Source organism: Juglans regia, chromosome 16, assembly GCF_001411555.2.
Source record: "Juglans regia cultivar Chandler chromosome 16, Walnut 2.0, whole genome shotgun sequence".
Taxonomy (NCBI): domain Eukaryota; kingdom Viridiplantae; phylum Streptophyta; class Magnoliopsida; order Fagales; family Juglandaceae; genus Juglans; species Juglans regia.
Window position 1 is genome coordinate 3,865,103 of NC_049916.1, and position 126,690 is coordinate 3,991,792.

At 35.7% G+C, this 126,690-nt stretch overlaps 9 protein-coding genes and 1 pseudogene across 14 annotated transcripts; 4 read left to right on the plus strand and 6 right to left on the minus strand.

Annotated features, from left to right (window-relative positions):
- Positions 1 to 533: 533 nt before the first annotated feature.
- Positions 534 to 16,417, minus strand: LOC108986395 (oxysterol-binding protein-related protein 1C-like). 2 transcript variants are annotated; one of them, XM_035686781.1, is made up of 10 exons: positions 15,550 to 16,417; positions 14,547 to 14,903; positions 12,800 to 12,899; positions 11,533 to 11,981; positions 9,931 to 10,086; positions 8,844 to 9,011; positions 8,630 to 8,770; positions 3,865 to 4,095; positions 3,430 to 3,543; positions 534 to 1,210 (listed from the first exon to the last, which is right to left on the minus strand). In XM_035686781.1, exons 1-10 carry the CDS (start codon positions 16,057 to 16,059, stop codon positions 1,043 to 1,045), a joined length of 2,394 nt encoding a protein of 797 aa, XP_035542674.1. In that variant the 5' UTR covers positions 16,060 to 16,417; the 3' UTR covers positions 534 to 1,042. The 2 variants fall into 2 exon arrangements, with proteins under 2 accessions (XP_035542674.1, XP_035542673.1); XM_035686780.1 differs by having other exon boundaries at positions 11,521 to 11,981.
- Positions 16,418 to 30,258: 13,841 nt separating this feature from the next.
- On the plus strand, positions 30,259 to 42,658 carry LOC108986398 (histone-lysine N-methyltransferase ASHR1). Of its 5 annotated transcripts, none has more exons than XM_018959010.2 (15): positions 30,259 to 30,434; positions 30,631 to 30,776; positions 31,210 to 31,344; positions 32,675 to 32,729; positions 32,836 to 32,954; positions 33,548 to 33,636; positions 33,714 to 33,795; positions 34,309 to 34,344; positions 35,425 to 35,529; positions 35,647 to 35,737; positions 35,841 to 35,960; positions 36,117 to 36,223; positions 39,755 to 39,878; positions 41,047 to 41,110; positions 42,030 to 42,658. In XM_018959010.2, exons 1-15 carry the CDS (start codon positions 30,335 to 30,337, stop codon positions 42,190 to 42,192), a joined length of 1,536 nt encoding a protein of 511 aa, XP_018814555.2. In that variant the 5' UTR covers positions 30,259 to 30,334; the 3' UTR covers positions 42,193 to 42,658. The 5 variants fall into 5 exon arrangements, with proteins under 5 accessions (XP_018814555.2, XP_035542678.1, XP_018814556.2 ...); XM_035686785.1 differs by having other exon boundaries at positions 35,653 to 35,737; XM_018959011.2 differs by lacking the exon at positions 34,309 to 34,344.
- Positions 42,659 to 47,756: 5,098 nt separating this feature from the next.
- Positions 47,757 to 49,574, plus strand: LOC109005724. The gene is made up of 2 exons (XM_018984770.2): positions 47,757 to 48,619; positions 48,797 to 49,574. The coding sequence occupies exons 1-2, from the start codon at positions 47,953 to 47,955 to the stop codon at positions 49,432 to 49,434; spliced, it is 1,305 nt and encodes a 434-aa protein (XP_018840315.2). The 5' UTR covers positions 47,757 to 47,952; the 3' UTR covers positions 49,435 to 49,574.
- Positions 49,575 to 54,200: 4,626 nt separating this feature from the next.
- LOC108986401 (O-fucosyltransferase 10-like) lies at positions 54,201 to 60,497 on the minus strand. Its single transcript, XM_018959016.2, has 10 exons — positions 60,006 to 60,497; positions 58,840 to 58,918; positions 58,485 to 58,552; positions 58,157 to 58,245; positions 57,198 to 57,395; positions 56,791 to 56,995; positions 56,519 to 56,686; positions 55,932 to 56,099; positions 55,122 to 55,312; positions 54,201 to 54,933 (listed from the first exon to the last, which is right to left on the minus strand). Exons 1-10 carry the CDS (start codon positions 60,384 to 60,386, stop codon positions 54,705 to 54,707), a joined length of 1,776 nt encoding a protein of 591 aa, XP_018814561.1. The 5' UTR covers positions 60,387 to 60,497; the 3' UTR covers positions 54,201 to 54,704.
- Positions 60,498 to 63,862: 3,365 nt separating this feature from the next.
- On the minus strand, positions 63,863 to 68,399 carry LOC108986403 (ubiquitin-fold modifier 1-like). The gene is made up of 4 exons (XM_018959017.2): positions 68,326 to 68,399; positions 68,125 to 68,222; positions 65,509 to 65,541; positions 63,863 to 64,089 (listed from the first exon to the last, which is right to left on the minus strand). The coding sequence occupies exons 1-4, from the start codon at positions 68,397 to 68,399 to the stop codon at positions 64,016 to 64,018; spliced, it is 279 nt and encodes a 92-aa protein (XP_018814562.1). The 3' UTR covers positions 63,863 to 64,015.
- A 6,629-nt stretch (positions 68,400 to 75,028) lies between these two features.
- LOC108986396 (pathogenesis-related thaumatin-like protein 3.5) lies at positions 75,029 to 78,227 on the minus strand. Its single transcript, XM_018959007.2, has 3 exons — positions 78,114 to 78,227; positions 76,825 to 77,488; positions 75,029 to 75,209 (listed from the first exon to the last, which is right to left on the minus strand). The coding sequence occupies exons 1-3, from the start codon at positions 78,178 to 78,180 to the stop codon at positions 75,068 to 75,070; spliced, it is 873 nt and encodes a 290-aa protein (XP_018814552.1). The 5' UTR covers positions 78,181 to 78,227; the 3' UTR covers positions 75,029 to 75,067.
- A 3,415-nt stretch (positions 78,228 to 81,642) lies between these two features.
- LOC108999650 lies at positions 81,643 to 84,527 on the plus strand (annotated as a pseudogene).
- A 6,073-nt stretch (positions 84,528 to 90,600) lies between these two features.
- Positions 90,601 to 93,496, minus strand: LOC109016109 (selenoprotein K-like). The gene is made up of 4 exons (XM_035686787.1): positions 93,373 to 93,496; positions 91,375 to 91,478; positions 91,103 to 91,265; positions 90,601 to 91,010 (listed from the first exon to the last, which is right to left on the minus strand). The coding sequence occupies exons 1-4, from the start codon at positions 93,389 to 93,391 to the stop codon at positions 90,976 to 90,978; spliced, it is 321 nt and encodes a 106-aa protein (XP_035542680.1). The 5' UTR covers positions 93,392 to 93,496; the 3' UTR covers positions 90,601 to 90,975.
- A 6,973-nt stretch (positions 93,497 to 100,469) lies between these two features.
- Positions 100,470 to 103,956, minus strand: LOC109015194 (protein STABILIZED1). Its single transcript, XM_018997679.2, has one exon. The coding sequence runs from the start codon at positions 103,880 to 103,882 to the stop codon at positions 100,784 to 100,786; it is 3,099 nt and encodes a 1,032-aa protein (XP_018853224.1). The 5' UTR covers positions 103,883 to 103,956; the 3' UTR covers positions 100,470 to 100,783.
- Positions 103,957 to 112,545: 8,589 nt separating this feature from the next.
- On the plus strand, positions 112,546 to 114,051 carry LOC108980261 (protein NODULATION SIGNALING PATHWAY 2-like). Its single transcript, XM_018951122.2, has one exon. The coding sequence runs from the start codon at positions 112,546 to 112,548 to the stop codon at positions 114,049 to 114,051; it is 1,506 nt and encodes a 501-aa protein (XP_018806667.2).
- Positions 114,052 to 126,690: the final 12,639 nt, after the last annotated feature.

The following is a 126,690-nucleotide window of genomic DNA, read 5'->3' on the forward strand; positions in this document are numbered from 1 at the left end:
TTTTATGAAAACCTTATGTTAAGTATGTTTAAGACTGTTCATCCGGGACGGATTTTTTTTCGGCCCGGTCCGGAACCCGGATAACCGGGTTCCGGTTCCGATTTTCGGCTCGGATCAAATCCGGACCGAAACCCGCATTCTAATAATCGGTTTCATCTGGTCCGGACCCGGGTATGAAACCCGCATTCTAATACTGTATGTTTACGTTATGATGAGTTTCTTATTGAATCATCGACTCGTTTTAATTTGTTTTTATGTTTTTAAACATCCTATATCAGAATATTTATGAAGCTAGAGCTGCAGGATGAGACTTAATCCATGGAGGTGTAACAGTAGCCTAGATCATGTACAGAGATTTTAAATTATGATTTTTATGATACAAATTTTGAGAAATTTTAATAAATGTTTCCACGCACTCTCATTTATGATCTCAGTATTTTAATACAAAATGATTATATTTATTATAAGAAATATTTATACTTGGCGCTTCTTTTAGAATAAAAATATATATATTTTTAAATCAGGTTCAGTAGTAACACTCCAGATTCTACGAGAATTTCTAAAAGTGACTTTATTCTTAATCGTGGGAATATGGGTGTTACAGGAATGAATAATGTTTCCTTTTTGTACAAACAGAAACTGACTGCCACAAGGAGTGAACATAATGCAGTACCAGTTCTGAATCTCTGATGCTCTGTTACACATTATGGGTGCTGCACCATTCTATAGGTAATTTCAACCATCTCCAGCTTCAGTCATTACATTTCTGGAAATAATGCCTATAAATTCTTCTTCAATGGTTCTTTGCTCTCTCATTCTGTGGTTGTGATTTCTAAATCGACCCATCGGTAATATCTTTCCTCTCGCACCAGGATCGTGCCGTATCTTTTAATAATCAATTGAAGGATACAGATGGTACAAAATTTTCTATTATTCCTTCTACCAGCTTTCACCTAACTTCCATGCATGCCGTGGGGCACCTTTACAGATCACACGTGCAGTCATTTGCTACCCATCTAATTAAAATGAGAAAAATTTGAACTTACTCGGACTGCTGATCAGATGGGATATGGCCAAAGATATCAGGACACGAATCCCACTTTCCCCGTTCTCTGGCTTCCCAATACCCACCAAGATAGCGGTATGTATCACTCCCTTTATCTTTCACAAACCACCGTGGTTTCCATCCCCGCTCTTGCATCCTTCGAGCCTGAATCCCAATTGAAACAATAACCCATAATGAACATGACATATTCATCTAAAAACATGAGGCAACCTGCCATTATAGATTTAGTAATTGCCTAGGTGCCTAGCTAGTGGCCAAGTTTGTTACTATATCGGCACCTTTGCATTATTTATAGATTTGAGGCAACTTCTTGTGCCTAAATTAATCATCATTTAAATATTAACCTCCAGTCAAAAGTTAAATTATTCAAAGAAACGTTGCACAACTTGTTAGACACCACACTTCAAGGTGTTAAAATCCAAAATGATAACTACCAAAATTTCATTGACACACTAACCATCTAACCAAAACAATCGATGCACACGGTGCACAAACAACAACGGGTCCATATACATATCAGATAGACATTTCTTTGAAGAGAAATGTTTTAGCCACAAAGAGATTACACAAAAACAAACCAACAAATCGACATTGTTTGATATGTTATGTTATATCTACTTTACAAAAAACAAATTGATGTGACTTAATGAGGTACGTTAGATTGTAAAGTTATTTTTTTTGTAAAGTAGATATAACATAACATATCAAACAACGTCGATTTGTTGGTTTATTTTTATGGAATCTCTTTATGGTAGGGGTGGGCAGCGGGGGCCCACACCCCGTTACCCAGCCCTGTAAGGAGAATGCCCAATGGGTGCAGGGGGCGGGTTGACTCCAACGGGGTCCCGCCACCGCTCCACTCCGCTATATATAAAAAGATAAATTTTAAATATTTATATAAATAAATATATTGTATATAGATATATACAATTTGTTGAAACCTTGAATTTGTATTCATGTTATTAGATTGTCTTGACCTCTTATATAAAGGTTGGCTTAGGAGGCCAAAACAATCTAAAATACAACTCTAATAAGTTTAAATTATTTTTGTATTTATAAAATTTTAATTTATAGTTTAAATTATATTATAATTTTGGTCCAAAAAAATATTTTTGGACCCAAAAATAGTTTTTAGATCTAATGAGTCATGGGTAAATATTGGCCTGGGCAGGGCGGATAAGATTTTCGACCCCACCCCGCCTTCTAGGGGCAGGGGGCAGGGTTGAAAACCCTTCCCTCGCATGGTGTGGGGGGGGGTGTACCGCACCATGCGGATATCACCCCTACTTTATGGTTGTAGCACTTCTCTTATTTGAAAGATGGTTTTCTAGCTTCTATCATCACAACAATGGTTTATCCAACCTGCCCTTGAAATACCCAACTAGCGAGTGGTTCGACAGAAATTGTTCCATATTCCATATGAAAATTTTGTCCTCTTGGTAAGCATTTATACCAGATCCTATCCTTTTAATTTGCATGTTCAACCACAAGGTATCTTATCATCTTCAAATGCTCTTCCACTTTCACTAGTGATGAGAGAGGATGGTCTTCAATATGTTAGTCTTCACTATTGGAGGGAGGGGACATCTCCCAGATCATTGTAGACAATTTCTGTAACTTGCCTGTTGTTAGAAGGTTAAGAAACATGGCTAATGCAAGCCAGACTCGGAAAGATATCAAGGAAGAAAATGTTATTCTTAAACAATATCTCTACAGATAGGATTTCAATTTCACCAAGATGAGAACAACCTTTTAGCTCAGGTTAGCCAAGTGAAGAGAAAGCGGGGGTTCATGGATATGACTTCGCTTTTGTGGGCTCTTTTAGGTTGGTGGAAATGAAAACCTTAAAGATTGGATATCTTATTCTATTTTGAGATCTTATGGTTTTCTTGAGTAATAATACAAATCCAACCTTGTTAATTATGTAATTACCCTAGTGAGTGGCTCATGGATATGAATTCGCCCTTGTAGACTGGTTTGTGAGTGGGGGTGGACACCATTCTGCTCTTGCCTGCCTCAAGAAGTTGGACTAGTTGCTCCTTTGTACACATCACTATGAGGAAAACATAGACATCCAAAGGCTTTGATATAGGAATAATCTGGAATCTTTTGCAAAAGCTTTTGATGAGGGGAGTCACCATCAATAGTCAACGATGGCAATCAGTAATTAGTATGCACTGTTTTATTAAATGTTTTGGCCCATCGTTTTTCGCAGTCTACGAGATGTTTAATGCTATTGTGAGATATTACAGTTTTCTTAAGTAATACTATAGGCCAATCGTTGTTAATTATGTAATTATTCAACTACTAAGACTGGGTGTTGAGTTGATGACAGTACAGTAAACATGCAACATAATGTTTACCTGACGTTGCCGCTGCTCCAAACGCAATTTCTCTGCATTTGCCATTTCATACTCTCCATTTTCCAAATACCTTTGATCAGGTCTTAGCCTTGAATCCGTAGGCGGCAATTTTTCCTGTATATATAAATGTATGAATGAAATAGAAATGAATATGCCAACAAATCACCAAAAAAAAGCATGTAGTGCATCTGGACAGACACCCAAGTGAAATTATGCTATTTCCAATATATCCATTGGTAGCAACATTAGGATTTCGATGAATCACCATTATCTTATAGCAACCATCCTAGGGAACTCATTATTATGTTATGAAAATGATCCAATGCGAACTAGATCAAATATACTTTCCCTTAGCGCAGCTTTTCCGTAACTCATAATGAAACAAAGAAGGTGGAGTTAAAAATTAGGAAGCTCAATGAACTCATAAAAAAGTACCTTCAGTCCAGGGGTGAGCTCATTCAATGTGATGGCAAAGCGTGTTAAGTTATATCTAGTGAGAAGTTCGGGAGGCTTGCTTCGCTTCCAGAGCAGGCGGGCATCTGATAAAGACTCACATCCTTTCCCCTTCCCAGAAGAATCTCCTATCACATAATACATACTTTCATCCCACTTTCCGAAGAGAGTTGCCACCGTTTTTCCATTCCTGTCTTGAACCACACCATGTACCTGAAAAACAACCATGTTTATATAATCCAATTATACTCCCAACTCCTGATAACATTTCAAGTAGGTAAAAACACCAAACCACAGGATGGAACTCAAATTTACATCACCCAATAACATTCTAAAATGCCGCATAAGAAGTCTGCTGAATGAGAGTTAGATGGAATCCAGTTTATCGGTCATTTAGTTATTTCCCACAAGTGAGAAAAATTATTATCTTTAGTAATAATTTCTCTTTTGTTCATACTAATAATACAGAACACCTACACAAAAATGAGATGCTCGGCTTGTATCCTCAAAATATGTAAGCCTGGATGATATTTCTCTTCTTTTCAGCAGTCAGAACACACATTTTACGACAGCAAGCAAAATAAACAGGCAAGATTACAAAATGACAATTCAAGTCCTTGAATAGGTAGCCTCATAAGATGCAGAAAGGGTGTAGGCTTGTAATGAACCTGGATATTCTCGACTGTGTTGTAATAAAGAAATGGTTTAGAAATGGAAGATAGTTGCTATGATGAAATAACTTATTGCACATAAGATGTTTGATAAAATGACAAAGAGGGTCACACTAAGAAAGAATGATAAAATGGCTATGCCTTGAGGTATTCGAGGTCCCCAATTCCTCCCAAAAGAAATAACAAACTGTTTCAAAGATAATTTCCAGATTTCAGATCCCCCTCCCACAAGTACTCCTCAGAACATATACTCGGAGCCAACACCTCTAATTGACTCTAACCAAAGTAAGGCCATGGACTGATTTCCTTCTCTACTAACTAAGCCCACGGGCCACTAACAAATTAACAACTCAAATACAATAAAATGGTAACAACTAATTTGGACGCCCATCAAGTTCAGCCCAACTTAATTGGGTTCATTACATTATCCACCCCTTCAAAGAACCTTGTCCTCAAGGTTGAAATATTGATGCAACTTTATAGTATTGGTTCCAGTTTAGCCTTTCATACTCAGCTTGCTCTTCTCCACCCCTTGCCAACAGCTACCCTTGTCCTCATTGCCATGGAGGGTCATAACATCCTCCCCCCTCAAAAGAACCTTGTCCTCAAGGTTAATAGCAACGACACAATTGTCACCCTCACTCCAAGATAAGAATATTGAAAGGTATTGAATAGTATAGAACAATATAGAGTATAGAGTATAATTTTGAACATACGGCAGGGCAATGCCACAATTTGCCAAATTCTTCGTACGAGCATCTGATGGAACAACAATTTTATTTATTTTTTTTTTTTAGGACAGGAGTCATGCTGCAAGAGCTGAATGGCTCTACAGAGCTGCACCCCCTCTTGGGGTTCCACGAATAAATCCTCCCCATGCATTACATCCGATGAAAGAAGATCTTGGACCACTTGATGGCTCGGTTTAATACCAGATTGCACTATAAACAATAACGGAGAGCCCCCACCCAATCCATCGATATTGTACTTAAGGGAAAGGCTACTCTGACATTTAGCTTTATCAAGGATAAGAGCAAGCATCAAAAATCTCTTCAATATAACATTCCCAAGAGTTTCATAGTAAGCAGGTCTATATGGGCCTTCTACCATCTTGTCATAGGCATAAGCCTGTGCAAGACCCGCATGTGAGAAAAAGTGCATTGGGCAACAAGGAATTGCCACCAAACACAATAAACAGTACTCACAAATCTCTCTACTGATCCTAGAAAAATTTCCATCATCCCATGGACTTCCTCTATCAAAAGGTGCACAAAAAAAACTTAAGGGGAAAAATATCAAACAATTGGGGGGTAAATACCAATGGATTGCCATGCTTCATGCTTTCCTCTATGTAAGTTGCAGCAGGCTTCGAATGTTTTTCATTGGTCCCAGTGATAATAATATCCCAAAAAGCAGACCACCATTCAAAAAGAAACCCATCAGGAGCATCCATTACTACAGGGTCCAATGCAACCTTCCAAACATTTACACCTCGCAATTTAGCAGCCAACTCTTTCAAATATTTCACTTCCTCCATAAGTTTGAAAGGAGTAGACTCTATTGGAAGAGGCTTTACAGGATTGACATTCGCAATATCTTTATCCACAAAATCCAAAACAAAAAGATTTTCCAGGGAATGAATAAACCTCTGACCATCCTCACTCCTCTGCAACCAAACGTGCTCCAATGGCTAGTTTGAATTGTTCACCATAATACTAAACTCCTCTTGCGGCCTCCGTATCGACGGTATATGAAAAGGCACCTTAGATTTCGGATTTATTTTCCCTCCTCTATCAATTGGCTTAAACACCACTTTAAGTGGCAATATATCAAACAGATAATGAACAAAACGTTTCTTACCGATTTGTAATATTGAAGGTACAGCCCATAGCCATGGCACTTGCCCAAACATGGGTATTTCAACGGGTCTAGTACACAATAAGACCAATGTGGCAGCAACCATAAGCTTGTCAGCTACTGGATCTAGAAATGCACCAAATGCCAATCCTAGCATCATCTTCCGAACAAGATAGCCCTCAAGCCAATCACTAATATGATTGAGTATAGGGTCCAGAAAAATGAGATAGCATTCTAGTATCCCTTCTTCAAAGGCTAAAGGATCTAAGATTCCCCACAATGATTTGATTCCATTCAATCCACCGAGATACACATTGTAGCAGGTCCTGACTACATGCACCAAGGAATCGCCCCGGATCAAGACTCCGGGGAATCGAATGGCGGAAAGCAAAACACGGAGCACACCCAGCTCAATGGCTTCCTCTCCGAGACCAACCAACCTGCAAAAGCCGTCAATCATCTTGTAAACAAAGGATGTGTTGTTGCTACTGGGACTTGGGCGGTCAATCTCGGTGCAAATGAGGTTGAGGGAGAATAAGTTGAAGGTGCAATCGAGGACGGGCTCGACGACCTTGGCGTAGGTGGAATCGAGGGCCAGAATGAGGGGTTGGAGGAGGGAATCAGCATGGGAGGAGGAGTAGAGATAATAAAAATAGACCCCACCAGGATCAAACTCCCATCTGGTGCCGCGATCCATCCTGATGGTTGGGCCTTCTTCTGTCATTGTATGGTTACTGCAAAGTATGACTGACGAAAATGAAGGAAAGAGGAAGTACTTTCTGAGAGGAAATGAAGGGAAAGACAATCAGAGATGGAAATCCGAGATTTTAGAATTTAATTTTGGGTTTGGATTTTTAAGAACGGATGGAGTGATTTCTTTGGGATCAGTCTCTGTTGGCATCGCTACATTTCTCTCCCTCGCTGGTGCCTTTTCTATTCTTTCTTCCACGATTTCATCTACATTCGTCGTTCCATTTTTTTCCTGCACTATCTATTTTTGTGAATCTTCGATTGAAGCCGTAGCTCCCTTTTCAACTCCCTCCTCTGCAGCTTGGTCTTCCCAAACCAAGAAGGATTCCTCGACTTATTGCTTGTAAACCTTGTAATTTGCGTGCATTCGATCAAGTAATTCTGTGATGTGCAACATTTTTTCAAGAGCTTTTTCCATCAATGGCAGCAAATTTACTGGCTGGTTGTTAAAGGTTATTCCGTCCATGGAAGAATCGGTGGCTCTAGATACCAATTGTAATGAACCCGGATATTCTCAACTGTGTTGTAATAAAGAAATGGTTTAGAAATGGAAGATAGTTGCTATGATGAAATAACTGATTGCACATAAGATGTTTGATAAAATGACAAAGAGGGTCACACTAAGAAAGAATGATAAAATGGTTATGCCTTGAGGTATTCGAGGTCCCCAATTCCTCCCAAAAGAAATAACAAACTGTTTCAAAGATAATTTCCAGATTTCAGATCCCCCTCCCACAAGTACTCCTCAGTACATATACTCAGAGCCAACACCTCTAATTGACTCTAACCGAAGTAAGGCCATGGACTGATTTCCTTCTCTACTAACTAAGCCCACGGGCCACTAACAAATTAACAACTCAAATACAATAAAATGGTAACAACTAATTTGGAGCCCCATCAAGTTCGGCACAACTTAATTGGGTTCATTGCAAGGCTCCACCTTAGACAACCTACTCCCTCAAAGCAAGAAGCAATAACCATATCTAATTTCAGAAAACTAGGCCTATGGCCGTTGCATAGACAAATACTTTGTTTTGAATAAGATGTATTAGACTGTGCTGCTAACTTTTTCCTTTATTTACCAATCAAAAAAACTTTTTCCCTTATTTACTTTATTTTTTAAATTTATTGCCTTCTTAAATTCGTACTTTTCTATTTAAAGTATAAAAATTCCAATATACTCTACAAGTGCCACACTAAGTAATTACACTGATATTAGTAACAGAACTATTATGCCATAGATGTTAGATAATGCTAATACAAAGTTTCTGATGACAAAATTGTGCATACAGTTTCCTCTCCTCAGCCAAATCAAACAAAGTATATTTTACAAACCACACTTCTCTTTCATTAGCCATGATGCAAAAATAATTTGCAATAATGACAAAGGAACATAGACAATCATCATTATTTCTTATGCAACAGACCTAGATATTTATATCTATGAAATTTTGAGACTTAGAGAGCACCTGGTGAGGATTTCGGTCAATGATCGACTGCTCCTTGAATTTCAGCTTACATGAATAATCATAATTTCCTTGTATGCGCATTGTACCATAGTGATCGCAATACAGCTTTCCCAAAATGAGATTGTATATTGATGTTGTGACCTGACAGAAGAGAGCCCGTTTCAAACTGGAACTGAACATGGAAAGAAGATCACATGAACCATTGGAGAAATACCTTACTCCACTGAAACACTTCCCCATCATCAAATTCCAAAGTCAAAATACCAACGGGATCAAGTTGAATTGATCGCCCCCAAAATTTGCTCTTTAAATTGCTATCCCCCCAGAATTTCCATCCCGTTCCCTCACAGTGACATGCAACAATCACAGGGTGATGACTGACCTGACACCAAAAGTGAAAGTAACTTGGCAAAATTTATTCCCAATATCAAAAGAAGCTTCAAAGCAAGCCCAAAAGAGCAATTGTACACATGAAAGGTATGGTCTTTTCGAAATCACCTATGAGGGAACATGGGATTTTTCTATGAATTTCAGACACTTGTATAGAATAATTTCTCATGCCCTGAAAACTTAATAATTTAATGCCAAATTCTCCAAAAGAGGAGTTGCTAACTTAGTACAATTATGACCATATATATCACCATTGGGTAAAGTCCCATATTACAAATTTAAGTTAGAGGCTCCTCCCTATTTTGGGAAGAAATCATATGAGGGTAAGCTAGTTCAACAGCTTTTAACTACATCAGTAAGCATTATAATGAAATTTTTGGACAAGTTACACTTTATCACTCTAAACTACCATTTCATTCTCAAACATTACCAAACTATAACTAGTTAAAACTCATCCCATAAATCTAGTGGCTTCATATCTCAACTACTTAAATAAAAAACCATTTAAAATGCGACATATCCATTGATGTGACTGGGGATGACAATGTTCAGATGAAGAACTAGTAGCTTGGGGGATAAAATGTAATTTTGTTAAAAAAAACCATATTGCATCCCCCCTCACCCAAAAAATAGAAGAACAATATATTTCCAATGAAAAAATTATGTTCTTGATTCATTCCATCACCCACTTGTGTCATTAAATTTACAATTGCAAGGTTAAATTTAAATTTTGTTTTTTAACATCTTAAAACTTAGTGAAAATCTCTAGAATCATGCTTAGGTGCCACTAAAATTTAGACGAACTAATGTACACCATAGTCTCGATTTTTAAAATATTTGAGAAAAACAAATTATAAAATGGAAAGACCAAATTGGTAATGTATTCGAAGTGTCAAAATAGAAAATGATACCTTCTCTGAGAAAAAGTGGAGGCCTTTATCTGGATAATCAGCCTCGTAGGTTTCTCCTAATAATGGATTAAATGGTTTGCATATTCTTCCTTCAGTTGAAGAATATCCAGAAACAGCAAAAGCAGCAACATTAAGAATCCTCATGAGGCTATTACCCTGCAATATATCAAGGAGGAAACAAAAAGTTAAACAAAGGAATAATTACACCAAAAGAAATCCATAATGGCAATAGCATCTAAGAATACTGTTTAAAAGGCTTTTGCATCCATACCAAAGTTTAAATCACTCATAATCACATTGAGCAACATTGCCTGATCAAAATAATATTCAGAGAGTTCACCAAATACTTCTCAACTAGATTTGAAACCAAATTGCTCACAGGGCAGTGTGCCAAAATAGGCAGCATAAGAAACAACAAAATATGGTACGAAATGTTAGCAAAAAATGAAATATTCTCTTCCTCTAATGCTCTAAAACTCTTAAGCAAACTAACAAAAATTATTCACAAATTGTTACATCTCCATAAGCGCCTTTCATATTCAGCTGAAGCTGCCACCAAGTGTCTGAAAGGTAAAACCTGTGATATTATTGATGTTTTCCTAACTCTCCAAGAGAGGCCACTAGTTGTAGGTGCCTTACATACAAATTGAACAAGAAAACAACAAATATTCTGGAGGCATCAGTCAAACCACCATAATCACCAAAATTACAAAGTCTACAGTTAAACACATCTTCCAAATACATTGATTACTGCAAAGGTTGAGAGAGAGAGAGAGAGAGAGAGAGAGAGAGAGAGAGAGAATCATTTGAAACCACAAGTTACAAGATACTCAATAGATATGAGTTCCATGATAAAAATCTAAAAGCAATCACTTATTGGAGGCAAACTAAAATCATGATTTACGAGAATACCCTATAATCTAGAGTAGCCTTTTTTGTTTGGAGTGCCGCCCTTGAGAAGATATTGACCACGGATAACTTGAGAAAGAAAGGATGTGTAGTCATGGAGTGGTGCTACATGTGTAGAAAGAATGGTGAATCGGTGAACCATCTCTTACTACATTGTGAGGTAGCAAGGGCATTGTGGGCTGAGATTTTTCAAAGGGTTGATTTAGCTTGGGTTATGCCGAGAGTGGTGGACCTGTTGGGTTGTTGGAGGAAGATGCAAGGTTGTCATCAAGTGGCAATGGTATGGAAGATGATTCCGTCGTGCATCATGTGGTGTATTTGGACGGAAAGGAATGCGCGCTGCTTTGAAGATAAGGAACGCACACTGGCCGAGTTGAAGAAATATTTGTTCCACACATTATTGTCTTGGCTTTCCGCCATTGTATTACAGGGGGGCAATGTTCATGATTTTTTGTCTTTAATCTATCGCACGTAGAATGTAATTAGGTGTTCTATTGTATACTTCCTGTGTACATGGGCTATACTTACTTCACTCATATATATAATATTGATCTTTTACTTATCAAAAAAAAAGAATACCCTATAAGCATATAAGCATTTCAGTAATCCAGGAATGACAGAAATATGAAGATAAATACGCAAACATTTTTTTAGAATGAAAAAACAGCATCAAGTTCTTACTTGCATACGTACCCTTTTCCCCCACTCATGTGCTCGATCAATGAGATATGAATATTCCAAATCCTCAAAACATTTTTGCAGGGAAGAGAGAGGCTCATTGAAGTAAACGGGAAGACATATTTTTGTGAGATCCTTTCCAATGTTATCTTTAATCATTGACCAAAGACTAACAGCCTTCTCTTTTTCAACAGGGTCAGGCAATTTCTTACGTCGCTTAACATGTGGATAGTTAGTTCCAACAGATCTAATGGAAGGGTCAACATCATCTTCAGGTTCAATTGCAATACCACCATCATCAGAAGAGAAAGATGATACCCGCAAATCAGACCCATTACTTTTGAATGAGCTGGATGACAGAAAGTCACGAGTGTCAAAAAATGTATTTTCTTCATCATCTGTTTCTTCCTCTGCAGCATCAGCCCTTTCATTATCATCTTCAGATTCACTAGGACTTCCTTCTTCTGAGAAACAGAAATTTAACATTAAAATTACTAAATAAGAATAAATCAAGAGAGAGAACTTGAAAAGATAATAAGAGGAGAAAAACACCCAAAACCATTGGTACAACTAACCATTTTCAAAAAAGATTTAATCCAAATAAGAATAACAACAAACTAAGGCCATATACAAGAAATGTGATCATTTAAGGATTCAGGTTACTGAAAAAGGAAAAAAAATTCGGATTAGCAAAACCCTAAATAAATTATTCAAATTTTTTAGGTCACAACAATCACAACTACAGAAGCTTGAACCGCAATATTTGGGCACCAACTCTGCACTTCGGGACAAAAAGGGGTGGTGTTATAAGTATAAAGTCAACTGCACATTCATAGTTATAATGTTTTAGGTATACAACAACTAAAACCAAGGTAATGTTCTCAAATCCAATTTGATTTATGATCCGTACTCATCCTAACCCACATAGGCGAGTAATCATTCAGTGATGGGTTGCAATGGCAAACACATTAGATTCCTCTAGTATAATAGTATTGTTCTTTATGGCAAACTAGACAAATCCAAATAAAAAATCATGGACTGTCCAGGAAGAGGCAGGTATTCGTTAACATAATTGGGATTATATTAGCTAATCCAGTGGAAGGCAAGCAAATTAATTTCTGACATCAATAATAAAGAGCTGCAAGATTATGACACATCTCATCACCTTTTAAAACAATAGAGAGATGCCCTTCTCATGCATTTACAATTATCAGATCATCCAACTCATATTGACTTTAAATCTAATACGTGCTAATGAACAGATTATAGCATACCATCTTACCATTGAATTTGTCTTGCCTTAATCTAGAAGAAGCCCCTTGATCATTGCACTGTCTTTGGCTCTCATCAACCACCGTATTCTCCAGATCAACTTTTTCTGTCTACATAATACAGTATAAAAGCAATTTCTTAGCAGGACACAAAATAATTTAAGAATTTACCCTGTGCCAGAAGGTAAATTTTCATTTGATGGGACACTCAGACCCAATAAATACCTTATCCAAACACAAAACAGGCTTCGAGAAATAAATGTCAAGAAATCATAACTCACTTGTACGTGATATTATTTTTGTACTAGAAGACTACACTTTACGAAGTAAATTGTCTACAGACAGAGTCACAGAAGAACATTTCAGTCTTTGAGTGGTAAACTTATGGTCAACCTGCCACTAACCAGAACTTAGCTTGCAAATCATTACACCAGAAAAATACACTGAATGTCATAAATCACCCAGCAAGTACGACAAATGTGAAGTGTTAAGATGCAGGATAAGCCTGAAAAAAAAGAAGAAGATGCTAAGATGAAGAAAATGGGAAAGCAGAAGAATGTGGGGTGGTTAAGGACTTGCATAACTACGTAGAGCATCCTGATATAGAATCACCCACTTCCACCCTTCACTTAAACCATAAACCACAAATGCCAGAAATCTATCGTTAATATACAAAATTGAAGTTTAATTAATACTTGTGCATCCAAGACTAGCAAAGTTAAAGAACGTAGTCTATTTGCTTTGCAGTAAAACATGGTAGTATCACTATGCATGCATGCAACATTCAACCTACCAATTTGCCCTCTCCTAGGAATTCCACTTTATGGGAATGACACAAATCTTTAGGAAGAAAATTCAAAACATGAGATTATCTAAAGTTAATTACCGCTAAAACAACTAGGGCGATGATTACCTTCACCAACAAATCACAACAACCATTAACTAGAAAACAACCGTTAATTACATCCACTGCTACCAAATGATTATGCTGCTACAAACTTCTAATTATTTCCCTCGCAACGCTGAGCTAGAAAACTACTATATTTGTTGATGGTCTCTATGCCTCAACAAAAACTTATGGCCACGCAAAGATTAACTAAAGTCAAATCTTTTTGTGGAGATTATGCTCTGGGTATAAATGAGGAGGACTCTACTGTTACCTTTTTAACATCATTTCAGCAAACTAGAATAAAAACACTAACCTGCTTACAAGAAAACTGAAAATCTATGGGAATCACTGGCTATATCATTTCCAACATGAACTTCCAAAAAAGATATTCATATTCGCCCACAGGTTATAGAACGGAAAGATGTTAAATTACACAATGAAACGGAATTTATTTTGTAATCCCATGATCTGATGACCTCAGCATAAGCCCTTAATTAAAACAGAATTCACACATTACCTAACCTCAAAATTAACACTAAAATCAATTTAAAAATTAGAAGAATCATTACCTCTCAAAAAGTTAGAAGAATTTTTAATAAAAACTAAAATTATTTCAACATAGATATACAGGTGTTCAAAAAAACCCGTCCCCTCGGTACTCTATACAGAACGATCACAGTTTTAAAAAAAATGGAAAATTACAACTCTATCAATAGTTACAAATGAAAAGAACGATCCCAAACACACAGCCTCCTAGCAATTTATTCAAGAGGTTGAGGCATAGAGTTATATGCAATAGAAGAAGGAGAGACCGAAAAAGAATTCTGAATTCGACTGCCGCGAAGTTTTTCAGATTTCATTACATGTACCTCTAGTTGCCGCAACGTGTCAATAAGGAGACACTGCTTCTGCTTTAGCAGCACTAGTTGGCTCTGCAGCACCGCAAACTCGCTCCTCATGATTTGCTCGCTGTCCTGGATGGCTGCCTCTCCAACACCCTCTTCCAAAAGCCGCTGTCTCAGCTTCTCGGTTGACATAGTGAAATTATCTATGGGAGCCATCAGCTCGCTGTTCGACATACGTGGGAACATGTCCTTCACAGCTTGCAATGCCTCCATCCACGCTTCTCGATCTTCACGCATCTCAGCCCTTAGATGGAGCTTCTTTGTGCCAGTGAAAATCGAGAATCTTTTGTCATCTGATTTGCTTTCACGAATTGAGGAAACCTGCAACATACCAACAAAATGAATAAAAAAAAATCATACACGGACAGAAAGACCTGAGGAAGATTAGTAATTAGGGGGTTAGAATTAAAGATCCTTCATATTAATCCAATGCAAACTTAGAGCATAAAATCAATATAATATTATAAATATCAACACAAGAAAATTTGCGAGTGATGCTAGATCGACACGGATAAACTTAAAAAGCAAGGATAATTATAGTTGTAAATACGCAAATATCGTAGAATTATTTTTAAAAAGAGTAAAATTTTTTATTAAAAAGTTAATTTTTTTTTTTATATAAATTTCATGTTTATTTATTTTTTTAAAATAATTATACGATACAGTAATTATCATTTTTCAAACATAAATTAATAAATAAAAATAAAAACCATTATTTATAATAATGAAAACGAATATTTACGTGAAATAAAAATAAAATGAAATGATTTTAAATAAAAATTAAAAATAATATTATATTATTTAAAAATTTAAAAAAATAATGAGAATTTAAAAAATAATAAAATAGATGATATGAAATCGTTTTTATTATATACTCGACCAAATAGAGAATAATTCACATCACGTGGTTACTCTCCAAGATTTTAGAGAAAAATAATAATTAGTAATTACTCTGGTTGACCAAGACCTTGAGATGAATTTCGCCGAAGGGTTTGCGGGGAAGTTGTTGCTGCAAATGCGAGGTTCCATTATGGTACCTCGAAATCCTTCGTATAGACTCCTCGCCGATGACCTTCGATCCTTTCTCGGTGTCTCGATTCACCACGATCCTATCGGGTCCATGAATCTTATAGTACGATAAAACGCCGTCCTGCAAGACGAACCACCGCGGCCTCCATCCTTTCCCGTAATTCACCCACTTGTAAAGTATCCCCGAGACGCCGTTCCCCACTATATCATTGATCTTCACGTCCACCGGCTGCTCCCTTGCGGAGTGAGACACCGTCGCCGGCGAGGCCGTCGTTCGCGGCTTGGTCAATATCCTTCCGCAATCCCCGTTATTGTCGCCGTGGATTTGTTTGTTTCCGGTTCGGGCACTATAATCGTATCTTGCCGACGTGGCCTCGGGGAGAGGCGGTATGTGGTGGAGCGCCTGGGATTGCTCGGACATGGTGAACAGGCAGCAGAAGGGATGCATAAGGAAATGAATTAATACAAAAGACCGGTCCGATCGCCGACTCGGAGCACGTTCTTCACGGTAGATATGAGACTAATGAGAGTCTCCATGGTTTCTCTCTATTTGCTTGGTCAACGAAATGGCCAGATATGAATGACAATTGGCAAGGAAACGGAGGTTTTCCAAGGGGGAATAGGATAACGCGGTTATCGCTTCAGGTATTTGAAGAAAAATGTTGAATCAGTAGTGGAGGTAGCCGGGTAGAGAAGAAAGAGTCCGGCGAGTTGAGATGGTGGCAGGACAGGTAAAGAATGCACAAGTTGAGTTGGGGAAGTTGGGACTGCACGGATTTTAAATACGAAGAAGATAGCTGCAGTTGGTTTTTTTTTTAAAAAAAAAAAGAAAACAGATGTGGTTGGTTTTAGAGTTTATGATTGGGTGCGTATTTAACACTACAGTGTTCTGTTGTCCTGCCGCGTGGACGACTGCGCGTGTATGTGCCGCGTTACCCTTCGGGTGATGTTATACCGTTGTAGAATATACAGTTCTCGCATAAAAAAAATAAAGGGGATAATTCTATGCGACCGACATTTCTAACCTGACCGACAAAGTGGAAATGCTTTTTATTTTTATTGTTTTTATTTTAATATCTTTTATATATTTTAAAATATTTTAATAAAATAAAAATATATCAATTCATTCGTTTTTTTTAAAATGAGGTTACTATTAAAAAATAATTTTTTTATATAAATTTCATATTTTTTTTCAAGTATGCGCAGACTGTATATTTTAAAACTGTAAATATTATTTTTAATAATTCAATATATAAAGTTCTTTTTTAAAAATTTTTGTATAGACTAAATATTTATCTTTTTATTAATTTTAATTATATTAAGTAATGTGCTATATTTAGGATTTGTTTGGATAGATAAACGATCTCATCTCATCATTATAACTTTATCAAATTTTCACATAAAATATAATAAATAATTTAATTTTTTCAAATCTCAAAATAATAATAATATTAAAACATAATATTCTTATAATATTATATTCAACTCATTTAAAACTATCTCATTTCATTATCTGAAATTATATAAAGAAAAATATTTAAAATGTGACATATTAACTAATGTGATTAGAAATTTAAAAAAATATATATATTTTTTTGTAATATCAAGTCATACTAAATGATGCGTTGTACTTGATGTAATTTTTTATTCAATGATTCCCTACTGAATTTATTTAAAACGTATCAAATTATTCGATATAATTGTGATGATAAAATTTAATATTAATACAAATATTGTTATTTTGTGATTTCAAGCTGATATTTTTAAAAATAAAATAAAATTGTTTGGTTTGGGCGTGTATAGAGGGGGTGCACCGTGCATGGGCAGCGGTAGAATCAAATTTTGTTTATTGGTCTCATCCTGTCCCTGCTACTTTAACGCAAAGAAAAATAATATTTGTAATTTTAGAATATGTAAATATTATATATTTATTTTGAAAAAAAAAATAAGTATGGAATTTACATAAAAAAATATTTTAATAAATTTCATTTTTTTTCTAAAAAATACGATACACTTGCATAATTTATAATTATATCTAACATTATTAAAAAAACATAATTACTAGTCTTACATATAAATTTTATAAAAAAGAAAGTTTATAAATTCATGCGATTAGTGTGATATATTAATATATTAGATTGTAAGAATTTTTTTTAAGACATTTCAATTTGCAAGTCTTTCTATATAAGATCTCTGTATATAAAACAAAAACAAAAACAGTAAGCACCATTTATTTTTGATATTTTTAGGATTAAGATTTTACGTAACAATGGATCTTCTTATTCCCAGCTTATTTCTCGATGAAATTTTCAATATATGTTTTATTTATAATAAATTATATTTGTAATTATAAATTATATAAATACTATCTATTTTTTAAAAAAAGTTAGTAAATATTATATTTACATAAAAGATTAATGTTTTAATGCTTGACCCAACTTTTTTTTAAAAAGAATGTACGGTAATTGTATAATTTATAATTGTATCTATTCTTAATCTTAATTATTTAATATTTATAGAATAAAATGACATAATACTTCATTATTAAATAATTATAATATTTAAATTATTTATATAGAAAAAATAATAATTCATTGCACAGAATGCTATTGTAATTTCTATCGCCTCAAGGCTCAAACGTACCACTCGATTTGACAGTTTGATATTTTTTTTATTTTTTCATCAGATAGAAATAATTTTAAGTGTATTGATGAATTTTTATTTTTAAAAGTATTTAAAAATATTAAAAAATGTGAATTAAAAAAAAAAATGGAGAGGTTACTTTTGCATCTAGCGATAGCACCGAGCCACCGCTCAATGACTGCTTTTCGTGATGGACCGATGGAATATAGGTTATGTTGGGACGGTGTTTACTACGTGGCAATATGATGAGGGCAAAGTGGCTAACAGATGTTGCGGCGCCACCTAACATGCATGCACAAATGCGGCGCCTCCTACACTACATGCATGCACAAATAGAAGTCCTCATTTCACACGCATTGCCTAGTTAAATATCAGTGTCTAATTAACGCTTCATTTGTTTTTACGGATAACATAAGATGGATAAAAATTAGAGATTAAATAAAATATTATTAAAATATATATTTTTAATATTATTTTTTATTTAAAATTTAAAAAGGTTAAATTATTTATTTTATATTATATAAAAATTTAAAAAATTATAATAATTATATAAGATGAAAAATTTTATAAAAATAAACGAAATCAAAATTTTACTTAACTTTTATTAAAGTGGTCTTTTAAGTGTTAGGTTAATGTTTAATATTGTTGCTTTTGTAATGTTAAATTGTCATTTATCTCAAAATTTTAATTCTTATATACATCATCTTAAATTCTCAGTTTGAATTCGAATGGTTTTATTCATAGTGTAGACATCCTCTTACATTTTTTTTATCCATACTAGATGATTTGATTTTGTACTAACGGTTTGTTTAGTTGTTGAAATCAATTCAATTTATCTCAAATCAATTATTAATAAGACTCATTATTTTTTTAACTTGTCGTAAAAAAATTAAACACATCTCAACATACTTTATATATTTAAACACATATATTAATATATTTACAATAAAACATATCTCAATAAGATTTATAAAACACTATTATTCACAAATCAACTCGAATTATTTAAAATTACCTCAGCATCCAAACATAGGCTTAATTTTATTCGCGTGAGAGTTTTGAAAATTCACATAAATATTTAAATATAATTTATTTTTCGAATTATGGCACTTCTTTACCACTCCTATTAATGGGATTTTACATACGAAAAGCAGAACATTTTTCAAATATTAAAATAATACTTTAATTTGAATTATTCGAGAAAAAGCTAATGAGTGCATGATGTGAGGTAGCTTAAAATTGTTTTATCCTATGAGTAGGTATCCGGATATCCCAATGGAGAGATTCGAAATTCTTTCCTCTCTAACCTCCAATGTTGGAATGGGAGATCATACATAATTAAGTCTTACAAAAGCTAATTTTGAAAACTCACGCGAGTAACAATAGTATCATTAAACTTATTTTATAAGCTTACTTTTAAACGACTGAAACTCGATTAAAAGATTTAGGTTGTGTTTAGATGTTGAACTGAGTTCAGTTTAGTTGAATTGAATTCTTTATGAATACTAGTGAGTTGAGCAGTAAAAAAAATATTTATGTGTAACCCATCCAAAATTGGGTTTAAAATATATTTAGATGTTAAGATGAGTTTGGTACTTTTTATAAGAAATTGAAAAATATTGTGGGTCTCATATATAAAGATGTTTTAAATTGAAAAAAATTATGGATCTCATGTGTAAAAAGGTTTTGAGTTGGGATGCGTTTAGTAATTTGAGAGTTGAGTTTTTGTATGTTAGACTCAGTTTAAAATTAGACTGAACTAAACTGAACTTAGTTGAGTTTGTTAACCAAACGAAGCCTTAAAGTCGAGATTGAGCATTTTTGCATTTTTTTTTTAGCAAATATAAAAGTAAATGAGCAAAATGTTAACAAGTAAGGGAGGGCTTGTTTTTGAAGTGAAATGATCTCATTTCATCTTAAAAATTCTCATTATTTTATTTTCAAATATAATTTAAAAACAAATATTTTCAAGTTTAAATTTTTAATTTTTTATTTAATCATTACTTAATCATTACAATTTTTTTAAAATTCCAAACAAAACACACAAAAAAAATGTAAAATTTTCAAATTTTAAAATAAAAAGTGGTATTAAAAAATTATATTCTATAAGATATCATAACTGAAATAATTTTATTATTATTCACAAATAATTTTATTATTATTTACAAAATTATTATCCTATCTCATTACTCAAACATGCAAGCTTAAAAGGAGGTCAAAATAATATTTGCAATGAAGGATGTAGAGTGGATGGACAAAATTGGAAATGCATCTAGTGTTATCGTTGGATGCGACCCATTTTGCTAGGATTGTGCAGCGAAATTGACATTAATTTAAATTGCCTTTCACTAGCGAACATTTTTAGATGCAAGTCGATATCATTTAACTATCGAAAATGAATAATGTTAAATACAAATATAAAGTAGGTAAATGCTATGCAATTCTTTTAAAAAAATAAAATTTATTATTAAAATATTATTTTTTTAAGTAAATTTTATATTTACTCATTTTTTTAAAAGAATTCCGAGACGCTTACACAATCTATCACTACAAATATTATTTGTCATAAACAAATATGTTCCATTATAATGTTAGGGGGTCATTCTAAATTGTGTATCAAACTGTCTATGGCACGACTCCTTGCTTCTTTGATAGCCATCAATGTTGCTCTCGCCTTCTACGGTTGTCTTATTGGCAATGCCAAGTTTAAAATTTGATTAAAAGTTGAGATTTTGATTAAAGTCAATCTATATTAGATTATTTATCTTAAAGTTAAAATAATAAAATAATATTATATATTTTAATAATAATTTTTTATTTTTTTATTTTACAAATATACTCTATATATTAATTAATAATTTAATTTTTACTTAAAATTATTATTTTTTAACTATTTTTTTCTTGACCTAATTATCCAATAAAAACACTCCAACTAAAGGAAGAGAAAAAAAAAAATGGGAACTAAACAATAGAACTGTAGAATTTGGAGAATATTTTTAGATTAAAAAATTATTTTAAATATGAACAGTAAAATTCTAAACTTGAAGAATAAATTGACTTTATTGTAAGTCAAAAGTAAAGCATTAGAATTTTGACAATTTTTCTTTTTAAAATTTTAATATGGACCATTGATGAGAGGCGCAGCCACTATTGAGTGTCCCGTCTAGAGCACATGAGCTAGCTAAATTATATACGCAAATGTAGAAAACGTCACACACGTGAGAGAGCAGTGGGAGTACAGAATTTAGAATCTTGCTGGAGAAGATCCGCACATGCTTGAACTTTGACGAGTTTTCTTTTTCAAGCTAGTATTATTAGATTGAGTAACAGTGCATATTTTATATTTATTACGTGGTTATTTTTAGTTAATTGTTTCTAACACTAATTTAAAAAGATGTGTGGTCTAAATAATGTCACATAATGTATACAAAATGGATACTCTTAATAGTGACTTCTATTTATATTTATTCTATTAGATAACATGAACATCACTTTTTTTATATATAAAACATGAGAAATAATATTTACAGCTTTAGAATATATAAATTTTATATTTTTTTTATTTAAAAAATGAGTAAATCTGATACTCTTATGAAAAAATTAATTTTTTAATAATAGACTCAACTTTTTATCTAATGGAGTTCGTGAGACTTTTATATTCTAAGATTGTATTTAATTTTAGCATTACTCTTTTATATACCATATTAGAATGTATTCTAATACATCTAATATGAATGAATTTATAATATTATTTGACTAATCTTCTAGTTCTATATAGAATATAGATTTAAAAACTTTGAAAGAGCTAGGGTTTGAATAATTAGTACCACACGTTAATTTGCCAGGTCAATACAAATTATAATTTATGAGACTCGTTAAGGCTTCGTTTGGAAGTTAAACTTATTTTAACTTATTATTACATTTTTTTTAAATTTCAGCACAAAATATTATAAAAAATTTAACTTTTTTAAATTCTAAAATAATAATAATAAATAATAATATTCTAAAAATATTTTATCATTTTAACTCAACTCATCTTAACTCAATTCAACATCCAAACGCACCCTCAATCCAAACAGCTTCTCTCAAATGAGAATATTTATAAATAATAGTAAAAAAATAATAAAAAAATATTAAATAGTAATACAAATTAAGTGAAAAGTAATAAATAGTAATACAAATAGATGAAAAATAATAATAAAATAAAAAATAATTGGGAGAGTGTTTGAGAATACATGAACTACTCTTGACTGCCAAACCCAGTGTGTCCGTTTGGTTAAGTCCAATTTTTAAGATTTTTTTAAAAGAGTTTCACCTTCAAAACAAATTTTTTTTTCTTAAAAAATTACCATTTTATCGTTTCCTCCCACTATTTACCTAAGCCGTACATATAATAATCAAGTAATTTCTATAAAAATAAGAACAAAAATATTACAAAAAATATATATATTTAAACAACTTTTCAACTTTCTTGTCAATTTTCACAAATCCCGATATAAAATATATTTTAGAAGAATTTTATTCCAATTGTTTTAACTATTTCTACAAAATCCAATAAAAACAGATTTAAAATTTTTTTTCATATATTCTCATGTCTTCACTAATTAAAATGATCGAGATTTTCAATGGCACGTATGAAGCAATTGATAGAATATTTTTTATTTTTAAAATAATAAATTGAATAATTTAAAAAACATAAATAATATATTGGACGGTCAATTTTGGCGAGCAGGAGACAATAAAGATATATATAAAAGATTAAAAAAAAAAAAAGACACGAAGGCGGAAGGACAGCACTGCGTGTTAAGTTGTACTCATAAGGCAGAGTATCACGGAGATATCGTTTGGGGCTCAGTTTGACTATGATCCCAGTCAAAGCTGCGACGAGTTGACGTGGACGTGGTGGCCAGTCACCATCTATGTGAGTAGGATTAATTTTCGAAAATAAAAATTTTATTGATCTTCTTCACACTGCACGTCACATATAATATTTTAATTTTAATTTTTTTTTATCAAATATATAATTTATAAAGATGATAAATAGAAGAATTCTATTTTAAATAACTCCTATTCAAATGATTGAAATATCAAGCCACACGTGAACGAGTACGACTAGAGATGATAGATCTAAAATAAAAAATTAGGAAAGGCATAAGGTGTTGAAAAACACTACTATACCCACTCTATTTGACACCTCTATTTGACTGCTTGTCTTTTTTTATTTTTTTATTATTATTTTTTTTTATTTAATAATTAAGGAAGTGATTTTAAATATATTGATGTATTTTTTTTATTTTTTAAATGTATTTAAATATATTAAAAAAATATGAAAAAAAAAAAAAAAAAACTACTTTACGTTGGGCGGTAAGCCCAGCGGTCAAAATGGGGCGGCAGAGTAGCCGCACCCAATGTATTACATCATACTATTTATAGACAATGTTCATAATAACCTTGATTCCTTCCTTATCATATTTTGACAAATGTCACTCTAGCTATTACATTATGTTATAGTCTAGATTCTACAACATTTCAGATTATTCTCTCTGTGATGCATTGAGTGCGCTCTACATTGTTGGTGCAGTGTTGTTGTAAAGTGAGGGTAGAGTCTTGTGCTGCTGCAGCTGAGTGAGGCGCCTTAATATTCTCCCGCAATTCAAGCGTTACATGGGCAAGTGTGAGGCTTGATCGTAATTAAAGAAATTTGAGTTGTCGAGAGGGGCTTGGTTAAAATGTCAGCCAGTTGTTCTTTGCTTGATATAAAGGAGACTTGTAGTGTCTTGACAGCAACTCGTTCATGAACAAAGTGGTAGTCTAATTCCACATGTTTGGTACGAGCATGAAGAACAGGGTTAACAGCCACATAAGTAGCTCTTAAATTATCACACCTCAAAATAGGTGAGTCGGTCAAAAAAATGTCTAATTCTTTTAACAATGATTTAAGCGAGCTATGGTTGCTTGTTTCTTAGGCCCCCATGAAATTAGATGAGAGCCAAAATAGATACAGAAGCCTCATGTGGACTTGTGGTCATTAGGGCATCCAGTCAGCATCAGAGAATGCAGAGAGTTAAAGGTTGAAGAAGCAAGAAAAATAAAAATAAACCCAATGCTATGTGTTTTGAAGGTATATGAGAATTTGCTTAACAGTATGCCAGTGGGACTGGCGAGGACAAGGCATGTATTGATAGACCTTGTTTACGGCAAATGATATATCAGGATAGGTGAATGACAAGTATTGAAGACTCCCTACTACACTTTGGTATAGTTCGGGGTCTTCAAACTTATGTCCATCAAGAGCAGAAAGCCGAACAGAGGTGGCCATAGGGGTTGAAACAGATTTGGCCTTATGCATGTTAGTATGTAATAGAATATTAGCGATGCATTTTGACTGAGATAGAAAAAAATCGAAGGACATACGATATACTTCGACCCTTATGAAGTAATGTAACAGACCCAAATCTTTGACTGGAAAATACAAACTTAAAGAAGCTATAAAATCAGAGATAACAATAAAGCTTGAACCAGTGGCAATTATGTCATCAACATATATCAATAGATAAATGCAATCAGAGTGAGTAATCAGAATAAACACAGAACTATCATAACGAGAACCTTGAAATCCTAAATCAAGCAATTTCTCTGTAAGGTTTGCAAACCAGGCCCGAGGGGCCTGTTTTAATCCATAAATGAATTTTCTTAACTTACACACATGGTTCAGATGATCAGGATGGAGGAATCCAAGCAATTGTTTTATGAAAACAGCTTCCTCAAGGTCTCTATGGAGGAATGCGTTCTACACATCTAGTTGGTGAAGTGGCCACTGTTTGGAGACTGCAAAAGAAATAAGGAGTTGGACAATTACAGGTTTGATAACTGGATTGAAGGTTTCAGAAAAATCTACCTCAGGCTGCTGATGGAAGCCCTTGGCCACAAGCTATGCTTTACGACGTTCTCACCTTACACTTGAAACCCAATATATTAGGATTAGAGGAAGGGGGGACAAGTTCCCAAGTCTGATTTTGAATCAAGGCTTGAAACTCAATTTGCATAACATACCTCCACTCGAGATATTTTGAAGCTTCAGAGAATGAGGTGGGTTCTTTAGGGATGACACTCGAAGATGAAATAAAGGTAGTTATGGTGGAGGTGAATGGTCAAAGTGGAGGCCAAGGTATTGTACCACCGATGCACTTTTTTGGATAGTGTATGTGAACCCTTGACGGAGTAATCATGGGATGAAGGGGAGGCTGAGCAGAAGGTGGAGAAGATGAGGATAGTTCTGGCAGTGAGGAGGAAGGAGTGAGAGTAGAGCTATGGTTTGGGAGGTATGGAGAAATGGCGCTAGATGGAGGGGAGTTAGGGTTCTAAGGTGAGGACAGGTCAGTTACACATTTTCGACCGAATATCAACCTTATGATGATTAAAAGACCTTATATTAGACCAACATGATAACCCAAAGACACGAAGAAAATGATAATCGGGAGATCGACCCATCAAGATTTCATATGGTGATTTGTGGTTAAGGATCAGAGTGGGCATTCGGTCAATGAGGAAAGTGGAGGTTTGGAAAGTGTTGGTCCAATATTTTTGGAGCATGGATGCATGGGAGAGAAGGGAAAGGTTCGTTTCTACAATATGGCGGTGATGCCTCTCAACACTTCCATATTGTTAATGGGACTAGAGGCAAGTGACCCTATAGATGATGCCATATTTTTTAAAAATATTTCAAAGTAGTCGGAATTCTCCACCCCAATCCGTTTGGAATGAAATAACATTTCGAGAAAAGATATTCTTAACATATTGGAGAAATGCCACGATGATTGAGGACACATTGGATTTGGATTGACATATATCATAACAAAGGTTTTAAATTTAAACTGACTTTACATTTCACCCATTAATTAAATATAATGTGGTGGGTTCATTGAGTATTTATTTTTTAAAATTATAGAAAGTGTTTAAGTTAGAAAATTATAGACAATAATCATGATATTAGTCTTTACCTATCACTCTCACATTTTATATTTTAGAATTTGAAACTACAAAAAAAAAAAAAAAATGTTTTGAATTTTTGGTCATTAGAAGACATTAGATGATCTTAATTTTACATGTTTGTGCACGTTGATTACACGGTCTAACAAGATTAATGCATGATATATTCTTTCATGTTTGGTTCGTTCAAAGGAAAGAAAAGGGTGAAGAAAGTTTGAGGAGGTTCCGCCCCACTAAACCACCTACCCCCCGGAAAAATACATAAAATAAACTAAACCCATTGTCGATGAATATTCTGGTATTGGTTTATATATTCTCTATATATAATTCCGAATTATAAAAAATGTTTTAAGTCAAAAAATTATATAAAAAAAAAAACTCTCTCATTCCACTGGCCTCGATCATTCAATATCAGTGATAGAGACTGCCACTTTTGAATAGAGATAGATATAACTTTACAATATTAAATATTGTATGTAGTCAATATAAACTCTAATATTAAATATAATAAATATTACATGTTAAAGTGTAAATTTGCTCAATAGATCAAAATGGAAGGAAAGAGTCATCCCTAAGCCCATGGAGGTGGTTCGACGACGATGATGTAGTCGATAAACCCAAAATGGTAAATTGGGCATCGATACGATGCTTGAAGGTTTATCCATGAGAATAGATAATAAATAAGAGTCATGCTAGAGTGCTACCTAGCTTTGACCACTGGACTTGGACGTGTCTGCTAGTATAAAATCACTTTTTTATTTTTACATTTTTTAATATATTTAAATATTTTTTAAAATTTAAAAAAATATATCAATACACTAAAAAAAATATTTTCTTAATTATTAAGTAAAAATAATAATTTTTTTAAATATATGAGCAGTTAAAATGAGAGAGCAAACTCAGATGGCATACTAGTATTTTCCTAATAAATAAATATATAAAATATAAATAAAGAGAAACACGGATTTATGTAATTCAGCATAAAAAGTCTACATCCACAGACCATTTAGTGTGAAATCTACTATGATGAGTGGTTTTACAATTTTTCTTTGTCTCACTAATCTCCCAATACAATAGAGGAAATTGAGAATTTTGGAAGTTGAAGAATATGACATCCTTTTGAGGACAAGAGATTTTTAGAGTTATTGTGCGTAGTGGAGACCTTCCAAATATGAAGTAATTCCCTTATTTTATAGATATTTTTTTCGTCATTGGAGTAATTAAGTCAACTTACATTATCTCTTCTTGGTCTTATCTCTTATTGACTTTATCTATAGGCTTGATTATTGGTCTTACCTCATACTTATTCTTAATTGTTGATTTTATACCCAACATTGCCTATATTTTTCGAGTGGTAAAACATTTAGTAGAAAATTATTCTAATAGCATCCATGTAAATCCAACTTGCATTATCTTTTTTATCTCTATTTTTTACAGAGAGTGATATTCTCTTATGAGAGTTTCTAGAAGTTAAAACAATACCCGTCACAAAGAAATTTGTGTGCGGAAAGGCATATAATAGATATGTAGTTTAACTTGTATTTAGAATTTTTTTTGTATTAATTAGTCATAACTATAACTTATTTCATGAATGAAATGAAATTTTTTTTTTATAAAATAAAAAAAAAAAAAAATTGCAACAGAGACAATGTTCCAATCATGGACCTTTTGCACCACATAGAATGTTGTGCATGTGGGGGATGGGGGAGTCGCTCTCACTCCCCCACCAAATCACACAATTCACAGACACAGGAGCAAGGAGGCATAAGACATGGGTCTTGTGTGTTGGGTCGCCAACTAGTTCCCAAAACACCCACAATGATTGTGAGGTTGCGACAAAGGAATCTTTATCCCCAGTCCGAATCTTCGTCTTGCACGGTTCAAGTCACTCAACAGTGACAAAAAACAACATAAGTCCTGTCTGCAACACAATGAAAACCTGTCCTCAACATATATTTATGACATGTAGGTCATAAATCATGTGGGGGGTTCATCCATCACACTCAATACTACCAAATTTAAGCATATATCTGAGTGCATCTTAAAACACAAGTATAATCTAACAAAATGCTTACTAAACACGAATCGATTAATAAAGAATGATGGTTACATGCGTTGTAATAAGATGATGATACCACGCCATTCATACTCCGGGTATATCCAATCATTTTCTTAACCTATAACACCTAGAATTATTTTATTCTTTCGTCAGTGTGTAGAGCACACCATTTACATTTATTAAATAATTTTAATTGCATGACGTGCTATAATAGGATGAAAATACTATGCCATTGGTACTCTTGGAGCATCAAATCATTTTTCTAACCTAATAGCTATAAAATCTAAGGGCTTGTTTGGTAAGTAGGATGAGATGAAAATTTTATGAATAGTAGTAAAATGATTTTTGAATAATAGCGAAATGGTTTTAGTTAAGATATTTTATTGATTTTGAGAAAGGAAAGAGAAGAAAGTTAAATAAAAATATTATAAAGTTAAAAATATTATTAAAATATAATTTTTTTTATAAGTAATATAATTTTTATTTTGAAATTTGAAAAAATAGTATTATTTTTTATATTTGTTTGAAATCTTGGAAAAATTGTAATGATTAGGTAATTGTTCGATGAAAAAGTTAAAAATTTGAAATTGAAAAGTATTTGTATTTAAGTAATATTTGCGGAGAAAATTATGAGAAGTTTTGAAATGAGACGAGATGATCTCACTTCCCAAACAATCATAGACAAGTTTTAAATGGAAGACATTTTTGTAAAATAATTATTATGCTAAAGAGAAATTCTATTTACAGTCCTCAAATAGAGATTGTATGTGCAAACCTTTCATTAAATGAAAAAAATATAATTTTTAGAAGGATATTATTGTAATTTTAAAAAATTTTAAAAATAAAATTGATTAAATTTATATATATACAATCATCAAATAGAGACTGTACGTAGCATTGCTTTATGCTAAAACGTTCTATATATAACTTTTTTATCTGTTCTTTCTTTTATGATTTTGTCTATTCTGGGCCTGTGCCCGCAACGAATTTGATGGGCTGATTTATAAGCATATGAATCGCAAGTCTCTTAACGACATTGGAAGTCACACAATTGCTTAAAATCCTCAGTATACTATTATTTCATGTCCTTTTTCTAGCATAAACACGAAGAGAGAGAGAGAACTTTACCTGTTCTTTGGGCCTCTTCTCTCTCATTTATGATTTTCTTCTTTTCGGGCCTGAGCCCATTATTATTACTAATGGGCTCACTAAACTTCCACATTTCAGATTGTAAAACCAGTAAAATCTAGAAAATGTGGGTCCTCCCCTATCTACTATCTATGAATTAAAATGAAAAATAAATAGTTAATTAACCTGATTTAAGAAGATGCATTATTCATTGAGTAATAATATAGATATAAAAAAAATTTATAACTCCTTTCTAAACAATTGTTATGAACTAATTAATAGTGTTATGTTGATTTATGGTAAAATGTCTCCTTATTATTGTAATTTGAATTAATTTTAAAATTAATATTTGGATTTTCGCATTTTTATAAACCTAATATTTAGTTTCTCACTCTCACAAATTTTATAGTCAAACTTTAAAAAATTTGTAATTAAGTTTAACTTTTGAAAAATGAATATCTTTTTTTAATTCACGCGTGGTATCAATTATTGATACCACGTTAGCCAATTAAAAATTGACATATGTTATATTAATGAAAATTTTTTCTCATCAGTCACTAATTATTATTTTACATTTCACATTTTATGAAAAATACTTTTACATTTTATAAAAAAAATTATGAGTATAGAATGTGAAAATAAATAGTGATTGATATATAAAATTTATTTATATTAATTTAATGTGATAATCTTTAAGATAAATTGACAAAAATATTTAATTACAAATATTTTAAAATTTACAAAAATAAAAAAAATTAGTTATTTGTTTTCTAAAAATGTGAAAATCCTTGCAAATAACCCTTCTAATCTTATTTGATTCTACCGTCGTGTTTGCCGTTTGGAGAGAGAGAACAGAACAGAAAAGTGACGCATTCTTGTCCATAGAGAATGCGAGGGCGTAAGCATGGAGGAGTTGCAGAGTGCGCTTAAAGAATGGGATCTAATCGTTTCTACTCTCCCAGAGAAAGGGCGGTGCCTTTTAACAACCAGAGATTTCTATCCAGGTCTCTCTCTCCCTCCCCCAAAGTTTCTTTATCTCTATCTTAGACAATTTGTAGCTTCCTTCGGCCGCATAAAAGCGAAGCTCCCGAGTTCGGAGACGTACTAAATTGAGTGTTCTTTTTAATAAAACAGTGAGGACATAACAAATGTTTGGTATATACTACCTTAACTAAACTAAGTTCAGCTTTATCATTTCAGGGGAAGTAATTATAAGCCAAGAGCCTTACGTCTGCGTTCCAAACAAGTCCTCAGGTGACCGGAGATGTGATGGATGCTTCACATCAAGTAACCTTAGGAAGTGCTCAGCTTGTCATGTTGTATGGTACTGTGGTAGCACATGCCAGGTATTTGTAATAATGTGGATATACCGTGCAGCTTCATGTCCAGTCAAATGTTGTTGTTTTCTCCTGTCATCTTTATAATCGGATAGCTTGTTTTAATCCGTGAAGATAGCCAATGGAGAAATTTTAAACTTCATAAAGAAATGGTAATTGGATACTCTCTGCTTTTTTTTTTTTTTTATATGTATATTTTTAAATTCTCCAAATATCATTGGGTTCACCTTCTTTGTGCTCGGTACGAGTAACAATTTGTTAAGATCCAAAAATGAAGATAAAATAGTTAAAAATTGGAGAGGTTTATTCCGTTAACATGATTCATATATTCTCTGAAAGTTGCATATAGAGCGAGTTCAGCATTTAGAAAATATAAGTAATTGGATTAAACGTATATACTTCCTGTCGTCCATTCATTGGCTTTATGCTTTGCGATTTTCAGAAGTTGGACTGGAAGTTGCATCGTCTTGAATGCCAAGCTCTGTCAAGGCTTGACATGGACAAGAGAAAATCTGTCACGCCTTCCATACGTCTGATGGTGAAACTCTACCTTCGGAGAAAACTGGAAAGTGAGAAGGTAAGAAATTAGTATTCTTTTTATTTTCAACTTCAATGTTATTATTAATTAGGTGGATAGTTATTAGACGTCATGTTTCTGTACAAGCTAACAACTTAAAAGCGAAGACTAATTTTTGTCAGTGATCATTGAAGCCAAAATATCTTACAGGAGGTCACTGCCTTTCTGGTTTGCATTCATTGAAGCTAAGATCTTATAGATGGTTGGAGTCTAAAATGGGCTAGGCTTGTTTAGATAAAACCTTGAGATTGGCTCAAGTTCGAGCTGCTAACCCATTGTTAAAAAAATTGTATTTTACCTGCCAACATTTAAACAATGGTGGCCAGAATCCCCCATCATTTCCCCCCAGTTTCCATCCATCCCCACCCCAAAAAAAAAAGTTTCAATATTCATATTTCACCCTCATCGTCTCTCTCTACTTCTCATTTACTCTGTCTTATCTTGTGATACTACTCACCTCTCTTGGGTGATAGAGATGGTTTAAAGGGGGATGGTTGTTGGGGCTTTAATTATGATAAAGATGGTGGCTAAAAATTTGGGGTTAATGAATGGCCTCTGGTTTTGATGATATGGGTATTGTACTCTGGTTTGTAATTTTCGTCTTGAATGAGAAAGACTGTGGAAGTCTTAGGCTTAGGTTTGATGGTTTTAGTATTTGAAGAGCTGTGGTGATTGGAGTTTTGAATCGAAGATGTTGGGTTTGAAGATACCGTGAAGAATGAAGACAATGTTTTCTATGTGGTGAAAGGTGGCAATTTGGGGAAGAATGGTGGTAGTGGGTGGCAGATTAGGGTAGGTTGCCTAGAAATTTGGGGAAGATCAATGAGACTGGGAGAGTAATGGGGGTGATGGTTGGAGCTAATGGATTTTATAAACCGCATTTTGGCTAACTAAAATGATCAAACCATTAGTGTCTAACATATAATTAACCCCAATCCACTTCTACAAAAACCTCCAATCTATTCTAATGGTTGGCAAGACTTTGAAATAGCTTTGTACTTATTTTTGTGTCAGAGATGGGGATGTTCTTCTTCATGATGGATTAAAAGGAGATCTAGAAGGGTTGGGTACCCCGTTTTCTCTATAAATCTCTCTGTACTTTGCTTGTGGTGCTGTCAACTAATATTATAAAAATTGTAGAAGGTGAATAACACTGGTTTCTGGAATTCCAAAAGACTTGGTTGTTAATTCTTTTTATCAAACTTCTTCAACACATTTGAATATCGTCTCCTAGTTAGTCCTTTTGAATTGAGTTTTTGCCTACTAAGAAGCTGAATGCAGAATACTTAATTACTCGAGCCATAAACTGTATAACTTGTTTTGCTGCTAGGTTATCCCTACTACCGCTACAAACAATTACAACTTGGTGGAGGCACTGGTGGCTCGTATCCATCCCTATTCTACTCTTTGCTTTTAGTGTGCTCCATTTATGGGTTATTTCAATTGTTATATTTCCCCAAATTGTTTCATTTAACTTCCATTTTTCTGAAGACATGTCTGACATTGATGAGAAGCAGTTGGTGCTGTATGCTCAGATGGCTAACCTTGTCAACTTGATACTTCAGTGGCCTGAGATCAACATGAAGCAGATAGCTGAAAACTTTTCCAAGGTCTTCTAAATAAATAGTTTTTTTTAACAGTATAAATAATTTGAGTTCATATCTTAATAATTATTTTGCAGTTGAAGTTTAACAATTTCATGCCCCCTCATGTCTTTCATACCATTTCCCCCTTTTAAGTAAGTATTTGGTAGTCCCTTGGACTTCTTTCTTAAGGCTACATTCTGATGGCTACCGTATTATTTGAACCTTGCTTTATCAACTGCCAAAGAGGAAAAAAAAAAAGAAGAAGAAGAAGAAGAAGAAGAAGAAGAAGAAGAAGAGAGGGGAATGTTAACTGTTATGGAAAAGTTGAGAGTTCTGAAAGCATAATGGAAGTATCCAAGTGTGCTGTGAGCTTGATGGGTACCTAGTCCATTCACTCATGCGAATAACATGGATTGTTTTAATTCATTGCTAGAAAACTTTTGTAATGAGTCATCTGCAAATTGCACTATCTGTTGTTATTTCCAAATATTTATCATGGGGGACCCAGTTTTTACATATCCCACTGCAACAAGATTTCTGAATAATATTCATCTCCATGGGGAAGACTGATTTTCTGGTACAATATAACTTTTATTTCTGATACTTATTCAATACAGTTTGCATGCAATGCACATACAATTTGTGATGGTGAACTAAGACCCTTGGGGACCGGATTGTACCCTGTCATTTCCATTGTTAACCATAGGTAACTACTTTCGTGCATTGATATTTTCTGACTTTCATCAGCTTTCTGTGAGTCTGCTAATGGTTATGGTACTGTAGCTGCTTGCCCAATTCTGTTTTAGTGTTTGAAGGAAGGTTGGCTGTTGTACGTGCTGTACAACATATACCCCAAGGAGCTGAGGTATATATGCTCTATAAAAGTTCTTGGTCTTTATGTTTAGCTAAATAAAAGTTTTGTTCAATATTTGACATGGAGGACTCAAATCTTTCTTTTAATACACTCTTCTACTGGATAACTTCCTAATTCTGTTTCTCTAGTTTTAACTTTCATAATTTTCTCAGCCTCTTAACTTTTTCTGGCTTGGTGTATCTGATGTATACTCCGTGTACTTTGATAGTACATTTTTTTTATTATTAGTAAGAGTTACGTTGTTTATCAAGAAAAGCATTAGACATGTTAAGAGATACTTTAGATTATAGGGGTAATAAACCCGGGTGTTGTTTGTTATCCATGTATAACTATTCAATCTCCAAAAAGGTCCATGCTCATAGTTGACACGAGCTTGAGCCAAGATTTAGTTTCCTTTCAATTTTTTTGTTCTATATTGTTCCTGGTTTTTTATGGATATACTGCTCGATTGAATCTAAGTACTGACTAATTTTTTTGTAACCTTTTACTTTGATCTGCTGTAAGCTTTCTCCAGTAGCCTGGACGCGTGCACACACAAATGTATGTGTAAATACGTATATCCATAAGTATTTTTTTGAAGAACCATACTTTCACTTAAAGATGAATCTGAAAGAACACCAAGAGGTACTTCTGGTGTAAATTGGTCCTGGCACCATGGTGGCAATCTTGGATTCAAGAATCCATTTAATGCATAGAAATTAACTCTCATATCAAATTGATATCAGGAAGATGTTGTGAAGTAGTGAAAATAGCAGTGAATGAACCATGACAAATTATATTTAGAACTATATGGCATACTATAGAATGAATTTGAACAGGATAAAGGGAGAAGCGTGCTTTGAGTGAAACAAAAATAGATTTGAGTTCCTTACTAAGTAACTTGTTATGCAGGAACAGTTTGTCATCAATTTGTGAAGGAGAAAGGGAGAAGCCTTTGAGTGGCAAAAAAAATACATTTGTGTTACTTGCAAAGTAATTTGTTATGCAGGAACAGTTTGCCATATCTTTTTCTGATGTAACATATAATTAGTTGTATAGGATAATTTTAAAACTGCACTTAATGAGAAAACCAATTTTTTTTTTATTAGTAATAAATTTTATTAGAAAAATAGGAAATATATGCATACAAACAGTAAACGGAGAATCCTTTGGAAAGAAAGTATATATAGAGGGATAGAACATTGGCACAACCTGAAGATAACTCATATGACAACTACACAAGTAACGATTTTAGCTTAAGAACTAATAACTCAATCCATAAAATGTACAGTAGTACATCTTTATCCATATGGTCCATGTTAGACAAAGGAGGGCTTACTTTCCATATAGAACTCTTTCTTTGCCTTACAAGGAGAACTTTCCAACTGAAGTGCAATTCAACTACTTTCTGAGGCATTACCCATAAAAATGCTCATATGCTTAACAACTTCATCCACAAAACCCACTCATGCCTTTTTGTTGGCCTTTTTTACTTTTGTGTCTTTACTCTCTCATAAGCCTTCATGATGGTGTCTATAATTCTTTGATGTTAATTCAATTGCTTTGGATGGTATGAAGTTATCTCATAACCTTTTCCTTCATGTCAAGTGAAATATGTTTGTTATGGTTCTATTTTGTAAGGTGTTGATTAGTTACATTGAAACTGCTGGAAGCACAATGACTCGGCAGAAGGCTTTGACAGAACAGTACCTTTTCACCTGTACTTGTCCCCGCTGCATAAAAGCGGTACCTGCTAACATTTTGTTCTTAGGATTTTCTTTTTATTTCTGAACTTACAGCATTATACTTTATATTGGAAAACCAGATCTACTGCTGGTTAATTGAGCTAATTTTGTATTGAAGGGTCAGTCTGATGATATCCAGGAAAGTGCGCTTCTAGAAGGTTATCGGTGCAAGGATGATCAATGCAATGGTTTCCTGCTCCGCAGTTCTGGTATGCGATTTTCTGCAATCAATGAATCAGATTATTATAAAAGAAAAGTTCAGCTTGTTGGCCAAAGTTCCTATTTTGGGTCTTTTGCTATTTGGATATGCAGATGGAGAAGGATTTATATGCCAACATTGTGGAGTTGTTAGGGACAAGGAAGAGATAAGAAAGATTGCGAGTGAAGTAAAATCAATGTTAGACACGGTTCTTATGTCTTCATCGGCTGGCAGTATCCTTCTCAGTTGTTTGCACTGGGACTTAGCATTTTCCAGAGGCAATTTGATAATTTAATTCTGCAATTAATCTTCTTCAATTTCTCTCCACCATCACGATATAAATTGTTCAGTCTTTTATTGAGGAAGAGTTTGTCTATGACTGAGTTTAGATCATCAGGAGACTTTTTGGATGTATCAGAAGATTGAGACTCTCCAAAGGAAATTGTCCCATCCTTTCTCAATCAGTTTGATGCAAACTCGTGAAAAGCTTTTAAAGGTAGCCTTTAAATTTTTCCTTGACTTTTAATTCTTCTCTTATTTTGAGCTATATGGAGCTCAATGTTACTGGCACATGTTTACTTGGTTAAGTTGTGCTGGTGCTTTGTTCAAATTTATGTGAGACCAGATCGTGTTTGTGTCTTTTAGGTACGAATAATGATTTCTTTATTGGCTGAAACTTTCTTTTAAGCTTGGGTAAACTGGCAATTAGACAGAGAGTGTTTTAGTGAAGAATTAAAACTAGAACTAAGAGGCGTTTTCCCTAATTTTGGTGGCAGCTTACTGGATTGAAGTATAAATAAAGGTTTGAGCTGTATCCCATTGAGTTGAATCTATATAGTACTCTGCCTGCCTTACGCAGTATTGCAAATAATTTCTTACTCATTTTTCTAGCAACAGAGTTTTACAAAAAAGAAAAAAAATCTAGGAACAGAGATTAGTATGTTCCCTGCACTCTAGTACTGAAGCTTGCTTTTTTCTTTTTGGATTATTTTCTTGTCACTTATGACTTCTAAATTTTGGCCACACTTCTTACTTGGTAATGCATTAAGTTCCAAAGCATAGACTTGCACCTCACCGTGATAACCTGATCTAAACTAGGTCCTTCCTCTTATTTATTTTATTTTTTGTTTTTATCCAAATGCACTTGAGCCCGATGATTGGAGAAGATTAAGGGTGTAAGATTGACTTAGGCCATGTTATGTTTGTGCAGTAGGCACCCAAGCCCAAGGATAGAAGCTCAACAATTAGCCAAGTTTCGGCCCCATAGGAATTTAGGGTTTTGGAAGCCCAAACTAGGGTTTGGGAATGAGTGAGAGGTGCCCCTTTGGACAAAAAGGCTCTTGAGTTTCCCTAAGCTATAATTATTATTATTGTTTGATAAGTAAACAAATTATATTGATCAAAGAATAGGCAAAGCCATGTACAGAGTTCTAAAAGAGAATACAAAAAGCAGCCCCTAGGCTAGGTATGCGCATTATAGAGAAGAAAATCATGTAGGTCCATGCCATTGAAATCAACAGCAAATGCCCATGTACATAGTGTTCTAAAAAATAAATCTTTAAGCTCTTCCAGAGATCTCTCCTTGTCTTCAAATGTTCGGTCATTGCGCTCTTGCCACAAACACCACATAATGCATATAGAGATCATCTTCCCTAAGCTATAATTATTAGGCTCCTAGGGAAAGGGAGTGTCATCTTTTCTAAGAAGCATCCGCCACTTGTCCCTCATGCATTGAAGCCTAAAGCTTCTAGAAGAAGCCAAGTGATGGAGGAGAGTCATAGGGTTTCGGCTCACCTAGGGCACACGCTAACTCCACCTTCCACCATGCCACTTGGCCAACATGCAACCTCACTCTACGGATTCCCTCAACCTCACTCTAATGGTTTGAAAACATATGCTTTCAGTTTGATTGATCGTTGGCATTTTCTTTATGTCGGGATATTTCTAAGTAAAGTTTGAGCAATTAAGGTATGATACCAATTTGAACAACCAAAATGCAGAGTTTGTTTGAGCAATTACATTGGGATATCCCGACGTAAAGAAAATGCCAACGATCAAGCAAGCTGAAAGCATATGTTTTCAAACCATTAGACTTTGGAAACAAACATTAAACCAAACATGGGTGGCGTGTACTTGGGTTTTATGCTCTTAACCCTAATCGGCTACGAGCTCCTCTTGTGACTTTTATAACTTATATACACACGGTTTGAAGAACACAAGTGTGTGGTGTGAGTGTATGATAAGGGTGGTTTCACCCGACAAAACCCTAATGGCCGAACATCTCCACTCTCTTTTTCCCATCTTGCCATCAATCTCGGGTTCTTTGGAAAAGGAACCCTAAGCAAACCATACCAATCGAAGTTAAGCACGGTTGCCTTCTTGTAGTCGAACCAAATACTTCATTGGTCCCTTGGGACTACACTACAAGGTCAAATCACACATTCTTCACTCTCTTAGGCCGAACCTCTTCAACTCAAACCCCTTACAAGAGTGTATGTATTCATGAGAAGGAAATGTGATAGAAACTTGAGAGTTCTTACCGTGCAATCCTTTCCCACAAGGTATTCTTGAATCTCCAATCCTTGCTTGTACAAAAATAGTGTTTGGTTGGAAGGAAAATAGTGTATGGGTTTTCTTCTAAGGTAGGCGAGATAGAGAGGAGAGGAGAGGGAAAAATCTGAAATGAAGCAAATGACTCTTGGTGTGCCTTCTGTGGGGGTAAGGGCGCGGGTCCATTAATGCCCTCCTTATATACCTCATTCAAATCCCACTTATTCTCTCTCCTATCATTACTTTTGATGTGGAAACTGAAGGGTTTTTTGTGCATGGGCGCCATGTGGTGTCTTGCATCTTGTTTTGTCTGAAAATCTCCTCTTCTTCTTCCCTCGTCATTGCTTCTCTTGGAAATGTTAAGAGACACCTCTTGCATGGATGACAAGTGGCGATTTCTTCTTCTTTTTTGTTTGATAAGTGGCGATATCTCATCCTAGCCGAAACCCTAAAACCTTCTTCCAACTCTTTTTGTGTCTAGATGCAATGAATCTAAGGTTGAGCAATACATGATTGCCAAATGGCATGAAGTGGGCATGTGGCTCTTACCATTCCCGATATCCTCCTTGTCTCTTTCATCAAAGATCCTTCTAGAAGCTATTTTGTGAGTGGGGTGTAGATCACATGGCCGAAACCCTAGAGATCTTCTAGAGGCTTTGTGTCCTACTTTGCATGCTTGTCAAGTGTCCAAATTCACTAAGATTTTCGGAATCCTAATCCCAAATCCGAAATTCCCCATGTGTCTCTTGCACTTCCTCATGATTCCATCTTCTAGAGATTCTAAGGTTCTTATGCAGGAATGTCATGTGGCAAAACATAGTGTGGGCGGCGTGTGTGTCCCTTGGATTTCTGAAATCCACTTCTCTTCTTCCCTTTATCCACTTTTAAGTCCAGACAATGAATCCGTAGCGTGAGGTTGCATGATGGCCAAGTGGCATGGTAGAAGGTGGAGTTGGCGTGTGCCCTAGGCGAGCTGAAACCCTATGACTCTCCTCCATTACTTGGCTTCTTCTAGAAGCTTTAGGGCTTCAATGCATCAGGGACAAGTGGCGGATGCTTCTTAGAAAAGATGACACTCCCTTTCCCTAGGAGCCTAATAATTATAGCTCAGGGAAACTCAAGAGCCTTCTTGTCCAAAGGGGCACCTCTCACTCATTCCCAAACCCTAGTTTGGGCTTCCAAAACCCTAAATTCCTATGGGGCCGAAACTTGGCTAAGTGTTGAGCTTCTATCCTTGGGCTTGGGCTCCTATTGCATAAACAAAACGTGGCCTAAGTCAATCTTACACCCTTAATCTTCTCCAATCATCGGGCTAAAGTCCATTTGGATAGAAACAAAAAATAAAATAAATAAGAGTAAGGACCTAGTTTAGACTGGGTTATCAGAGTGCCTCTAACTGGCAATTAAACCATAGTAAATCTGTTTTCATGGGACCGCTAAACTCCCTGTAATAAAACTAAATCTTACATTTTTTCAGATTTTGATGGAGCAGCAAGAATGGAGAGAAGCTCTGGCATACTGCAGATTGACCATTCCAGTGTATCAAAGTACATCATATTTCTATTTGGATATGCCAGGGGAGACATATTTAAGCTCCACTGGTATTCTGAATATTTTAGTTTGAGTTGGAGCTTCAGGGTTTAGAACTGAAATATTCTGCATGATATCCATCATATATTAGTCCTTGTTTCATATAATTTTTGACAAGTAAGATAAGATTTTATTAATGACTAAAAAAGGGTGAAACCCTAGAACACATTTTTTTTTTATGAGTCCTAGTACACATGAAGTATACAAGAGATCACCTTATTTCGTAATTCATCATGGAAGTGTGTTTGAATTCAAGAAATGCATGTAGCAGAAGTGCTGCAGAAATAGCAAAGCATTTTGTAAGACAAAGAAGTCTGGAATTACTTGGAAATAGAAATTTGTAGATGGAGAAGGTTTCATGCATGTGTTGATATTTGTTCACCTACCATGAGATGAGATAGCAATATGGAATAAAAAAGAAGTATTTGATGTACACCAGAGGTCCAGAAGTTTTGGAGACATTGATGAAGTTTTTTTATATACACCTACAAAATGGAAGAAACTCTAGACACGTAGAATACTTCTCAAGATTTCATGATCTCTATTAAAGTTACCTGAAATTTTCGTAAAGATTAATGGTGAGAAAAAACGTTCTGAATAGATCTCTAAAAACATGAATTATGCTTTGATCAAGGATTTCACCCACATTGAGAATACTCGCAGGAAGGCTGATTTCTTAATCATTTATCACCTGTTTATAACAATACTCCAACCTGGTGAGTTTAATTGCCTTTTCTGATGGCTTTAATTTCTTACTGGAACAGGCCTTCCAAGATCATGTTTCCATGCCTCTGGCAGTTTCAATCCAATTTTTGAGATTGCTCTCTTCAAACTTTAGTTTATCACACTGAACTCTTGTAATAATGTATAATAGAAGTCTAGAACCTCGAAGTTCTTTAGATTTCTTTTTTAAATTGCTAAGATTTCTGTCAACTCCAGCACAGTGCTTTTGCATCACTTGTTTTTTCACGTATGAAAAATAAATAAATAGCACTAATTACATCTGTTTTGAAATTGTTCTTCATCTTTATTTAAATCAACAAATAGAGTACTTAATGTGTGTTTGGACTACCCCATTCATGTCGCAAAATTCTGCTGATTCTTACTTTTTCTTTTTTTTTTGGTATAAGTTATGTTGTTACTGCTGATATCCTGAATTTACTTGCTGTTTCATTGCAGGAGTTTACCCGGGATTTCATCCCTTGCTTGGACTGCAATATTATACCTGTGGGAAGCTTGAATGGTTAGAATCTTTGCCTAGCTTTTAATTGTATATTTTCAAGATGCTGTAATTGATTCCTCACAACACCTAATCTTCTATGTAACAAAGATAAAAGTTGTGTTTGTTTATCCAGAGTTTTTTTCTCAGTATTCAGAACTTACAACACAAAATAGCTGACATTATTGCCATATGGAATAAGCATGAGAGTGAAACTGCATGACCTCTTGATATTTAACTGCTAGTAATTCTAATATAATGTCATGGAAATGTATTTGTATACTCCGTTTAATGTTGAGGTGCTAGGGTGTAGGACATGTACAATCCATGGAAAACCTTCAGTTGAAGAATCTTCTTGGAACTATAATAGAATCTTACGGGTTCCATTGGTTGCTATATGGGACCTCAGTTGAAGAATTTCTCATTGTGGTTGCAAAGCAAGCATGTTCAGTTCCATGACTTCACAATTAGACACATGGTTCCGGGAATTGCATATATTTGTGATGGTTTAGTTGACACAATATCCACATGTTTGACAAATTTCTTTTCACTTCAGACTATTATAAACTATCTGAAATCTGAACTGGAGAAACTCTATTTGATGTATATAACGTTTATGCTCTGACACAATGCATCTGATGCTGCCTCTAGTTTTGCAAAGTAATTTATTCCACACACTGCATATCTTTTATTGCTCTTCCTTCCTCCCTCTGGCCCTCCCTTTATATTTATAATCTTGACTTGTTCAGTGAGTATGACTAACAAGCCATTAGGAACACCTCTGCTACCAGTGGTCCAGTGATAGGAAGCAGCAAATGTTCTTGTTATGCTAGTCTTGTTTGCTGCTAGTTGATAAACAATATAACATCCTAATAGGACCTTCCACCTATTTTTTCCTGGTAAAGAATCTTATTCATTTTACTTTGAACTTTTAATATCACAGGTTTCTGGGCAACACGGACAGTGCTATAGAATCACTGACCAGGGCAGTGGATATCCTGAAAATTACTCATGGGACAAATACGCCTTTCATCAAGGACCTCTTGCTGAAGTTGGAGGAAGCACGTGCTGAGGCTTCTTACAAGCTTTCATCTAAAGATGAGTAACAAGGTCTTCCTTACACGAGCTTGAGGCATTCCTAAGAAATACATGAGCTTGGGGTGGTTAATAGCTCCGTCGAGATTCAGTCACCGCAACAATTTTCACATTGGATTCACTCCGGTACAATTCATCTCCTATAAATCTTTTATTAGTACCCTCGCAACCTCGCCCATTGGTGTTGTTCCTCTGTAATATTCCTGCTCTTCATCAGCATTCAAAATTTTGGCAATAATCAGATGTGCTAAATTGTTAAATGGATACCCCTAAGAAAACCATTTGGGCTTATACTTTACTGTGTGGACGATAAAGAAATGCCACAAAAAATAGGACTTATGGAACAATCTTGACAGTAGATCTTAACCGAGGGTGTAAGTTGCCAAAACTTGGTAGTTTAGGATGTAAGTTGTCAATGTTGATAATTTATGATGTATATTGTAAAAGCGGTGGTATCTTGGGGGGGCATTTTGATAATGTTTTGTTTGACTATTTTTTTTTTTTTCTTTCCGTAGTCTTCCAATTATTGATTGCTTACATTTGGATAGTGAGGTATTCTGTAAATAGTGGTGAAAAAATAATAAAAAAGTAATGATAAAATATTAAATAGTAATGAAAAGTAAGTAAAAAATAATAATAATAAAATAATAAATAGTAGTGCTGAGTACCCAAGCTAGGCCAAGCTGCCAAATTTTGCTGAATGATGAGGAGAATTTATCTTGCAATTATTTTCATGTGTTGTAGGAAAAAGAGCCATAGTCTTTTACTTGTCATGTTACTTAAATTCCTTCCATTTCTAGAAATCTCAAGGCACGCACTCATTGCAACTAAGCTATTATTAAGATTGTTAAGTTTTAACACGATCTATGAAATTGACACGAAATTTGAAACGAAATAAGGTTGAATAATCTTAATTGTTTAATTAAATAGGTTGAACTCGATTTGACATGACATAATATGATATGATACGATGCATATTCATCAAGATAAATTGTCAACTATTATAATTACCTACCGAATATCGAACAAGGCTATAAAAGATAGAATATGAAATATATTAAAATCCTAGGAGAGTAGTATAGTGCTATGCACGTTAGACCGAAGCCATGTTACAAATGTTATCGCCGTAGAAAGACACATTTTTAAGAAACCGGAGCAACTCGTCCTAACCAAATGAGTAATAGACGCCATTTTATATCCTTTTTCATTGTTCTTTCTTAAGCTTTGGAGGAGAGTGATACACTTCTATACAATACCGATGAAATGACACCCCCATATACTCATTTGTTTGTAGAGTTATGTGCATTGCCATTTCTCTTTCCCAGGAATATATTATGAGTAATAATACAACAGCCACAGCTGGGAGCTCCTGTTAGTGTATTTTATATATTTTTTTTCTCTTTTTTTTACATATATTTTTTTAACATTTTTAAATATTTTAAAAAATAAAAAAATTACAATATTATTAAAAAATATTTTCTTAATCACGAGGTAAAAAAAAATGCATTTTTCATATATTATATGGGCTGACACCCCCATATACTAGCCACATATAAAGGCCTTTTCATCACATCCAAGCTTAAGGTGGTCAATCTCTATGTCATTTACACTTGCAGTCCTAAACGATATCAAACAACGGTTTCCATTTAAGTTTGAGACTTTCAAGTTCTGACTTTTGTTTTTCCCTCTCCCCTTTCTCACTCTGAACACAAAATAATAACCATCTCTCATTTGTGCTGATATGAGTATAGGGGAGGAGCTCCTCTCTCCCCCTCATCTCCCTTCCTTTTTCCCCTCTCAAAGTTTAAAAGCCATTTTTATTAAGCTTTTCTTTTTCTTTTTGTTTCTTCCAATACAGGGAAGATGACTGATCTATCATCTTCTCGATATCTCCACAAAATTCCTAGGTTAGATAAACCACACATCATTTTAACATGCGTGTAAGCCTCATGCGTCTCCCAAAGTGGAGTGGGGTGGAGTTCATGCACTTGCCCATTTTCAAGCCTTCTAATGCTACACATGTCACTCTATAAGCTTTCTGGCCTTGAATCTTTAAGATCTAACTATCTATGTCCCACTACAGCTAGCGTGTGAGTCTCTGATATCGACAAATCTTCAAACTATTTGTATTCACTCATCTTACTACTTTCTCCAAAGACTAGAGTCAACGTATTCTATCTCTAGAGATAACTTGAAAGTTAATGATCTATTACTGCTTGCAAACCACTATCACACCCTCGTCGTGACCATCATGCAATTTCTACCCACCATATCCATCAAAGCCCTGGGTATGAGTAATGAGAGCCACACGAGTCTTGTTAGACTAGGAGTGTGGAAGTTGTGCGGTAGGCATCATGTAATGGATCTTGGCTCTTTAACTTGTTCTCTTACCAAAGACTCTGGAATTGGAAATGTTCTTCAAATCCTAAATATTGCAGCAAACCCAAAACTATAGTAGATTAAACCTTGAACATGCCTTTCATTAGATTGTTAACCTAAACAACCTCCAGGCAGGTGGGATTCTCTAGTTCTCTTGGTTCATGTAGCAATTTATTGGTCAAGAAAACATGGAATTTGGACTATTCTGTTAGTCCCCAATTTTTTTTTTTTTTTTTTAATCTTATACTGTCTTTTACATTTTATTGACTCTTCAACACCTAAATTTGAATATTTGTAGAGTAAAATGCTCAATAAATACGATAAGAATAATTTCAAAGGGAAATTATACTTATCATTCCCTACACCATACACCAAAATGTAATTTATTATTTTTGTCATTCTATTTAAACACACGCATATTGATGTGTAAATATGTGTTTAAAAAAAATAAAAATAAAAATTATATATTAATGTGCGGTGTAAATATAGTAACATTTCTCTTTCTCTACTCAGAAATTCACAAACTTTAGCAGATTTTAATTTACTTCAACTTACTGAGTTGCATAAGTTTTTAAGTAACCGATATATTCTTTTCTAACTTTTTCATTAAAGAATTTTTAGAAAGTCTGGATTTTCTTTTCTGAATATAAAGTCTGTATTTTCATTTTCCCAATAAAAATGCAATTACATTAGACCCAAAAAATAAAAAAAAATAAAAAAAAAATTCCATGGAAATTAGTATATTAAACCTTTATTTTGAAATGGCATTTGGATTCATGTTCTGGTAATTAAAGTACTTATAAGCTTTATATATCCTACAGCATATGGTATGGTATGACATGATTTTGAGGCAAAAGGAATCCAAATAAAAGCAGCTTTTACCGATGAGATGCACACCATTATGGTGCAATTAGTGACTTACCTTAATGTCTGTGCTCTTCCCTAACCCCAAAACGGTCACCAGCTTGGCCTTCTCTGGTACCCCACCCCACCATTAATTGCTAGCTGTTGGAGTTCGAGTTTCATGTCCCAAAGAAAAAAGGGTAATGGGAAGTTGGAACCCAATATTTTCTATTTTCTATGTATATTTTTTATAGTAGAAAAATATATTTATTTATTTCATAAATAATATTATCAAAACTATATATGCTGATCTCCTATTCATTAAATTATTCAATTTTAGGATACGTCTTTAGACTATTATATTATTGTGATAAATGTGAGTCTTGAAATTTGCGAACTATACAACATAGAAAAAGTTATATATATATATATATATATATATATATATACATACACATACATATTGGCTGGATAATATAATTTCTTTTCATCATTGAGTAAAGACTCAAGTGTCTTGCGAGTGGCCCTTAGGCATAACATCACTTCTGCCTCTTCTTTTAAAGCCTGCAGCCGTGTGAGATGTTTGAGAATCCAATCCTTGGTTTAATACAATATTAAGAGTTCTCTAAATATAAATATTTTTCAATGTAATCTCAAAGGGTTGGTTCAAGTGGTAAAGAATTTAGTCTTAAGAGTATCACTTTTTTCAAGGTCCAAGATTTAACATTTTATGGGTGCAAATAATCCTTTAGAGTAATACCTTACAGCGAAAAATCAACGATTTAATCAGTTTTGTGTAGAAAAACTTTCAAACGTATAGTACATGAGATTGAGGTTTACTTTGCATGGAAGGGCACGAAAATCCTGTCTTGGAGAGGTTCCCGACATAAAAAAAAAATAAAAAATTAATGTGTCAATAGGTTAATTTATAAGCAAAAACTTTTACTTGAATACAATAAATTCAACACCAATTGACCCATGCACTGAGTGAAAGGTTTTGTAATTCAATGCCAATTATGCTAGCATAAATTTTGATAATACAACAATTCATTAACATTTTAGTGTAAACAATTATTGAATTCCACTAATTATAAAAAGAGTAACTTGAACAAATGATATGGGTATCATGTATTTCATCTTTATGTAATTGGGGCTTTCTTTGGGAATTGAGAGTCCACAATAGAATAGAAGGAATGGAATGGAAAGTATAAGAAAAAAGAAAGAAAATGGAATGGTTGAGTTTCATATAAAGTAGAAATATTATAAGCAAGTGATTAATAATGTTCTTGTTAGGTATGAAATAATCAAAATTAGAGCTTCTAATCATCAAAGATCCAGGAAACTCTGGTGATTTGTTTGTCGAAGTTTTTGGTAATTATATTTCTCATAAACATGAGAACTCTAAATTCTACCTTTCGACTAATTTCATGCAGGAAATCTTAATTCTCACTTGTTGAAACTACTAACATAAAAAGTATCGATATTTTTTTTACCTTTTTAATAATTGTAATGGATCGAATGGCAAATGATATGTGTTTACACACGGACTTGTAAGTATTAGAACTTCTAACATAATATCATGCAAGAAATGCTTATTCTTACTTCCATATAATTGATGTGGAAGCTTTAACATGAGAAAGTATTGATTTTTTGATTTTTTTTTTTTTTAATAATTGTAATGGATTTCACAGCAAATGATATGTGTTTACTGATCATCAACTTGTAATTAGTATTAGAACTCCTAATGTAATATAAGTGGAGTCAACACTCATTACTTTAAACTTTTGGATTTAGTAATTTATTAACATATGATAATAACAGGAATGTTGCATACAAGTATTAAGTTTTTAACTAAGAAAAAACAAGAGTAATACTACATCTATTCGTCAAGGAGTGTGCAAGTGTCGTGCAGTCGCTTTGAAAAAGAGTGTGATTCATTATTAAAAAAATTATTATTTTTTCATGTAGATCCTGTATTTATTCATTTTTTTTTTTTTAAAATGATTGCATCTCTCAAAAAACAATGACTAGTGGCAAAAGACATTGCTTTTATATAACAATATAGAAAATAACATATGCCAACCCTTTAGAAGAGTTGATTCCATTTAACATCACCACCATCCAATTTATACAATGTTGGGCACTCTATCCTAACTCTTTGGATGCATTATTAATTGAGCAATAAAGATAGTCCATTTGTTGTGTTAATGTGTGGGACCCATCTCCATTTCTTTCTCTTGTGGTAATACCAATTCAACAATCTCTTTTTGCAATTCAACGGTCAGATGCGTATCATTAACAAGGTATTTCTTGGTGCAAATTTAATACAAATCAAAATCTGTACATATCAAAGAGCCCCCCACAAGTCCCAAATCCATACCAACTTTATAACAAAGGGAGCTCTTCTGCAGCTACAATCTCCCCACAGCTGTTTCATTATGTCTATTAAAGCATCTTAGATGATGTTTCAGAAAAGCTGAAACAGAACCCAAAAACTCAACATTTGTTTAGCTTCGATTCAGTTTGACCATTTTTACATCTCATTTTCAATGGCTAAACCCAAAAACCAAACAAAATCTACCAACCATATCCACCAAAACCAAAACCAGCAGCCCTTAAAATCTGAGAAACCGCCCACTTGGTCAGTTGTAAGAGGCCTATTGACCTGTAAAGATCTCCAAACACAGCAAAAGCATCATCAACAATTGCAACAACAAAAGCAGCAACAAAAGCGGCAACAGCAGCAGCGAGAGCATCGACAGCAGCAACAAGAGCAAGCCCTGGAGGTGACTGTCAATGCCAAGAAATGCAAGAAAATGAAGTGCTCTGGTTCGCTCTGTAGCAACACAAAGGTCATGCACAGACCTGAAACCGGATCCCCAGAAGTCCGCAAGAAAAGGTCCCCCACAATGGGTTCGAGTAGAAATGATGCTTCCACCAGATCCCTGAAACCTCCTCTGCATGAAGTCAATGGGGTTGTTTCCTCTACCACTTCTTCGTTCTCTGCATCTTCTAATTCATCCATTGGTGGGTCTTTTAGAGGAATGCCTTTCAGTAGATTCTCTGGCTGCTATGAGTGTAGAATGGTGGTAGATCCTGTACTTGGTTTCACCAGAGACCCTTCTCTCAGGGGTAGCATCTATTCTTGCCCTGACTGTGGTGAGATCTTCATGAAAGCTGAAAATCTGGAGCTTCATCAAGCTGTCAGGCACGCAGGTATTTCACAATACATTCTTCCTCTATAGTTCCATGTCAAGAAGAAATACATTTTTGGTTAAAATACATCTTGGTTCGCTAATTACTGCCGATTTCATACGTGAAACTCCAATCTTTATTCAACCCATGAAACTAAATCCTCATTATCAAGTTCTCAATCCCCTAATATGTGCACAGTATCTGAACTGGATCCTGAAGACACAAGCAAGAACATAGTGGAAATCATTTTCCAGTCAAGCTGGCAGAACAAACAAACTCCCATCTGCAAAATTGACCGCATCCTGAAAGTCCACAACCCCCAGAGAACCATCTCGAGATTCGAGGATTATAGAGACTCCATTAAAGCTAAGGCCACCAAACTCCCCAAGAAACACCCACGCTGCATAGCAGACGGCAATGAGCTCCTCAGGTTCCACTGCACCACCTTTGTCTGCTCACTGGGGCTGAACGGCTCCTCCAATCTCTGCAATTCAATCCCACAATGCAATGTATGCAGCATCATAAAGAATGGCTTCAAGGTTTCCGGAGAACCAGCCGGAGGAGCTGTTGAGAATGGGATCCTGACAACTGCGACGAGTGGGAAGGCGCATGACAAAGCCGGAGCGCTGGTGGAGGATAGGAATGACAAAAAGGCGATGCTGGTTTGCCGGGTGATTGCGGGCAGGGTGAAGAAGAACATGGAGGGGAGTGAGGAGGAGTATGACTCTGTCGCGGGGGCTGTGGGGCACTATTCCAATCTGGAAGAGTTGTATGTGTCTAATCCCAAGGCTATTTTGCCTTGTTTTGTTGTCATCTACAGAGAGGTTTTAGTGTAATCTGATAAAAACACTGTTGTTTTCATGCTTTCTCAATATCTGAGAATCTTTGTCTTGATTTTAGTCTGCCGTTTTACTTGGAAAGACATCTCGTAACCGTTGTATCTACTTCACTCCAAATGGATAACATCCATTTAGTGTAAAATATCAGATGTTTAATCATTTCACTTATCGTTCTAATTGCTAAATAATACCATTCATTTCAATTGAGATGGAGAAAATATTGCTCGCTCATTTGGGTCATGCGAGATGTGAATATAATATATTAACAGCAATATCATTCAAGGAGACTGAAAATATTGAACAAGGAAGATTTCTCATCGATAATTGTTTTCTAGCTTGAACCGAGTTGGGAGGGGTTCTAGATTTTCTTATCAAGTTCCATCCCAGTTCTACAATCATTTTGCCTCTTGTTTTGTACTCATTGTCTTATGACTTGGATTTCCTTAGTCTTTGGTGAAGAGTTAGCCCCGTTTTGTTGTTAAACTCATCTGAGTTCAACTCACTTCAATCCAATTTTAGGCGAACTCTTACATCTAAATACCAAACTCTCAAATTATTAAACTCATCTCAACTCAAAACCTCTTTATACGTGAGACCCACAACTTTTTTCAATTTAACACTTCTTTATACGTGTGATCCATAACCTTTTTCAACTTTTCATAAATATATCTAAATTTATCTTAACATCTAAACACATTCAAACTCATCTTAAGTGGATCTCACAAAACTCATTCCACCATCTCAATTCACAACTATTCATAAAAAACTCAATTCAGCTCATCTCAACATCCAAACTAATTAAGCAAACCAGAATGGACCACCAACAAAACTCACCTATTATTAAAGTGGTCACTGTGGGTGTCTTGTTCTTGAATATCACAATGGCATCTTTCCAATTATTTAAGAATTAAAAAACTAAAACTAATGGGATCCAAATTCTCATTAATTTATTATATATTTGTTATTTGGACGAGTGTATTTGAGAATTAAGAGATTAGAATATTGGTACTGAAAAAGATGGTAACTATAATGATGATCTATAGTGACAATGACTTGAGGATAAGAGTTGTATGGTATTATTTTGTTGTTAATAAGAAGGATTAAGGTGACAATGATAGTGATGGGGAGGGGACACAAAGAAAATTATTATTCTGGTGGTGATGGTACAATGAAGACGATGGGAAAAGTTGTAATGGCAGCATAAAGACAATGCTAATGATGTAAAGATAGTAATAATGGTAATGATAAGAATGACAGTGTGTGGTATGCCAAGCTCATAGCGATGATGCATGGATGGTGGTAGTAATGTTGGTGTAAGTTATGGAATAAAAATGATATTGATCGATCATGATTTTAAGCAACTTTATCTGATCATTGACTCTATGTGAATAAACAAAACTGATACAGGCGTCTGTGTACATTGACATTCATGTAAATAGTAATTTTCAATTATTTGATGCTACATTAAGAATTAAGAAATGATGCGAAGATGATGAATAGTACATATTGATTATGGGTTTTGTCCAGGCACGAGATTAACTAGTCAAGTTTACTATACAAGTCATGCTATAAAGAAGGGTGGAGGAAATGAGTTATAACATCACATCACATGCACATGCTATTAAATGTGTGGGATCATAAGAATTGCAACGACTCAAAAGACCTATAATTGCTTGCAAAGAAAGAAAGGTGAGAAATATGACTTGCATAGGACCATCCAATGCTATTAAATGTGTGGGACAAGATTTGCAAGGACTCAAAAAAGACACCAATAAATGCTTGCAAAGCAAGAAAGGTTGCCTGGATCTATGTCCTAGATTAACCTGGTAGCAGCAACAATCACATGCAGATACCATCATATTCGTGGTCCAAGAACAGCAACAATTTCATCGAACAGTTGCCGTGCATCCTCCAGTATCAGTTACCCACGATTCCCTCCTGCACCCAAGACGTTCCAAGGCGGAACGGTTTTGAGTGGAGCATGCCCATGACCATATAAATTTGGCAGTTTGCAGGGTGTGCGTGGGCATTTTGTTCTGTGGTTTTTTGTATTATAGCCTGGATTAGTGGTCAGGCGTGAGTTGTTGGTTTTTTGTGGTACGTTTCTATTCTTATTTTACTGATTTTCTGCCTCCTGTTTTGTACTCATTGTCTTATGATTTTGGAGTTTTGTCTCCATCTTTGATTCCAAAAGTTAAGCAACTCGGCATGGGCTTAACTAGCAAGTTACATAATCAAAATAATCACCAATGCTTTGAAGGCTTGAGAGTTGTTATATAATCATTTGTCCAGGTTTTTGTGAGTTAATGTAACATGTCAGATTGTAAACATTTTTTTAGTATAAAGTAGATATTACCTCTAACATACTATATCAAGTCACGTCTATTTATAAAATAATTTTTTCTTTTATACTTCTTTTTGTGAACTTGGCGTTCAAACAACTATTCAAATATATCTATCCATATTTACAATCACAAACACAATATGCCACATTTTGTAAAATTGTTGTTCTCCATTTTAGATTTTATTATCTCTAACTATATCAAAGATTTTATTATCTCTAACTATATCAACTAATATGCCACATTTTAATTGATTTTTTATTTAAGTAAATGACATATAAAAATGTTTTAACTGGAGTTGGTAGGATCTAGGATGAAAAGTAGTATTATTTTTATTTTTTATTTTTTTCTCCCAAGAATATGTAAGTGAAGAACTAAAACAAGCAGTCACTGTATAAAAGAAGGGCATCGGAAAGAAGTCGAAAACTATATAATGGATCTTTTCCGAAAGGTTATTTGAAGTAAATGTCACAAAAAAGATACATAAAAATAAAATATCAAATTGATATGATTAGGTGTAATATATTAGATGGATTTTATAATAAAAAGATTTTACAATGTAAAGTATAATATAAGTTAAGGATGCTTCTATTGTGCTGCTCAGCTCTTACCGTTGGGCGAGTTTCTAGTACAATCTCATTTTTTTTTTTCAAATATCTTTAAATATTTAAAAAAGAATACACAAATTTACTAGTAATAAATTTTTTAAATATTTAGAAAATTAAAGAAAAAAAGTTAAAATGTACACAAACTAGCATTTTCCATTAGTTACTGAATTTGTTTTGGTATGATCTTTTTATCAATCAAGTATTCAGTTCGCTTCTTTAAAAGGGCTCAATAAGTCAAGGGTGTGCACAATAAGATCATGCAATATAGGATGGATGCCATGGATGAGTACTAGAAATCCAGCTCTAGTTCATTGTCTATTATTTGATTAGCTTGTCATTAGACTGAGTCTGGTTCGGTTCCAGATAACAAGAAGTTTCTGCCGGTAAGTTCTTTGAAGCTTTTGGACTATGCCTTTTCTGGTCATTGAAAATGGTGCAAGGAAAGACTTAAACCATTCCATGCGTGAAAAACAGAAGATCAGAATACTGATGCCGAAGACGGCAGAGGGAAACAAAGACACTGAATGATTGAGACATGGGAAAGAACTTTTATTGGAGACAATAGCTCAACACAACATGATTGAGGGATCTCTCTGTCTTTATGCATTTCAACAGTGAGAATATGAGGTGCGGACCCACCTTGTTTAATTCCTATTGTTTGCTTTGATTTGTGTTGAGTCAAGCTCAGTCAGCTGGACTGGGGCCTTGTTGCCAGGACCAGCTTTATCTTTTCCATGCACAACCTTTCTTCTTTTTAATGGGTGAATTCCCTACATTACTACCATACATGGAAATGGAGTTTTGTTCCCAACCATCTATGGATTTGTTTGAGTTATATTGACCAAGCTGACTAGGCAATAGCTTTTATGGCTGGGAAAGAGAAAGGAAAAGGGAAGAAACAAAAACAAAACAACATATTGCCATGTCAGAAAAAAGAAAATCTTATGAATTTACCAAAGGCAAGTCAAAATTTCTATTCTTTTATCATCTTACCTCTCTCAATAACCCTCTAGTTTTTCACTAGCTATTAACTATATATTACACAGTAGAACGCAGACACAAGATAAAACAATTTTGCAAGTGCCACACGTACTGATGACTAAATCTATATCTCTCAATCAATTTAACATTTTGAGATAAGTGATAATTTTACATAATATCAGAATATACATGATTTTAAACTTTTAAAATAAGTGATGATTTACTCGAGCGAGAATGCTTGTCCAGTTGAGGGTCCACTCCATGTTTAGCTTTCATGGACTTAAAAATATGGTTCATGCCTCTTCAACCAAGCCAGCATCATGTCTACAGGCAGAAAGAACACCTGTAAAGGTAATTTCATTTTGCTTCAAACTCAATCCTACCATCTCCACAGAGATGTTTACTTGCTTCCATTGATCTTCCATCATGCCAACACCCCCACAATGGTCCCAGTCTCCTACACAAACTATCCTTTTTGGTATAGAATCAAACAAAGCCAACCCTTCTACTTCAAGATCCATGTTGACAACTTGCCATATCTCTGAACAGGGAAAAGGCTAGCGAGCTTAAGCCCTTTTAGCACACCCTGTGATCAAATCAGACTAGGCTACAATATCTTCTGAAGCCCATTAAATAATCCTATTGCATCCTTTATGTTTCAAGGATGTATCTTGCTTGGAGGGGAAAAGAAGGATAAATACCACCGTTGAGTTCTGTTGAAGGAAGGAAGTATTATGGAATGGAGAGAAATTCAACTCTTACATATTTCCTCTCATTATATCGAAACATTCACATCTTTTGATCCCAAAAGCACCAGGAAAAATAAAGAACAAAAGAAAAAAGTATTACATCAAAGTCATGCAGATTTCATCTCATTACACAAAATGGTGAGCAAGATAACAAAAATGATTGGCAAAGTTGTAATGCCAAAGACGAACGTAATATTAATGACACTTCATGTATAATACCCTTTTAATGTTAACAATCACAGAGACAAACTATATCATACTGCAAAAAGGCTTGGAACTCACAAGTTCTTCCTGAATGATAGGGTTAATGATATCTCCTCATGCACATCGAAGTCTAGCAATGTTCCCATCTTGGTCAGTTCATAGTCTAGGCTCCATACATAACCCATGCCAGATGAGAGATCCAGTATCTCCATGTAGAAGGCAGAAGAGTAACATGGAATGAGGAATTCCTCGTGAATCAGAGTTGAAAAGCCTGTCTCGCCTGAACTGTAATGGGCTCGTATAAAAATCAAAGACAATAACCAAAGCCCACTTGTACAAGAAAATCATATATGTTTGGCAGCTGCGCTAGTGATAAATACTAATTAAGTTTGGTTTTCCATCTCATGCCTCATGGATTTCAGTTGGTAATTAGAGAATGTAGAATTTGGATTCATTAGATTCTTGTCGGATTTCTGGAGACATCTGCATTCTGGTAAAGGGTACGTGTACACGGAAGTTTTTCTGTTCAATTTTCTCACTCTTGGTACCATGATGCCCTTGCGGTCACTTTCATTGAGCATTTCTTTCATCTGATCCTTGAAAGCTTTCCAGCTGCAATACCAGTATTAAAAAAATTTACATGAAACCCCTAAACGTCAAGTTCGAAAGCATTGATCTGATTAGCTATTCCATACACTCAGACCTATTAACTTAAGACAAAGGCTCTTGCAGACTAACTCGGGCATAAATTTCACAAATGCTACAATTACAAAGCACTCATATTAAGGGATGGAGATGACCTGAGACCCATGTCCTGCAGTATAACAACAAGCTTTCGTTTATCAGGCATAATGGTCTTAGCATGTCCATCGTAGAGGAATCTTCGGTGACCCATCAGAAAATGTGGGAAGTTTCCACCCTGAGTAGTCACAAAAACCTCACTAGACAAGCATACCATGTAGTCCAGAGCTGCCAATCTTGAAGAAAATCCCTACCATAGGAGAAAATGAGTATTAGAGCAAGGTGGTTGAAGCTTATGCCATCAGCCAAACACATGGCAAAGAAAAAACCATTAGTATAAGTATTTGAGCAAACCTTATCTTATTTCTTTATTGCCATCTATCCAATTCCTTCATTCAGTCAAGTTAGTTTAACAGCCAAAAATGCATACTCGAATCTTGTCACTTGTTAAATTTTATAGGTAAAAATTGGTGAAAATCATATTCACTGATTGAACTTAGCATCATAAAAACCCAAAATTTACTGTTATAATATGTATCTTGTGCAAACCAATGCGGCAAAATCACCTAGCTTGTAATCGAGTGTGGCCTGTTTGAACCCAGTTAACAGTAAATGTTCGTAATCTCCAATGTTGATTTTTAAATGGATTGAACCAAGTTCCAACCAATGAACCATCTATCCATATCACTAGCCTTAAAATTTGAGAAACCTTTTCAATAATAAGAAGGCATCACCACAATTTATCCAGAAATTATTACTAGTATAACTAAAGATGAAAATACCAAATTTAATGGAGTAGATTCTCTGAGTCACCAGGACTATTTGTAGGTAAAGACGCGGACAAATTGTCAAAGTGTACAAGAGTTCACCTCGTAAGTAGCAAGCTCTTCTGGGGTTGCAAGAGATTCCTTTGTGTGGAGATGGGGAAACATCTTTAGAAGAGGAGCTAAATGTCTTCCTGCTTGGTATATTTTCCCTGATGCCAGATAAATTGAAGTGTCATTACCAAACCCCATGCCACGTAGCATCATCCCAACCTACACTGACAAGAAAAAACAACATCCAAGATTAAAGGTTACTATAAACTTCGACAAATTAAAGATATAGGTAGAGTTCAAACTTCAACGCCCCACCCCCCTGTTTAACCTCAAAACCCAAGTTCTGTATGGTACTTCTCGCATCCCTGTTGCAGCTCTAACTTTAACCAAATATTGTTACATGTACTACAAGAAAAGTCATGAAGGCCGAAAATCTAATAGAACTGGTTCTGAAAATCTAAAATGAGAAACTTGACTTGCCTACCAAGCGATAGATAAGGGGGATGGTGGGGGGGTAGGGGGTTAAGGAAGAAACTGGACTTGAAATATCAAATCCAAATATCAAATCCATCAGGATTATCTCAAATTTGAAGTTCTAAAGGTCATATTGCAATAAAAGTAGCTTATGTTTAGGGTACCTCCAACGGAGATAGTGGGCATTTTCCAGTGATTCGATTGAGACTTGGTAAAATGATACGATCTTTTCGTTTGAACTTTCCCTTCCACCCTTTTTCACGAAGTAAATCCATTTCAATTTTTTCGGCCTTTCCTCCATCATACACACAGCATGAAAAAGCCACCATGTCCTACAGGTATTAAGCAAGCACACGTAGCTTAATTGTTCTTAACCACTTAAAATTAGAAGTACCAAATACTAGATCAGAATACAATGATAAATAAGCATTAGTACCTCTTCAAAGCGGAGGTGAACAGAAACATACTTCCCACCAGTCCTTGAGCTCTTCTCAATCATTCTATTCACTAATTTATTTGCAAGAGTTGTAATGGGAGAAGAGAACCTCAATGCTTCATAGTTAGTGAGGCATCTCAGAGATTGAATATGAGGTGGGACATTCATTGCCAATCTATTAGCAAAGGGGGCCAAGCGGATAACCCTGCATCAAAAAAATAATCAAGCAAAAGCAACCTAGAAGTTTCAACAGGCAGTAGACAGATTAGGTCAATCTACAAGGTTCATTACATAAATTGTCTGCTATAGCTCAGTTGGCTGTTACCATTCTCTCTGAGAGAGAAGAGTTTTCACAGTTCCAATTTGGTAGAGGATATCATGAAATATTAAAAGGGTTTGACCCATACCCTTGCTTCTGCAAGACAGGATAAACTTCTCCCAAGTAATAATTGACAGAAGCCCAAGCTTGGACGCGGAAGGTTGGTACGTTAGTAATGTTGTAATCATGTCTTTCCATCAATGCCTCGGGCAGCTTTTTCACCACTTTCACATAGTCCTCAAGGGTAGCTATGAAATGATCTTCATCATATATGTCACCAAACTCACTGTAGAAAAATTATTATGTTGTCAATTCTTTGTGTGGGTTTAGACAACAATGCATTTGAAAAAGAGAAGTGCTACTGCCATAAAGAGATCCCACAAAAGTAAATTCACAAATTGATGTGGTTTCATATAATACGTTAGATCTACTTTACAATAAAAGTAGTTTTACAATCTAATGTACCGCATCAACCCACGTTAGTTTGTGGGATCTCTTTGTGGGCTAAAGGATTTCTCTTTGAAAAAATAAAACTATGTTCTTAGGGCAAAAAGAGACCTTAAAAGCACACCCAGAATCCTCATTATGCTGTATATCTCTAAATTTACAGTGCATTTCTGGCATGCTTTTTGGTATGTGTTCTATGCCATTTGATAGGGGCCATATATTAACTCAAAAACTCAAGTTTAACCTCTAAAAACATTACTGATCATTCGTAGGCTTACAAATATCCCAAGTTCTTGGCACTTGGTAGCAAAACTTTTTTTATTTTTATTTATAAGCAAGAAGCAAAACTCAGCAACTACATTAAACAGGGTATTTCAAACCCAGGGAACCTGAGACCCATGTATAGCTCTATGATAGCTAAGGAATATAAAAATTTTTACAAGCTAACATATAGTCCTTAATAACAGCGAATTTCATCTTCACAGCCAGTACATCTAATGGTAGACAACCATGATATTAGTGACTAGGTATGTGATTTAAAGATTGCTCAAGCAGCTGTACAGTGAGATGTTAAAAGACCAAAGTAATTTAGCTACTCACCTTGGATCCCTCCAAACATTATGGAAATCAAATCGAGGGATAACAAGTATCGCATTCAAAAGTCCAGCTACAGCCACTGCATTGCAGATCTAAAAAAAACATAATTAAACATTAAGAACAAGCCTTATATGCACATAAGAGAGATAAAAGAGTACCAACTTATCATACTATTGATGTCTATCAAGCCTTAGAATAGTGCCCCCATTTTATTTTCCCTTTGGTCGATGCCCTCTTTAATTTCTATATCTCCTTTTTTTCAGGAAGTCCGTTTTAGTTTATACAAAACTGAGAAAATCAGAAATAGAATTATTAGAGAAGAATAACATACTGCAGAGCGCTGCTGATTAAGACCACCATTAGCCTCAACAATTAAGTAACCAGTGGGGCCAGATGACTCTGAAATTCAATGGGAAATGTCAGTCTAATGGAATTCCTTTACAGTCACGCTTTAAGAGGCAAAAGAATGAAGGAAGCATTTTAGGTTTAAGACAGGATGTAGGTATTCAGGTCCATAGACAACTTCGTACCATTGACCGAAGGAAAAATATAAGTAAGATAAGAATGCCAAAATATCAGTGATTTTCAAGCATCACATTTATAACATCCCACATCAAAGAGTGGAGAATTACAGAAGTAATCTATGGAAGCCATCTTAAAATAAATATGCTAACTTCATAAAATACCAAAACGTCGTCCAGCAGTTGAGTTTGGGCAAGGTTTCTGCTCTTTTAGCCTCCTTTTGAATTTCCAGACAGAGGATAACTGTGAAAAGAAACAACATTTTCATCTTGGCTGATCACATCAAATTCATTTGTCAAACATACATTAAAGAATACAAACCAAAATAATAGCTTTGCAAAATTATAGTTTAGTTCTAGCCAACTGAAAAATAGTAACAATAAACATAAGTACGAAGGTAGCTTGTTATGCAGCAACACATCAAACAAGCAAAATATGAGAATTTCGATAGCATTGTAATTCTCTGAACAAAAATACTGCTTCGAAAATATAACTGATAACTCTGTTCTGATTACAAATACTCAAGTTAACAAAGAGCATAACTGATAACTCTGTTCTGATTACAAATACCCAAGTTAACAAAGAGCAAAACACAAACAAATATGTCCAGAATGGAAAGTCATGGCGAGTATCTTTTAAAGGAAGGATCTTGCTCTCTGGATCAAACAACATAAATTTGTATTTTGTTGCAGTTCAGGGCATAAATGTCATTTCATGAGTGTGATCACAAAGGCCACGGGCCAAGAAAATTATTCAAAAGAGAATTCCCTAATCGGAATATCAATATAACGTTCCAGTCATCAATTAACTAAATCAAGACAACCATATCCTCTTTTTCTTTGCTTTCTTATCACGTATTATCTTCCCTTAAACCAAACATTCTGTTTGGCTGCCAAGGAATTCCAAAGATTAGAGTAAAAAGGGCAAAGGAAAACCACAAAAGCGAGAAACTGAAACGATTACTCTTTTTTCTTTTTTCTTTTTTTGTGAATTAATCTGATCGAGTTAAACCTGCATGATGTGATCCACTCTTACTAACCAGAGATCTTAAGTAATACTTTCAAAAGAAAAGCGCAGCCGGGATGTTCACATTAATTGTGTCGTACGGTAGTATATATTCCATGACCAGAAGCAAGTAATTTGCTTTACTCCTGAACCTCAAATTTAGCAATCAGCAAGCATGTCTTGCAAAAATAAGACAAGAGAGTAAGCATTTAGCCCACCTGTCTGTCAAAATTTTTTTTTTTTTTTTACTTTTCTTTTCCGGCATTTCTAGGCACCCAAACGAAAAACCCCCAAGAGGAAAAGAAAAGTAATGATGAAAGCGAACCTCAATTGCGGATGAATTATCAGCCTCAATGTCACGCCAGAGCCTGCCAAACATCTCGTGGCTACGGTAGAAGGAGCCAGGAAGAGTTGGACCGGAAACAAAAGCAGAGAAGGGCCCCACGCACATGAGCAGGCCAGACACGTAAAGCAGGGACAGAAGCAGAAGGTTCCGCCGGAACAGAATGCCGTAGCCGCCCCCGAAGCTCTCCTTAAGGGAGTGAACGTAGTGGACCTTAGACTTCACTCGGCGGCGGAAATGGGAGTGACGGGGAGGTGAGGTAGGTGGACTAGGGGAAGTGTTTCCACAGCCACCGCCTCCACCGCAGTTGTCGCTAGAGTAGCCATTGCCGTTGGGAGGGTGGATCTTGGGTTTCATGGCCATCTTCAACTTCAAGTGCGAGTGAGAGAGACAGAGAGTAGCACAGTTTGTCGGTCTACTTTGCCCGAAAGTGAAAAAGAAAAGGGTGTTTTGGACTCTGTGACAGACCGTATCTTCTGCTGCGAGCAGATATATAATTTATTTAATTTAAAAGTACATAAATCACGCAGAGACACACTTCCTTTCAGATTTCACAGCGAGAGAGAGAGAGAGTATGCTTTTGGAGTTGCAGCCGATGACAGTGACAGAGTAGTGGGTAGAAGTACGTCCTTGATTATAGTAAAACTCTATCCATTACTATTCCTTACCATATTTACGTCGTGGGTTTACGTGCGTTATTATAATATTATATATATATATATTTTTTGAGCAAAAATATTGTATCCATTTGTAAGAAGCGATTTGGATTTAAAAATAAATTGAGATGATTTATAAATAATAAAATAAAAATTAAATTATTTATTATATTTTATGTAAAAATTTAAGAAAAATTTTTTAAAATTTTAAAAAAATATAATGATAAGATAAAATGAAATTGATTAAAATAGATTAAGAATTTTATTGATATTTTTTGAGCAAACATTTAGCCAATAATTTTTTTTTTTTGTTTCATTATCAAGAAAGTATTTTTAATAAATTTATGATTTTTATTTTTTAAAAAATATTTTTTAAAACAATTTAGCTGTTCGGTGGGGATCTCGGTTGGAGTAGCAGCAGCTCCCTATTTTAAATATATTATTAATTTACAATTTTATATTAATATAGTAAATCTAAAAATAATTATTGTTATAAATAGTAATTATATACAATAAAATTATTTATAAAATATTATTAAAATATAATTTTTAATATTAATTTTATTTTAAATTTTAAAAAAATTAAATTGTTTATTGTATGTATTTTCAAAATTACCGCATTAGAGAACTTTAAAATTTACAATGAAAAAAGTATTTTCTTATTTAATATTATTTCATGTGGAAATCTCAAATAAGGCCATATTGTTATGTCTATATATCTTTTAAATTATTTATTTCTTTAATAATACACACGTAGATTCATAAAAATTACTTAAATATAAGATTAGATCGAGATTCTTTTAAAGAACTTAACTGAGTTTTTCGTTTTGCAAAGATCAGATTGAGTTAACGATGTCCATATTCGATCCAATACTATAGGGGCAGTCTCACTATGAGAAATTTTTTAATATTTAAAAATAATTTTACAATCTTATCAAATTACGTTAATTTATAAATTTATTTTTATATAATTTCTTCGTAGCTAAAATTATTTTTTTATTTAAAACTTTGGATGGATAGACTTTTATACCCTACACTCCTTTAGTTAGAGAAATTTCAAGTACATAAATATAGAATTATAATAAAAACACATTAAATCGCTTGAAGTGAAAAAAAAAAAATCATTATTAAAAAAATATATTTTGTACGTAGATTTTAAATTTATCAGTTATTTTTTTTAAAGAGAATACACAGAACTTACATATCACTGCAAGTACCATTTTTCTATTATCAAAGCCTTAAAATAAAAACATAACAAATCATAACACTGGTCAAAATAGGAACAAATCAGGCCACAAAAATTATAAAATAGCAACATTCTATAATCTATTATTTTTATAAATAAAAATATTTATTATAAATAAAATTACATGTCTATTATTTTCTGGGTAAAATGGAAACGTGGCAATGGAAAAGAAGGTTGTTGCCGGTTGGCATGAGAGATCACGTGGCAAAATGTAGAAAAATAGAGCCGAGAAGTCTCCGAGACATGCGGTTGCCTCATCCTCTTTTCTTGTTTATAGAAGCAAACCTTTCCTTTCAGAATGTTTTCTTTGACTATTAAGGGCATATGTGTAAAATGATACTAATATTTATTTACTTTTTATTTTATTTTGTCCACTTCTTTGGACCTGGCACCCACTATCTCAAGGCCCGAGCCTTTACCACCCTTTAATGCTGGTTGCTTTTTTTATTATTATTATAAATAAAGAATTGCAAGTAGTGGCACACATTCTTATAGCCCTGTGCATTTTTTCTTTCGAGAACTTATCTTTATGGGTAATGTTATTTATTATTATTTTTTTATTGAATTTTTATAATTTTATAACGTGATATTAGATATTAAAAATTATTTATTATATTTTATTTATAAATTTTTTTTATCTAATATCTCATTATGAAATTATAAAAAAAATAAATAATGAATAGATTTTTTCATCTTTTATTCTAGTCGATGAGTTATATATATTTTTATAATTTTTTTTTTATCTAAATTGTTTTAGGAGGAATGTTAGATACAGTTGAAGATTGTACAAGCACTGCATATTCATTTTGAAAAAAAATTCACAATAAAAAATTAAATTTTTCATATACATCATCTAATATTTACTCATTTATTTTTTTAAAATGAGTGAGATGTTTACGTATTCTATGACTACAAATATCATTTCTCTTTAATTTAAATTTCTTGTATTAATATTAATTTAGACCTCATTTGTTTTTACAAATGAGGTGATATGAGTTGAGTTGAGTTGAGATTAAAGTTAAAAGTTGAATAAAATATTATTAAAATATATTTTTTAATATTATTTTTGTTTTAAAATTTAAAAAAGTTATATTGTTTATTTTACTTTGTATAGAAATTTAAGAAAGTAATAATAATTAATTGAGATGAGATGAGATTAATTAAGAGGAGTTATAAAAACAAACGAAAACCGTGTTTTTTTTTTTTGGCATTGAGTTGTGTTTAGACTAAAGTTTCCACCAATTTTTGTAACGCACTGACACTCGACAAAATGTTTTTCACAAGTATATTTAAGTAATCTAAGAGAAATTATTTTCAATTTGATAACTCAGGACTATGAATGCAAGATTTTAAACTCAAGACATCGATTTATTTAATTCAACTCGGATCGATCTTAATTAATAACTCGAGATTTACATCATTCAGGATTACGATGGTGTAGATCCGATCTTTTAGGGTAGTCCAATCAATTAGATCGATTAAAAAAAGAGTTAGACAATTAATGAAGGGAAAAAAAAGGTTTAAAGAAGTATCGATCGCCAATCCATATCGCATGCTGCGAATGAGATGACACCCATCAACACCATGAAACCAAACTCCCTTGATTATAAAATATCAGTTTTCATCAACCCAGACTGACATGAATGAATGAGCTCAGAGTAGCAAGGAGTTTCAAATTCATGACCCTATTCAATAGCCAGTTTGTTAGATACAATATCAAATTGCCTTTGTCGTAAGTGCCCCACTCACCCCTAAATATAGACAGATCGATCATAGATATGATACCCAAAGTGGTCCTACAACTCATTACACCCAGCCAACTTATCGACTTTACTAGATAGTAGATATCTATGTCATTTTTTATTGTTTTTTTTTCACTATCTATAGTTCCACATGAGAAGAAGCACATGAGTTCAGCACAAATGATTAAGCTCGGACAAGTAGTGATTTCAAATGGTATCAGTTACACTAGGATGATGCACGGAAAGAGTAAAATTCCTCCCTATTAAGAAAATGCAAACATTAGAGAAAGTGAACCCAAATTAACCGGTGAGAATAGGCCAGACTCTTTGCACTGACAAGAATGCAGCTTACATCCCACATGCTCCAACCCTATCACGAGGTATGAGGCGTAGTTCGGAACCATGTTTCAGAAAGACATTGCCTGCAAAACGAAACAAATATTTTCTTGTGAAAACCATCAATCTAAATGCAACTGTTTATACAAATTAGGGTGCCCACCCAACAATCCTAACATGACATTTCAAAGCTCTTTTGGGTGATGTATGAATATAGCAACATGATATGATGCTTTTCAGCCTTTTATTTTTCTTTTTACAATTCAACAAGAAAAGGCATAAGAAATGTCAATTGTAAATGACCAATCGAAATAATAGTACTTGAGTCATCATCATTATTATTGTAGTAACATTTTTCTGACTGCTTTTAGCTAGCATATAAGCATCGTGACATCAAGTTTACCATGTATTGAAGTGCTCAATTCACTATCAAATCCTTCTACTGCATATCAATTGTTATTGTTTCAATTTGTGTGCATCCAATCGTCCCAACTTTCAATTGAGATAAGAAAGAACCTCCAGCAAAATCTTTATCCATTAAGCAGTGGAAATACCATTTTGATTAAGATTATGGCCCTCACTCTTGCAACAAAGGCCTAATTGTATTTGCTACACAGCTTATTCTTACAACTAAATAGCTTTATTAAATTATTTGTTCCCACTTGTTGAAATTAAAAAAAAAAAACAAGGAATTTTCTATTTTATAGTTTTGTTTGTCTGGTAATTAAAAGCAAAGGGTTGTATGTTCCTAGGAAAATATTAAAATGGGGAAAGCTAACTTCAGATATGGGAATATGGTTAGAGACACAGAGGCAATGCCAGCACCAATATCTACAAGTGCACAAAATCACATTGAGATGTGATTATAATCATCTAAACAAAGATTATATTGTTGTAATTATAACCATAACTGCAAATAATTCTAACCAACTCCTTGCCAAGAGCCTGTGCATCCTGGGATTAGTCAGGACGCTGTTCCTGGACACCCGGTGCCAATAAAAAAAAATAAAAAATTCTAACCAGTCAAATAACCTTAACATAATTGTGGACTGCCAAAAAGAATAAATTTTCATCATTCCACCCTATCTAAGCCCATTCCAACACCCAACTTGCTCGTTTAAAAGACTAATCTCTAAAGCATGTGACTACAGACAACAATGGCCATCAACCTACTGCAAGCGTCCTACATTGCCCAGCCTTGAACTACCCTACCTCAATAGCATTACACTGGTGGAGTCAATAACTCTAACGCTGCATGCTCCAAATTCAATCATGCAAAAAAGAAGTGAGAAAGCACTGATAAGAAATTAGACAAATGGAATGAATAAATCAATAATTTCCCATCTAAAATAAAATATATAAAAAAATATAAAATAGATACACACTCATGAGTCATAAAAAACATCATATCTAATATAATATAGCTTAAAACTACATAGTCAGACGAGTACAAGAACAGCAGTTGACAGGAAGAACCAAAACTAAGCAATAGAACATCAGAATACCTGCACTTTGTTGAGGATTGATTCCAACACCATCTGCATGCATGAAATATGATGAATTAAACATGCAAAGAACAAAAAGTGAGAAACAATAGAAGATCTTGGATGAAAAGGTAAGTATTGTAACTCTAAGGCTGATAATATCTTGTTAGAGAGAGAGAGAGAGAGAGAGAGAGAGAGAGAATATACGATTGAAAAATGAACAAGAGATATGGTGAGTGTTTCAAGTTTCACCATGGCATAGATAGGCTAAAGTGAAATTGAAAAGCTCTTAATTTAAAGAATATGAAATGCATCCATTGAGCTATCTTTCTGTCAGTGAGAGGATAGAGGGTAATGATGCCACTCGGTACATTTGTTTTTTTTATAAGTAAGGTTGGCATTAAAAAGAGAGAGGGAAAATATAAAAGAGGCCAAAGGGGTTTGTTTTAGAAAGACGGAAAATACTATCACTCTTCGGCTAGATCTTAAGAAGGATAAAAGTACAATAATATTAGCAAGTGGACAAGTTTTGTTTTTAAAAATATCTCCTAAGGCAAGAATACTGGGTAATGGGCATGTTGCACAGTTTAAGTCCCTCCATACAAAGTGGTTAAGGTAGCAGCACATTGGGAAAGTTAAAAAACCAAAAAGAATCATCTCATAGTCATAAGAGCATTAACATTGGTATTGACTTCATCAAAAGCCTAGCCAAATGTAAAATATAATGAATTTTATCAAAAGAGAACTGAATTGGATTAGCCAAAGAGATAAGTGTAAAATTTTGAGTTACAGTAAATGGATATGTTTCTTCAAATTTGAAGAGCTACTGTTCACTCATCAAATCTATTTTTTATTCACTTTTAATCTCCAATGGTCTTTTCTATTTATATTTAATCTTCAACCGTCTTATAATAATAATGTAAGAATCAAATTAAATTATTAATTAACATATGATTAGTGTAATTATAAAATATGAAAAAAAATTATTATTAAAAAAATAATATTATATTATTATTTTGATAAATTCAATAACTAATCTAATGTGGAATTATGGATAAGAAAATTTTACATATATGAAAATTATGTACTTTTCTTCAAAATTTGAAGATAAATTTGATGAGTCCAATGCTAGTGCTCAGTTTTTTTTTGATCAATTCCAATGCTAGTGCTCATTAGTTTAATCAAATTCATCTTTAAAATTTTATGAAAAGTAAATGTTTTACATAAATTTAAAATCTCATTATCCATAACCACACATTGGATTAGCTATTAGATTCATCAAAATAATAATATAATATTATTTTTTAATAATAATTTTTTAGTTTTTTTTTTCATATTTTACAATTACACTAACTATATATACATTAATAATTTAATTTGATATTTAAATTATTGATACTAACCAGATGGTCATTGCATGAATTATAGGAAATGTAAGAAATACATTTTATAATAAAATAATAGGAATAGAGAATGAATAGTGGGTCTTTAAATATAGAGATGAAAGTGAAGATACTATAGCTCAAAGCTTGAGCTTTGATGGTATACCGAATCCAATGCCAGCATTTTAACTCCCAAATCATCAAATTTTGATGAAACTTCCCTTTTGGTGAGACCGATGTTGGTGCTTTAATACACCACACCCTAATTAGCATGACTGCAATTCAGCCTTCATAGGAGTCGGAAGCTTTCATCTGAACTTACTCCATTTTCCCTCTACCACATCCGTTGTGTCATTTAAATGCCCTTGTTCAATTTCGAGAAACACAAAAGCCAGAGAGTGAGAAAATCACATGGTTGCAACTATATGCTCCAAAGATCTAAGGGACCTCCTAATTTACTAAGGCCAGGCGTGACTCGTGTATATATGGATCTCCATCCTTAGAAAGTCAACTCTTCATAACTGCAAAGCTGCGATTGGAAGCATCATATCCAAATTTTAAAAAGTATCAGCATACTCGGGTATTGTAGATAATTCGATTTACTTCCTATTGAATAAAGCAAGGCTACGAATCTATAAACAAGTGCCGGTTTAGCCTTACCCATTAATTAGGTGACGCATTAGGTCCGTGGGCCAGGAAACAATATAAAATGTTCAAGTATTCAAATCCAGCTAATTATTACCTTAAGAAAGTAATGTCGCTTCTTACAAAAGAGTTTTGGACTTTAGAGAAAACCGGAAAATGATCAAAATGTGCAAAAGTTTGTATTTTGAAACATCCAAATTGTAAAATGTTGTAATTAATATAAATTAACTAGGTATAACATAAGAGTCTCAACGACTTCAAACAGTGAAAATTGTAATTCTCTTTCATAAATATTTACATGGATTTATCGGTCAGGTAGTTTCTTTGCAATAAATCATTTCAAATCTTCGCAATTCGACCACTACTTGAGACTGGCAAGCTAATAAACAGAATTGGCTCTCTACCTGTCTCGGCGTAAAATATACACCTAAACTACTCTAATCGGACCTCAAGGGGTTCCTTATCGATTGAGCGGATAAAGTTATAATTTCCTCGTTAAAGTATAACCTGGTCAGTAATCGCCAAAAATAAATGGCGAAAAAATTCGAAAAGTAAGAGGATGAACAACATGCAAGGAATGCCCTAGATAAAGAGGGAAATATGGAATAACCGTTAGTAATGATAGCGCTGGTCTGGGGAGGCACTTTGAACTCTTCGGCGGCGAATTTGAGAACAGCAGTGAAAGGTGCTGCCTCCAGAACGCTAAACCTGAGAAAGAATATGCGAGAATCCGCGAATAAGAATCATGGACTCAGAAATTGGAACATTTATAGAGATATATACATATTGTGAAGGGCTAGGTTTTACGAACACTTTGAAAGGAAGCTTTGGATCGGAGGTGAGAGTCACTTTGAAGGAGACCTTTCCACCACCCTCGCTCGCCATTTACTCGACTTAATTTAATAATCTACAATGGCCTCGTTCGTTTTTGTCTTGCAGCGCCTGCAAGATTTGGTTACGTAATCATTACCAGCAATTTTCTTTTGGAAAATGCTACATGCCCCACTGGGGGCTCCCGCTGGGGCCTCTAGTATTTTTTTATATATTTTTTTTAAATTTAATTTTATATAAATATTTTTAATAATTTTAAATATTTTAAAAAATAAAATAAAAATTATAATATTATTTAAAAATATTTTTTTAATTATGAAGTATAATAAAAATTAATATTTAATGATTTATATTTTACTTTTTGATTAAGGAAGTGTTTTTTTTTTTACTTTCTGATTAAGGAAGTGTTTTTTAATGATTTGTTTTTTACTTTCTGATTAAGGAAGTGTTTTTTTAATGATTTTTTTTTTACGTTCTGATTAAGAAAGTGTTTTTTAATGATTTTTTTTTTTTACTTTCTAATTAAGGAAGTGTTTTCTAATGATTTTTTAAATTTATTTTATTTTTTTAAAATATTTATAAGTGTAAAAAAAATCTATATAAAAAATAAATTAAAAAATTACACATAAAAAAGTATGTTAAGCTCAACGGGAGCCCCCAACGGGGGCTGTAATATGATTATTTTAAATATTTTTTAAAAAAATCATAATATTATTAAAAAATATTTTCTTAATCATGAAGTAAAATAAAAAATTATAAAAAAATATTTTTTAATAATTTTTTATTTTACTTGGTGATTAAGAAAGTATTTTTTAATATATATTTTTTACTTTTAGATTAAAAAAAATATTTTCTTAATAATATTTTAATTTTATTTTATTTTTTTAAAATATTTTAAAATATTAAAAAATCTATATAAAAATTATTTAAATAAAATATATATTAAATAATACTACAGCCCCAGCAGGAGCTCCCAGCGGGGGCTGTAGCACTACCCTTTTCTTTTTCCTATTTATTGACAAACAAAATAGTTTGATTTGGGAGATCAGTTGACAGTTCTTTATTTTTATGTAAAAAATTAAAACTAAAAATAACAAATTTGAAAATAGTGAAAAAAATAAAAAAACTATTTACGAGGATGGTCTATGTCGACTGTTTGGTAAATTTACGTATTTTCTTATTATAAATTAAATTTAAGTTATTATATAAAATTATATTAATTTATAAATTTACTTTTGTGATTTTTCTTTATAATACTTCTCTTTTTAACTAGGGATGTAATCTCACAACCAAAAATATATTTAAACACAAATTTATAAAGTTGGAAGCTCTTATATTACATAATACATAATAAATACAATGTGTGGCCAATAAACACCTAAAAATATACCACTACAATAAGTTTTACGGTTGCATGACAAAAAATGGCAGCTAAGAAGCAACCTACAACGGTTGCCCTACCAGCCCTAGTGGAAGGCCACCCCTTTGGGTAGCCTAAATTGGGTTGTCCATAAGGTTTAGATTTTGGGTGCGACTACCAAGCCAGATGGTACACACATTAATAACACTAAGACATGTAGAAACTCGAGCAAAATAAAAAATAGAGGTGAATGCAGTTTATCCACTAGCCCCTTCTCCCCCTCACCCCCTCCTCCCCCAGCCCAACCCAAAGAACCCCGATATTCCTTTGTGATACCAATTGTGCCCCAATTAGCCCAACCCAACCCTCCTTGGTCATTAGCCTCCCTCCCTGGGAGGAAAAAAACCCAATCTCCCCCCATCCCTATCTAGTCACCCCCACCCCCCCACCCAAAAGATAAAAATATGTTCCCCTCTCTCATCCTCCCCCTCCGTCGAACCCATCACAACTCTTGCCATCTTGAACTCTCCCATTCAAAAAAATATATAAAGCCTATATGGCATAGGAACAAAATCAAGATTGAAATCTGATGAAGAGATTTATGTCAAGTACAACGTAGCTTGAACGTTGCCTACCACGGAAGAACTAAATATGAGATAGGAACCCAAAAACATTTCCCTCATGTGCCTTTTTAATTTTTATGCACCCTTAGACAAAACCCAACGAATTATACTGCATCTTTCTTGTTTCTAAACTCTCCTTTAGTAATGTAAATTTCTTCTTGCACTGGTTCACAGTCTTCCCAAGCACCGTTGTTGCAACTTGTTCCCAACGTTGTTTGGCTTTGTTTGGGAAGGTTTTTAAAGCCTGAACTAGTGCCATTTCTTGTACAACAGACCACACATCTTGCTCTGAACTCGACGAAACCCCATTTGCCATATATTGGGTTCAAATAGAGAAGAGAGAAAATGGAGAGCTTCGGGGGAGAAGAGCGAAGAGGGAAGAGAGGAAGAAAGAAGAGAGAAAGGGAAAGGGTAGGCAGGACTCGCACCCAAGGTAACTCCCATAAGGCTATTATGTGTCGCAATTTAACTAGAGGGTGTAAAACTAGGAGAAGGACACCTGATTTTTTTTTTTTTTTTTTTTATACATAAGAGATGAGGATTCGATCATTAGTTCTCTCAACGAGAAACCAAGGTTTTGCCCATTGATCCAAAGGATCTAGGCGAAAATGACACTTGACTTGTTTGAAACTTTTCGCTTAAATTTTTTGAGTGATCGAAGAAATTTTTTTGAGAACATACCGACCAACAATTAACTCTCATTTCTAGTAGAGTAGTAGATTTATACCTTATCCAAATTACAAGTCAAAGCCAAAAACTAGGCATTACTGATTTATCAAGTGTTAAAATTTGAATCAAGAAGTGCTAAAGCTACAAAGGAATGACACAAAAGTAATCCCACAAATTGATGCGATTTCATATATTCTGTCGAATCTGTTTTAAAATAAAGTAATTTTACAATCTGACAAATCACATCAAGTCACATTAATGTTTGAAATTATCTTTGTGTAATTACTTTGTGATTAGAGTATTTCTTTTAAATAAAAGAATTTGTCTTCCATAAAGATGCATGCCTAACAGTGAAGTACTGTTAGGGATCTCAGTCAAGTCCCTAAACACTATGATCTCCACGCCTAGGATCTCCTTGAGATGATCGAAAGCTTGTTCCTCTCTTGCTTGATTCTCGAACAATGGTGGTCAAGATGACCACTTTGGTATGATGAGGTTAGGTGTTTAGGCTTGAATTGGTGTATGGGATGATGGAAAGGTTTAATGAAGTGTATGGCTACAATGGTGGAAAGGGACGCACGACAATGGGGAAATTAGGGTTGGCACCACTTTGGGGTTTAGGTTTAGGGTTTGGAAGATGGTGATGGACGGCTAGGGTTTAGGTTTAGGGTTTGGTAATGGGCAGCTAGGGTTGGACGAATTAGGTGTTGAGTGATTTTAGGAAAGTTTCCTAAAATCTTGTAACTCAATGTTAGAAAGTAGGGCTGTACAGAAACCGACAGCACCGGCCGCCACCGACGCGAACCGACCGGCCGCGTCAGGAACCGGCCGGAACCGGTGGAGAACCGGTCGGCGTGCGGTGGAAATTTCAAGAAACCGATGTTCAGCGGTTCGGTCTCGGTTTGAAGCTGGACCGGACCGCTGAACCGACCGATATAATAAAATCTTTTTTTTTTTAATATACCCTTATCAAAACGGCGTCGTTCCACTTAAGTTTAAGTTGAACGGCGCCGTTTTAGTTAATAAGTACTGCAAATGATACTGGAAACGACGCCGTTTGGCATTAAACCAAACGTCGTCGTTTTATTAAGGACGTAAGAACAAAATAATAAGTCTGAAACGACGCCGTTCCACTTAAACTTAAGTGGAACGGTGTCGTTTCGTTAAGAGTTCTTCTTCTCCCCCGATCTTCTTCTTCCCCGAACCCTCCTTTGTAACCCTCTCTCTCTCTCTCTTCTGTAACTCTCTCTCTCTCTCCTATGCATCTCTCCCTCTCTCATTCTCTCTCATAATTATCTCACTAGAACCGTCAAAGAACCGACGCCGACCGAGAACCGGCAGAGAACTGCCTCGATCGGTGTCCTCCTCGCCATCGACTGGTTACGGTCGGCACCTCATCCATTTTTCCAGCCGTCGGTCGGCGTCGGTTTTGCCCAAAAACCGCGCCGACGACGTCGGTTTTCACCCCTATTAGAAAGTGTATGGCCACCTAGGGTAAATGATTTGGTCAATTAGGGTTCCTAAAATGTAGGAACACTAATATGGAAAGAGTGGTGGGCAGTTAGGGCAAATTCAAATTAGGCAAGTGGTAGCCGAATAGGAATTTGACCAAGTAGAAAAGTGTGTTTCAGTTAGGGTAAAATGGATGAAGCAAAAAAATTATGGAAAGTTGACAAACACTATTGTTGGTCGACTTATAGGGTTTATTGGATTTGGAAGAGCAACAATGTGATGAACACCAAAAACAAAATGAAGAACATTCAAGAAGAAAAGTAAAATACTTAAGAACTTGAATGAACAAAAATTGATAATTCAACACTTCATTCACGAATTGCACAAGAATTGAATAAACCTCATATATTGATAAACACAACTTGGATTTACGAATTGCACCAAGTTGCAAGAATAAGATAAATGAATTACACCTATTCAATGAATTGCAAGGTGTAATCATCTCTTTGGGATTCACGAATTTCACCCAAAAAGTCCAAGTGCAAAGGCACCGTTTATGATCTCTCAAACAATAATCCTCCATCTTGGATATTTGCCAAAAGATTCTAAAGCAATGGAAGGATGTCTTATTTATAAGCAATACAAGTTGGAAACCCCTAATAGGTCCATTGGAAATAATTAAATAATTAAATAAAATAAATAAACATGATAGTGGCATGGACCAAGCTTGGCCGTGGCATGCATAGGCCCATGGTGGGCTAGGATGGTGCATGGTGGTCTTCAGGTTGGTCCATGGCTAAGTGGTGCAGCATGGCTTGCTGGTGGTGAGCCATGTTGGTGCGCTGCATGGCCCAAGCTGGTGGCCTAGGCGCTGACTCTGCATGGTGAAAGCTGGTGGCTTGGGCGTTGAGGCTGCAAGACATGGGCTTGAGCGATGCGCTGGATGGCATGTCTGGTGGGCATGTCACTACCTTAGCCTGAAAGGCACGGGCTGGAGCCGTGCACTGGATGGCATGCCTTTGAGGCATGTCACTAACCTTGCTGGCATGCGGCAGGTGGGCTGGCAGTGCTGTGCGTGGGCGTGCGCGCTGAGGTTGTGCGCCGCATGGGCGTGCGCACAAGGATGTGCATGGGCCTGCGCAATGGGGCGCGCATGAGCGCGCGGCGCAGTGCTGTGCACAATGCCGTGCGCATGGGAGCGCAGCGCATGCCTGTGCGCATGGACAGACGCCCACTAACCTCACTTGCCCGCATGCTGGGCGCCCTATGAGTGCCATCGCACGGGTTAAGGCATGCATGCATGCTGGGTGTCCCGTGCGTGTCACCCCACGAGCCAAGGCATGCTTGTGGGCTAGCCAAGGTGCATGTCCCCACCATGACTAGGGCATGTGCGGCATCTCTAGAGGTAACTCGACGTGAGGGTCTAACAAGTACCCTTAGATCACAGTTCACTCCACCATACACGCTGCAGCTATTGATTTTTTTCATCAGAGCAACTGACACAAGAACCTGTTTATGATCCTCAAGCCTTTCTTCATGTTATTCCTCAACTCATGGTTAATTCAGAGGCAGATAACTCTCTTGAAAGATGTCCCAAAGGGTAACGTAAAACACATTTATACCCCAAATATACATATATTTATCCAAAAAAGTTTCAGGAGAGAAATACTTTAACAAATTTTACAAATTTCATATGATATGCGGATAGTAAATTAGTTAGTTTTATTATAAAATAAATTTAATATATCATACAAACTATATCATTTTTTGAGTTTACTTTAATTAAAAAAAAAAATGGAGGCAGTTGCTTTTTTTTTCTTCACTACAGTAAGTTGCTTTTGTGGGAGGCAGAACAATATTTGGGCCTATTACATTAGCGCATGAACTTGCTCACGTACAGTCTGTCCTTGCTAAAATTTAACTTTGGATTCTTATAGAAACTATAAGGATATTATATAAAAATAAATTTTTAAATTTTTAAAATTATAAAATTTTATATGATTTATTAGATTTATTTTTTTACGATAAAAATAATTTTAAAATTTATTATAATACATCGAGACATGTTATTTTATAGATTTATTTTTATATAATTATTTTGTGACTAAAATATTTTTCATTAGGATAACTAGAAACAATCTGATTTTTTTGATAGACTAAGTTAAAAAATTTGTAACAATTAATATCTTTACAGATCAGTTTATAACATAATCTTTCTATTTATAAGTTAATGTAGAGGACAAAATCTGTACACCAATGAACATGATAGGAGCAAGTTTCTGAAGAAGTTTCAAAACTTTATTTTTATTTTTATTTTTATTTTTAAATTTGACATGTCGGTAAGATGGAGAATGCATCGTATACACTGGGTTGCAAATATAATTTTTTTCTTAATAACGCAAGCTAGATTTTTTGTTTAATTAATTCTAGCTCACGTTATAAAAAAAAAAAAAGTATATTTAAAACCTGGTGTATACGATGCACTCTCCATCTTACCGCCGTGTCAAATTTTATTTTTAACAGACACAAAATCACCACAAAATACCTTATTTCTTGTAGTATAAGCCTCCAAGAAATTAAAGAAAACATGACACAAGAGATTTTTGTTTTATAATATTTTAACTAATAGTCCAATATAAGTAATTAACAGCCAACATGGAAGCAAGAATCAGAGACCACCATCTCTCATCCGAAGATTTCGAACCTTTTGATTCGTTGCAGACCAGCCTGTTGTTATGATATGTGCACACTGGTTGATTCCTGAGGTGTTCGAGAGAGATTAATTAACTTGTTGATCAGTAAGTACTGATACTAGCAAATTAAGCATGAAGGTTGATCAGTTGGAAAAATATTATAGAAGTACTTAAAAAAGAATTGCACCCATTAGCCCATAGAGAGAAAAGGAATTTCTCAAGAGATATGATCCACAAAACAAGAAAACATTTCAAATGAAGATATATATAGATTGGTAGCTAGCATGAGTAGTACCATGATGCATAGAAAATAGTACTTGTTCATATCTAATAATGCTAGCTTTATAGATCTGATCATATAATTAAATTTTCAAATAGGAATATGTACGTACTAGTTTAGCATGAGATCAAAATATATAGAATAATGCTACTTGTAATACTACTAGTGTAACATTGACTTAGGCCTGATCATTTGGGAACACATTTCATGATCTCCTCAGCTTATATCAAAATTTTTTATAGTTTCATTTCCAAACATCACTCAAATACAAACACTTTTCACCAAATACAAAATTTCCAGACTTCCAAACAAACGATACACAAAACAATTCAATTTTTTCAAATTCTAAAATAAAAATAATATTAAAAAATAATATTTTAACTGTATAATATTTTTATTTAACTTTTTCTCTCTGATCATTTCTCAAAACTCAATAAAACATTATCTTAAGTCAAATGATTTCATTATTACTATTCACAGATTCTTATATCATCTCATTCTCTAAAATGGGGCCTTAATACTATTGATGTGGTAGGCATGCATGCTTGTCATAGAAAATTGAAATTGAAAAATTGAACCATAACTCTCATGCATTATGTGTCTACCACACTAATAATGTTACGTGAGTGATACATGAATGACAATATTCAAGCAATATTATTGAATAACTTACTCTTTTTTTTTTATGGAAAATGCATAATTTGTATAATATTAAAGTATGAAAAGTTCCGAACACTCTCTTTAAAAAAGTTGGACAAATCCAAAACTCATGAAAAAATTTACACTTTTTCAAAAGAAGTGCGCAAGGTTGCACACTTTAGAATTATTTTATATATATAGTTATTCTTTTTTCGAATAGCTCAAATTAAAAAAAGTGTCTTCATTTGCCATTGGTACATTAAAGTTATGTTATTTATAAGCATGATGTGGCCGATAGTATATATGTCCTCGATCCACACCGATTTACAAATATAATTTTTCATATATATATATATATATATACACGTTTTTATAGTAGTTATATCAAAATGCATGCAAGATATGTAATTAGATTTTTTTCAATATTTTTGAACGAAACACTAATTATCAAAACACTATAGAGATCAGGTGGCTAGCTAGGTCATCATATTTAATCCATTATTTTGAAATAAATGTGGAAGAAACCTTAAAAATGCTGGTGATTTAAATGTATTATGAATATTATAATAGAGATATGGTATTTGTAATTATGGATCAGTATGTAAGCGTTGCGTATTTATTTTAAAATAATGAGTAAATATGATATTCACGTTAAAAAATTATTATGAATTTTATTTTATTTTTAAAATGAATAAAGGATATTTATGTAATCTATGATTATATTCAACATTAGTGATCAGAAAATATGAAGTATAAACATTACCTGGATGAGCAGAAAGCGACGACATAGTCCGTTCCAGAGCACGTAAATATGCTGGTGGGATCGTCGTATGCATAGCTATACGCAGCAGGGCAGACTGACTTGAACTTCTTCGAATAATACGTTGGTTGACACGTCACTGGGTTCCCAAAAACCCCTCTGCAACAGTACTCGTCCGTGTTGAACACGTCGCATGCGCTCCGGCACGCCACGACGTTCCCGTTGGCCTTCGCGGCCAGCTCCGATGGGCATTGCGTCCTCAAATCGCCGTCGCAACCGGCAATGCTGCAGTTTCCACTGCCGTGTAAGGGCGTGATGAGTATCGGCAAGTTGAAGCCGTCCACGAGGCTGACATCGTAATAGTCGAGTGCTGCGAGGGTGAATTCCGCTAGGGAAGCCGGGGTCTTTCCGGAGGCCGTGCACTTGAGGGAAGAACCGCAGGCTCCAGTCTGGCATGATCCCTTGCCGTTCTTGTCGAAGTTGCAGCCCGTCCGACCCCAAATCCGGCCGACCCAGCCGACCGGCGCGGTGAAAACCATGGACTGGCCTTGTTTCAGCTCGAAACCGCCTCCGTTGAAGTTCCCCCCTGGTGTAACTCCCGGCCAGATTGTCTCCTTGCAGTTGTTTATAATGGTGAAGATTCTTGCGGACTCGGACACTTTGGCTCCTGGTCATGCATGACCATCCAAGGAAAATTAGATCATTTCCATTCCTACGATAATAAAACAGTGCAAAAATTGCCCCTCTGTGCAGTACGTAAGATTCAAGAATGTCTTACGTAAGAAAAATGAATAATTCTACATAGTATCTCACATATCACGCATTTTTCAATTTTTTTTTTCCTTTTTTTCCATAACAAATATGTACATAATGTATGAACGATGAATAAAATAATTCAATTAATTTAACAATAATAAAATAAAATAAAAAATTTAAAATATGTAAGATATGTGGTGTAGAAAGATGAATAGCATCTCTAAAAAAATAAATATCCCATACATCAACTTAAGTCCAAATTTAGGAGCTTTGGTAGTAGGAAAATAGACACATAAAATGGGTTTAAAGTATTTATTGTTGTTAATATAGATTTTTCGAATAAGATTAACTGTTCAATAAATATTGTAATATATACTTCGTATAGTGACGATATCTCATGACTGTTGTTAGAGACTTTCAAACTCGATCGGGAAAGAAACTGATCAGAGAATGTTGATAAGTAAAAAGCAATACATAAATAAAATTAAGAGCAAATAAAGGAGAAGACAATTAAGATAGACTAACGTAGTAGATACCTGATGAAATCATGATAACCAGAACCCAGAGAACTGGTAAATGCACATGATGAGTATGAAATGCCATTTCTTCTGGCCTCTCTTTTTAGAATTAGTTATCTGTTGGGTTAGTTAAATAAGGTACACAACAAGCTGCTAGACAGGTAGAAATGCAGCACTTTATATAAATAAAGGTGGTAGATCAGATGAGAAGAATACGTGTGGAGTGAGGGATTCTAGTGGATCAAAAGCATGCAGTTTTGTCCATTGCTAGAAAACTTTACTACCAAAAGACTGTCAGATTCCTTTCCTGATCCTTGAATGCAAGTTTATTCGGGTTCCATTCTTTACTACCTCGTTACTTCACCTTTATCATGTTAATTAATTCTAGATCATGATCATCTGCAGCTCCTGGAGGCAAGTATACATACATATATATATTGATCAGTTCATGTTTTCACTGCGCGCTTAATTAACTTGAATAATCTAAATTCATATAAGCAAAAAGAACCCCATATGAAATACTGAGACATCGATGCATGCGGAAATTGGCCGGCCTATCGCTCTAAAAGCTGAGGCAAACCTAAAGAGGAGCGCAAGGAGGCACCAAAGGTTATAGTCGATCGATAAGGGTAATGGATCAACAAATACTCAAAAAACTAGATAAAGCTCAACAACCTAATAAAGCAAAAGGAAACAAAGATAAGAAGCCACATCAAGATGACAACCAACGTGAAGATAAGGATGATCAAGGAGGAAATAATATACGTTGATCCTCATGAAAATATAGAGGAAACATTCTCACGTACAAAATCTGTTTGTCAATAGTTTTTTATGGTATCAAGAACCACAAAGACATATGTCAAATATCCATGGCCTCTACTCTGTCTTCTTCTAGTAATTCCTCCAAAACCGCTGCTAATTCTCTCTCTCACACCCAACTTCATCTCTTCATCACTATTAAACTACTTTGTGACAACTATGATCTTCTATGGCGGGCTCAACTATTCCCGTACCTCTGCGGTCAAAATCTCTTTGGCTACCTTGATGGCTATACCTCCCCTGCCCAACTGTCACTGTCTGTGCTTTACTGCTTAAAATTAGGCCTGTGATTCTAAAGACAGGTAAAATTCTCATATCATCTCATCTCATCTCATCATTACATATTTTTTAAATTCTCATATAAAATATAATAAATAATTCAACTTTTTCAAATCTCAATACACATTTTTTTAAATTCTAAAATAATAATAATATTAAAATATAACATTTTAAATACTAAAATAAAATATAAAATTCTTATCTCATCCCCTAAACCTATCCTAAGGCATACCCCTCCATTGCCAACACAAATGTGAATAGCTACATCAGTCAGGGATGAGTTATTGCCTTAAAAAGAGTTTAGGCCAGCCCATTTTTCTAAAGGCTATATTTTATTTGGGCCAACCCCTTAATTTCTAAAGGCAAGGTGGGTTAGGACCTATTGATTTGGACATGTAACGATTAGGTTATCCATTATCATCACCATCAAAATCAGGCTGCATGCATAGAAAGAGAAAAAGGAAAAAAAGACTCATGACTTATCGATCATGCTTTATAGCAATTTTCTAGACTTGAGATATGACATTGTATCTATTGTAACTATCTACAATCTTTTAGAAAGCAATAACTCAGATAAAAGTTATAGATATGAGGTCACTTTTATGGATCATAGCATGAGATATGTTTACAAGATATTTTTATACATTAAAAGCATAAATCTAATTAGAGAACTTTTTTTAACCAATTACGAAATTCAATAAGTAGATTAGTCTTTTAGGATCATAGTTTATGAAGGGAAGGTTACTAACTTAAGGAAAATGACTCGTATAGTTCTCGAGAGTGCATTTTTTTAATAGTAGATCCATTTTTTTAAAGAAAATGCATGAGTCTTACACACTTTAAAATTAAAATAATTCTTCTCATTAACTACTATTCACAACCACATACCCCACGTCCTATAAAAAAAAGCTGTTAGGTGTGAAAATGAATAATGACTAATGAATAGCAACACTCTTAAAATTATATCCAGTAATAATGTTTACTTAAATCTCTCTCTCTTTCTTCAATCATGGCAAAGAAAATGACTTCTTCTATAATCCAAAAAATGACTAATTTCATTTGAATTTTTTTAAAACTTCAATTCAATCAACAATGAGACAGCCATAATGAGGAAGCAGTCAAATCACTTATTGGCTATCTAACAAAGACATACTACCCAAATTTATATATTTCATGAAAATTATTCCAAATGGTTAGAAAACTTAAAGAAAACATAACTCTTTGTATAATGCACCAAATTCATCATAATATATACTTTATTTTGCGCTCACTAAGAAAACATAGCTCACATAAAAGTATAAAATCAATAAGCTGAAAGTCAGAGGAAACTTCCGACCCCTTCAAATAATGGGATGTTGGGAAGGTTGCCATGAATTTGAAATCACGCAAAAAAAAAAAAAAAAAAACTCCACTCGACGTTAATTTGTTTGTTTACCATTTTTGAAAATCAGTTCTCAAAGGCATTTTCAACCAATTTTTAAAACAAAAGGAAAAAAATAGAGAATAAAATGTGTAGCTATTTGTTTTGTAATATGATCACCAAGCTATCAAAGATGTTACTTTATCCCCAAACTATTATTCATTTCTCAATTTACCCATTACTTATGATCATTTAATCTTTAAGATGAATGAAAAAGTTGACATGATGCTATCTTAAAGGAGAGGGAAAATGGTAATTTGGGGATAATTATGATTAGGTTGGTAATTTGAGGTTTTCTATGTTTTTCTAATTAAACCTTAGTTGAACTGAATTTTGACACGTTGGTCCAATCAAAAAACTTGCCACTGAAATGTGACTTCAGGAGGCACTTAGGATCATGATTAGAGGATGCCGTATCTGTTGCCCATATACCTTACTTTGAACAGAGGAAAGGATTATTATTACATCTTTTTTGTGAAGCCAGTTGGCACACGTGTGTCACTGATCATGCTCAGCACCAAGCTCACCTCAAAGTAATGATTCAGTCCATCTTCTTCACTCTGGATTAAGAGTCTCCCACACAAGCATACCACAGAAATGAACTTTTCCCTATATCCATTCATGTTCACTCAGTTTTACATGGGTTCTTTCTCATTAGAAAAAGCCCATGGTGGGCCATCCCGCTCGTGCAGTGCATGCTGGTCTGGGCCCATTCAAGCCTACAGATGGAAATTAGCATCTTTAATTCTAGAAAAGAAAACGAAAATGTATTATCAAGAGTATACATGTCACCTGTAGGGGACATATCTGTTTCACCTGCAAATGAAGTTATAGGGGTAGAGCCACATGATACAGGCACTAAATTTGTAGTCAAGTCCTTAAGGGGTGACCCAGTTAGGTTCCCAGTTGGCAATTATTGGTTGTAAAGGTTATAGAAGGGAAAGGGGTTTAGCAGCATAAGAAGTAGTAGCAAAGAGTGAACAGAAATTTCCCCATCTATTTATAGGATAAGCTGAATTAGTCCATTTCTTCTCCTATATCACAGAGGCTATAACAATGGCTTCTGAGAAGGTTGAGACTGTTATAGCTGGAAACTATGTTGAAATGGAGCAGGAGGAAGGAGATCCTAAGTTGGGTAAGAGCAAATTATCAAAGCTGTTTTGGCATGGTGGCTCGGTCTATGATGCATGGTTTAGCTGTGCTTCTAACCAGGCATGCACTTGTTCATGATCAAGATAAAAGATTTCATTGTTATGGAAACTTCATTGTTCAGTTAGTTACTTACGTATTTTTTTGTGTTATGGAATGCAGGTTGCACAAGTGCTTCTTACACTTCCCTACTCATTTTCACAACTGGGAATGGCATCAGGAATCATTTTCCAGCTCTTTTATGGGTTGATGGGAAGCTGGACTGCGTACCTTATCAGTGTACTTTATGTTGAGTACAGAACTAGAAAAGAGAGAGAAAAAGTTGACTTCAGGAATCATGTTATTCAGGCAATTACATCTCTCTCCCATTAATTATTATGCAGCTAGCTAGATTGGTACAAATATTACCTATGAGAAACAGTGCAGAAGAGGTGCAAGCTAGTTTATCACCATCTGTTTTTATTTATTTATTTATTTTTATTGGCTACAAACCAAATTTCTCTTTTTCTGTTTCTAAGTTTCTTACTTTGATTGTGTGCAGTGGTTTGAAGTTCTTGATGGGCTGTTGGGGAAACACTGGAGGAATGTAGGCCTCTTTTTCAACTGCACTTTTCTTCTATTTGGATCTGTAATTCAATTGATCGCATGTGCAAGGTAATTAAATACAAGAATTATTCATTGCCATTTATATAACAACAATAATTTTCATTTTAATGAAAGAATTATTATATATATATATCTTGACTGAATCGTATTTTCAATCAACATTATTATAACTGCAGTAACATATACTACATAAACGACAATCTTGACAAGAGAACTTGGACTTATATCTTTGGCGCATGTTGTGCAACAACTGTCTTCATCCCATCATTCCATAATTACAGAATCTGGTCTTTCTTGGGCCTTATAATGACCACTTACACTGCATGGTATCTCACCATTGCTTCCCTTATCCACGGGCAGGTAAAAATCAGACTGTAATATATGAATTTAGATCAATAAAATTAGAAAAAGTGAAATCATTCACAATTTCCTTCTCAGGATCCATTTTTCTTATATCTTTTGTTATCCTATATCTGCGCCTGTAGGTAGAGGGAGTGAAGCACTCAGGACCAGCCAATATGGTTCTCTACTTCACTGGGGCCACCAACATTCTCTACACCTTTGGTGGGCATGCTGTCACAGTGTGAGGATTTACCAATATTTCTAGAGTCATTCTATTTGTAAGTAGGTGTAGTAGGACACACCCTCGACACGCTTATATGGTAGCTACCAAATACTATAGTATTTGATTTGAGAAATGTATGTAATTATATGTCATATCAGTAGTGCAAAGGGTGCATCTTCTACACTAACTTGCAAATATAATTTTTCTTATATTTATAAAGACTCACCCGCACATGTACAATGTGTCGGTATGTGTATACAACCATACACGTATATATGCATGACAGCTCATTTTCATTGGAAACTATTCACCTTCAAAGGGAACACTTTTTCTTGAGAAGCTGGTACGAAACATGTGGATTATGCTGAGTTGTATGTTGTCCATATTGAGCATGGACAAGCACTCAAGTCTATGCTTAATTGCACATGCACTCGTGAATGTGAAATTTTTTATTAACAGGGGAATTGAATTTACATTGCAGGGAGATTATGCATGCAATGTGGAAGCCACGTAAATTCAAGCTAATATACTTGATAGCAACACTTTATGTGCTCACTTTAACTTTACCATCAGCTTCTGCTGTCTATTGGGCTTTTGGGCTTTTGGGGACTTGCTTCTCACCCATGCCAATGCTCTCTCTTTGCTCCCAAGGACTGGGTTTAGAGACACTGCTGTCATTCTTATGCTTATTCACCAGGTTATAAATATCACAGTTCTATAGGCTTAGAGTATTGATGGAATCATTAATTCACTTTGAACCTAAGTTTTTTTGGCTTTCCTTGCAGTTCATAACATTTGGGTTTGCTTGCACCCCACTGTACTTTGTGTGGGAGAAATTCATTAGAATGCATGATACAAAGAGCATGTTCAAGAGAGCTATAGCCAGACTCCCTGTGGTGATCCCCATATGGTTCCTCGCAGTCATTTTTCCTTTCTTTGGCCCCATCAACTCAACTGTTGGATCTCTTCTGGTCAGCTTCACCGTTTACATAATTCCTGCCCTAGCACACATGGTGACCTTTGCTTCTGCATCTGCCAGAGAGGTTTGGTTTTGGCTAAAACAAGTTTTCATTTGTCTTATAAAAATCATTATTTATCATTTATATGAAAATTTTTAAGACATACAAGCCTAATTTGTTTTCTTATTGTTCTTGACAGAATGCAGTGGAAAGACCACCATCATTCATAGGAACTTGGGCGGGATTGTACACCATGAACATCTCTGTGGTGGTGTGGGTATTGATTGTAGGATTTGGGTTTGGAGGATGGGCAAGCTTACTCAATTTCATTCGACAAGTTGATACCTTTGGTCTATTCACCAAGTGCTACCAGTGTCCCCCACACAAGGCTTGATGATCAGTAGATTCCCTTCCTGCTTTTTTAAAAGGTTTTTACAAATTAAGTTTACATATGTAAGCGTGTAAAGTGATTGGCATTTGAACCTTTTCTTCTTCTTCTCCCCCTCCTGGCCCCTGTCCTTTTGTAGAAGCAATTGTTGATTGGTTTTCAGTGGTGTGGTGGCCATCATGGCCACCCTAATCATACTTACCTACAGTTGTAACTTGTGTGCTGATTAATCATCATTTTTCTTCTTTTTGAAATGCAACTTCCTTGTTTTTTTTTTATCATCTCGAGTTCTTGATAATAAAGGGATGGCACACAAGAACATGACCTAACTAGTCTGAGAACCAAGTGAGCAGAGCTGTTTTTCTGTTTCTTTTCCTCGTTTTGTTTTTGTCCCCCAGCTTGCAATATCCAGGAAATTCTCTCAGCGGTTGATGAGATACTAAGATTAGGTCATTACTCACACCTATCTTAGCTCATTCTTTCAAGCTGGTACTGATTCTTTGTTTTTTTTTTTTTTTTTCCTTTCTTCTTATTCCATCCATCTAAAACCACTAGTCGCGTGAACAGTGCCTGAACAATAACCTCCTTTTTTTGTTTAATGCATTATTCCCGTGAGTTTAGCATTACAGCTCTTCAAAACCAATATTATATGTGGCCAACTTTATTTGGAAAGTTGCATGAGAAGGTCAAGTACTACAAGCACCAAACTGATAATGACAGTGCCATGGAGTACTTGACCAAAACAACATGCAACTTTAGGTTCAAGTTTACACATATTCATTAGGTTCTTCTCATCACATAACTCTTTACATATTAGCAACACCAAAAACCTCACCATCTGTGTTTCAAGTGATCAAAAAGCTCCATTTGGTGTGAAAAGTTGGCATGGAGTTGGAAAGGAGAGTGCATGGTGCCACAACCATTATGAGTGGCGATGGTCTTTGTTTTGAACCGAACGATGCAAGGGACTAATCATTTAGGGCCATTTGAAGTACTTTCTTTTGGCTCCTATCACATAACCCAAATGAGCAAATTGTGCATTCTTTAGACATGCACTAATCGACAAAAAGAATGAGCAAATTGTGAATTCAGCCGCTTATCAATTATAAATTTAAGGTCCGGTTTGGATACACAATCTTCTTATCTAATCTCATTTCATTATTATAATTTTATCAAACTTCCACACAAAATATAATAAACAATTCAATTTTTTCAAATTTTAAAATAAAAATTATATTAAAAAATTATATTCTAATAATATTTTATTCAACTTTCAATAAAATATCTCATCTCACATCATATCAAAACTGCGGAACCAAACAACGCCTTAGTAACGTTTGATTTTGTTATACATGACACTTGTTTCAAGTACAGGGTTTCTTCTCCAACTTTCTCCCCCCTCCCTTTTATTTATTTTTCTTTGTGAAGTTGATGTATGAAGATCCAATAATATAGGGCTATTCTGATGAGAAAAAAAAAAGAGGTTAAAAACATGGAGAAAAGGCTTGAAAAGCAAGCAATATTATTGATGCCCACCACACCTATCCCACATGAAACTCGTAAAAGCAGTGCCTGGCCCTTCATACACCTAACCCTATAGAATAGAGTGTGAGAGAAAGGAAAAGGCAGCTCAAGTGATATAATTGGGTGTGAACAGTGACAGAAAAATGGCTCTGGGTCTGATATCATGTCCTCCCTACTGGCTTAGTTTGACCAAGATTTTCCAGGTCATCAATTGGGTAGGTGGTGGGGTCATGGTAAAACATGACAAGTTTTTTGATCAACAACTTTTTTTTTGTTGGGTGCTTTTTTAAGGTAGGTTACAATTATTTTCTTCTGCTTATCAAGAGCAATGAACCTGCCTAATCCTTTACCAGGAATCGATTTATTATTTATTTTTATAGGACCCTCATCATTTTTTTTTAATTTTTTTCTTTATTTATGAGACTATAAATCAATTTTTAGAGGAATTCTTTTGACTGGCTATTGAACTTTTTGAGGTCCTCCATTTCTTTGTCTGTTTATGGTTGGTTTTGTGAAGAAATAGAAACAAATTTTTCTTAACATCTAACAAATAGGTATATAAGCAATTATTCATACCCTATTTATAAAACACAGAAAAATTACTTATATCCCACTACATATTGGACTGTAATCTGATCAAGATGAATTTTTTTTTTTAATACATTTAGGGAGGGAAGTTTCGAACCCAAGACTTTCATTTTGAAAGTTGAGAGTTTATGCCAATCAGGCCAGATGTCTTTGGCTGATCAACATGAATCTTGATAATGACAATTTGACACCAGCAATGTGATGTGAGGTGATTATTTGTCATCAAATCGTTGGTTCTTTTTATTTTTATTTTTTTTCCAATAGATTTATATAATGCAAATGCCAGATATATATATATCTTGAAATTCCACATCCATAACAAATCTTCCCTTTTAAGATTTGTAGAATTGTACGACATATTATTGAGATTTCCACTTTTTCTTTCAAGATTTTTGCCAAATTATTAATGACCCACCACCTTACCCCAAAAGTTTTGGCCAAATCACTAACTAAACCCACCTTAAAGCCACATGTGAAGTGACATGTGCGATCTATTAATTATGAAAAATTTTATACACCGTACTATCATTTTCTTTTCGTTCTAATATATAAGATGTGACATATTTATCAGATTATCTTTTATTGAATGATTCTTTATCATCCAGTCATGATAAATGTGCCACATCTTATAAATGAGATGAAAGTGAGATAAGAGTGTAATGTATAACATTATTTAGGATTTATATATCCTCATGAAGAGTGAAAAAAGGGCCTCCCAACTCGGGAAAAAAAGACATCCAAACGCTCATACTCATCTTTTTTCTTTTCCCCTTTGTCAGTTGATGAATCCTTCCAATCAAAAGGGCATGGAGAGAAGGGCGAGGGGGGATGTTGCCATGTTGCTCAAACTTGAGATGGGCCATGGGAATTTCTTGCAAAGCATAAGGCTGCTATTTCTAAAGTATATTGATTCTGATATTGGTTCTTCAGGACCTGTCTTTGTCCAAATCTTCACAAAGTCTACACAATACAGTGTTAATTATCTATACCAATTGGAGCATTAGCTCTCGACTAGGCATAGTTTAGCTAAAATATCCAAATTTTCCTGTTTTAACTACCAACTTTTGAAAATATCATGCTTCCTACTCTTTTAAGTAATTTCTCTACCCCATTTGTAAATAGAACTTCCCGAAAAAATATTCAAATTTACTACAATGGTTAGATACACTAGGAAAACAGCAGTAAGAAGCTCAAAAATCACTGTAACTATGTATTGGGCACAGAGTTGCCAGGCCCAGATGTACAAACGGCCCACCATAGAAAAAAAGCCCATTAATTCAAACCCACCAAGTATGAACTCCTAATAATTCAGAAAAATATAGATACATTTATATCAATCCTAGAGTATTAAATGCTGTTTGTGGGCAATGTGAAGCTCAACATTAAATACACTTAAGTTAGGTTCCACCTATTATATCTATATTTATTCGAATTATAGAAAATATTTAAGAAAGAAACTATAAGAAAGGATATATACTCTGATTTTTTGGAGGCTATAATCAAATTGTGGTGAATACTAGTTTTTGACCTAATTTTCGGTTGCTACATTATGTTTCCGTTTTTCCTAACCAATGATCAAGTGAAAGTGAATGTGATAATTCCTTCATTCCAGCCAATCCAGACCAACACGTTGCAGCACAACCCTTTGTACTGTGGCTTCTAGCTACAGTTTTATAGTATGTTCATCAGACTATTTAAAAACTGTCACCAAGCGATCGTCCATTGTGAGAATTGGGTGAGAGTCAATCTTTTGGCTCCGATCACCCACTTTGTTTTGTTACTTTTGTGTTGTAATGTGTGTTGGCTTTGAGAAGACTGAAGGGGACTCCCACCCCACCGAACTTATATCTTGTATCCGTTAATTTATTTATAAATACTTAACTTGTCGAGGAAAAAAAAAACTAGTTTTTGACAACTCCAATAACAATAGTGATGTGGCATTTCCATATCCATAAAACTACGGTATCTGGATATCTATTATGCTGTCCTAACATGTGTCCATTTAAGTTGCGTTTAGATGTTGAAATGAGTTGAATTCTTTATGAATAGTAATAAGTTGAGATTTTAAAGTAAGTTTTGTAAGACTCACTTAAGATGAGTTTAGATGTATTTGGATGTTAAAATGAGTTTAGATATATTTATAAAAATTTGAAAAATGTTGTGGGTCCTACATGTAAAGAGGTGTTGAATTGAAAAAGGTTGTGGATCCCACGTGTAAAGAAATTTTGAGTTGAGATAAGTTTAGTAATTTGAAAATTGAGTGTTTAAATGTTAGACTCAGCTTAAAATTAAATTGAATTGAGTTGATCTTAGTAAAATCCAACAACCAAACGGGGCCTAAATGTTCTCGAAAAGATCATAAGTTTCCATGTTTCCTTTTCTGACTTTTGAAACAAGTATATTGTTCAAATTGAAGGGGGGAAAAAACAAACTCAAGAAACCTAAAACAATTCTTTTAGCTTCGTATCGAACATGGAGAAGATCCTGTCCAGAGTTACATAGCTCTATCCACTCAAGTTCATTGCATTTGATCACAAACTATTCATGACGCGTACCGACCATCAAGCTTTCTGTCCTACCGTGTCATCCAGGACATAAAATGTGTGGATCTATAAAATTCTGATTTTAAAGGTAGAAAATTGGTCGGAGCTGAATTATTACAAGGAATCTTAAAGACCATGCAAAAGCAACATATTTTTTACACAAAACGTTGACTTTTCATCAACACAACATAATTTCTAGAAATTATTTGCACCGAAAGATTTGAACCACAGCCCCAGGGCGAGAGTAGACCCTCATGATCTAGATTCAATGTCCTAACAACTTGGACTAACCCTTAGGTGTTTAATGTGTATAACTTACCCATAAAAAACGAAAGAATACTATAAATCTAACTCATACTAATGGAAAACTTATTGGCACAAGAATCCTCTCACTTTCAAATGAATGGAATTTGCATCTATCAAAATGTAAAACGTAAAGTGCTGTAGTTATTTCGCTTTAAATAGAGAAGATCTCGTTCCTTCTATTGTTTAGATTCAACTATGGAGATGACAACTAATTATATCACGGATTTCAATCAATCAATCCAAAGACTGTTCATCCGAGTTTCGGCACGGGAATCCGAGTTTCAAATCTCGGCAAAAACCCGCCTGGTTAAAACCCAGATGAATCCAGATTTTAAACCCAGAACCTGAGTTTAAAGCTTTTTTTTTGGTTACAAGTATGTGGGTCAAAGGACATGAGTACTTTAATTTGATGATAATCAACGAATTGGTTGAACCTCCCAAACTGGAACATTGGTAGTGCTAGGACTACTACCCTATTACTATTTATCTACTACCCAAGTGCATTTCAAGTTTTTTTTTATCTTTCTATTATTTTCTTTTAAATATTTTTTTTTATCATCCTTAATCACTAAGAAAAAAATTTAAAAAATATATAACTTTACTAATACTCACTTCCTTAATCATTACGTAAAATAAAAAACTAAAAAAAAAAATCAAATACAAATTGGGTAGTAGATGGGTAATAATAGGATAATGACCCTATCATCATTCCTGGAACATTATGCTACAATCGTTGATCATTTTGGTCGAGCTGGGAATCTTGAGGCTGAAGCCATTATCAATGGCATGCCAATAGACCCAGGACCATCTGTCTACAAAGCTCTGCCAAGAGCTTGACGTGTTCATGGAAACAAGGAAATTGCTCTACGTTCTGCAAAGAAGCTGCTGGAGTTATGCCCAAATGATCCTGCAACTTATGTTCGTCTATCAAATGTGTTGGTTACGGGGGGGTTATTGGGATGATGCCGCCAAAGTACGAAAACTCATGCATCACTCCAGAGAACGATTATCATGTGTGGTTATGTAGCCTAATCTACTGAGAGATGGTTACTGTCTAATTCTTTTATTTCTATCGCACATTTTGTTGCCTAAAAGATCCTCATAATACTCATGTCTGAAAAAAACAAGTAAACAAAGTTCGAAATTTACGGTATAGTGAATGCCATATCAAACCGATCCGAGAAACGTGTTACATATACCAATAAACTCGTAAAAAGAAAAATTAAAATAAAGCATGTGCAAACTACAATAGATCTACAAATTTCCAGATTCCAGACTGGGCCAGAAAAAACCCGGCCCGGATGAACAGTCCTAATCAGCCCAAGTCTCCACGATAGGTTGAGCAGAATGGTTTCCAGATTATGAGAACAGATCAAGAAATTCCATTGAAATTTTAATAGGTTTAGGGTGCACCGGGTTATAATAATTGACCTTACTGGCAGGGCAGATGGGAAACCCGTCCGAGCCTATTCATTTGCCCTGCCTCTTCCCCTAGAGACAACAATGCTTGTTACAGCATACAAAGCTAATTTATACATTCGAGTCATCAATGTTTATTAAGTTCTCTTTTAGAAGTCTGTCAAGATGCACATATTACACAATTTCAGTTCCTTGCATAAAAACTTGAGACACAATTTCAGTTCCTTACGATATCATGGAAGTAATTCCCTACACCATTCCAAACATACCACTAGAGACACAATGTTGTAAGTGCACAAGAGATTCCTCTGAGGCTTAACCACAGCAAGAGCCACATGCAGGTAAAGAACCTGGGAGTTTAAGAGAATACATTTTTATGAGAAGGGGTGCACAAGAAAAAAAATGATAATAAAAAAAAATGAGGGAGCCAGCATAAACTTACTATGGTCAGCCCCTCTAACACTATCAAGTCCACGAACATTGTCTAGTCCGCGAGGTGGCCCGCGTGGCCCACCACCATATGGTCCTCCAGGACCTCCAGGGCCACCACCATCCCATTTCTTGCTAGCACCAGAGCCTTTTCTGTAAGCATCTGATTTCTCCATCTGAGGCATGAAAGCATTGAGAACATAAGCTTCCAATAAATTTAAGACTGATTTGATACTACCAAGTCAGTATATATCATTAAAAGTCAATGAGGAGAATCAGGCTTACCGAAAACATAGTTGCAAAAAACACGCCTATGAAGTTAACAATGGCCCAGAAGAAGTCGGTGATAGTCTTTAGGCGCCATATAGATCGCTTTGATTTCACAACACCTATGAAGTGTGCATACATAATCACAGTTAGTTCTCTCGATGGTAACAGTTGAGAGGTATGAAAGCATCTGCAATGTGTTCTTTTGGCCTCTGGGTATTTAAAACTTGGAGACATACTTCAAAACAAAAACTTTTTATGACTCAACTATGCCACCAAATGACACAAGTATGTCATAGAACTGTATGCAAAGATAAGCAATTTCAATCGATTGAGCGTTACACACATATTTCCAATCTCAGCACCCCAGTCATCAACTCCGGGAAAAAATATACGGAAGCAACATTTGTGACAAACTTTATTGTTCAACCAAATTATATGTTCTGGAATATTCTTAATACAAAATCTTATGTTTCTAATTAAGCGTTTCTCTTATATACATCTTGTGTACTCAATTTAACTTTTGTGTCATTCAATAAAATATTCAATTGCCTATGAAAAAAGATATTCTCAATACACATAAATGAAGCATATATTCCAAATTACATGAATGGAATTCTAGAAATAGATGAGGAGAAGAAGTAAAGAAAAGACAAAAATACTTTTGCAGATGAGAGAGAGAGAGAGAGAGAGAGAGAGAGAGAGAGAGAGAATATTGTTGCAGCGCAGCAGAAAAAAAGAAAAAAAAGATGAGAGATAAATAAATAAAAACTCCATACTGTGAACAAGGCCCAGCAGCAGAAACAAGAAAAAAAAGGACAAAAATAAAAACTATATAAAAGCGTAGACACAAAATCCAGTCCCCCACCACTCCCCAGTACCCCCAAAATAAATAAATAGAAGCCACGGCAATAAACGAAGACACTATATCAGCCAAATGCAATCTTTCCATAGACAATTGTATCATCCTTAGATGGACAGGAATGGCACCTGAAATGGGTAGGGAAATGACTGGCTAATTGACGAGAATCTGTCCAATGTTTGAATCACAAAGTACTAGAAAATCATAAGCATCACAACCATTCCCAAGCCACAAAATCATTTATCTTATGCAAATCATCGAAAGGTTTCATCCTGATCAAGGTGCAGCCCATTGGATTGCACGCCAAGTCATGCCAGCTCATTAACAAGCCCAATCATGGTAAAAACACGTTCTCACCCTAAGGGGGTGATTTAAATGATGTTTGGGGGGACTCGGATCAAATTGCTCTGAAAGGAAAGCTATGTCATCTACAATCCCCTTCCTTCGCTCTTAGAATGTATCTAGGTGTTTTTTCATGTGTACATGGGCATGCCTATTTCATTCATATCAATAAAATTGAATTTGAGAAATTCTATTTGTAGTCCCCAAATGGGGGGACTGCATGTGCAAGTCCTTTATTAAATGAAAAAAAGTACCATTTTGATAAAGATATTATTGTAATTTTGAAAAAATTTAAAGATAAAATTAACTAGGCTTGCAATGCAGTCCCCATTTAAAGACTGTACGTAGCATTGCTCATAAAATTTATCTCTTGCTTATCAAAAAAAAAAAAAAAATCCACAATCCCCTTCCCGGCACATTTAACAAAATCGCAAAATTTTCCCAAGCCCTCGTCACAGTTAGAAAATCTCTAATGACATGATTATAATTGTTATACAATACACTCGTAATTGTCTATACAAGTATAATAATCCCTAAAACAGCGTTCACTTTTGATTCAACCAACCAAATACCGAAACGAATCAGAGAAGAGGGGGGAGGAGACATGGTCATAAATTACGGTGAAACGATCCAAGCAACACAATAATCAATGCAACGATTTATAGAAAAAGTGATAAATCAAAAGCCCAAAATTCCAAAATCTCAATAAGCGGATGAACGATCTGAGAAGCGAACGTGTAAACCCTATTTTACCACAACAATAATATTGATAAATTGAAAACAAAAAGATATGACAAGAAGATAGAGCTAACCGCGTTCAACGAAAGCCATGGAGGAGAGAAGAGAGAGATTCCAAGGGTCTTCCTGGGTCGTCGTCGTCTTCGAACAAAGTCGGATCAATATTTGTGAGGGACAGCTGAGTCTTATGCTTTTTATTTATAGTTTAGGCGAGAGATATTACGTCCACCGGATTTGGAGTATTTGTTACGTCGGATGACATGTTCTCTTGGTTTTAATTGGCCAGCGCATGACAAATTCTATTGCTCAAGTACACGTTTCATGTTTTAATTGGACCCTGGGGAGAAGATTATTTAAAATATTTTTTTAGCAACTTACCATTATTCCACCGTTCCCGACTAGCGTTTACGAACACTTTATTTTTAATTTTTTTAACGAAAATTTATTCAAAGGTAGTTTCTAGTATATTCTAGTTTTTATCAACAAAACGACGGATAATGACATATTTTTTAGAATTTTGTTATTTTTTTTTTATCAAATCATACTTTTTCAGATGATTTTAAGACAAAATAAAAGATTTTAGAATTGTACGAGTGCTCTTGGGCCTTGAGTGAAATTAAATTTCGACTAATTTTGAAAATTTCTCAATAAAATATTGAAAGGAAAATTATTTGCACTAATTTCTCAATCCGTTAACGCTAAAAATGATTTGCATTAAGAAAACGTTTAAATAATAAATTAAGATAAATATTAAATAAAATATTATTTTTTAATATTATTATAAAAATTTAGCAAAACTCTTTAACTCTTGAGAAAGTTTTGTATAAATTTGAGTTAAAGAGAGTATTGTATCCGGATCAAAACTTTCTTAACTCTAGAGCCAACTTTTTAAGGTTAGTTTGGATAACAAGATAAGAAGAGATAATTTTAAATAAATTGAATAAAATATTATTTTTTAATATTATTATTATTTTAAAATTTTAAAATTTTAAAAAATTAAATTATTTATTATATTTATATAAAAATTTAAAAATATTATAATAATCAAATAAAATAAATTGAAATGAATACTTCTGTATCCCAACGATACCTTAGGATTCGAAGAAGCCCCGAGTAGGGGTGTGCAGAATTCCGAGAATTCCGACTCCGTCCGACCTCCGCTCCGATGCCGACTCCGACGGAGTCGGAGTTGTCGGAATTCGGAGTAGCTCCGAATAAATATTCGGAGTCGGAGTCGGAGTCGGAGCTCGAAGGAGCTCCGACTCCGACTCAGAATTTTTTTTTAAACCCAACTCCAAAACGACGTTGTTTTGGAGCTGGGTTTAAAAAAAAAAAATTTGAACGACACCGTTCCACTTAATATGGAACGGCGTCGTTCCACATTTCCTTCTTGAAGGGGCTTCTTCTTCACGAACGGCGTCCTCTTCCTTTTCACTTCTTCTTCTTCCTTCTTCCTTCTTCACTTCTTCTTCCTCCTTCACTTCTCTCTCGCGTCTCCCGTCCCAGTGACTGAACCAGTGAACCAGTGAAGTTCAGAACACCGTTCGTCGTTGCTCCTCCCTGCCGCCGTCCCTCTGTTCAGCTTCCAGCCTTCCACCTACGGTGAGCCCTAAATTTATGAGCCCTAAATTTAATTCAAGCACGTCTCTTATGAATTGGAGCCAGTAGTTGTGATTCTTGTGTATTGAATATTCAATATAGTCCCCAACACGGCGCTCAAAAACATGAATTTTACATTGTTTTGAAGACTTGCGCTCGAGCGATGTGTCGAGCGCAAGTCGAGCGCACGTTGTATTGAACATTGGCTCGAGCGATATGTCGAGCGGAAGTCAAGCGAACCTCTCTGGAAGAGTTCTGCTCGAGCGCTACGTCGAGCGCTCATCGAGCGAACCTCTCTGGAAGGGTTCTGCTCGAGCGCTACGTCGAGCGCTCATCGAGCGAAACTCTCTGTAGAAGCGGTTCTGCTGCGAGCGCTACGTCGAGCGCTCATCGAGCGAACCTCTCTGTATGAGTTCTGCTCGAGCGCCACTTCGAGCGCACATCGAGCGAACCTTTCTGGATGGGTTCTGCTCGAGCGCTATGTCGAGCGCACGTCGAGCGAACCTCTCTGTATGGCTCTTGCTCGAGCGCACGTCGAGCGAACCCATCTGGATGGGTTCGTCTGAGTCAAGCGCACATCAACCGAACCTCAATGTAATAATACATCGATACATGTATTATTATGATACAATAATACATGTCCTATTGTATAATACAATAGCCTAGTTTATTTTAAACTAATTTTTTGCTTCTAATTTAATTTTTTCAGCTTCATTGATTGTGATATGGATCCTAGACATAGTGGAGATGATCGTCCACAAGGGGATGTGGCGGATGCCAATGCTACAACTCCTACACCGGTGGGTACTTCCACCCCTAGAGCCACATCTAGGGCAGCTACATCTAGAGCAGCTACATCTTGTGCGAGTAGTCGACTCCCACTCCCAGTTGATATAGAGGATGAAGATATGTTCAACGAGGAGGAGGAGATGCCCATTGAGCAAGATCAACCACCACGACCTTCTAAAAAGAGGTCGTGGACATGGGAGCATTTCACCAAAATTCCTGGTGAAATTGCGAACCCAGTGGCAAGATGTCATTATTGTGGATCACTTTGTGGATGCCATTCGAAGAAGCAAGGTACCAGTGTGTTGATAGCACATCTAAATGGTTGCCAACGATATAAGATAGCGAAGGGATTGCAAGCCACTGATCAGACCAACCTCAGTTACCAAACTTCTACAGCCACTGATGGTACACAGACTAAGAAATTGGTCATCCCTCAATACAGTGAGAAGATGTTGAGGGACATGCTTGCAGAGATGATAATTACTGATGAGATGCCATTTACCACAGTCGAGAAAAGAGGTTTTCGAAAGTTTCTAAATTTTGTTGAGCCACGATTTCCCATTCCATCACGGTATACAGTGATGCGAGATTGTATGAAGAGGCATGCGAAGGACAAGGAGGAGATGAGGAAAATGTTTATTACCACTGGTCAAAGAGTGTCTTTTACGACTAACACATGGACTTCCATACAGAACGTCTGCTACATGTGTATCACGGCACACTACATTGACAGTGAGTGGATTTTGCATAAAAAAATTATTGGTTTTAAAGAAATTGTGGATCATAAAGGTGCATCCATTGGGGCGAAGATGGATGATTGTTTAAAGGACTGGGGAATTCGAAAAGTGCTGTGTATTACAGTTGACAATGCCAGTGCGAATGAAACAGCAATTGATTGGTTTAAGCGGAACACGACGGTGAGAGATGATGTCATTCGGGCCCACGAGTTTATTCACGTTCGATGCTGTGCTCATATCATTAACCTCATAGTTGTTGAGGGATTAAAAGAGGTTCATGATTCCATAACCCGAGTCCGCAACATTGTACGATATGTGAGGGGTTCCCCTCAAAGGCTTGCCAAGTTTAAGGCAATAGCAGAAGATTTGAAGATTGAATGTTCTAGTATGCTGTGCTTGGACGTTCCGACTCGATGGAATTCTACATACATGATGTTGGATGTGGCACAGAAGTACCAAAAAGCATTCGAGCGGATGGAGGTCGAGGATGGGGGCCTGAGGTATGCTTTGTTGGAGCCAGCAGGACAGGGGCTCGGTGCGCCAGACGCACATGATTGGACCAGTGTGAGTTATTTTGTTGAATTTTTAAGAACTTTTTATGAGATAACCATGCGACTATCTGGATCCAAATATACGACTGCGAACTCATTTTTCAGTGAGCTCTCAGAGCTTCACTTCCAGTTGGAAAATAGTTGTACTGACTCTGCTGGATTGTTATCTGATATGGCTACGAGGATGAAGATCAAATATGATAAATATTGGGGGAATATTGAGAAGATAAATAGATTGCTATTTGTGGCTATGATCCTTGACCCCCGAGTTAAGTTGGCCGTTCTAGAATTTTGGGTAAATTTCGTCCTCGGGGCAGTGAAGGCTGGAGAGTTTATTAGATTGCTAAAAAGTGATGTTGATGACTTATATCATCACTACAGTACTAGTGCTCAGCCTTCATCCGCAGTTGGTAGCTCCTCACATTCGAGGCCGACAGGATCGACAGTTCCCTCAGGTGATACTGACCCATCTGTAGGGGTTAGAGGCAATCGTGTCATACGGCAGTATCATCAACTCATGTCAACAAGGAATATTATGCATTGTACATCTGAGGTTGAACGATATTTTATGGAAGCTGTCGAGGCACCTAGTGATGTATTTCAGTTATTAACTTGGTGGAAAGTTAATTCCACCAAGTATCCAGTCCTTTCCCGTGTGGCCCGAGATGTGCTAGCCATTCCTGTCACTACGGTTGCCTCAGAGTCGGCATTTAGCACTGGAGGTCGCGTGTTGGATGCTTATCGGAGTTCATTGTCACCGTCAACCGTGGAGGCCCTCGTTTGCACACAGAATTGGATAAGTGAAACGCCCATTGGACTAGATACCGTTGGCGTTGATGCCGAGAGCTATAGGCTTGAATCGGGTAAGTTTATATGCTTTTAAATGATGATTTAATTATTTTTAATGTTTCTAACTTCTACTTTTTATGATTTTATAGATCTAATTGTGAACCCTAACATAATTACCGATGATTGAGAGTTTGGAACGGACGCTACTTGAGAGTTGTGATGGAGTTGAGAGAACCTCATTTCTTGGTAAGAATCAAATTATTCTTTTACCGTATATAATTTTTTATTATCAATTTTTTTTCATCTATTGATTGCTACTTTCTATCTTCATTTCAGGCGTGACCAATGGAACATTGGGGTTTGAGTGAAACCCGTGTTTAATTTTTATGTAATTATATTTCAAGACTGAGTCATATTGTTATTACGTTATAAATGAGACTGTTATAACTTATGGCTGCATCATACATGTTATTTACTTTTTAAACTATTTATATAGTTATATTTATGTACTTATATCCCGAGCAAATACGTGGGATAAGTACTCTTTATTCTATAATTTCTATTAGTACTTATCCATCATCTCTCAAAAGTTTATAATTTATTATCCAACTGAAATTAATCGAATTATACAAATTCGTACCATCATTCTTTTCTATAAAATTTTAAATTTGTGTAATTTTCAACTCATGAGTCATGAGCACTTTTAATGCTAAATTTCAGGCGGACATAAAACAAATTAAAGATATAATCAAAATTCAGTAACAAAATCAGAATGAATATTTAAATTATTGAAAACTCTTTAATAAACCAAATATTTGTAGATGGTTAACTTTTAAAAATATATATATATGTTGGCCACTATCTGAAACGAAATTGAACAACAAAATTTAAATAATAATAATAAAAAAAATCTGAAATTGAGTTCGGAGGTCGGAGCTCCGACCTCCGTTCGGAACTCCCTCTGAACTCCAGTCGGAGTTCCGATCGGAGGTCGGAGCTCCGACCTCCGATCGGAATCGGACTCCGACTATGTTCGGAGTCGGAGTCGGAGGGGAATTTTGGCTCCGAATCCGGTCGGAGTCGGAGGTCGGAAATGACAACTCCGACTCCGTCGGAGTCGGAGCCCACCCCTAGCCCCGAGTTAACGTATGCTGACCATGACTGCGCATTAATACCAACAATCTCGGGTTTTGTGTAAACCAATTAGTTGGAACCATTCCAAGCCCTAAAAATAAACCAAGCTGAAATAAAGCCGAACGAACAACCAGGAAATGTCACATAATTCAGCTGTATAAGAATTGCCCTCAAAGGCCGAGAGAACTTCCAAAATCAGTCGGAATTGCCAATGAGAACTATACTGTTAATGCATCTCGATCTTTCCACCCTTCCCTTGACATATAGCCTTTGCCAATTACACGTAAGTAAGGGAGTATATGTTTTTTTTTTTTTTTTCCTTTTTTGGGGCAAAAGGAAATTGCTTGTGACATTCATAATTGAGTCTTGTAACCACACCTGATGATATGAGAAGTCAGCATAATCTGTGTGTGTTTGACGACAACAATTTAGAACAACAAATTGTCACAACGACAACATACGAATTCATGATGTGGTTTTGCTTAATTAATTCTAGGTAAAATACAAAAACCTCGGCTGGAAATGTGCCACCAAAGCCAAAGCTTGGGGGATCTGATAGGTTTTGCGGGAGGCTTGAATGGGCTAGACAGCTCACTCTTGAAGTATTCAACAGGCGCTACCATGAGGAAATAGGAATACAACCTTTTCTTCTATGTTTAGGGACTACACGGGCTCGTTTAGGGAGAACACATCTCTCTCTTCAGGCTTTGTTTAAGGCTATGTTTCTGAATTAAACGTTGGGAAAAGCTTTGTCGCAGCTCACCCGAGTCTGACAACATCTGGTGTTCAATGGAGATGGAACAAGAACTCCGCCTCATTAGAAAACCAGCTTTCCAAAGAAGTGAATAAACGATGTAGAGAAGCATTTAAGCTATGGGAGATGAGTGAGAAGCTAGATGTGCTAGTGTAAACAAGCAACAAGGAGAAACTTCCTCAACACCTTTGCTTAGAAAGGCTGCACCCTGCACAACCTATTAGTTACTTCAGAGTTGATCTTGTAAACCTGCTCACCAAGCTAATAAGTCTATATATAGTCTTTAATCTCCACACAACCCTGATTTTTGGGTATGAGATTTATGAACGAAGCATTAAGATTTTTCAATCTTACAAATTTTCAACGGGCATGTAGATCATGAAGCACTCACATAATATCTCATCTAATCACATCCCAGCAGAAGACTTGAAAGAAAGCCATGGAAAAACCATTTAGGCATGTTGCCTTCTAAAAATTCTAGAAAGCCTCTTTAAGCTTTAAATATCTTTCACTACTTTAAGAGCCTTCATCTCCTCAAAAGGCCTGTCAAGCCTTGAAGACTCCCCCCAAAAGGCTACGCCATCCAGCTTAAACCTCCAAGCAAGCAGACAATATGATTCCTAATCTCAGTTTGATCAGTAGAGATTGAGTCGTGAATCATGAGCATTTGTTTGTATGGCGAGGAATCTTGAAGACCGTGCAAACGCAATATGTCTTTTACCCAATCAATCACGAGCATTTCAATAGAATTGATTTTGCAATTCCAGATGGTCACTCAATGAAAAAATTGTGCACCAATCATACATAGTCTATGAATGGATCAGCAGGAAAGCGATGTGGTCTTTAGACAGAATGCGAACAATCGTTACAATCATACCTAGTCTTGTAAATTAAGGCAAAAACATACAGCAGCGGGATCCAAACATTAAAATAAAAAATCTTCACTATAGTATCTCAACAATGAAAAAACAAAATAGAACCTCCACTATACTAACTCAACGATGAACATAAAGGCCCCTAAGGTAAGTAACACAGGCTAATGAGATAAGAGGGAGGCAGTACACGCTAATCTCTGTATAAACAAACATTTAGGGTGCATAAAGCAAGAAGAGAAGATCGGAAGACTACAAGCTTACTGGAATTGGTGTCTGCTATTCTCAGCTGCGTTCTCTTCCTTCCCAAGTGCAACCACTACTTTCTTCAAGATGGCTTCAGTCGGTTGGTGTGAATTCTCCACAGACTTCGAAATTGCTTGCCACTTCTCGCCATGTTTTGGTTCTGCAGCAATGCATCTCTTCAGCACATCCTTCTGATTCTCGTCACTCCCATGCTGAAGTTCAAATTTGTAGTATAATGCCCAGAAATCTCCGATATCCGGGGCAAGTGTCACAGCCCTGTTGAGCCACGTCCTAGCTTTATCCACCTTCCTGTCATGCCAAAATAACTTTGCCACAGCGGCAATGACATGGGCATCGTGATCACATTTTTTGAGAGCATCCATACTCTTGGATTTACGTTGGGGACGAGGAACCATTTCAATCGATGCTGCCCACAAAATACCACTATTGGGACACTCCTGCAATGCCTTGGCCATCAAGATATCAGATTCCTTCTTATTGGCATGCCTCATTTCAGCTCGAACTGCAGCAAGCCAGAGTTCAGGGTTCTGGGGATTCTTCTTCCTGGCCATGGTGAGGACCGCTCTAGCTTTACTCAGCCCATTCATCTTTTCTTCCAGATTAGCAAGAGAAAGCCACAGGTGTATGCAACTAGAGCAATGCTTCAGACCCAACTCGTAAGCTTCCTTAGCCTTCTCCAAATGACCCAGCCTCTCCTCTAGCTGTCCAAGCATCAGCCACAATTTGAAGAACGAAGGGAAGCGTTTCAACCCTTCATCCAACAACCTCCTCTCTTCATCAGTATTCCCCAATTCTCTCTCCACAATCGCAGATTTCATCCACACTCTTTCAGTGCCTCCTCTTTCTCGGGCTTTGGCAAGAAGCATTCTAGCTCTCTCAGGTTCATGATTCTCAAATTCAAGCTTAAACGCCGCAAGCCAAATCTCCTCAGAATTGGGAATAGCAGCATAGGCTTCTTGAAGAATTGCCCGCGCCGCAGGTACATCTCCTGCAAGCCACTTCTCTTTAGCACCCATAAGCCACAAAACCTCAGCCTGGGGACGGTAAGTAACTGCCTTACGAAGTAAAGCATCAAGGGATTCCCTCGTCCCATGGCTCTTCTCAAGCTGCGCGGCTTTGAGCCATATGCTCTTCTTTGTCAAGAACACACTGAGTGCATGAGCATAAATAGCTCTCGCCGTCTCAATCGAACCCCTTTTCTTACACTCCTCCGCATCCGCCACCCAAGTCCTCTTTCTATCCTCTTCCTCCACCCCGATCCCAATTGTATTCGCAATAATGGCCTGGCAAGTCACTACCGACCCGGCACGCTCAGCAGCCTCAGCCTCCTTCATCCAAGCCTCCCTATCAATCTCCAAACCCTCTCTCTGCAATGCCCTTATACCCCTCTCTATAATCTTCCCCACCATTCCTGTATTCCCATTTGCCTCCTCCAACTTTGCTGCCGTTATCCAGATCGCTGGCTCTTTGGTCAGTCTCTCCCTCGCCCTATTCAGCACCTTCTTAGCACTCTCATACGTTTCCAACCTCGCCAACGCCAGCCACAGTTCCACATGCAACGGGCAACATTCCACCGCCCTATGAAGCAACAACCTCGCGTCCTCCTCGTTCGCGAGCTCCACAACCGCCTTCCATAGACGAACTGAATCTGGTATATGCTCTAACCCTTTCCTCAACACCCTGCTCTTCTTATTCACATCGTCGTTCTCCAATTTCGCTGCCTGCAGCCAGAGCTTAACCGAACTGGGTATGGACTTAACGCCTTTGGCGATGACCGCTTTGGCCTCTTCCGGACTCGCTAGCCTACAGGCCTCCAACCACACGTCTTCACTCTTTGGACACTGCTCGCAACCCTCCTTAATCAACTGTCTTGCCGCCTGAATCTTCCCCGCCACCTCTTCAAGCCTGGCGGCGGCAATCCAACCCGGCGGATGTTTCGGGTTCGTTTGAGTCACGCTCTTAAGCAACAGCCTTGCCTTCTTGATATCCGAAATCTCAGCATCGCTCGTAATCTTCATACTTTTCAAATCAGTGAGATACCCTTTCGGGTCAACAACGGTTTGTCCCGAAACCGAATCCGAGAGCCGATCCAATTTCAATGACAGCACGGTCCCTCTTCCTTCACCCACCGCTGTCAAATCCGTGACAGGAGTTTGCGCCCACGGCGTTTCGGTGCCACCAGCAGCTCGGCTCTTGGGGTCCAATGCTGTGACATGCTCTTGCTCTTGTCGAGCTTTTTCTAGAAGCGTGTCTGGCACCGGCACGAAGCTCTCGAACCGCTTTTTCTTGTTTCGCAAGGAATAATCCCCAATTTCTGGGATGCTCTCCCACTCTTGGGTCGATAACGAATACAATTTCCTCTTCAAATCCGCGAACTGTTCGGTGATTTTCGGGTTTGACGCGCGGTACTTCTCGATCTCCTGTTTCAACCGTGCCTCTCTCCGGTCCTTGCGCCGCGAGTCCATTCGCTTGTCGATGGCTTCCCAAACGGCGTCGGCTTCCTTGTCGTCCTCGTCATACTCGGCCGAGGCGAAGAGGCCGACATCATTTCCTTCGAACTCGTCGAACTTCTGGTTCTCATCGTAGCCCTTATCTTCGGCGTCTTCAGCTTCATCGGCGTCCTCATCGCCCGGCTTCCCTCGGCCTCTACCGACACCCGAGGGACCACCGACCGCAGCAGCGGAGCGGTCAGGGAGGTCTGGGGCGGCACGGGCAGGACCGATATCGGACCGGGTAGTGAATCCCGTGGCACCACGACCCAACCCGGCGACATAGTTGGGAGGGGGCTTGGAATTGAGGAACTCGAGCTTGGGCTTGGGAGGTGGGACGTTGGGTGGCTGGGTGCCACCGAGGAGAGGAAGATGGAGGGTGAGGGTGGAGAGGGGAGTGACGCGGAGGTCGGAGAGAAGGACAGCGGCGTCGTATTCTGGAGGAGGGAGAGGGTGACTGTGGGAGAGGAACAAGGTTCGGAGGAGGTGGATGGGAATTTGGGTGTGGCGGTGAATGGAGAGCTTGAGGGAATGGAGGGTTGTGGTATTTGGGTCTAGGGTTAGGGATAGGGTTTTCTGGTTTGGGATAGTGATGAACACCATGTTGATGAGAATTTGCACGAGTGAGTTGCTCGAAACTCTGAAAGTCTTGAACCTTTACTTGGATTTGGAAGCTGAAAGGCCATTTATTGTGTCCAAAGCGTCACAATCCTTATGGGATCATAGGTGTAGTGGGCTTCATGTCCGTGCATTGAGTAGCCCAAGTCCGTGCATTGGTGAGAGTAATGTTTTCTTCATTTTTAATTTTATTATTTTGAATCAAGGTCGATTTTTAATGGTTTTTTATTTAGCAATTGACTCATTGGGGATAAAATGAATTAGGTCAGCCCGTTGGCAGTTTATCATCAAAATGAAAGTATTTCATAAGACAAGTTAACTCAGTCACGTAAAAGAAATGATTTCATAAGTATAACTCAATTACTCAAAAAAAAAAAGAAACCTCTATAAAGAGAGGGAATCTCCTCAAATTTGAGAGAGACTTGATTACACACAAAGACTCTTCAAATCTTCTCTCTTCTGGAGGATAGCATCTTCTTCAACCTCCAAGAAGTTTAATATACCTTATTGTATTGAGACATAGTCATTGGTGAGGCCATGAGAGATTGTACAATCATCAAACTTTAGTGAATTTCGCTCCCAAACAACCTATAGACGTAGACTTTTATGCTGAACTATGGAAATATATATATATATATATATCTCTCTCTATTTACATTATATATATATATATGTATATATATATTTCTTGTTTATCATCATCAACGAATGTGCGAGTACCATATCGACGCCCAAACCACCATCAATCGTGGACTTTTTGACTGCATCATCGTGGCCTCAAACTACCATTGTGTTGCTCCCTTTCTGACCTGTTGTGCAAATTTATGATTTAACATGACTTACAAACTTAATTTAAATAGACTATATAATTTGAGATTATTAGAAATATTAAAATATAACATTGAGAATAATATTATTCAATTAAATAATCATGATTATAAAATCAATCTTGCTAACTAAAAAGCGAAATGATAGGGATTGCTAAAATGCTACTATAAGGCACTATTCACAGTTATTCTAGCAGTTTAGATAAGATTCAGATCGCCACTTCTCTGAAAGCATTGTTATTGCCTCCCTCTCTTCTCCCTCCTTGGAGCTCGTCCATTCGTTGGGTTATCCCTTGCTCTCGAGTGTTTGGTCGTCATCTTTTCCTATACCGCACATCTTACGTGGTGAATTCGGTCTAGGGCCAAATCACGGTTCTTGATGAAAAAATTGATCTCTCGTGCTTCATCTCTCTCTTCCCTCCTGTTTAAAATTTTGTAACTTCACTCTCGTGCTCCTCTTAGTTCCTTTCTCCCGTCCTGATTTCTCTCTCTCCCATGTGCTCCTATCAGGGATTCTAGGGCAAAGCCGATTCTTGCAAACTTGAAACGGTGTAGACTAGATCTGCGAACTCAAGTTGATGTCTAAGAGAAACCGTGTCTAATTTCAAATCTGCAGCAACATCATTGCAAGCTTCTGGCAAAATCCAACTTTATGCTTCCCCAATATAGTGACGATGTAAGCTAGTTTTTTTGGTATATATTTACACTGATTTTGGTTAGTTAGACGTGGTTGTTAATCGGTGTTGTGTGTGATTTGTTGTATGGAGGTTGTTTTGTGTTAATTTTTACATGAATTGGAAAGGATATTCCACTCCCGACCCATTGGATTGGGCCTAGGCCAGGTACTAAGGCCCCCTTCAGGCTGGAGCCTACCCTCTAAGTGCCCATGAATTGTCAAAGGGGCCTGTCCCACGAGCTGTGCTAACAGAATGGAAATATACCATGCGGGAAACAAGTCAAAGGGGACAGACAGGACGTGCCGACCCTAACACTCGCTTGCAATGATCAAAATTAAAGGATCCACACTAGCAAGTGAACGGAAAGCACGGGCAACCCTCCATTCTTAGATGATAGGGACAAGAAGTGACTTCACATATCACCAACCGTCAAGACACCACCCAAGAAGCTATGTAGCATTAATGGCATCACCTTAGTCTCCATGCCGTATTAATGACGCCACCTTAGACGCCACACCACATTAAAGGCAGTGATTGGGGTCATTAGGGGCGTGCCACAGGCCCTTGGCACAAGGTACAATTGGTCGTTCAGGTGGGGAATAATATCTTGGACCTGGGTCAAGTCTAACCTCAAGTCATCGATAACAACATTGCAGGAGGCCTCTTGACGCCCCATCTCGCCCAACCTGGCATCCAACTCCTCAACCCACAAATTCCCTGTCTACATTGTGATCCGAGCCATAGCCATCTCGGCCTTTAGATCCTTTATCTATTGGGCCCTAGACTTGAGCTTAGTTGACTTACTCTTCATCGTTTTGAAGAGGGACATATAGTTGTTGTTGAGCCAATTGTACGAATAAGTGTCGAAGTTATGTTGCTTCTTCAATTTTAAGTCCTCCTAAAGCTCCCGGGCCACCTCATTCAGGTCGCCGAATGCCTCCACCTAGCGGTCCAACAAATCCTGTAGATTGTTGTGCACCTCCCCCCCAAAGCACTGCCTCGAGGCAATGATTGTTAGGTTCTTCTAGCGACTTGTCAAGATTAGACCTCAGCCGGGCGTTTTGACGACAAAGCCAGTCAATCCTCTTCTGCTTTTGCCAACAACTGGACTCCACCTTAGTAAAGGTCTCCACCAACTCCTCTTTCTCCCTACTCACCTGCCTGGCATGCCGCCTAACCAGGTTAAATAGGGAGCAAAGTGTCTGGTTCTCCTCCTCCAAACCTTCCCAATCGCCCACGATAAGGGTACATAGTTTTCTTTTTCCTTATATATATATATATTTATATATATATATATAACCAAACATTCAATACAAACTATTTTGATCAATCCAAAGAGATTGAGCAACAAACATAGGAACATCGTCCCACCACAACAAACAATCACTTTCAATAAAAATTTTGGAGAAACCCAAATGGACACAAAGTTGTAAGCTCCGTAGTAAAGCCAACAATTCAATAGTACGACAATTCTCTACCTCATTTTCCATCTTACTCGCAGCCATTACCAACTTTCCTTCGTCATCTCTAAGAGCAACACCCACACCAGTTTTGCCCAAGTCAAAAAAATGGCTCCATCAACATTCAGCTTGAAAAAACCCACTGGAGGTGGCTTCCAACAACACATACTCTTCGCTATCTCACTTGATGAATTCATGAGATCCTTATGTGTTTTCTGTAAAGACAAAACATGATTAATAACTTGACTAGGCTCAATTAAGATTTTATCCATCTACATTTTGTTTCTCCTGAACCACAATCCCCAAGTTATAAGAAAGAACATAGAGAAGTCTGAATTGGAACATAAGTCTTCCACAGATCCCTAATGGCAAGACAAAAAACTAAGGCATGTAAAACATCCTCTGGTGCTGCTTTACAGAAACAATATCTGTCCTCCACCTCAATTTTCTTCTTTTTAAGGTTACTAAGTGTAGGAAAAATATTTTTACAGGGTCTCCATGCAAAAGTCTTGATCTTTCTAGGGACATGCATCTTCCAAAGCATTCTCCACATTTTATACTGATATGTACACCTAGAGCTTTCCCCTAACTTCTTTTGCATTGTTCTTGAATGAATCGATAAGCACTTCGAACACTAAAGTTGCCATTCGTTTCTTGAGTCCATATCCATTTATTCTCATACTGATTCGTTGACAGCATGATTTTCAAAATATCAACAGTGAAATTTGGATTAAAGAGAGCTTTAATGTGCTCCACCTTCCACCATTTGGTCTCTTGATCAATGAGTGTGTCCACTGTATCTTTCACATGACTTCCTTGCATTAAATCCATTTCTTGCACCAAAGGCTTATGACTTGGGATCCATGCATCATTCCAGATTTTAATACCTTTCCCCATCCTTACTCTCCATCTGCAACCCTCCAGTAGACATCTTTTTGCTTCCCAAATCCATCTCCATGCGTATGAGGGATTTGCTCCTAGCTTAGAATAAAAAAAGCTTCATTTTGAAAAATATCTTGCCTTAAAAATTCTATATAGAAGGGTCTTTGCATTTTGCTGTATCGTCCACTCTTACTTAGCCAATAAAGCCATATTAAAGACCTTTAAGTCTTTGAATCTCATCCCTCCGTTGAACTTAGATTCACACATACGATCCCAACTCATCCAATGCAGTTTTCTCTCATTATTTTTTAAGGTCAATAGGTAACACACCTGAGTTTAGAGTTTGTATCACAGCTGAGGTAACAGACTTTCCAATGACATGCCAAAATTTCTGATAGAAGATTGGTGACATCCCATCTAGTCTAGGGGCCTTTGTTGGGTGCATTTGTTGTAAAGCAGCAACAACTTCATCAGCAGTGAAGGTTTTTGTAAGCTCAACATTCATCTCATTAGAAGCTCTGTGTCCTAAACCCTCTAGAATATTCAACTGCCCCCTTTGCTCAAATGTAGAAAATAGAGACCTAAAGTATTCTAGAATTAACCCATCTCTTTGGTCACCCTCATACCAAAACCCTCGATCATCTTTTAATCTTCTAATGAAATTCTTCTTCATCCTTTGAGAAGCTTTGGAATGGAAATATCTTGTATTATGATCCCCTTCCTTTAACCAATGGACCTTTGATCTCTGCCTCCACATGACTTCCTCCCTTTCTAGCCATTTTTTGCTTTGTCTAGTTGATACCTCACATGCCCAAAATTAGACTTATTCCACGCTACAAGCTTCTCACTACACCTTTTGATCAACCCATGACATCCATTATTTCAAAAGTTTAAGCTGGCCGGATTCTAACACGTACTTGTCTAGCAAAGCTCTTATTTCATACATTAAACCAACAAAAAAGTATTTAATTTATATGAGAGAGTAATTAAGCTACATGATCAGTCAAGATTATAACTCAAGATCTCCACCATTTTCGACTATCATGACTAATTATCCAAAAAACTTAAATGGATGGGAAAGATGTGGATTTGGCAGGGAGGACATTTAAATAAGACCTAATTAGTTAATTAATTCAAGTTTCTATATATTGTATAAAAAATGCGAGGAGCTGTGAGTGAAGATTAATAAATAATTTTACTTTTCTAATAAGTCATATATAGACTTTAATGTTAGAAAACATTTTTGAGAGAAGTCCAAAATTTTGAGGAAATAGTTAGCTAGGGAAGAGGAAATTAGTCCGGAATTAAAGTACGTCGGTACGTATGAACCTATCATGCGTTGTTTATCTTGATACCCAAAGAACGTTTAAACATGTGAACAAGGTTTTTATATTTCTAATTCATTATTTATCTTTCAGAGTGTTCGATTAAAAAAATCAATAATTAGAGGATATTATATGGTACCATCTCTTCAAAGGAAATAAGAGATGAATAGAAGATATTAATTCTTTTTAAATGAGTAAATTAGCGGTAACTTGCAAGACAATTATTACCACTTGTGTGCTTAAAACAAAAAATTGATGGACCTTTCTTTTAGGGGAAAGATAAAATTATGAGAAGTGATAGGTTCACAAATAGATTTGATTTCACAAAAGTAATATTTATAAACTAATGCGGCCAATACAAATGGTAGGCAAAGGGAGCCCTTAGGGGTAGGTGACGGGACCAACCGCCAGTCCATTTGTCCCCCAGTTCGTCCTCGCCTGTCCCATGCAGATTGTAGGGCATCCGCCCACATGGTGAAACCATGCGAGGGTAGGGCCCAAGTTGGGTCCATGCCTGCTCGGGATTTACTTCGTTCGGCTAACCCTACCTCTATATGTATAAATATGATATTTTCTCTCTCACTCTCTCCTCTCATTTCTCTCATTCGACTCTTAGCTGCCTCCCTTTCCCCCTCAAGCCCTCCTCTTCTTCTTCGCTCCTCTCATGCCAGAGCTAGTGGCCACATCCCATGACCACCATACTTGACCTCGACTTCTCTCTCATTTCTCTTTTCCCACTTCCCTTTTTCTTCTCTTCCTCCTCCTCTAAGCCAATAGAGATAAGAGACTTAGAGAACTTCTCTTCGTGAATTGCAACTTCATTATCATGGGTAACAACTGATAGCTGTGACCGTGGGTGGCCCTGGAAGTCATGACGCCGTGATGGGTCTTCGAGTCTCCAGACCCATGGCAGCGACCATGGTCCATATAGATCTACTGTCAAATCTCTAAAAATCTGTGCACATATCTGTATGACCCATGACAGCGGCCGTTGCCAGTGGGTTTGTTGTTTGATTTTTTCAATTAGGTTTTTTGTTTGATTTTTTATTTTTCTAATCTATAAGACTAATTTTGTTTGGTTGTAAGTTTAGTTTTTGTTTTTTGTTTGGATTTGTAAGATCTATAGTGTTTTCATTATTTTGTGCGATTTTATTAGAATTTCTTGTATGTACTTGTAAGACTGGGTGGCAGAAGGACTGGGGGGCCAATACGCTCCTTGGCATCCGGACGAGGGCACCCTCCCACGGGGGGTGGTGCAAGGGTTCGGGGTCCAAACTATCCCCTCGTCCATACAGGGGCAGGGAGTGGGATAAAGGGCACCCCTCGTCAAGGGGGTGAATTTAGTTCGCTTGGGAGCCTTAATAAGTACTTCAAACAAGTTAATTCAAAGTAGGAAATAAAAAACAGACAAAGACAAAATGGCTACAAAAATCTGGTCCCATTTTTCTTGACATGAAACTAAGAAGGTGCCATCACTCCATGATTTTTAGCATAATCTAGTGATAGATTGCGATGTACTGATTTATAATAAGATTTTGGTTGAGATAAATGCAAGTTGTAGAACACCAAACTCATGTTAGAAGGAAAAGCATCAAGTACTTCTTGAGAACGTAGGAGTATATGAAAGGCAGTAGGGTTACAGAGGGGCTTAGTAATACCTAGGGAGCAGATGCACAAGGCTCCTAAGAGAACATAGGAGGTGTTGGCCTAGTGGCTATCTGATAACTAAATTATGCCTACAAATTTTTGCAAAGACATTCTCTAATGCAAGTACTCCAATCACCATCACCAAATAGTGTACACGTAAATGGTGAATAAGGCTCGAATGAGTTTGAGCTCTTAAACTCCAACCAACTCACCAATGTAAAGGAGAGCCATCTCTCTCTCTCTCTCTCTCTCTCTCTCTCTCTCTCTCTCTCTCTAAGCAAAGATCCTAGAACCCAAACACTTAGTGCTGGTTTTTTCGCTAAAGAGGAAGGGGACGCTTTGGCTTCCTCCTCTTTCCCTAACAACCTACTTTGTACATAAAGCTATTTACATTTTCTAGTTGTTTTTGTTGCCATTTTTCTTCCAAGGCCAAAAAAGACTGTTATGTAGCTTTTTGGCAACCTTCGAGAGACACGGGTCGTATGAGAAGGTTCCTTGGCTGTTGATCATTCGGTTAGAAGTGCCGGTATTATGAAAATATCCACACATGCCACTCATGTGCTGCTTGTAGCTATGCGTGGGGCTCACATGCTTCCTTTTCCCAGGAGCCTATCTTGCCATACACGCTGAACCAAAAGATTTGCTACCATTAGATCCTTCATATCTGACCATCGTGGCTGCACGAAAGCCAGCTTGTGGGTCCCACGCTCTGGCTCAAATTCTAGTGTCTCCTAGAGTTAGTTCAAACTACAATCTATCCATCTCCGCATCTATTTGAACCGTTGGTGCCTGATGATCACCACCCCAAGCCCTTTTTATAGTCCCTTGATCGTCTCTTTCTACCACAACCCTTGAGCTCCACATTTTTTACTTTTGCCCCCGGTGCGAAAATTATATGTATTCCTTTAGGAGAGTGTGAAATCTTATATTAACGTATAACGAGATGGAATTAGAATTTTTATCTAGCCTTTATCATAAGAGTTGTCACACTTTGCCACAGGATCATGAAGACAGCGAAATGGATCTCCCCAACAACTATCTCATGACAAAATATAGTTACTTCAATCACCATGGTGGCCTCCAGTCATGTGATTACAATCCTTTTATCAGATTGTATAAAAACCGCCACTTTGTGCTGCTCTCTCTTGGCGGGAAAAGCTATTAAACATTTAGTTGTTTCAAGTGCCTGTTTCTTTTTATTTTTTTATTTTTAATACTGCACAAGTTATGAAATGGTGTTTACCGGGGGGGCTTACCCTTTATTCATATATTCCTGTATGATTTAATTATAATATATGGAGCTTGATTAGAAAATAAAATCGACAATGCATGAACTGTACATAGGGACAACTTGCTTCCATCAATTAAGACTCCTAAATTATGGTATGTTCAGCTTTGAATGTGCTGCATGTTAGGGATTCAAGTATAGCAACTGGGTACACTATATTTCATGGGTTAAAAATAAACCCAGTGGAAGAAGATGCACCAGCTAGAAACAAATTAAAAATAGAAGGGGAAAACTCGAAAGGTAATTAGTACTAGATTTCATTTTTATAAATATCTTAAACTATAAGGGCTAAAATTTAAAACCTAATGTATAGTGCGAAACGGCCTGATTAAGACGCAGATCAGTCTCTCTCTCTCTAGATTATTTTTCAAAAACCAAGATAAAATAATATAACCTTAGAAATTAACCAATCAATCGCAAGTTGCAACCTTCGCTAGCTGTTTCTTCCCCCATCTCTTTCCTCTCTCCAAACCCTATTAAATCTGCGACTTCGACACGTCCCAGAACAACAGACACAGTACTAGTAGTACTACTTCTCTCCCATGAGCTTGGTCATCAGCTCATCCATAGCCATAGCCATGGCCATGGACGACACCCTTGAGCTCGACTATTCAGTTCATAGCAACAACACAACCACCACTGCTGAATATGATCACGACTACGGTTGTAACTGGCAGTACAGCTGGCCTCCCGTTGATGATTGGGAGGCTGTTGCAGGCTGCGACGACTTCAGGGACCTCATCGAATCCATGATGGACGATGGTGAGTTGAATTTTAACCTACAGCATCCATGTGAACAGGTTGTCGAAGAAGGTAATTCCTCCAACTCCGATATGACGGCCGATACGATGGTCGTGGATGAGGAAACCAAAGGCGACGATAGCAAAGGTGTGAAGCTGGTCCACCTCCTGATGGCGGCGGCGGAGGCTCTGACCGGTGCTAACAAAAGCCGGGATCTAGCCCGGGTGATATTGGTTCGGCTCAAGGAAATGGTCTCTCCCACAGATGGAACTAACATGGAAAGGTTAGCGGCGTATTTCACAGAGGCCCTGTACGGCCTGCTAGAAGGCGCTGGAGGTGTCCAACCCAAGCATCTGATCAGCAATGGTCCCCACCGCGATGAGCGGCACCATCATACGGACCTGCTCGCCGCGTTCCAGCTGCTGCAGGATATGTCACCCTACGTCAAGTTCGGCCATTTCACGGCCAACCAAGCCGTTCTTGAGGCTGTGGCCCAAGACCGGCGGGTACACATAGTCGACTTCGACATCATGGAGGGCATCCAATGGGCGTCCTTGATGCAAGCATTGGCCTCCAAAAAGGATGGCCCCCCGGCCCCTCACCTCAGGATCACTGCGATTACGAGGGGTGGGTCCGGAAGCGGCCGGAGATCGATCGGGACCATCCAGGAAACCGGTCGCCGATTGACAGCCTTTGCTGCCTCGATCGGCCAACCCTTCTCTTTTTACCAGTGTAGGTTGGACAAGGACGAGACGTTTCGGCCCTCGGCTCTGAAGTTAGTAAGAGGGGAGGCACTCGTGGTGAATTGCATTCTACACCTCCCCCACTTCAACCACCGGGCACCGCAGTCGGTGGCTTCATTTTTATCAGGAGCCAAGACCCTCAACCCGAGGATAGTGACGCTGGTGGAAGAGGAGGTCGGACCCATCGGAGGAGGGTTCATGGACACTCTGCACCATTACTCAGCCGTTTTCGACTCGCTCGAGGCAGACTTCCCCATGCACAGCCGGGCCCGAGCTTTAGTGGAGCGAGTGTTCTTGGGGCCCCGAATATCGACGTCATTAGCTCGGGTCTACCTAGCCGGTGGTCGGGATGGCGACGACGAGAGTCTGAATGGCCCCTGGGGGGAGTGGTTGGCTGCCGGAGGGTTCAGGCCAATACCCATAAGTTTTGCCAATCACTGTCAAGCAAAGCTTTTGTTGGGACTGTTCAACGACGGGTATAGGGTGGAGGAATTGGCCAATAACAAAATCGCATTGGGGTGGAAATCTCGGCGTTTGCTGTCAGCCTCAGTTTGGTCGACATGAACACCAGCCTCTGATCATGAATTGTAAATTAATTTAGAGCTTTATTTTCCATTATTAATTTCTTGTTTTTCAATTAATTTGTTCCATCTGATCTTAGAGTTTCTGTATTTGTATTTTTAATTTTCTAACACCCAGATGTGGGTTTGAACCATCTCCGCAAAGTTTGGACAAACAACATCATCATGTGTTAAAGGGCCTTAAAAGTGATAATCAATTATCGATCAACCATGACCAGGCACAGTTCAGTGTTTATTTTTTCCTCTAATCGTAGTGTATTAATTGGTTCAACATCACGATGCTATCTATGTCTTCGTAGTGCACACAATTATGCAGTACTTCTCATCAAAACTTCTCACAGCCAATTAAATATAACGCAAAATATATAATTTACTATTATTTACTGTTATTTTCTTATGATTTAAAAACTATTTCACTACTATTCATAAATAAAATGAGATACTCTTAACATCCAAATGAAATCTAAAAAGTAAAACTATTTTTATTATAAAGTACCAGATCGATCTAACATGATATTATATATATGAATTTATATCAGTTTGTGAATTTATTTTTATTATATTTCTTTATGACCGTAGCACTTCTCTTTATTTATTGGATGTCGGGAATTGATTCACAAGCCTTCCTCCCATATTAAAAAGAAAAGAAGTTAAATTAAAAGACTTCCAGTAGTTATGATAAAAGGAAGAAAATCTTAGATTGTAATTTTGAATTTGGCTTCCATATGTTTTGCTCCTTGGAATGCTGCTCATGATATTCAGCCCCACCATCCCGCCCTCCCCCAAATTATTACTAGCAGTGCAAATGCATTTTTTTTTTTAGATATTTTTTTAAATATCTTTAAATATTTAAAAAAATATATAAATTCACTAATAATCAATTTCTTAACTATTAAAAAATAAAATATACTAAGATTAGGGGTAAAACTCGGGCGACGTAGCATTTTTCTTGCTGGAAATTAAGCTTGTTGTGAGACTTTATTACTGGCTCGTTGTTGGCCGTCAACCAGCTTTCAAAGAAAAAAGAAACAGACAAACAAGTAACGAGCCATGAATCAAGTAAGATGCAGAATATATAAGTTCAACTTAATTCCCCGAACTCGATTCAATTTATAGATACACAAACGTCCTATTAAACTTCATATAATAGAATTGTACTTTTATTTGTAGAATCATCATGACTACTTTGACACTTAAGTTACGACGTACGTTAGTGAGGCCTAAGATGATTTGTGAATAATATATAATAAAAAAGTGGAGAAAAAGTAACGATAAAATATTAAATAATAATAAATAGTAGTATAAAATAATGATAGAATATTGAATAGTAATGGAGTGATCTCAGATGATCAGTAGATAGTAGTAAAAAAGTATTGAAAAAATTATAATAAAAAAATAATGAATAGTAATAAAAAAATACCGAAAAAATAATGATAAAATATTAAATAATAGTGAAATTATCTCACTACCCAAATACAACCTTAGTGCTTCATGTTTGGCTGACGTGATGTTTAAGGAAAATGATAGTATGACTATCAAATATGTTCACAAAATGTGCTCCCTCATATATTTTTATTTTTTTTAATGGTTAAGGATGTTTAAAAAATACTTTAAAAAAAAGAACAATAAAAAACTCATTTATATCAGTGTGCACATTTGGTAGGCATCCTAGTAGGCTAGCATTGTCCATTTTTAAAACTTATCATAATTTCATTTGCAATTTTTTTTTTCTTTTTCATCTAATTAATCATTACCTAATAATTATTCAAATACAAAATCCAATACAACTTTATCAAATTTCTAAACAAAACACAAAGAATATATCTCAAAACTCAATAAAATATTTGAATTCAAATTATTTCACTTATATTTACAAACGATTTCAATTAATCTTTTATTTTTAAAGCAAGCAAAAATGAAGGTTATCACAGTGACAGTGGGAGATTCCTTAGAAATGTGGCTATCATGAATATTCAACATCGATCCATCCATTATTTATCTATAATTTTCAATCGAAGTACTTAATTTTATTAAATGCATATATAGGCTTGGATGCCATGACACATTGACAGTCACATGACCCTACCATTACTAAATTCTTATAGAGATCACTATAAAAACAATTATAATATTTCTTGTGCTTCTACTGCAAGAAAGTTGCTATCTGTGAAAAACGTGTTTAATTAAATTAAGCACTATATATCAGTATATGGTTTTGTGGGTTTTAAATAATTTGGAGTACCTGTTGTTATTTTTTGCCTCCAAAATGACACAAGCATTTATAATATTGTTTGTTTGATTTAGAATACTATTTCCAAGATGAGAAATGTTAGAGATCTCGATTTGGCCTCCCCTTTTTTATCAAACATCTGACGTGGGAAGGCCAACTGGCCTCCTTTTTTTTTTTTTTTTTTCATTTCTTCCCACTGAGTGAAATATACGAAAAAATATTATCTTTTTATGTGAATAATATAACTATTTAAGTCCACTTTTTTCTTTTCATGTATTAATTTTATGTGACTTTAGCATTATTAGTTTAATAAACTAACATTATCATGTTAACTGTTTGTAAAATGAAAAGAAGAAAAACTATCATTTTATCATCTAGAACTGTTACAGACACAAATAGATTATACAAAATAAACTCACAAATTGATATGGCTTCATGAAATCTTTTAGATCTACTTTATAATAAAAGTAATTTTATAATTTGATGAACAACATCAAAGTACATCTGATAGTTTTTCTTCTTTTCATTTTACAAACAGTTAACATGGTAATATTACTTTATTAAACTAATAATGCTAAAATCACAAGAAATACATGAAAAGAAAAAAGTGGACTTAAACAGTTATATTAATATTCACATGATCAGGTAATATTTTCAACGTGCTTTTCATCTAGCGGGAGAAATGGGAAGATGAAAAAAGAAGAAGAAGAAGAAGAAGAAGAAAGGCCAGCTGGCCTTCTCATTTCAGACGGGAGAAAAAAATGGGAGCTCAAATCGGACTTCTTAGCATTTCTCTTTCAAGATTCTTAAAATTACTATACGTACGTACCAATGAAAAACATGTTTAATTAATTAATTAACTATCTATCTATATATCGTTTCGTGGGTTTCAAATTTGGAGCCTACATGTTATTATTTTTAGGCTACAAAAGGACACATGCATTTATAATATGATTTGACTCGGAATACTTAATTTCAAGATTCCCACAACTTTATTTTATTTTATCATTTGTATGTCTAGCTAATTATTAAGAGCATGCACTTTCAAGCTAGCAAGGAGAACCCTTTACCATATATATAGGCTTATTATAGGTTGATCAAAGCGTTAAGAATGGCGCGCTAGCTTTAGGTATAATCGACGCTATCATTGTATTGGAGGAAATCCCTACATGCAGTATTCAATCTCTTTTATAGATCGAACATTATGAATAAAGTATATATGCTTTCTAGTAAAAAGAAAAGCGTTAAGAAAATTAAATTTTGATATATATATATATATATATATATATGACTTATCGATCGTCGGTTCAATAAAGGGAAATTGTTGACCATGTCGAACATAATGTCAAATCATTTTTAGAGAATTTACATGAGTTTCTTTTATTAGACATCACAATACAAGCCAAACAAAAGGAACTCCGAAATCATTCAAGAATATTAATTTGTACTTGTGATATCTCATACAATAAGAAAAATGGTAGGTGGTGTATGAGATACCACATTGTTTAGAATGAGAATTTCTTGTTTTTTATAATTAAGATCTCAATAGGGCTCCAATTCTATCATTAATTAGTCTTTTTAGAGTATAGATCATATGGTTAATTCGGATCTTCTATTGTGGCGTTACATATGGTATCAAAACTTATATTCCAACTAGAAATGCGAGATTTGAGTCGTGCCACCTACGACGGACAGACCCGACAAAGATGGCAAGAATTTAAAGGGGAAGATTGTGATACTCAATATAATAAAGATAAGGGCGTAGATGATGTATGAGATCACACATTACTTGGGAATGAGAAGTTATTGCTCTTTATAAGATTTCAATAGGACTCCAATTATATTATTGACTAGTTCTTTTAAAGTATAAGTCATGTAGTTTAAATTTTTTATTGTGGCGATACAATACCAATGCTCGAGTAATTAGTCTAGAGAAATTATCGTTTCTTCCACCTAACTCGTATTTAAGAAAAACGAAAAAAGAAAAAGAAAAAACATCCTCATTTGTTATGAAATACCAAAATAAAATTTTATGAGTTTTTCTATTCATAAGTCGGAGTGTAGAATATACCACCCATATCACTTAAATTGCAACATCTGATTTATAAGATTCAAATTTTAAAACTTCTCTTTCAAATCAAATCACGTCACACAAGCACTTTGTTAAGAGTACTTTTATATATTCACACCGACTTATAAATAGAATTTTCTATATTTTTCTACTCACGGTTTGAGTTATATATGTATGTTCTTGGTTAAATGTTTGGTAGTTGTAATCGCATATTTCGATTTTAGCACGAGTTATGTATAAATTGTTTCTCATAGATATTGAGGCTTACTTTGGATCTATATATGCATGGATGATTCCATCAATGTTTACACGGTTTGTAGTTTTAATTGCATGGGGAAGCTGCTAGCTAGCTAGCTAGGTATTCAAGATGACATACCATGTGCACCTGCACCCCATCCCAAAGACTCGATCACAGATGATTAAGAACAAATTGGGAAGAGCATTCACACGAATTAATACGAACGATGAACTTATCTACAAAATCTATGAGGAACATTGATCAGATCAAGTACGTGGTACTCTCTCATGTGATCAATTAATTAGATCCAATAGGACAAAATAAGAATACAGTTAAGAGGGATTTAACACCATCATCTCAATTTCCATCATCTTTTTATCATTCTATGATGTGACATAAGGTAATTGAAAATTATATTTTACATTTCATTTGTAAGCCTATCACTTAATGCCACATTATGAGATGATGGGAGGATGATGAGAGTTGAGATGATGAATAATTTTTTTTTTTAATTTGTCTTATTATTATTATTGTGTGCATTGCTCATTAATATTTTAATTATGTCCTAAAAAACATAACCCAATATAAATTTATGTTATAAAAAATGAACTCACGTACTCGTGCATGTACTTTTATTCAATATATATATAACAATGAAGCTGTATTAGCTCTATTAATTAAAATTTAAAAGATATATATTTATATATATGTCAGATCGATTGTCACAGGTTTGTGTTGGCTAAATAAATTTATATGGGGCAAATTGTCAGGATTTAGCAGCTCGCAGTTGTTGACCTGCATGCCTGCCTGCCTGACGGCCTTTTTACTCATCTCATGTGGTTTGTAAATTGGTGGCATATTTTTTTCAGCATGTGTTACCCCTTTTAAATGCATATCTATAGTCATAAAATACAGCTAAATTAAAGTTGGTGTCTGTCCATGCAGATCAGTTACTATTTTTATTAGCAATTTTCTGCTAATGATTCTGGAGTTGGCTCTTCGGTCATTCTAATGGCCTTGCTTGTGCTTGTACGTAACGAGAGGATCGAGTACCCCAAAAAATTAAAAAAAAAAAAAAGAGGTAAATCCCATGATCCCCCTCCCAAGAAAATAAAAACAACATAAACTGATCAACCTATACTTATATACAAAACAAGTACATTTTATCTTCTAAGATGCTGTTTAATTAAACCTGGATTTTCTTTTCTTCTTAATAATTTGGGTCTAATTATAATGGAAAAATGAATTTGTTTTGAGTTTCTTATAAGTCTAAGACACGGAAGTACTCATGTCCAGGGATGAGGTTAGAGATATAATTTATGCGGGATGCGGGGATATAAGTTTAAATAAGATAAATAAATAAACTTTTTAGCAATTAATTTTTAATTGAATGTTAAAGTTATTCCACAAAAGCATATTGCTAGAGGCACAGTTTTCCTGAATTCTAATTTGTCTTCATTGTATCAATGTATGTATTTATACACTTTATAAGGGAATCAATTCAGTTACAAGAGAATAAATTAAAGAATAAAATAACATAAATATAAATTTTATTCTAGAATATACTAGAGCTAATGTAAATCAGTAGATTCTATGCTAATACAACCCCTCGAGTCTAGTGGGGTGTCAACAACAGTGAGACTCGTGCAAAAATTGAGAATTTTTTTGAGACTAAAGGCTTGTTGAAGACATCAGCCAGCTGATCTTTTGAACTACAGAAGAGACTTTAAATCTTTGCAGCAATTATTCTCATACAAAATGATAGTCGATGTCCATGTGTTTGGTTCTAGAGTGATAAACTGGATTAGTTGAGATGCAAGTAGCCTCGAGGTTGTCACACCATAATGTGGGAGGCTGGGACAATGAGATGCCGAGTTCCCGAAGCATGGCTTGTAACCAAATTAACTTAGCAACAGTAGTAGATGCAAGAGACTTGTACTCAGTTTATGTGCTTGATCTAGCAACAGTCTTTTACTTCTTAGAACTCTACGAGAGAAGGTGCTGACCCAGAAATGTATAGAAGCCACCAGTGGATCGTCTATCATCTAGACAACCTGCCCAGTTTGTATCTGTGTAAGCTTGAAGAGTAAGACTTGAAGATGATTTAAAAAACAGACCATGATTAAGTGTGGTCTTGAGGTACCGATGAGACAACTTAGGGCAGTGCATAAATTGACATATTTTGTTTACAACAAAGGCTATTTCAGGCCTTGTTAGAGATAAGTATTGCAACCCTCCTATAATACTTCTGAATAGAGTACAATCATCAAATTGAAGAGAATTAAACTGAGAGAGCTTAAGGGAAGTTGCCATAGGAGAAGTTATGGGTTTGGCATTAAGCATATTACTCCAAATTAACAAATCCTTGATGTATTTTCATTGGGACAAAAATAATCAATCTCAAGCCTAAGTAAGTATGATAGTCGACCAAGATCCTGAATAGGAAAGGCAGAAGCCAAATCACGAATAAGAGAATCAATAACATTTGGTTGTGAAAAGGTGATAATCATACCTTGAATTCTTTTGCTTGAGAATGTGAAGCAAACATGGATGCAAGAGAGAGCCAAAGTTCTCTAGCAGTGTTAGCAGAGAAAACATGGCCAATGATAGAATCAGAAAGGGATGAAAATAGAACATTGAGTACCAACTGATCTGTGTGCATCCAGGAAAGAAAATCTAGGTTGGTTTTTGGTAAGCCATTTGAGATGGGTGGTAGAAATTGATTTGGACAAGAGAGGGTTCCATCAACATAGCATTAGAGATTATGGGTGGGTAGTGGGGCCCCACCCCTGTTGCCCCACCCCGCATGGAGAGGGCCCAGCGGGGGGCGGGATGACCCCAGCGGGGCCCCGCCCCCGCTCCAAATATATGATTTTTTTTATTTATATATATAAATAAATATATTGTATATAAATATATACAATTTATTAAAGACTTAAAATTGTATTCAAGTCATTGGATTACCTTGGCCTCCTAGGCCAACCTTTATATAGGAGGCCAAGGCAATATAATAGTCATCCTTAAATAATGTGAGACTTACTACTAATTCCCACATTGTTTAAGGATGACTATTGTATTACATTGACCTCCTATATAAATGTTGGCCTAGGAGGCCAAGACAATTTAAAATCTAACTCTAATGAGTTTAAGTTCTTTTTATATATATAAATTTTAATTTATTATTTAAATTATATTATAATTTCGGTCTAAAAAAATATTTTTAGACTAATTTTTTTTTAAACATAGTGTGTTGGCTTAGGCGGGGGGCGGGTTTTATCATATTTTTTCCCCCGCCCCTCGACACTGGGGCGAGGGACCCCGCCCTCGCCTCCCGGGGGTGGGGGAAAAACCCCAACCCCTTGCATGGTGTGGGGCGGGTTGCGGGGGAGGGTACCCCCCGGCCCACACCATGCGGGTATCACCCCTAGTAGAGATATTGTCCTCTAGGATATGCTGATATTTGAACCTTCCATAGTAGATAATTTTCTGTTGTTAGCTTAATGGTAACAACATGTGAGAATGAATAAATAATGGCAGAAGTTGGTTGTGAAAGAGGGGAGGACACAGGCGTAGCCATAGATCAAGGAAATTGCTAGTCGAGCAGCTCTGATATCATGTTAGAGGCACAGTTTTCCTAGAGTCCAAGTTGTCTTCATTGTATTGAGGTAGTGTGTATTTATACACTTAAAAGGGAATCAATTCAGCTACAAGAGAATAAAGTAAAGAATAAAATAACAGAAATGTAAAACTTATTCTAGCATATACTAGAGCTAATGTAAATCAGTAGATTCTATGCTAATACATATATATCTTGTATTATGTTACTTGTGTAAAAACTTTATCATATAACCTAAAACACATAAAAATTACCAATTTAAGTTAAGTCATGGATGTTAAAAAAATAAATTATGCTAATTGAAGTTGATATTTGTTCAATGAATAAAAGCTATTAATTAGATTGTGAATAGCAAAAAAATGGATATCCAATACTAACATAACTAACAAGTTCACATAGGAAAAAAAGATGTCAAACTTAATTATACATGTATAAATATAAAAGTCAATCTTAAGAAAAAGAGACATTTAATAGAATATAAAATTTATGAATACACAATGATATGAATCCGTGTGAATGAAATCCTCTGAACCTACAATCAATTTGAAAACCCACCCAAGAAAGCCAAAATCAAGCCAATGAAAAATTTAGACCCCGTTGAGGAACTGATTTCAAGAACCTAAATTATATGAAAATCTAGATCTATTGAAGAACTTATCTCAATAACCTAAATTATAAGGAGGAACACCACAAATGTTGTGATTTGCCTTTGATAAATTCAAAAGTTCATTTAAGAACAAGATGAGATAAATTCAACTCACAATGAATAAATTCATCAAATTTCATGAACTAATAAAATGAGGCTACAACTTTAAACCAAAACCTAATTAAAACTCTAGCAAAAATAAATCTCCATCTTCCAAAAATACCCCCGAGTGAATAGTGTTGCGGCTATAGTACTCGGTTGCAGTAACTTACACGTCCCAATCCCCCAAAAATCCTAGATTAACATAAAATCATTTACCAAAATACCATTGGGCGAAATATAAGACATTCCCAAAAGAAACCCTAGCTGCAAATTAAAACAATCCCTAAACTACCCTTAAAAACTTCTCTTGATGTCCTAGTTCATAAAACATAAAATATATGTGAGCCAAACGTCCTCAAGCTCCATTATTCTAAACTAATTCCTATAACTAATAAAATAAGCTTTTTTAATAAATTAAACAAGGTTCGAACTTTAGCTCATGTCTTCCATAGCTTGTATCAGGTGGATCAAAACTAAATCTCCTTCTCTAAAGCCTATCTTAAGTGTTGGAGTCTTGTTAGCTTCATCTCAAGGGGATTGCACCAATTCTTGTATTGTCTCCTTGGTCTTCTTGGCTCTTAACCTTGTAATTGGCCATCTGAAACTTGCAAAATATATTTAAGACTAGTTTCATCTTGGTGCCCCACACACAAATTTAAGTATGTGTGTAAAAAGAATCTGTAAACCGGTTAAACCGGATCGAACCGGTGTAAATGGATTTATCCCTTCATCTGTGAAAACCAACATGTCATTCTCAATGCAAAGAGATGCAATCAAATTGAGTTATTTCTCTGGTGAACATCTTTCTAGTTGGTTTATGTGGAGTATTCATGAGTATTGCACGCATATTCTATGAGATAGTAGACTTCATCTCATTGATGGGGATAACAAAATCTGGTGGGTGCAAAGTTACACACCTAATATTGGCACCAACCATGGAGAGAGTGGCCTCATATGAATCATAAAAGGGAGCAAAGAGGATCACCTCATCCCTGGGATTTATCAACCCTAAGATAGTAGAAGCAATTGCTTCAATGCAGCTAGAGGTAACAGTAACTTCTTTGTCAAGGTCCACTAGAAGTCTAGTGTCTTTCTTGAACCATAAGACAACATCATTGTTCAAATCTAGAACTCCACATCCACGTGCATATTGATTTTTTTCCATCCTTAATGGCTTGAATTGATGCTTACTTCACAAACTTAGGACCATCAAAGTTGGGAAGGCCTAATAACAAAGCCCTGAGTTGGAACATGCCAAATAACTACATATATATGGGCCTATTTAAGTGAGTTGAATGACCAAATACCTCATTCAGTAACCCTTAGAAGGTAGCAGGAGCTTTTGTAAGACCAAATGACATTACTAAAAATTCATTGTGACCCTCATAAGTTATAAATGTTGTTTGTGAAATGTCTTATTCTCTAACCTTGATCTAGTGATAACCAAATCTCAAGTCTTGCTCGGAAAATACCTTTGCTCCAAAAAGCTCATGAAGCAAATCATCAATGACAAGTATAGGAAACTTGTTCATGATAGTTTCTTAATTTAAGGCTCGCTAATCCACACACATTTTTGTACTTCCATCTACTTTTCTTACGAATAGAACTGGTGAAGAAAAATGACTTTGGCTTGGCCTTATAACCCCAATTTTTAATATCTTCTACACAATTTCTCAATCTTGGTTTTTTAGTAGTAAGGATATATGTAAAGTCTGACTAAGACAGGAGAAATGCCTTCCTTCAAAGGAATCTAGCGATCAAAGGATCTTGGGGGTGGAAACCCCACTAGGTCCCTAAAGACTCCTTGAAACTCATGAAGCACATCTTTCACTTCCTTTTGGAGGGTTTTAGCTTCCTCAGAAACTTCGACTGCTACTATTTGCAATAGCCAACCTTGTTTCATAACAAAAGAAGACTTAAAGAGTTTGCCAGCTACCTTCACTACTACATTTTTAGAGTAAAGACCTTGTAAAACAACACTTCTTTCCCCCACATCAAACTTCATAGTCATCTTGGTGAAATATCAATTAATGAGATCTAATGTTTTCAACCACTAAACTTTAAGGACTATGTCACAGCCCCCAATGTTAATACATGAAAAGGAACCGAGAACTTATTGCCTTGAATTTTAATAACCTCTTCACATCTTCCCTTGCTTAGTAGTTTATCCCCATTGGCTACCTTGACCTGTAAGATGGAATCTTTCTGAATTTTCAACTTGGCTATTTGAATAACTAATGGGGATTTAAGAAGTTATGCGTGCTACATGAATCCACCAAAATATCTACTAAAAGAGTACCGATCTTTCCAAACAACCTCATAGAATTATTGCTAGGATAGCCATAAATTGTATGGATTGATTATTTCCATATTCTCTTCCTCTATGTATCCCCTTCCTTCTGGAGCTTTAGGCATATCACCATTATTTTCTTGCTCTATCCACAATAGAATCTTTAGCTTGCAAAAGATAAATCCAGGGATTCTTACACACATGTGTTGGGTTCCACTTCTCCTCACAATAGTAACAAAGACTCCTCTTTCTCTTCTCTTCCATCTGTGAAGAAGAAATCTTCCTGGGTTGAAAGTTATTCTTCTGAATTCTAGTTCCCCCTTCCCATACTATTTCATAAAATCCTTTTTCACCACTAATTCCCCTTGTTTCAATGTCTTCTGAGAGGTTAATATGTATTCTTCTTGGATTTTAGCTAATCCAAAAGTTGCACTAAGATTGATAGGATTGAGCATTCGTATAGGAAGACGAATCTCATCCTTCAACTCACTCAAAAAAAAAAGAGCTAAGCTTATGCATCTTCGATAGTCCCTTCAATCTATTAGACAATCATTCAAATTGTGCCTTGTATGTAGCAATAGAAGAAGTTTGTTTAAAGCGAGTTAAAGCCTCCATGGGATAATCATAACCTATAAGGCCAAATCTTATCTGCAAAGCCTTAACAAATGAGTCTCACCCAGTGAAATGACCACATTCTACTACATCCTGATACGACACCAGGGCTTCACCTTCTATATGGTACAAGGCCATTAAAAGCCTCTGATTTGGAGGTGTCGTAGGGTTGTTCCCATCGAAATGGGGAAATTCTAATTGCACCCTTTTTTGCAAAAAACTCCTATCTTCCAGACCGACTACCCTAGTTTTATGCAACCCTTTCTCAAGAGGGTGAACTTGATAATTCTCAATTAACATACGAATCATTTCAGTTAACTAATCTAACATGTCTGTAATCACATGATCATCAAGTTACTTCTAGATTGCTTTCTGCTGCCTTTGTGAATTTGCTTGATGCGTCTTTAAAGCTGCTGAACACGTACCTTCCGCCATGAGAGGATCAACTTTTCTGATATCAATTGTTACGGTCTTCCATCTAATACACAAGTAAAGAACGAAAGAAAGGAAAGTATTCGAGAGCAAGAATCAAGAGTGGCAAGTATCCGAGAACATGTATTGGATTTTTCGAGAAAATCTCACTTCCACAATTGTCTCTTACAATTTGAATGACCTTTTGTTACATGTCCTTGTTGCTTATATACAATTAGTTTGTTACACTATAAGAAATAAGGCTTTTTGAGACGATTTTATGTCTGTTGGAAATAAAATTGTTGCAAAAAGCTTTTAATTGCAGTGATTTTTATATCGTTGGAATATTTTTACATAAAATTTTGAAACTGGTCATTTGCGGCAATTTTTTCATTTTTTACGATAG

Coding starts and splice junctions, on each gene's coding strand:
- LOC108986395 (XM_035686780.1), bottom strand. CDS start 16,059: ATGCATCCCTTCTGCTGCCTGTTCACCATGTCCGAGCAATCCCAGGCG. Junction 14,904..15,549: donor TCGGCGAAATTCATCTCAAG/GTCTTGGTCAAC, acceptor GGTATGTTGCAG/GTTTCCTCAATTCGTGAAAG. Junction 11,982..12,799: donor AAGGCAAGACAAATTCAATG/GTAAGATGGTAT, acceptor TCTGTTTCTCAG/AAGAAGGAAGTCCTAGTGAA.
- LOC108986398 (XM_018959010.2), top strand. CDS start 30,335: ATGGAGGAGTTGCAGAGTGCGCTTAAAGAATGGGATCTAATCGTTTCT. Junction 33,796..34,308: donor ATATACCCCAAGGAGCTGAG/GTATATATGCTC, acceptor ATCTGCTGTAAG/CTTTCTCCAGTAGCCTGGAC. Junction 41,111..42,029: donor ACCTGTGGGAAGCTTGAATG/GTTAGAATCTTT, acceptor TTAATATCACAG/GTTTCTGGGCAACACGGACA.
- LOC109005724 (XM_018984770.2), top strand. CDS start 47,953: ATGGCTAAACCCAAAAACCAAACAAAATCTACCAACCATATCCACCAA. Junction 48,620..48,796: donor TCAAGCTGTCAGGCACGCAG/GTATTTCACAAT, acceptor ATATGTGCACAG/TATCTGAACTGGATCCTGAA.
- LOC108986401 (XM_018959016.2), bottom strand. CDS start 60,386: ATGGCCATGAAACCCAAGATCCACCCTCCCAACGGCAATGGCTACTCT. Junction 58,919..60,005: donor ATAATTCATCCGCAATTGAG/GTTCGCTTTCAT, acceptor TTCTTTTCACAG/TTATCCTCTGTCTGGAAATT. Junction 56,100..56,518: donor GCCCACTATCTCCGTTGGAG/GTACCCTAAACA, acceptor TTGTCAGTGTAG/GTTGGGATGATGCTACGTGG.
- LOC108986403 (XM_018959017.2), bottom strand. CDS start 68,399: ATGGCGAGCGAGGGTGGTGGAAAGGTCTCCTTCAAAGTGACTCTCACC. Junction 65,542..68,124: donor CAGCGCTATCATTACTAACG/GTTATTCCATAT, acceptor TCATGCATGCAG/ATGGTGTTGGAATCAATCCT. Junction 64,090..65,508: donor CAATCCTCAACAAAGTGCAG/GTATTCTGATGT, acceptor TTCGTTTTGCAG/GCAATGTCTTTCTGAAACAT.
- LOC108986396 (XM_018959007.2), bottom strand. CDS start 78,180: ATGGCATTTCATACTCATCATGTGCATTTACCAGTTCTCTGGGTTCTG. Junction 77,489..78,113: donor GGTTATCATGATTTCATCAG/GTATCTACTACG, acceptor ATGCATGACCAG/GAGCCAAAGTGTCCGAGTCC. Junction 75,210..76,824: donor GTCGCTTTCTGCTCATCCAG/GTAATGTTTATA, acceptor CGAACACCTCAG/GAATCAACCAGTGTGCACAT.
- LOC109016109 (XM_035686787.1), bottom strand. Junction 91,266..91,374: donor TTTTTGCAACTATGTTTTCG/GTAAGCCTGATT, acceptor TTCATGCCTCAG/ATGGAGAAATCAGATGCTTA. Junction 91,011..91,102: donor TGTTAGAGGGGCTGACCATA/GTAAGTTTATGC, acceptor TTAAACTCCCAG/GTTCTTTACCTGCATGTGGC.
- LOC109015194 (XM_018997679.2), bottom strand. CDS start 103,882: ATGGTGTTCATCACTATCCCAAACCAGAAAACCCTATCCCTAACCCTA.
- LOC108980261 (XM_018951122.2), top strand. CDS start 112,546: ATGAGCTTGGTCATCAGCTCATCCATAGCCATAGCCATGGCCATGGAC.